At 51.1% G+C, this 136,929-nt stretch overlaps 11 protein-coding genes across 16 annotated transcripts; 7 read left to right on the top strand and 4 right to left on the bottom strand.

Moving 5' to 3' along the window:
• Positions 1-8,320: 8,320 nt before the first annotated feature.
• On the bottom strand, positions 8,321-11,724 carry tmem176 (transmembrane protein 176). Its single transcript, XM_018738235.2, has 7 exons — positions 11,612-11,724; positions 10,172-10,305; positions 9,826-9,936; positions 9,367-9,423; positions 9,139-9,288; positions 8,945-9,061; positions 8,321-8,538 (listed from the first exon to the last, which is right to left on the bottom strand). Exons 2-7 carry the CDS (start codon positions 10,292-10,294, stop codon positions 8,488-8,490), a joined length of 609 nt encoding a protein of 202 aa, XP_018593751.1. The 5' UTR covers positions 10,295-10,305; positions 11,612-11,724; the 3' UTR covers positions 8,321-8,487.
• Positions 11,725-17,159: 5,435 nt separating this feature from the next.
• On the top strand, positions 17,160-22,479 carry vps37c (VPS37C subunit of ESCRT-I). 3 transcript variants are annotated; one of them, XM_029259026.1, is made up of 6 exons: positions 17,162-17,250; positions 17,808-17,895; positions 18,914-19,014; positions 20,663-20,834; positions 20,979-21,064; positions 21,191-22,479. In XM_029259026.1, exons 3-6 carry the CDS (start codon positions 18,922-18,924, stop codon positions 21,815-21,817), a joined length of 978 nt encoding a protein of 325 aa, XP_029114859.1. In that variant the 5' UTR covers positions 17,162-17,250; positions 17,808-17,895; positions 18,914-18,921; the 3' UTR covers positions 21,818-22,479. The 3 variants fall into 3 exon arrangements, with proteins under 3 accessions (XP_029114861.1, XP_029114859.1, XP_029114860.1); XM_029259028.1 differs by lacking the exon at positions 17,808-17,895 and having other exon boundaries at positions 17,160-17,250; positions 20,982-21,064; positions 21,191-22,478; XM_029259027.1 differs by lacking the exon at positions 17,162-17,250 and having other exon boundaries at positions 17,422-17,895; positions 20,982-21,064; positions 21,191-22,478.
• A 7,978-nt stretch (positions 22,480-30,457) lies between these two features.
• Positions 30,458-34,889, bottom strand: LOC114912406 (docking protein 1-like). Of its 2 annotated transcripts, XM_029259025.1 has the most exons (5): positions 34,568-34,889; positions 33,372-33,665; positions 31,882-31,960; positions 31,620-31,792; positions 30,459-31,502 (listed from the first exon to the last, which is right to left on the bottom strand). In XM_029259025.1, the coding sequence occupies exons 1-5, from the start codon at positions 34,625-34,627 to the stop codon at positions 30,954-30,956; spliced, it is 1,155 nt and encodes a 384-aa protein (XP_029114858.1). In that variant the 5' UTR covers positions 34,628-34,889; the 3' UTR covers positions 30,459-30,953. The 2 variants fall into 2 exon arrangements, with proteins under 2 accessions (XP_029114857.1, XP_029114858.1); XM_029259024.1 differs by lacking the exon at positions 34,568-34,889 and having other exon boundaries at positions 30,458-31,502; positions 33,372-33,797.
• A 1,981-nt stretch (positions 34,890-36,870) lies between these two features.
• Positions 36,871-43,654, top strand: btr01 (bloodthirsty-related gene family, member 1). Of its 2 annotated transcripts, XM_029259009.1 has the most exons (8): positions 36,871-37,021; positions 38,516-39,303; positions 39,456-39,551; positions 40,330-40,563; positions 40,666-40,813; positions 41,441-41,518; positions 41,843-41,869; positions 42,329-43,654. In XM_029259009.1, exons 2-8 carry the CDS (start codon positions 38,521-38,523, stop codon positions 42,871-42,873), a joined length of 1,911 nt encoding a protein of 636 aa, XP_029114842.1. In that variant the 5' UTR covers positions 36,871-37,021; positions 38,516-38,520; the 3' UTR covers positions 42,874-43,654. The 2 variants fall into 2 exon arrangements, with proteins under 2 accessions (XP_029114842.1, XP_029114843.1); XM_029259010.1 differs by having other exon boundaries at positions 36,871-39,303; positions 41,441-41,491.
• Positions 43,655-46,887: 3,233 nt separating this feature from the next.
• On the top strand, positions 46,888-50,580 carry LOC108925886 (fatty-acid amide hydrolase 2-A-like). The gene is made up of 10 exons (XM_029259016.1): positions 46,888-47,108; positions 47,883-47,965; positions 48,067-48,203; positions 48,274-48,483; positions 48,659-48,778; positions 48,874-49,009; positions 49,080-49,197; positions 49,280-49,399; positions 49,556-49,667; positions 49,794-50,580. The coding sequence occupies exons 1-10, from the start codon at positions 46,914-46,916 to the stop codon at positions 50,156-50,158; spliced, it is 1,596 nt and encodes a 531-aa protein (XP_029114849.1). The 5' UTR covers positions 46,888-46,913; the 3' UTR covers positions 50,159-50,580.
• Positions 50,581-50,665: 85 nt separating this feature from the next.
• Positions 50,666-56,644, top strand: LOC108925887 (prostaglandin reductase 1-like). Its single transcript, XM_018738220.2, has 10 exons — positions 50,666-51,174; positions 51,913-52,075; positions 52,581-52,626; positions 53,233-53,292; positions 53,447-53,614; positions 54,193-54,310; positions 55,517-55,672; positions 55,869-55,974; positions 56,088-56,206; positions 56,290-56,644. Exons 2-10 carry the CDS (start codon positions 51,970-51,972, stop codon positions 56,398-56,400), a joined length of 990 nt encoding a protein of 329 aa, XP_018593736.1. The 5' UTR covers positions 50,666-51,174; positions 51,913-51,969; the 3' UTR covers positions 56,401-56,644.
• Positions 56,645-57,717: 1,073 nt separating this feature from the next.
• Positions 57,718-59,658, top strand: LOC108925877 (thioredoxin-like). The gene is made up of 5 exons (XM_018738205.2): positions 57,718-57,886; positions 58,272-58,376; positions 58,500-58,565; positions 59,369-59,434; positions 59,519-59,658. Exons 1-5 carry the CDS (start codon positions 57,863-57,865, stop codon positions 59,588-59,590), a joined length of 333 nt encoding a protein of 110 aa, XP_018593721.1. The 5' UTR covers positions 57,718-57,862; the 3' UTR covers positions 59,591-59,658.
• Positions 59,659-78,799: 19,141 nt separating this feature from the next.
• LOC108925874 (uncharacterized) lies at positions 78,800-85,396 on the bottom strand. The gene is made up of 3 exons (XM_018738203.2): positions 85,353-85,396; positions 82,974-83,987; positions 78,800-79,805 (listed from the first exon to the last, which is right to left on the bottom strand). Exons 1-3 carry the CDS (start codon positions 85,394-85,396, stop codon positions 78,836-78,838), a joined length of 2,028 nt encoding a protein of 675 aa, XP_018593719.2. The 3' UTR covers positions 78,800-78,835.
• A 29,305-nt stretch (positions 85,397-114,701) lies between these two features.
• Positions 114,702-116,521, bottom strand: LOC108925901 (interleukin-8-like). The gene is made up of 4 exons (XM_029259047.1): positions 116,076-116,521; positions 115,570-115,702; positions 115,409-115,495; positions 114,702-115,118 (listed from the first exon to the last, which is right to left on the bottom strand). The coding sequence occupies exons 1-4, from the start codon at positions 116,137-116,139 to the stop codon at positions 115,106-115,108; spliced, it is 297 nt and encodes a 98-aa protein (XP_029114880.1). The 5' UTR covers positions 116,140-116,521; the 3' UTR covers positions 114,702-115,105.
• A 5,322-nt stretch (positions 116,522-121,843) lies between these two features.
• Positions 121,844-123,173, top strand: LOC108925900 (interleukin-8-like). Its single transcript, XM_018738243.2, has 4 exons — positions 121,844-121,969; positions 122,341-122,473; positions 122,548-122,634; positions 122,747-123,173. The coding sequence occupies exons 1-4, from the start codon at positions 121,906-121,908 to the stop codon at positions 122,757-122,759; spliced, it is 297 nt and encodes a 98-aa protein (XP_018593759.1). The 5' UTR covers positions 121,844-121,905; the 3' UTR covers positions 122,760-123,173.
• Positions 123,174-125,969: 2,796 nt separating this feature from the next.
• Positions 125,970-133,393, top strand: hpf1 (histone PARylation factor 1). Of its 2 annotated transcripts, none has more exons than XM_029259012.1 (10): positions 125,970-126,249; positions 126,826-126,964; positions 127,297-127,907; positions 128,628-128,784; positions 129,634-129,817; positions 129,908-130,006; positions 130,084-130,252; positions 130,794-130,881; positions 132,057-132,149; positions 132,253-132,568. In XM_029259012.1, exons 3-10 carry the CDS (start codon positions 127,326-127,328, stop codon positions 132,534-132,536), a joined length of 1,656 nt encoding a protein of 551 aa, XP_029114845.1. In that variant the 5' UTR covers positions 125,970-126,249; positions 126,826-126,964; positions 127,297-127,325; the 3' UTR covers positions 132,537-132,568. The 2 variants fall into 2 exon arrangements, with proteins under 2 accessions (XP_029114845.1, XP_029114846.1); XM_029259013.1 differs by having other exon boundaries at positions 125,972-126,249; positions 131,977-132,149; positions 132,253-133,393.
• Positions 133,394-136,929: the final 3,536 nt, after the last annotated feature.

The following is a 136,929-nucleotide window of genomic DNA, read 5'->3' on the forward strand; positions in this document are numbered from 1 at the left end:
ACTAATAATAAATGCATACAATATTATAGAGCAGCTATGTTGTGTTATGACAACTCATGTAAATTTCTGCAGTAATTGTGATGTTTGCTTTTGGACTCGGAAACGACCAGTCGCTACATGTTTGAGTTCTGAAAGTTTTGTCATGAAGGGGGTTTCGACAAAGCCTTACAGTCGTGTGGTCAATGGGGTGTGGTCAGATGACTTGTTCTCTACATTCAACCACATCGCGCATGTACTGGTGTCTCTCTGCCCATCCCGGGGAAGTAGGGAAATATATTACACAGAGCCATCACCTGCTCGCTTGATCCGATCCCAACGTCACTCCTACAGAACATCTCCCCGCCGCTCTCCACCTTCATCTCTAAGATCATCAACTCTCCTCTGGCTGCCTCCCAGCTGCCTTCAAAACTGCTCTCATTTCACCTCTGTGAAAGAAATCCTCCCTGGATCCCAGTTCGGGCCAGTCTGCCTCCTCTCCTTCCTGTCTAAAACCCTAGAGCGGGCAGCCTGTGATCAACTGTCTGATTTCCTCACCCGGAAGCATCTCCTCGATAGTCATCAGTCTGCTTTCAAAGTTGGTCACTCCACTGAGACGGCGCTCCTAGGGGTGTCTGATGCTCTCCAGTTGGCTAGAGCCGCCTCCCTCTCCTCGGTCCTCATCCTCCTTAATCTGTCTGCAGCATTCAACACTGTCAACCGCCGGATTCTACTCTCCTCTCTTAGTCAGCTTGGAATCAAATGAGCAGCTAAGATGGTTTGAGTCCTACCTATCTGACAGATCCTATCAAGTGGTCTGGCGGAGCTCCCGTTCTTCTCCTCTGCCTCTCTCAACCGGTGTCCCGCAGGGCTCGGTACTGGCTCCTCTTCTCTTCTCATTTGACACCTCCTCCCTCGGCCCTGTTATCGCCTCCCATGGATTCAACTATCACTGCTACACTGATGATACCCAGCTCTTCCTCTCCTTTCCACCTGGAGCATCAGACATCTCCGCACCATCGCTGCCTGCCTGCCTGTCGAACATCTCTTCGTGGATGTCTGATCACCACCTCCAACTCAACGTCTCCAAAACAGAGATCCTTCACCTCCCAGCTGGCCTGTCCTCCTGTCACGGTCTATCGATCAAAGTGGACAACTCACTCATTTTCTTGACCTACTCTGTTAAGAGTCTAGGAGTGACGTTTGACTCAAGTCTGTCTTTCTCTCAGCACATCGAAGCCACAACCTGGAACTGCAGATACATCCTGCATAACATCCGCAGGATCCACCCTTACCTCTGCACAACTACCTGTCCAGGCCATGGCGGCATCCTGCCTGGACGCTGCAACTCTCTCTTGTGTGGCCTTCCTGCTGGTGCCATCAAACCTCTGCAGCTGATAGAGAATACCGCGGTACAAGTCGCGTTTGACTCGTCCAAGCGTTCCCGTGTATCTCCTCTACTCATTTCTCTGCAATGGTTTCCTATGGCTGCTCGAATCAAATTTAGGACCCTGGTTATTGTCTACAAAAGTATCAATAGAACCGATCCCAGCTATTTACAGATATTTACAGATCAACCGCTACACCCCAACCGCGCACGAAAGGTAAAGCATGGAGGTTCTCGGTTCTGGCTTCGTTGTGGTGGAACGACCTCCCCCCTCACTCAGAACTGCTGAATCTCTGTCTACATTCAAGAAGGGTCTGAAAACTCACCTTTTCCAGACCCATTTCGCCCAAGATCTCTCCAGCTCACGTATGGTGTAAATGTTCATGCACCATAACTTTATGCTTATTCCCAGGTGAGCCTTTCCCCAACTGCTACTCCTGTATTGTATGTAAATGTTTGTGTACCTTATTAAAAAAAGAACTGTAGGAAGGTTATCGGGAATCTTCTATCCTGCGTTTCATGCACCTACTCGAGCGATGAACGTCAGTGGATCAAGTGGAAAGTAACAAACTAGGTTTGCTTAAGAGTCACATGTCTGCAACTATGTCTCTTTCTCTTAATGTAATGAACACATTGTATTTTCGCTGAGATGTACGTCGCTTTGGAGAAAAGCGTCTGATAAATGAATAAATATAAATACTCTTTGCAGCCACATTTAAGGACTTGGCCCTGATGACACAACGCTAGCAGTTAGCAGGAGATAGTGGCGGGAGTTCGGTGCTGATCCAACCCAGGATGGGGGGGCGTCGACAGAGTTCGGGCTGATCCAAGTTCAGGCTGATTCGGGTTCAAACTGGTTTATATCAGACAAATCCCTGTTTAGACTGATTTGGACCGGATGAATTCAGGTTCAGACTGATCCCAGTTTGGACTGACTTGGATCGGACTAATTCGGGTTCAGACAGATTTGGATCAGAGCAATTTGGGTTCACAGTAATGTCCAGCTGGATGTTGACCACCTTGTTACCACTATGCTCGCTGTCCAGCTCGTCTCGCTGCCGTTTTGGACACGAAGTCGGGAGATTCTGCACTTTGTCTCTGCGAAGCTCTCTGAACTTTTGCATGTTGATTTTCAAAGTATCCTTCGTGTCACTGGAGTCGTCCTTCACTGTCAGCCGCACTCTCTAGTGTCATTGCCTTTGTCTTGCTATTGTTCCTGTGGACCATTGTTACCATGGAAACCCCCACCCCCAGACATGTTGTTTTTTCCTCAAAACTCAAAGAAATTAAGTGCACTTTCCACAGTTCTGTCAATTGCTTCAATGTTAACTGGCACTTGGACGCCATAGGCGATTTGCCCCGCAGTGACCGAGGAGCCCGTGGACCTGGTTAAGCCGCACTGAGCCTCATGCTGGACTCTGTGCTTTGAGCTCAACTCGTACCGTTGATAATTAGCGATTCCACCCACACACCTCTTTACTTCTTTTGTTCGTTTATTCCTTTCTGGGTTTATTTCTTTTAGTTTTCTTAATTTCACTGATTCTTATTTGGTCAATTTCAGCAGTGCCCCCCTATGGGTTTGGGGTGGGTGGGACCTGTTGTGTTTGTTGTTGCTCTTGTTCTTGTTGCTGCCATTGTGTTTCAATGAAAACCTGCAAAAAAAAAACTTTTAAACGTTTCAAAGCGAAGACGGTGCACCGGTTCCTTTGTGGTTCTGCTGTCCAGCAGAGACTGTGACCGCAACCGGACCGCTGCTCGCTCTGTAAGTCCCACGGGCACCGGTTCGCCCCCGGGGACGACGCACTGGGTCCAAGTGCGGCCCTGCGTCATGGAGGCCGGAGCAACGCCGCCTAGAGGAGCCGCGCACCTTGGGGGGGGGAGTGCGTCGGTCAAAGGTTCGACGATGGTACACATGCCGTGCTGCAGTCTGAGTGCTGCTCTGCCATCTGTTTCGGCAACATGTTGGCCTCTTAGTCACACAGTGACGCACGCGGTGTTGCTGAGAAAAAAGTATGTGATTATACCACATTTTTACCTTAAAAACCCAGAAGGTTCAGACTCCCTGTGTCCATTGATGGACTTGCTACCCAGCACTTGGCCAGGTTGCTCCTCCAGAGCCTCTACTTCCCCATGGATTGATTGTCCTGCACCGGAACGCCCTCGATCGGCAGAGGGCCGACACGCCCGTGCGTTGTGTTCCTGGTGTGTTCGCTCCACGTGACTGTCTTTCCCTCTTCTGCATGTTGTGTAGGATGTCTCTGTAGGACCGGGTTGTGGGTTCGGTATCTCGACTGAAAGACAGACTTGAGTCGATCATCACTACCAGGGTCTTTCTTAGTCGATGAAGCGGTTGAGTTGGAGGTGATGATCAGACATCCAGAGTCCGAGTCCGACGGCAGAGATGTCCGAGAGGCAGGCGACGACGAGCGATGAAACGTCTGTAGCTCCAGTTAGAAAGGAGGGGAAGAGCCAGGTATAATTGGCATAGCAGTGACCGGAGAATTCGTGGGAGGTGGGTGAGGAATGCAGATAGTTGATCACAGGTTGACCGATGCAGAGTTTTTGACAGAAGAGGGAAGAGTGAGACTGGACTGTAGTTCTGGACTGAGTCTGGATCCAGAGAGAGTTTCTTTCCCAGCGTTGAGTCGAGGGCCGTTTTGAAGGCAGATGGAAAACAACCAAAGGAGAGCGAGGAGCGAGGAGTTGATGATCCTGGAGATGAAGGAGGTAAGTTGTGGCGAAATGTCCTGTAGGAGTGGAGAAGGTATCGCATCGAGGGAGCAGGAGGTCCAGCGTGAAAAGAGCAGGTCCGTGTCAAGAAGTTGTCAGTGAAACAAGTCATTAGATGTGTCACTAACAGATGTCCGGGTCAAGGTGGAGCCTGCTGTCACTTGCACACGCGCACACAGACTCTCCTCCTCTCTGCCGCACCCTAACGCTGCCCAGCAGTTCAAGTGATGTTTTACTTGTTTGGGAAGTTGCTTGACGTTCTGCGCTCAGAGGTTCGTCACCTCGGTAATCGGAAGGAGTCCGAACCCACCGGAGCTTTTTTTTTTGCCAGATTTCTCTTGGATGCGTTTTACGCCATGAGGACAAACGCACAAGGACGTGAGACAGGTATTTGATCAGGAATTCTTCTCCTTAAACTCGTCGTCTTTTCGTTCACACCACAAGTGCAACGCTGCGCTGGAAACTTGCAGCTCTTTTAAACATTTCCGCAGTCATGGACGCATGGTGTTTCACCACAGCGCCTCCTGCCCCTTTGGAGCAGAAACCCCCTCGTGGTCACACCGTACGTACATGAGCAGAATGAGACCCTGTAGGGACCTCATCGGCATGATGTAAATTCACGAGACACTAATGTAAACACGTGCAAAAATATGAGTGAGGTAAAGGGAGCTTCACTTGGTTTTAAACTTAGCTTTTTACCGCAAGCGTTGCAAGCAGCAGCGTACGAGCACAGAAATATTAGTTTGAGGCTCGTCTGCTGCTTGACGTCACTCTGCGTCCCTTCGGCGTGCGAAGACGGGACAGGGGCTAACGGCGGGTGGGCGTGACACGCTGCGCGAGGGGCCCTGGGCCCTCGAACCCGTGTCCCCCACCGGGCGCGAAACGGAATGGCGTGCGACACTGCGTTTCCACCAACGTTCATCTTGGACGAGATTGTTCTCTCGGAGCGTTTTCGATTCCCCGTCCCTTTTGTCTCTCGCGTTCATTTGTGATGTTCATTTCGCTGCGCTTCACACGGCAGGTGTTCTCACCCGGGACCAGAACATCGGGACAGGATGAGGATCTGCTTTTGTCCCGAGAGCCACGGGATCGGTTTACAAGTCCGACGTGCCACGGGGGGGTCTCCTATATTCACCGGCGTTTGCATAGAACAGCGTGATGTGCGCACACGCGCTGCTGTCCTGTGAGGCACCTGATCATAACCCCCAGCGATTAATTTTTAATCAGCAGTACTGAATGTAACCGGGATCTATGTGACAGTAACGTGGTCGTGAACACATTCGTTAAGTCTTTCGATCTGTGCCCCCCCCTCCCGCCCCCCACAACGCAGGGCGGCCTGGTTCGGAGAGGCTCTGTCACGCCGTGCCCCAGGTGCCGGTCCTCTGAAGGCACTCGGCGAGCCGGCGCCTCTTACGCCCGCGCCGGACGCGCCGGTTGCAGTGGACGCAGTGCAGCTACAGTGGTGACGGCCGGCGCGTCGCCTCAGGAGCTGGACGTGTGTACTGTACCCTGTCCCCTCTGCTGCACCAGCCTGGCGAGGAGAGCGCGCCATTCAAAATGTAATAATATCGTTGTTTTTTATTTTATTCATTTTCCTGACACTTTTCTCTCCTCCGACACTAAACCTCTTACACCGATTGACCCGTTTGTACAGCAGGGTCGTTTTTACCGTATCGGCTCAGGATAAGTGCCTCGCTCAAGGTAACTACACCAGGAGATGGGACTTGAACTCGAAGAGTCGTCTCTAGCCACCGTGCCCCCCGTTGGCCCGTCTAAGAAATGCGGTGCTTTCAGAAACATTCCTGTATGCCTGAGTGACCGTGAATCTGCTGATTATGGCTTTGCTCGTGAAGGTGAAAACTGGGACTACGGTCATTACATGGAGCACCGACGATGTCACCTCGACCGGCGAAGAAATGTTTGCAGTCCGGACGCCTGGACATCGTATAACGTCACACCGGTGTCACGCATCAGTGCACAAGTTTGCCTCTACATTCAGCGTTCAGCGCCAGGAGCACTGAGTGAACGTGCCTTCTCGACACAGCTGCGGGGCGGACGAGGACGAGGGCGAAGACGAGGACGACGACGAGGGTGAGCATCGCGCTGAAGGAGCACAAAGAGAGGAGAGCGAGACGAGAGCGAAGGGCTGAGTGAGTGACAGCTGCACAGAACAGAGTCAATGTGTTTCCTGTTACTCATGGTGCTGAATTGGAGGATTGTAGGAAAACAGGAAAAGGAGGCTCTGGGGGGGTGTGGGAGGAGGGTGTCTGGGGAGCGGGGGAGGGGGTCAGCAATGGAACAGGAAGCAGGGAGGCCCAGCGCTAATGCAGACAGCACAGACCTACGGGCCACCGTTGCTTCACATGACTTCACCAGCAAATCATGATGAGCTAGGGATGGGGGGGGTTTTGCGGGAACACTGGCCCTTCTTCCCCTCATCTGCTGCCATTGAACTCTTTCCAGCCGTGCTGACTCATAGCAAAGGCCTGCACCCGCCAGTGGGCTTTGCTTCTGCTCCCTGCAGAAACTGGGAGGAACCTCAGAACTTTTTACTGGTTCTGCACGGACAACGAGGTCCGAAGTCACCAAGTGCCGAAGGTACGAACAGTGGGGGGGACCGCAAGTCTGCGGCAAACTCCCAAGTGTGTCTAAATCCCTGTCAGTCGCACTTCAAAAAGCCACATGAAGCAGGCGTCCCTTCGATTACCGCAGGTGACGTTCTGTCCATCCGTCGACGATAACCACCTGTCCAGCGGGGGGCTACGGTGGTCTGGAGCCTGTCCAGGAAGCACATGGTACGAGACAGGCTACGGCCCTTTCAAAGTCCACCGCAGAGTCATACTTTGATTATTTTTATTAACTTCATCACTACATCGTGAGGTTCCAGCCGTGGTCACTGCACGTCCCGGCATGGCGTTGCGCTGCTGCTGTCGCTGGACCTCTACGGGGTTTCACAGACTCTTCATCGGAAAAAAGCAGGTCTGTCGAATCCCACTTTGTGTTGCAGCTTGCTGAGCACAACGTTAGACAGCGACATCAAAAGAATGAATCCACGGATCCATCACGCCTGGTGTTAGCGCTGCAGACTGGTGGTGGGAGTGTAATGATGAGGGGAATGTTTCCTTGGTACTCATTAGGTTTTTCAGTAGCAGCTGAGCATCATTTGAATGTTGCTGCCGACCAGGTGCGGACCTTCGCGCTCAGTCCATCCTTCTGCGCATGGGTTCGTCCAGCAGAACAACGCGCCCCGTGAAGACACACATCATCTCAGCAGTGCGCTTGGTTCCTGCTTAGTCACCAGCTCTCGTAAGGTGCCTGGTGAGTGTGCCTTGGCTTGTTTACAGGTCAGTGTCTGTAAACATCTGAGATATGATGAGAATGACAGCATCAGGGTGGCACGGTGGAACAGCGAGTAGCGTTGGCATCTCACAGCATCTGGGTGGTGCAAAAGACATGGGTTCGATCCCCGCTCGGTCTGGGTGGAGTCTGTGGTGACTCTAAAATCACCCCTAGTGTGTGTGTGTGTGTGTGTGTGTGTGTGTGTGTGTGTGTGTGTGTGTGTGTGTGTGTGTGAGTGAGTGAGTGAGTGATAATGACAGAGAGAGTGTGTTTCACTGACGTACGGATGAGTGACCCAGTGTAAGTAGTGTATCTAGCAGTGTAAGTCACCGCGGTGAACAAGGCATTGAGGGCTGATAACACTACACAGAGTTCACTGGAAGTTGCTTTGAGGAAAAGTGTCTGATAAACGAATACATGTAAATAAAGCCACATTAAAATTATCGATAATGTGTGTTGTCTTCACACAGTCCAGTGTTCCTCATGTCGACAGTGATCACCGGGCCCGAGGAACACTAAACGCGAGCTGTAAACACTGGGGAAGTGAGCTGAACTAAGGCGGTTCCACACCACTATTCTCTTCGGAGGCTCTCTACTGCCATCTATCAGCTCAGAGGGGGACAACAGGTCACCTTTGTCCTGCTACATAGCGGGCAGAACTTCTGGAAAATGTAACATTTACATTTACATAGTAACGGTGAAGAAAACACAGCTAAGAATGAGTAAATTCACGGGGAAATGTTGTATCTTCGACGCCCGCAATACGAGAACACGGCGCTAGCGTCATTACAGGTTCCGCACCTCAGAGCTCAGGGGTCCAGAAACACGTCAAGGAAAACATATTGGAAAAATAATAAAGGAACCACAGCAGTCTAACTGTTTTTCTTATGACTGTCACTGTATTTTATTGAAAAGGAATGAGAATATAGATTTGATTCGTTAAGAAAAAAACATGTAAATGACAATAGCACAGTTCGGTAAGAAAGGGTCCCGCGCACTTTCACAAGACGGGCCGCTCCGAGGGACCCCTCGGACACCTTTGCGCCGAACTTCGGTCAGTTGCAGTCAAGAGGAGCGCCCCCTGCTGGCACATTCTCAGTGAGGGACTGCAGTGGGGAAGGAGAACAGAGCTTCGGTCAGCAATGTCGCGTCACGCTGTGCGTCTGTGCATCTGTGCGTTTGTGTCCAATCGTCTTTTCTGTGATTGCACGGAGACCGACAGAGCAAAGGAACCCTGAACATTTCGATATTTGTGTGTACAGTTAGTGTGTTTACAGTCAGTGTCGTATGTGTGCGCGATCCAAAGGTCGCAGGTTCGACCCTCACCTGCAATTGTAGCCCCCTTGAACAAGGTACTTACCCTAAATTACTCCAGTAAAATTACCCAGCTGTATAAATGGGTAAATAATTGTAACCTTAACACTGTAAGTCACTTTGGAGAAAAGTGTCAGCTAAACGAATAAATGTCAATGTAAGTGTCAGTGTAAATGTGAGTGTTTGTGACGCCCTCACCATGTACGCTGTGAAGCTGCGCCGCTCCCTGTACAGGAGGAAGGAGAGCGTCGCCGAAACGGCCGCTTGCGTCACGGTGAACAGCAGGAGACAAGACTTCAGTCCTCGGCTGAAGGCCTGAGGGAGACGAGACAGAGGTGTAGCGGCGCTCGGAGCTCTCGCCCCGCAAACGGACCCGGGTTCGAACCCCCCACCTGGCAGTAGTACTCCGGATCGCACACGACGTGCGAGCCCTCTCTCTCGCACATCTTCTCCGGGTTGCTGAGGAGGTCGACGAAGTAGAAGATGAGGGCCAGGATGGAGGCCACTGCTGCCGCCACGGTGACCAGCAGACAGACGCGGAGCTGCGGGTTCGAGAGGAAACGGCCGTGAGAAGGCAGCGCGCAGCGAGACGGCGCGGGAGAGCTCACGGCTCCACTTACCAGACGCATATCGCCGTGCTTTTCTGTCTCTATGGCAACCGCTCCCGCCGCGATAAACTGTGCAGCAGAAGGAAGGAGGGAACTCAAGGTGTGAATGTGGAGAGCAGGGTACCTTTCCAGAGCTCCAGAGACACACGCTGCACCTGCAACCCGTGAACTTGGGCCGTGCGACATGTGCAAAGTGCACTTTATGTAGTCCTGCGTACTGTGGTGTTGCACCACCGCGGTCCTGGAGAAACGACGTTTCGTTCCACTGTATACACGCTACGCAGAGGAATGACAATAAAAAGCACTTGAACTTAAACGGTGGCCCAGGGTCAAAGGTGAGGCATGTGTCACGTGGGCTTTTTCCTCCAGGGATGCTGACAGCAATTTTCGAGGCACTTTACTGATGGATGAGGAGCGACAGAGAGCACAGCAACGGAAGAAGCACTGAGCTGTGTTTACAGCACTCTTTACCACAATGCCGCTCCACCAGGGCACTCCGAAGGTCACGACCTGCGTGAAGTTGGTGAAGAGCAGAGGAAGGGAGTAGGACATTACCATGAGGCCCACCATGACCTGGGAGATCTGTGGGGAAAGCGACACGGACCTCTGTGGGCGGGTGGGACAAACTGTTTGCGCACACACCACATGTAAAGCATTTTTCTGCATTGCAAAAATCCGCTCAGCATTTCCTCTCTTACACAAATGCAGGTATGTTCTTGTATGTTGTATGTTGCTATGCTGTTGACAGAAACACGGATGCATTTCCTTGTGTCTTTCGTGGTGGGACAGGCCAGCGTCCCCACTGCCGCACACTGACCCCCAGCGCTTTGGACTCCGCCCTCTGGATTTTCACCCGCAGCATCTGCTGCCTCTCCCTCAGCTTGTCTGCGCTGTGGTCGGTGACGGTGACGGAAAGGTTCCTGGACACGGACACGTCCATGGCTCTTGACCCTGGACGCAGCACAGCGAGGGACGGTGAGGGACGGAGGGAGGGTGGCCTGTAGGGCGGCGCCATTCGCTCCTTTTGCTTTCACCCGCACAGCGTGTCACTGCTGAGCTCAGTAAGAGAACTGATGGAGAGCTACACATATATTTAGGTGCGTCTTCCTACAGATATGTTCACATTCACATTTATTGATTCAGCACATGCTTTTCTCCAAGGCACCTTCCACTGAACACTCAGTAGTGTTCAGCCCACACCTTTACACCCAATGTGACTTACACTGCTAGAGTATAGTACAGTGAGTGACTCATCTACACACACCGAACACACGCTCTCTCTCTCTCTCTCACAGATACATACGCACAATGGGCAATTTAGAGTCACCTGTTCACTTGAAAGTCTTTGGACTGTGGCAGGAAACCAGAGTACCCGGAAGAAACCCACACAAACACGGGGAGAACATACCCTGTTGTGTTAAATGTCTGTGAGACAATTCATGTGAACAGTAAAAGCACACAGAGACAAAGCGTTACATGGAAGCCTGGGAACAGATCGATGGACACATCATTTGTCTCTTGTTACTCAGTCTCCCAAAATCTGGTGTTTCATGTATCTGGTCAGCAGTTATTATATTTTCCTTTGTTCATTTCAGTCAATAATAGACAGAGTGTAACTGAGACTCAGAGTAATGGACAGAAACTCAGAGTAACGGAGACAGAATAACAGAGACTCAGAATAACAGACAGGTACCCGGAATAACAGACAGGGGCTCGGAATAAAGGACAGAGACTCAGAATAACAGACAGGGACTCGACAGGCAGGGACTCGGAATAATGGACAGGGACTCAGAATAACGGACAGGGACCCAGAATAACAGACAGGGACTCGGAATAACGGACAGAGACTCAAAATAACAGACAGGGACTCGGAATAACGGACAGGGACTCGAGAGGCAGGGACTCGGAATAACGGACAGGGACTCGACAGGCAGGGACTCGGAATAATGGACAGGGACCCAGAATAACAGACAGGGACTCGACAGGCAGGGACTCGACAGGCAGGGACTCGGAATAACGGACAGGGACTCGACAGGCAGGGACTCGGAATAACGGACAGGGACTCGACAGGCAGGGACTCAGAATAACGGACAGGGACCCAGAATAACAGACAGGGACTCGACAGGCAGGGACTCGACAGGCAGGGACTCGGAATAACGGACAGGGACTCGACAGGCAGGGACTCGGAATAATGGACAGGGACCCAGAATAACAGACAGGGACTCGACAGGCAGGGACTCGGAATAACGGACTGTACCTGGTGACTGATGTCCAGATGAAAGCAGCTCGACGACGATCTCCCCACTAAGCAAGAAATGCGCGCACTCGGCGGCGACTCTGGGGCTCCTCCAGCCCCCCGACCAACCCCACCCGCCCCGCCCCGCCCCGCCCCGCCCACCCTGGGTGTCCCTCTTCTGTTTTCGCGTTTAATAAATCGGAGAGAATCGCTGCTCGGACCCCTTCGCAACTCTGTCTCCTCACGCCGGTATCTCTGCACTGTATCTCCTCCCTGTATCTCCTCCTTGTGTTTCTCCACTGTGTCCCACTGCTGCGCCGCTCCTCCTCGTTCCTTCTGCGGAGTGGAAACCCTTCACTGACTGAGGTGCGTCTCCTGTATAACAATAATAATAATAATAATAATAATAGTTAACACTGCTACTAAGACAGTCTCCGAGAGCACGGACACAACACCGATACCACGCACGACGTTTTATTCCCATGGAAACACGACCTCGGAATTGTCGGCACTTGAGACTTTGAGTTTGAGTCTCTCTTTCTTTCGAGTCCATTCGGTGAAATCGAGCCAGTGCATTTCCGACGTGTGTGTGTGTGTGTGTGTGTGTGTCGCACGTAAATTCCTTGCTCAATGAACGTTAAATAAGTGTAAAGGAGGGGTTAAAAAGTGTTGCTGTCTCCTCCTTGTGTCTCATATGATCTCTGTCTGTGTCTCATTGTGTCACTTTGTCTCACTTGTCCCACCAAGTCGCTTTGCCTTAATCAATGTGTCCTTACGTCTCAAGTGTGTCTCACTGGGTCTCGCTATTTTGCTCTCCCAGGATGTGTCAGTGTATCTCCATGAGTCCACTCTTGCTGCGGGACTGGGACTGAGAGCTACCCACCAGTGTGTGCTGCTTCTGAGAGTCCAGCACCCCCTCCCCCAGCTTCCCGTCAGGATGTTGGTGTTATTGCTCTCCGGATCATTGCTCCCTGGGCTCCGCTTTCTATCCAATCCCGCTCTCGATGGACGTGTCCTCCCCCGCATTCCACACTTTGACAGCGTCTTTCTTTATCCGCTCTCCTCCTCCGTCCCTCCCTCCCTCCCTCCGTCCCTCCCTCCGTCCCTGCCTCTCTGTCCCTCCCTTTCTCTCTCTCTCTCTCCCTCTCACTGCCTCTGTCTCTCCATCTCGATCTCTCTCTCTCGACGTCCTTCATGTTTCCACAGCGACAAAGTATAAAGATGGCAGTGTTGTTAGTTTCCTTCGTCTCGGTGCTGGTGTCGAGCTTGCCGAAGCCCTGCTGCGGTCGAAGAGGGATACGAGGACTGGTGTCCGTGTGGGAGACCGACCGGCCGTGTCTGCAGGGGACAGATGAAAATGCAGTACCAGCACTTTACCTAGTGGGATTATTTAAAGGGCCACAGCTCCCAGCTCTGAGCACCAGACCCTTCCGTTGTTTACCGCTGTAACGTTCGTTCGTACAGTAAGGGGAGCGGTGATGACGCAACACCTCTGGGCCCGTGTTCTCAGGGGGCCACGAGGTCTCACAGGGAACACACCGATCAACTGGGATTAACTGGGATTAACTGGGATTAGTGCTGTGTAGAGGCACAAGGAACTGTGTTCACAACATCCCTCCACCCCACCCCCACCCCCACTTGTCTCGAACCTTAGGATGCCGCCCTCTACGTCAGCAGGTCCCCAAGCAACCCCGCCTAAACTCTACCAGCCCTTTGTCTTCTGGGACCCGGAGACCATAGCGGTAAGGGACTGTGTGCGGGTTTGAGTCTCAGTAGGCGCATCTGCTTACGCTGCTTACACTGTGGTTTACTGTACTATAGTGTACTGCACTGCACTGTACTGCACTAAACTACACTGCTATAGTGAACTCCGCTGGACTGGACTGGACTGGACTGGACTATAGTATAGGACACGGTCCTCCCTGACCTGCTGTTTTCTCCCTGTCGTCTAGGTGTCAGCGATCCTGCTGGGCCTCTTCCACTTGCTGCTGGCTATGCCCCTGTACTACATGGACATCAGTTTGCCCATGTTCTACCTTCTGCCCATGTGTGTGGGCACCGTGGTACGGGCATCTCCGTGATCCCTGTAAAATGAGAGTTTGTGATTATTATAATAATAATAATAATAATATTATTATTATTATTATTACTACTGCACTGAGTAAGAGACATGCTGACAGGCCACTTGCCCCATGGTTCTGTGAGTACAAGAGATTGACCCTGAAATGTCATAGAAGAGTAAATACTTTTTTCATGACTGAGACAACAGCAGCAGCTCCTCTGGTGCTGAATGTGCTTTAAACTCCACGTGTCGCTGGTGTCCAATAAGCAGCGCATTTCATAACCTCTCTCTTCTGTGTCTGGAAAACGAACATGTTTCTGTGTCTTTGCATTTTGGAACATGAACACTTTTAAGCACAAACTAAAACGGTTGTTCTTCCTTTCCAGGAAGTATTCGTGTGGGAGCTCAGATATCTCCCGGACACTGTGTCAATGTTTGCGGCATTAATGTTACGTTAGGTTTGTATGATCACACGTGTGCCTTCTGCACACTAGGTGTTCATCTTTGCTCTCTTGCAGTGCGTCGTGGCCGGCTCCTTCGGCGTGGCGTGCGAAAGAGCTCCGAGCCGCATGCTGGTGAGCGCTTCACGTGGCCGACGCTCTTCTCCGAGCCCACTTACGCTGATGTACCCGTGTACACGGCACGGTAATTCTTAGTATCATTCTCAGCTCAGCGCGAGTACCTCGATCGAGGGTACTACAGCAGGAGGTGGGGCTCAAACCCAGGATGATCCTCACATGACAGCTCTACAGTTAACGCTTACTCATTTAGCCGACGCTTTTGTCCAAAGCGACTTATAGTGTTACTCTACTCACAGTTATTTGTACAGCTGGGTCATTTTACTGGAGCAATTTAGGCTTAGGGTTACTATAACTAGAGGTGAAATTGGAACCAGCAATCTTTGGATGCAAAGGCAGCATCTCTAACCACCCCGCTGCCTGGTGCCACAAGGTTTTACAGTGAAAGACCAAAGACATAAGTGGTCATGTGACTTACGACGGCCGTTCCATCAGTCGAGGTCGTTGGGGCGGAACCCGGGAAAGTCGCAAGCCAAGTGTACGGTAGCTTTCACGTTAGCTGCAGAGGGCTGTGGTACCCCAAGCTGGATGTGTGTCCAGCGCTCTGCTCAAGCGCCCCCCAGCCCCCGTCCTCGTCCTCATCCTCATCCTCACCCTCACCCTCACCACTACATCCTTCCTCTGTTCCAGCTCAAGGGCTGCGCCTACAGCAGCGTGGGGGGTGTCCTCGGCGCCCTCTGCATCTTGTGTGTATACCGGCCGTCGCTCGACGCTCTGTCCCCAGCGTCCTGCAACATGACGGATGAGGCACACGACCCCTCCGACAGGTGCCCCAAGGAGCTCATCAGTGTGAGTGTCTTGGGGGGTGGTGGGCATGTGCGTGCGTGCGTGCGTGCGTGTGGCGTTGAGCACTAACTTGCTTTCCCTGGCAGGACCTGTTCTCAGGGATTGCAACGACCCTGCTCCTCTACAACCTGGCGACCCTTGTCCTCCATTCACTGCTGTCCTTCTCCGCCTGGAAGGGGCTGAGGACCAACTAGTGCAGGACAGGGACACGGGACTGCTGGACTGCGATCGGTGTCCTCGCGATAACGCCACGATGCACGTTGTTTATAGGGCCGCCCGTTCCATCTCCATGTGTATCAGTGTACTTTGAGAACCTGTGAAACTATGGCCTTTTGTAGAGCTCTCAAACATTTACCACAATCTTACCACAGTCCTTCTGTAATCCTATCTCTTCTTTTCTAAGAGTTTTTATAGTGTGCTTTTTATAAGTGGTATCGTACTGCATTAAACTCCTGGTTGAAACTCTGCCTGTTACTACATCAGGATTCTGCCTCCCAGCATCTCTTGGCTTTAAGTGACCTCCTTAATGTGAAATACCACACAATACTTTCTAACACCATTTCTGTGTTTTGCATCAGCATGGATTCATTTCAGCCGAGGGTTTGGGTTCGTTACACTCGTTTCACTGGTTACATTGGACTGGGCTGTCGAGCTATGGGGTTATGCGCCGCATACTTTCAAACTTCTCTTATTAACAAATCTTTAGTTAAAATATGGACTTGTGGTACTGCATCATAGTATCATATTTTCATTTCTATCATACTTTATATGAATATAAATATTCTTTATCTGCTTAACTTTTTGGAGCATTTGCCCTTAATTACTATTCTGTTTTTGTGTAACCATTGTACTTATTAATACAACAAAATCTGTATACTCCTGAGACCCAGCAATTACTTTTCGTCCATTCTGCAGGACACATATATTATATTGAAAAGCTGTATATGCGACAATGACCGTTAGCACCCAAATTACAGATACACAACTGATTTCGTTAATCAGGAGGAATGGTCTCAGAAATAAGGGGAGCGCATGGCTTTTGCTGACATTGAGGAAGAGGATGTTTCTTGGCACCTCTGTGTTCGAAGGCGGATCTCCTCTCCCTGTGCCGTCTCATCGCTCTTGGTGATGAGGCCTGTGCTGCAGGTGGTCTTGTCAGCAAGTTTAATGGTGAAACTGGAGCCTTGTCTCTACAGCAGGAGGCTCAGCGCTCTGCCATGGGGGGTCCCGTGTCGACGACCAGCGCGGAGGAGGTTGTGCTGCCCACCCGCACATGCCGAGTCCAGCGCACAGTTGCAGAGGGTTGCTCGTTGACCGGTTTTGTTAGCACAACCGTGCGGAATGCAGAGCTGTCGTGTATAAACAGGACTCCAACTCCAACATACCAGTTGTTCTTGTCCAGGTGCGGCAGGGGGGCCGAGCGATCCGGTGATAGTTGAGGAATTTGCAATGGTTTGGCCAGCCATCTGCTGGGGCTCATTATGTTTGATCATCGTTTTGCAGGGTCATATAACGGCCAAGGAACACGAGGCCATTTTACAGGACCAGGGGCACCCTGTAGTGCAAACACTGCTCCCTCGCCGTGTTCCGATGCTCCGGGATGATAATGCCATCATGGACAGCAGGACGAAGTCAAACGCCTTCCATGGTGTCCTCAATCACTAGATCACTGAACATTTGTGGAACGTTCCGGAGTGGAGAGAGTGCAGTAGATCTGGAGGCTTTTCTTCTTGGACAATGAATGATTCAATAGGGTACTTTTCCACTACACGCTGTTCAGCACTTGTATGACAGCATCCCAAGAAGGAGTGAAGCTGGTCTGAAGACAAAGGGTGATCCTGCTCCTTAATACTTGGTCCTTGATTTTAATATGTTTGAATACATATGATTAAACGTTTCCGCTATTTTGTCCACCACGGGTACTTTTAAAACGTTTTGGAATGCATAAAGAATTATTTTAACAATTCTACATTTTTTTTTTTTGCAACGTGATCACCTGACAAACTGTAACAGCTCCTAAAAACGAACCGCCCAGAAACCGGAACGCACACATTCTTCGCGCGCTTTCGCTCTTCCTACCGCTCTGTCCGGCACCGGCCCCGCCTCCTTCTTACGTCATCAGTGGAACATCCCGGTCATGTGCCGCGGGCTTTCTCGCTCGCGAGCTCCTGCAGGTCTGTACCATCACTGCGCCTCAGTTCGGGGACATGTTGAGCCGGCGTTCATTAGTACAGGTATTACTGCTCGCAGAAAAACTGTATAACTTGTGTAAAACTCGATAGCGCTAAGCAGTGTGTCAGAGAGTGGATGTCATTTCTCACATTTTTGGTTGGTTTTTAGCACGCGGACCCGATCCCTGATGCCCAACCCCCCCCCCCCCCCTTGTCCGAACCGCGAATGGACGCGCCTCGACATGGCGCTGCTGTCTATCCGCGCAAAGTGAAAGTTTCTGCACACAGAAAGCGCTCATCAGAGACTGGAGGTGTAGGGATCCGTGGTTCTCTTGTCCTGCGGTCCACTTAGGTGTGTGGTGCATGGTGACACAAACCCTCGGAGCATGGTGTGTGTTTTCTCCCCGGGAAACGCGGTCGGCGCGGTCCTGCTTGTTGTTGTTGGAAGTCAGCCATCGACAGCTTCTACTGTTTCCACTGAGCTTCGGGGAAGCGCTGTCTTAGCTTAGCTTAAATTAGCTTATTTTATTTTAGCCTATCTTGGCTTATCTTATTTTAGCTTAGTTCAGCCTAGCCTAGCCTAGCCTAGCTGCCGAGCTAACAGTTCCGCTCGCACTCAGTTCCCTTGAAGCCTTGTTGTGGACAAGATCTGCGTCGCCTTGGGCTCCTCGCTGACCGCGGCGCTCCTTCCCGTGGATGTCCGTCAATGTGAGTCTGGATCCGGCGTGTCTGGTTATCGAGGTCCCCGTGAGTAGCGCCGTGCCTTGCGTGCGTGCGAGCTAACGGCTAACGGCTAGCTGCTAACTGCTAACTGCTAACGGCTAACAGGCGGCTGAGCCTGAGGCACAGACAGTAAGAGTAAATACACGGTGATGTACCTGAGATACGGTAAAGGGAGATAAAAGACACTCTTTATATAGAAAGTCTAAGGCTAAACAACTCGTGTACACCTGAAGTGGTGAAAATACTGCTCAGATTCATAACATACACAGCTGACGGAGGTAGTCCGTAGTGGGAACATGTTTGTTATTTAATAATATTAGTATTATACTTACTTACAGTATTAATAATATTAGTACTAAATATTAATGTTATTACTATAATATAGGATAGCGACACTATCAACTGACAGATTTGTTCGTTTAGCAGAAACTTTCGTCTTTCCTCCACAGCGAGTGACCAACTCAGCAACTGTTCTGTACAAGAAGAGAAGGATTTGGATCATACAGGCACTGATTGTAGAGTTCGCTCAGTGTGTCGTACAGTCACAGTGTACCATGGTATAGCAGTGTACATTACCAGTAACTTCTTAAAGGTTTATATAATATATGTTACTGAAAACTTTGTAACAAAAATGATTAAACATAACATATGCACCTACATTCATCATGCACTTTCAAGATCGGGTGACGCGAGTCCCAAAGAGGTGAGTGTTGAGACACTTGAGTGTAGAGAGGGATTCAGCAGTTCTGAGTGACAGAGGGAGGTCATTCCACCACATCGGAACCAGAACCCAAAACCTTTGTGCTTTTGATTTTGGACCAGCAGGTTTAATGTTTCCATGATATGAATTCTGTTTTTTTTTTTTTTATTTTATTTTATAAACAGCTTCTGTCTCAGCAGGTTTCTTCAGAGGTTACCAGCAACACACACTAATACAACATTAATGCACCTTATATTTTCAGTACAAACACTGATCAGGTGTGTGTGTCTCTGAAATTTGCAGGCAGGCTGATGGAAAAGCTGGGCGAGCTAAGTCAGGCTGAGCTGGAGGAGCTGTTGGACAATGTGGAGCGTGTCCACACACTGGCACTGGAGTCAGATGAGGTAAATGTGATGGGTGCGTGTGAGACTACGCACTCTTCCCCTCAGGACCTTTTGCCATGGCGGACCTGCCTATCCCTGTTGCTCAAACCCGGCCAGGATTCCACCAGCCACAGCAGGCATCCAAATTATTTACATTTATTCATTTAGCAGACGCCTTTCTCCAAAGCGATGTATAAATATACAGCTGTCCAGGAGTGAGCTTCTGCCAAGTAGTGGCTCTCCTGCAAAAGACCACAAAAAGTAGTACAGATGGAAAAAGTCCTTCTTTTGATCAGCCTATACAGGAAGGACCAACACCCTGGAAAGAAAGACAAAAGCAGCTTTTCCAGCAGCTCAAATCTTCATACTAATGACAAATAACTCCCAGAACCTGGACTTGAGGTGCAGAAGTACCCTGGAAGCCATTGACAGCCTGCCTCTACCAGCGGAGGAAATTAGACATCATACCCTGGACCAGAAGCACTGCCTAGAAAATGCTCATCTGGTGGTTACAGTATTTAGATTAAAGAACCCACTGAGTAGCAAAATAATAGACAGAAGGTGGGGTGTGAGAAGCAGTAGTGCTGTCCACATGTTTCACCAAGTGAGTTGCTTGGACAAGAGACTGACGGTCATTCCCACAGTAGGACCGAGCAAAAACCAGAGAGAGACATGGGAACAAGTGCAGGACTCGCAGAAGACTGAATCAGGCAGCCCCTTTTGATGGGAAGGATATAGCAGCACAACTGCCCTTCATTCCCTGTCCACAGAAAAGGCAAAGGGACGACAGATTGCAGTCACAGCCAGAGATGAGATGGGGGATGATCCCACCATGCTGTAAAACCACAGTCCCAGGGACAGTAAAGAGCACACAGAGGACAGTGAAGGCTCTGAAAGAGCTACAAAACACAAACGCACTGGTCAAGGAAGTGAGTGAAAGCGGTGCTAATGTGATCACGGGGGGAAAAAATACACACGCACAGCTGAACGTTACTTTAGTGCTGTCCCCTATCCAGAGCTCTGACTCTAACCCCAACTGTACTGCGAACCCTGAGAGCCACAGTCTGCCAGTCCCCCGTGGACAACGTCCTCTCAAGCCACATTGAGCCAGGAGCGTCCAGATATCTGTCACACACTTGGCACGTGAAGCTTGTCGAGAGATCTGTGTGATAGCCGGTATTTAGTTTTGTTTGCCCCCCCCCCCGGGACAAAGTGCAAAGTTCAGAGTTGTGTTGCAAGGCCAAGCTTAGTGTGCAATGCCTCGGTGTTGGAGCACAGGACGCACTGCACGTCAACCTCATTTTTACCAGGGTACTTTGGATTTCTTATGTGAATATCCTGTTGAGCTCTGAGGCAAATACTGAGGTGGTGTAGTGTGGTGTGAGGTAACACTGTGGTTCTTGTGCTGCCTCTGTTTGTACCCCCTGCTGAGGTTGCTGCAGTGCTCTTTCAGGTCATCGCTATACTCAGGGTGATCTCTGCTGTACATGGTGACCTCACCGTAAATGCTCTTGGTCCAGGGTTTGAACCCCAGTCCACAGCCCCTCCTCTGGTCTTCACTGTTTACCAGAATCTGACCGAGACCATTTTATGCTTCTGTAACTGAGATCTGCTTCATTTGTTGTTTGAATATGATTTTCAAGCTCCCCCGTTCTGTTTGTGCACTCAGGTGCAGAACCTCCAGCTGGAGAGGGAGATGGCCCTGGCCTCGAACCGCAGCCTGGCCGAGCAGAACCTGGACCTGAAGCCTCGCCTGGAGCAGGGCAGGGAGCGACTGGTGGAGCGCTACTGCGAGCTACAGGAAGTGCGCTCCAGATATGAGCAGCGCTGTGGTCAGAGAGGTGAGTTGGGGTTCTGCAAAAACACACACCACCACTGTAAGACAGACACACGTCACGTTCTGCGTTCGGTCTTCACACACGTTGGCCCTGCTGTACACACAAAGCCCTTTTTGTGCACTTAGTGACAGCTCATTTTTGTCTCAGCAGACAGTGTTGCGGGACAGGTGTCTCCAGAGGGGCTCTTCTCACAGCTACAGACAGAGGGCGCTGCCACAGAGGCTCAGTCCGAGGTGAGTTCTTCCAGCACCCTGAAACCCAGTGAAAGAGCTTTAGTGAAGAAATGTAGGAGAAGGAGAATGTCGTGTGTTCCCTTTCTGCTCCTTTGACACACACCTATTACGTACCACACCTGTCAGGAGCTTGCTGACCACTTCCTGGACGGCTCTCTGCCACTGGATGCCTTCCTGGAGCGCTTCCTATCCCTACGTTCGCTGGCCCACAAGCGCCGAGTGCGGATAGATAAACTGCAAGAGATCCTACGGCAGAAGACGCGCGGCACGGCGGACGCTGAGGGGCCCACCCAGGGGCCAATGGCATCACAGACGTGTGCCAGCCAGCAGGCGGATGCCGGAGTCCCGTTGCCATGGCAACCTCAACAGCAGCAGCACAGCAATGGACAAGGCGGGAATGGGAGCAGCGTCAGCTTTGCGAATGCATCCCAGCCTCAGCCGAGCCCCGCCCTTCCGTACTCTCCATACCCCATTTCCCCTGCGGGGCCCCCCAACCCACCTGCTCCATTTCCTGTTTACCCCAATCCAGGGCAGCGGTTTCCTCCAGGGTCCGGCTTTTCTGAGCGCGCGGCATGTCCTTACCCTGCCCAGCCTCCTTTTCCGATTGGTCAGTTTGGTGCTCCTCCCCCTGCCTACTCATCCCCGTATCCGTACACTAACTTTGGTTATCCGACTGCTGCAGGCTTTCCCCCCTCCCAGGCCCCCACGGGGCCGCCTGCTTTCGGGCCTGGCTTCGGGGTCCCCTTCTCTTAAACCCCACCTCTACCATGTACACTTGGCCTCCCGTATTTCCGTGCCCCTCTCTGTCCGTGCCCTTCTCCAGAGCCCTGCGCGGGGTCCGTGACCTGGGTGTCCTGGTCAGGATCCTGCGGTGCAGTGTGTTGTCTCTGGCGTTGTCCTTCCGAGGGCTGGCAGTGCACTGGTTTTGGAGGCCTCTTCCCTCCCTCCTGTGTCCCCCATGCGGGAGCTGCCATAAACGGCAGGCGGCGCTGACCTGAAACACTCAGTAGCTGGTGGCCATTTTGCCAGCGGTCCGTGGTCACCTCGGGGGGTGGGGGGGTCTCTGGTTGTGGACACACTTTGAAAAGTAAGACAATCTGAGACCCCTGTCTGTCTTTCTGTTTCTGTCTGTCTCTGCACTTCCTGTGCCCTGCCCTGAGCTGTCTTGCACCCTGACCCCCTCCCCCCCCTGCATGACTAGAGCCATGCTGCAATTTGTATAAATTCACTGTACGATGCTCTATCAGTTATTTGTAGTTTGAACTCCCGGTACCAACCAATGTGGGTGCGGATCTTACTGTGTTGGTGGTGTGTGAGGAGATTTGATTTTGCAAAGGGGGAGCGAAGGAAGCGCTTGACGTTGAAAGCATTAACACTGCGTTCAGAAGGTTTAGTTCCGATGTGCTCTTCTGGTGGTGACTGTAATCTCTTGAGTTTATGTCAATATTAAATATTGATCTTGAGTCACCTGCTTTGAATGGTCTCGGTCTTGTAAGCCGTCTCTTTTAGCTCACACTTTCTTTCGGGATGCTTTCTCACATGTCCACATTGGGTGTGATGCAAGAATGAAGTGGAGAACAAGCTGGAGTTGCATTGGAGTTGGTGTGGCACTTAGACCTGCTGCCTGGTACTCAAATGACACAAAGGACCCAGGTTTGAGTCCCATCTCCTGCAGCAGTAGCCTTGAGCAAGGTACTGTATTTACCCCGAATGGAGACAGTAAAAATGACCCTGCTGCGTAAACGGGTAAGTGAACCAGGTGAGAGAGGTTGTGGCTCAATTGACTGTTTTATTCCTCCTTCTCCCCAGAATTCCTAAATGATAGTAACCAAACAATTAGAAATCAAACGTAATGACCAATTATATATTATGTAACCAATTAGTATTAATCATTTATTGTATTTTAGAATTATGTATCTATCTTTCAGTTGATATCAAATTACTTTGTCGCTTTGCCGTAAGCTCAAGTGTACAGGTGAAGGTCTTTGCTTTCTCTGCAACTCTTCGCCATAACTTACAAATATACAGACCGCAAAAAATGTACAGAGTACATACCTGTATAGTATGTACAGTATTCACATAATACAATATACACAACATACAGGTAGGAGTTGAGATGTACAGGTGCAGTACACATGGGAGGTAGAGGGGGTTGTGTGTGTGTGTGTGTGTGTGTGTGTGTGGTAGTGTTGTTGGTTATTAGAGTTCAACAGTCTGATGGCCTGCAAGAACGTGCTGTCCTGCAGCCTGCTGGGGCGGGATCTGATGCTGCGATAACGTCTGCCTGATGGTAGCAGCGAGAGCAGTCTCTGGCTCGGGTGGCTGGAGTCTCCGATGATGTTCCGTGCTGTGGGTGTAATGAACTCGTATTTCCCGAGATGTACGTCTCTTTGCTAAATGAAGACATGTACATGTAAAGGCACAGCTGTTTGGGGTTTCACAAAAGTATAAATGAACGGTGCGGACAAGCACAACTCAGGAATTTGTGTTAGAACTTTTCCTCAACAACTGATTGTAAAGTACAAGCAACGTGTAAAATCCCAAAGTTGAAGCTCCTCACAAAAGGAACGTTCTCTCAGCCTTTCCCCAGCGGTCAGGGAGTCCTTGTGCGCTCAACTGGCCGCATCCGGTGCTCGTTTCCTCCTCATGGCTCTACGCAGGTGCTGCTGGGTGCGGCCTGTCCCTGCCCCGATGCGGCCATTGCTTCATGTGCGGCTGCCCCGTGACACACCGGTGGATTGCTAATGAGTTGGAACGTTGAAAAAGTGTTTTCACGCTCATTTGCGGTCGTCCTGGTGGGATGCAGGAGGGCTTTGCTCTGGCGGAGGCCGCGTATGACTCCGGTTCGGAGTTTGGCGAGTTCCTTCATTTCCGACCGCTACAAATGATTGCAGTGCGTGATTGGAAGGTCTTGGGTTTGAATCCTCACTCATGCTGCAGTACACATTACTGAGGTACTTGCTCTCTAGCACTATAGTGAAAATGAGGGGGAAAAAAGGCTTTAGATCACACTCGAGTTGTGAAAGTAATACCTGAGTTAGTGTGTTTCAGCAAGACGCTTCCCTCAGCGATCCTGTACCTTTCGTAAGGAGTCACGTGAGCGCTTCCGCCATCGCTGGAGCACCAGGTACGGGTGGTACCAACACGGTAACTACAAGAAAGGGACGCTGATGGGAAGTTGACGCTGTAAAAGCAGAAGACGGGAACCGGCGAGAACACAAGAAACGGGTTATGACAACAGCAGGGAGGTCCTGACCGGAACCTTTCGTTTGGGGCACGGTGCCGATCGGCCCCTGGGGGAGTTACAGCAGTGCGGTAAAAAGAGTTCAAAAAAGTGATTGTACGTAGCTTGCCGTTCACACCTGGCGCTCGGCGACCTTGGTGAAGAGACTGAGAAATGAATACTGAACAACGGTAACAATAACAAAAATACACTGAGCTGAAGAGTACCGCAGTAATGGCTCAGTTCACCAGGGGTCCCTGTGTCTGTGAATCTCGTACCGCATCCGGGAGCTGCTCTTACCACTGTACTCGTACCGCCCGAGGGCAAGCGGGCCTGCGCTGGGCTCGCACGCACGAGGCAGGAGCTCTTCAAGGTGACGGACGAAAGGGGGCGCCACACGTTAACCACGTTATGGGACAGAACGCAGGTACTTCGATGTACGTTTGCTCAAAAGCGACTTATGCACACATTTACGCAGCTGGGTCATTTTACTGGAGCAATTCTGGGTAAGTACCGTGTTCAAGGCCAGGACCGAGGCCAGGACAGCAGTGTCGGCAGAGGCGTGACGACCGAGAGGTGAAATTCGCCGCCTGGCGCAAAAAAGGGGCCGACAGGATTGATGGGAATGAAAAAGAAACGCTGCTTGAACGAGTTTAACCCTTTTCATACCTTGTGATGACTGCCTTGCGCACACAGGATGGATCAATGACTGAAAGTTTCAGCTGAAAACAGGAGGATTGCGTGGAAAATTTGCCCTTTTTTCTTGCAGAAATGTTCGGTGAACATCTGAACTCGTGTGTCAGTTCTGCCCCTAAACTGAACAGTGTGACATCTGTGTGTGTGTGTGTGTGTGTGTGGGGCCTGGAACACATTTTCACAGAATGCTCTCCTGTCTTTAGTACCGAGACTCCAGCTGGACCCCCTCGGTGTCTCCCGGCTCCTGGGTGGGACTCACCGTCCCAGTTCCGCCCCCTTTTTCTGACAGCAAATCAGCTTTGTTCGACGGCTGACGAGTGACCGGGAAGCCCCGCCCCCAGCTGGGACGCTTCTTCCGAATGAGCCCCAGCACCACCCCCCTGAGCAGGAAGCCCACGAGGATGCCCGTGCTGCCCCCGGGAGGGTCTTCCAGCACGAGTCGAAATGAAGTGCAAGGGCACGGCGAAGCTCCCCTGCTGGCAGATGCAGGTGTAGATGCCCACACTGTTTCCTGTCAAGGTCACAGCCAGGTCAGTGCTCAGCTGGCGGGTGTGGCTCTGGGGGGGGGGGGTCAGCGTGGCTAAGACTCCGCCCATGATCCCACCCCAAGTGTAGAAGGAAACGCACCCTGCTCACCCTGTGTATCGCACTGTGTCGGCACATCCTCAACGGTTGGGACAGGGAAGAGCCTGTAGTACAGAGAGAAAGAGGGGATGGGAAGCGCGCGCGCACACACACACACACACACACACACACACACACACACACACACACACAGCGCGCAGATGGGGAACAGGTCGCAGCCCTTGGCGGGGACACGGGACGAGCTCCCCAAGGTGTGGCCCTGAAACGGAGAAGGAAGGGTTGGTTCCCTTTGCATGTGAACAGTTTTCCCAGAAAGGCCCTCAAATTGACATTTGCGTATATTCATTTTTCGGACACTTTTCACCAAAGCGACACACATCTCGTAGAAAATACTACGTGTTCATTACGTTAGGAGGAAGAGAGACTTGGATACAGATGTGTGATTCTTAAGTGCAGTTACTGTCTTTCCACCATGTGAACCAATGTTCATCACACCAGCAGCTGAGTAAATCTTTATCAGAATATTGACGATTGCTGATCACCTTCCTAGTCTTTTTTTTTTTTTTTTTTTTTTTTTTTTTTTTTTTTTTTTTTAAATTCAGTTTAAACTTCATGTCTGTGTGCTTTAGTGGCCTGATAAATTGTTTTCACTCATATTGCCAAAGCAATGGAGGAACAATTTTATTTTAACTTCGGTCTTCATGAATTTTGTTAATATTTAGTGACAAGAAAAACTAAAAACTGATAAAGTCAAAGAGAGTGATACCTGAACCATTATTAACAATTCTCTCTGCCTTAGCCCTCTGTGGCCCCTGGACACAAATGCAGCAGAAACACAGTGAACAGGTGGAGCTTCGATAAACCACAGTTTCCCAAACATGGACAATTTCGACTGAGTGTGACTGTCAGTGGAGTGTGTGTGTGTGTGTCTACTCACAAAGCAGGCAATAGTCTTGACCTTGTATTTTCCCATAACCGTGTCTGTCCCATCCTCTCTGTCGCTCCACTACATGCCTCTGATCACTTCTCCATCACCTTCCAGCCCTGCCTCACCACTAATCCATCTCCTTTTTCTGTACCCATTTTCACCTTCTGCTGTAACTTCAAATGTCTCTCACCTTCCTTGCCTCCTTGCCACCTTGCCTCTGCCACACTCTTCGCTTTCCCTTCTGCTGCACAATTCTTGGATCTATCAGGAGACAATGCCATGAACATTTTCCTCTCTGGCCTCTTTCCTTTCTTGACACTCTCTGTCCACTGTCTTCCAGACCAGCACACCCCAGTGCCACCCTGTGGCTGACTGATACATCACATGCTAACAGGGTCAAATTTCGGGCTGTAGAGCGAAGAGAGCGAAAATCCAGGACTTGCACAGACCTGGATGCCTACAAACTACTCTTACCTACTTCTCACTCTGCTGTCTCCTCAGCTAAAACAACCTTTTTCCACAACAAAATACAGGCAGCATCTAAAAAAACCACACAGGCTCTTTGCCACCTTCTCATCCCTTCTGTGTTCTCTGCCACCTCCTCCTCCTTCTTCTCTCAGTGTTGACAACTTTGCTTTGTTTTTCAAAGTCAATTCAATCACCGACAAGTTCTCAGCATCACCCTGCCCGGTTCGTGCTGGACCTCCCTGCGAAGCTATCCTCTCCAAATTCAAACCCAACAATCCAAATCTGAAATCTCTGGCCTCCTGATATTGCGCAGAGCCATCACCTGCTCGCTTGATCCGATCCCAACGTCACTCCTACAGAACATCTCCCCGCAGCTCTCCACCTTCATCCGTAAGATCATCAACTCTCCTCTGGCTGCCTCCCAGCTGCCTTCAAAACTGCTCTCATTTCACCTCTGTGAAAGAAATCCTCCCTGGATCCCAGTTCGGGCCAGTCTGCCTCCTCTCCTTCCTGTCTAAAACCCTAGAGCGGGCAGCCTGTGATCAACTGTCTGATTTCCTCACCCGGAAGCATCTCCTCGATGGTCATCAGTCTGCTTTCAAAGTTGGTCACTCCACTGAGACGGCGCTCCTAGGGGTGTCTGATGCTCTCCAGTTGGCTAGAGCTGCCTCCCTCTCCTCGGTCCTCATCCTCCTTAATCTGTCTGCAGCATTCAACACTGTCAACCGCCGGATTCTACTCTCCTCTCTTAGTCAGCTTGGAATCAAATGAGCAGCTAAGATGGTTTGAGTCCTACCTATCTGACAGATCCTATCAAGTGGTCTGGCGGAGCTCCCGTTCTTCTCCTCTGCCTCTCTCGACCGGTGTCCCGCAGGGCTCGGTACTGGGTCCTCTTCTCTTCTCATTCGACACCTCCTCCCTCGGCCCTGTTATCGCCTCCCATGGATTCAACTATCACTGCTACACTGATGATACCCAGCTCTTCCTCTCCTTTCCACCTGGAGCATCAGACATCTCCGCACCATCGCTGCCTGCCTGCCTGTCGAACATCTCTTCGTGGATGTCTGATCACCACCTCCAACTCAACGTCTCCAAAACAGAGATCCTTCACCTCCCAGCTGGCCTGTCCTCCTGTCACGGTCTATCGATCAAAGTGGACAACTCACTCATTTTCTTGACCTACTCTGTTAAGAGTCTAGGAGTGACGTTTGACTCAAGTCTGTCTTTCTCTCAGCACATCGAAGCCACAACCTGGAACTGCAGATACATCCTGCATAACATCCGCAGGATCCACCCTTACCTCGCAATTGACTCTGCACAACTACCTGTCCAGGCCATGGCGGCATCCTGCCTGGACGCTGCAACTCTCTCTTGTGTGGCCTTCCTGCTGGTGCCATCAAACCTCTGCAGCTGATAGAGAATACCGCGGTACAAGTCGCGTTTGACTCGTCCAAGCGTTCCCGTGTATCTCCTCTACTCATTTCTCTGCAATGGTTTCCTATGGCTGCTCGAATCAAATTTAGGACCCTGGTTATTGTCTACAAAAGTATCAATAGAACCGATCCCAGCTATTTACAGATATTTACAGATCAACCGCTACACCCCAACCGCGCACGAAAGGTAAAGCATGGAGGTTCTCGGTTCTGGCTTCGTTGTGGTGGAACGACCTCCCCCCTCACTCAGAACTGCTGAATCTCTGTCTACATTCAAGAAGGGTCTGAAAACTCACCTTTTCCAGACCCATTTCGCCCAAGATCTCTCCAGCTCACGTATGGTGTAAATGTTCATGCACCATAACTTTATGCTTATTCCCAGGTGAGCCTTTCCCCAACCGCTACTCCTGTATTGTATGTAAATGTTTGTGTACCTTATTAAAAAAAGAACTGTAGGAAGGTTATCGGGAATCTTCTATCCTGCGTTTCATGCACCTACTCGAGCGATGAACGTCAGTGGATCAAGTGGAAAGTAACAAACTAGGTTTGCTTAAGAGTCACATGTCTGCAACTATGTCTCTTTCTCTTAATGTAATGAACACATTGTATTTTCGCTGAGATGTACGTCGCTTTGGAGAAAAGCGTCTGATAAATGAATGTCAGTGTAAATGTCCATCTGTATGTGTCTGTGCGAGAGAGACCAGTTCCTGTCTTCCTGTCTGTCGGACAAACTACGTTGTAAATATAGTTTTCTGAGAACTTGGGTCTCTTGGGTCAGATTGGTAACAGCCCCCCCGACATACACACACGCGCACACACACATCCCTCCATCCATTGCGCTCAGTCTGCTCCTGGAGGAGTTGGTGCTTCCTTCACAAGAGCCTGTGAACAACATTGTCTTACACAGCACACACACACACACACTCATAACTATAGTGACACCCCCCCCCCGGAGTTCACCAACCTCAGTGTCAACTTGAGGCTGCAGTGAGAGGAGCTTCACAGGTCGTGTGTTTCCAGCAGACAGGATGGGGTCTCTGTGCTGCGCTCTAACCCCCCGCCTCACTGGAGGATCATGGGAGAATGAACCCTAAGCACAGTGGTGTGATGTATCCTGGTTTATACCGTGGTAAGTGACGACGAATGGACTGTACTCCGGAATACGTGTGTGTATGGAAATTCCTCCTTCAGTTGATTTGATGAACTGCTTGTGCTGTTCTGAGATGTTCGTCATTCTGGAGAAAAGCGTCTGACCAATGGGCCAGTCGTACGTGTAAATTTCACGGTCGAGCACCAGCAGGAGAGCCGCTAAAGCAGGAGCCCCGAGCATCCCGTGACACACACATGAGAGAAGGGTGACGGATGAGGGTCCGAGTCCCGTCTGCGCGCAGGCCACACCTGGAGAGGCCGAGCAGCCCGAGGTGCCGCCGAAGGCGAGGAGGATGAGCCGCAGAAGGGCGGTCCTCGGGCTCCGTCTCGGTCGGCTCATCTTGACGCTAACGAGGAACGCGAGCGGAAAGCAGGTGTCTTGACGGGCTCTGCGGTCGAACGGCCGGACGCCGAGAGGATTCCGGTCGCAGGCACACCTGAGTCCAGGTGGCACGAGGTCAGCCGACGCAGAACCTCCAGGAACCCCTGAGCCTGCGGTCCTCTCGACGAGCGGATGTCTTTGCATCTGAGTCCCAGTTGTGTGTGGCTGCATGGACACACGGGAGCAGCGACCGGCGGAAAGACGCACGAGGCGAGGTGACGCCTCCCTCCCTCCCTCCCTTCTGGATGTGTCTCTGTGCAGCAGCGGTTCTCAGGACTTCGCTGGCATTGTTTGCACGTCACACGTTCACCTTACAGGATTCTGCTTTTGCCACGACACTCCGCTGGGTCCGCGACGCACGGCGCAGCGGCACGCTGACACTGCGAGGTCCTCCGCCGGAGTGACGGCGCTCATTGTCCCCGGCCCTTCACGTCATTTCATATTTATTCATAACATTTTCTCCAAAGCGACATACTGTGTTTTTCACCTCTCTATACAGCTCATGTGTTCTTTACTTGACACAAGCATTGAGAAACAGTTTCACAGTGAAAGTGACCTGTGTTTCCGCATCAAGCCTTTAGGGGGCAGTAAAGAGCAGAGTAGGTGGGGACAGTGTTCACGGCTCGTCTTTTGGGGGGTCAATAACCATGCGAGGAACGCCAGACGTGTTTATTGGATGGATCTCTCACCAAGTGGTATTAAATGAACGTATTTTTATTTTTAGTCCTTTGACATTAGTTTTAATTTTAACCCAGCTCCATGTTATTAGCTTTAAAAGTCTTGGATATTTGTAATTTTTAAATGTACAGCAGTTTATAAACAATACAGCTACGAATAATGGAAACAGATAGTGGATAGGTTACTGCTGAGTGCATCAAGGTGTCTCACACACACACACACACACACACACACACGGGCAATCCTGACACGCTGCCTCTGTCCAATCAGAATTCAGTTCTTCGTTCCTAGATGAGGTCGGTGGCTAAAGGAGAGAAGGAAATGTTACGATAGCGAGAGGTTAAAGATCACACTTCCCCCAGGTTGTCGTAGATGATGTCAGAGACGCCCCCTCTGGTACGCCGGGGGAGGGCGTGTTTCACCACCTGGCTGTACACAGGTTCAGGCCCCTCCCCCCCAGCTCTCTCATCGGACGCGGGAGAGCCGTCTCCGCCCCCTTGGCCCTTCTCCAGCTCCAAGGAGCCTGTCCGCTGGGCCAGGTCTGTGCCGACCGGGTCGTACACACCCGAGTACAGCGGCTCCAGCTGGTTGCCTTGGCGATGGCGCGCAGGGGCCGAGCGCAAGCAGTCCGCGGGCTCGGCGTAGGGGCTGCTCTGTTCCAGCAGGTCGGCGCTCCGCGGGCTCGGGGGAACGGGAGGATCGGGCAGGCGGCGCCGCGCCGGCGGCTCCGCCTCCCCCTCCTCCTGCAGGGCGGGGCCGGGCCCCGGGGCGCTGAGGGTCTGCTCGCGGATCAGCTCCTCCACCCGAGCGAAGATGTGCCCGCTCTGGCGGCTCTCGAAGCAAAAGCCGCCAGGTCCGGAGTCGCAGCGCCGGCCCGCCTCGATCGAGAACGTCTCCTGGGAGACGGAGACACGCGGGCCGCGTGAGCGGACGTCTCGGGAGCCCGCCGTGCGCGGGTACGTCCTCCTTAGTGGCAGGAGAAAGAAAAGCGCGCCGGCGCCGGCGACGCTCACCTTGTCGCAGCCGTAGCGGCGGAGCAGCCTGCAGGGCCAGTGCAGCACGCTCCCTCTGCCGTCGGGCTCCAGCAGCTGCAGGCAGTCGCCGGCGAGCCTCAGCCAGTACGCCCCCTGCAGGCCGCAGCGCTCGGCCGCCTCCGTCCGCCGCACATTCACCCAGAAATCGTTTGCTGCGGGGGACCGAGAGCAGGAGCACGTCACCGCTGTGATGCGAGCGCGCTGCGGACAGAAAGGCCCGCGGCCCTCCGGAGCCTCTCACCCTCATCTCTCGAAGCGTAGATCAGGTTCTCCTCCATTCTGATTGGCTGCAGAGCCGCGGAGTCCCGCCCACCTCCGCCCTGTCGCACAGCGAAAAGGCCTTTCAGCCCGTGCTCAGCAGCTGCCCCGGTGCTCGCTCGCGTCACTACTTACACGCTGTCACCGCAGCGGGGGGGCGCTGAGCTCCTTCGCATCCCTTTGCTGCTCTCGCGCACACTTTATTTTGGGCAGATTGACTTTTCGGAGAACACGTCGACAACCTCGGGGTTTTGTACGTTTCTAACGAAATGCCACATTTCTCCACTCGTGTTGTTTGAATTTTCCACATTTAATGTTCTGACTTTGTCTCCTCGAAACAAATCAAGTCAGCGTCACTGCAAAGCGCGGCATCACCTCTGCGTTTCTCAACTACTCCCCGTCGCTCCCGTTTACGGCCGACGACTAAAACGTCTCTTCGCTGTCACCTGACTTCTTTTGTTGATTTCGTTGGTCATGTCCGTAGCAGTGGGACCAATCAGAATTTAGTACTGACCAATCAAAGTTTAGGGCTGACCAATCAGTGTAACGGCGAGAGCTGTGAACCTTGCGCTCGGAGGACGTGGGTTTGAATCCCTGCTCGGGCTGTACTACCCTTCATTGACGTGCTTACCCTGAATTGCTCCGGTAGAATTTTCCAAGCTGCTGAGTACCAAGCAGGGTTGAAATTGACCCCATAGCAAGACTATTTGTTTTAAAGTCTGCTCCAGTAATTCCACACACCTATTTCTGCTCCTAACACAAGTGTAACCAGTGTGTCCTACAGATCACATCACTGCCCAACAATTTTGCTTGTTTACGTGTATTTATCAGACACTTTTCTCCAAAGCAACTTCCAAAGAACTCTATGTAGTGTTATCAGCCCACACACCTTATTCACTGCAGTAACTTACACTGCTAGATACACTACTTACCCAGGGTGACTCATCCATACATCAGTGGCGCACACTACAGGGAACCTGATCAGCATGTCTCTGGACTGTGGGAGGAAACCAGAGCACCCAGAGGAAATCCGCACAGACTGAGTGAGGACTGAACTCGTGTCCTCTTACACCACCCCAGCACTGGGAGACAGCAGCGCTACTCGCCGTGCCACCGGGCCGCAATCCTTCAGCGATCACCTTGCGGATCCTGAAGTAACGCAGTAAAGTTACCCTGTTGCGCAGAGGGGCAGGTTGTGCTCTTCGTGAAAAACTAAAGCCACGGTCGTACTGGATGGCCTCGGAAGGAGGGAAGGACACTGCTGCTCCACTACGCGTTTCGGACAAATGCGTCACTTGAGCCGAACGATCGGTCGCTCGTCGACAGGAAGCCCGGGTCACCGTTCACGTAACTCGAGTACCGTGCCGCGTCCGGCTACTTGACGCGCCTCCGAGCGACTCGCGCTCCGCTCAGCATCCTGTCACCTGGAGCGCGGCGCGTCATACGCGTGAGGGGGGCGGGGCCAGCGAGCACCTGAAAGGCGATGCGGCACAGCTCGTGCACCCAGTCGGAGGCCGCGCTCCGGGCGGCGGCGAAGGCGAGCGCGCGCTCGGCGGTGGCCACGCGGAACACGGCCGTGTCCTCCTCGGGTCCGGGCTCGTCGGGCGCCTCCTGCACGCTCACGCACTCCGAGAGGCGCAGCACCTTCCTGTCCGACCTCCTGGGCCTGGCGCCTTCGGCTCGGCGTCCCTCGCGCAGCTCGAGTCGGGCCACTCCGGTGGGGCTCGGGGCGTAGAGCACCGCCCACGTGTTCCGCCAGCGCCCCTTCTGGCAGCACGGAGTGACAGGGCTCAGCGCGGGCGCACGCACACACACACACAGAGAGACACAGACATGCACGCAAATGAGGCAAACCAGCGCACAAAGAGGAGACCCCCCCATCCCAGGACTTTGATCTGAATAAATACTTTTGGTGCGTGTGTGCGCGTGCGGCACAGCTCACTCATAGTGTCGTGCTTACAGCTACTGCCTTTGGACCCAAAGGTTGCAGGTTTGAATCCCACTTCTGGCTGTTGTACCCTTCAGCAAAGTACTTACCTGAAATTGCTCTGGAAAAAATTACTCCAGCTGTATAAATGGGTTAATAATTGTAGGTACTTTAACACTGTATATTGCTTTGGAGGAAAGTGTGAGTGTGTGAGAGCATGTCTCTCTCTCTCTCTCTCTCTCTCTGCGTGTGCAGGCCTGTTTCTCAGCGCGCTGGAATGCACCGCGTTAGGAAAGGAGACCCGAACCGAGAGGTGCCTCGTCCAGAGCGGCACCACCTGAGATCCACCTGGATTTCCTCGCAGAGACACGAAGGTTCTTCATGCCACAGAGTTCTATGCGTGCGATCGCGTCTCCACACGGCTGCCACATATGTGATACGCATGACATTCTGTGCTAATTCAGCGACTCTTCGGTGACCCTCATGAGAGGCTCTTTATGGAAACATAGAAATAAGTCCATTTTTGGGGATGTTGAGAAGCTGCCTGGTGATGTGTGTGTGTGTGTGTGTGTGTGTGTGTGTGTGTGTGTCCAGGGACTGTTAGTAACAACATTTTGAGCTCATTCCTGCCATTTGGTGACACCAGAACTTAACAGTGCTTCAAAGTGTCAGCTTGATGTGACCGATTCTTAGTGTTTGTGTGAGAGAGAGAGAGAGAGAGAGAGAGAGAGAGAGCCCTCACCTTGCCAAAGCTCTGCTGCTGCCACACGTACAGTTTCCCCTCTTTGACCTGCGCGTCCATCTCTGTCCCACCGAGTCCCTCCGGGTCCTGTCCGCGTCTCTCCGTCTCGGCATCTCCTCCCGGGTTTCGTGCCGCGAAACCACACCCCCTGCTGGCGCTCAGCCGTCAGCGCGCAGCGCCCTCCTGCGGTCAGGGGAGGCCTCAGCAGAGCGGCCTGCGGTCATCTGCGGGACCCGGTCCAGCAAACCCTCAAACGCTCGCAATTCCTCATCATTTTGGTTAATTTCTACATAACGCTCTTGTCAACTAGGCAACGCTCCGCATACGCGGATCACTACAGCAGCGTAGCGTGTACCTGTCACGCTCCGACTGGTGGAGAACAAGGAGGATTCAGGCCTGACCGCTCACGGTCAAGCACGAACGGGTCTCCTGAGGAAGCGCAAAGCCTGTTTCCTGTCTTGAGACACACAGGCGTCCAAAGGCTTGCGAAGCGTGATGTTTCAGCATCTGCAAATACACCCCCGCGATCGAGTGTGTATTTTTAACACGAACACACGGCTTCCGTCCTCCTGAGCTCCCCAGACACTTTAGAGCGGCCGACTCCTTCGCTGCGGCTCTGCCCTCGAGGGTCCGACAAGCCGCGAAGCGCTTGAGTTCACGCTGTCCTGGTGCGTGTACCTCTGGAGGGGGAGGGGACACAGCCAGGATGGGATGCCAGTCCATCACAGGGCACCCCAAGCGGGACTCGAACCCCAGGCCCACCGGAGAGCAGGAGCCGGTCAAACCCACTACACACACACACACACACACACACACACACACACACACACTTTTATTCACATAGCAGACACTCGTCTCGAAGATGATGGACACCCCAGAGTGGACAACAGTGCCTCTCACCAACAGACGGAAAGCTCTGGAAGTACAGTCAGATTGCAGATTACACAGCGCCATGTAAAGCAGTGTACATTACCAGTGTACATTACACGAGTAGCTGCCCGTTAGACTTGGTAGCTGTTTTATTTTTTGAACAGAGAGTGTGGGTCAGGTTTACGGAGCACACGGGAGATCAGGGGAGAAGTTGTGCTGAAAGAGGTGAGTTGAGGTGAGAGAGAGATCCAGTAGTTCTGAGTGACAGAGGAAGGTCACTCCATCACATCAGAGCCAGAACCGGAAACCGTTGCGCTTCTGGCGTTGCACCTCTTGCGTGTGGGACCAGCAGGTGGGCAGAGGTGGAGAAGTGTAGCAGTCCGCTTGGGGTGTAGCAGATGATCTTGATGGTCTTGTAGATATTGAGGAGCGGATCCGTTGACGGTTTTTTCGGCCGTAACCGCAGCGTTGAATTCGATCTGGGCAGTGATAGGAAGCCAGTGGAGAGAGATGAGGAGGAGAGATACATGGGGACGCTTTGGTAGGTCAAACGTAGCTTGTACCATAGTATTCTGTATCAGCTGGAGAAGTCTGAAGGAAGAGGCTCAAGTCCAGTCAGGAGAGGGCGGCCGGTAGCGTGGCGGTCGGAGCTGCTGCCTTGGGGCCGAAAGGTCGCACATTTGAATCCTAGCTGTCGTACCCTTGCGCAAGATACATACCCCAGCATTGCTCTCGTAAAATTACCCATCTGTAAATAGGTAAATAACTGTAGGTACCTTAACATTGTAAGCTGCTTTGGAGAAAAGTGTCAGATAAATGTAAAAATGGCAGTAGTCCAGGTGGGATATCGCCAGGTGTTGCGTAGACTTTGTTGTGAGGTAGGAGTGGACACTGCAGATGTATCTTCAGGAGCAGGTCGTGGCTTCGACGCGTTGACAGAAGGACAGACTTGAGCCGTAGGTGTTTGTCGTACATCCGGACAGGGATGTGTGAGAGGCAGGAGGCCGTCCGTACATGAGGAAGCATCTGAAATTCTGGCGGGAAAAGAGAGGAAGAGCTGGGTATCGTTGACACGCCAGCGGCAGAATCCAGGGGCGGCGATGGCAGGGCTGAGGACCGAGCCCTGTGGAACACCAGTTGAGAGAGACGGAGGGGGTGACGGGTCATATGTTTACTTCTGCTGGCGTTTTCTACAATTTCTGCTACTGGCGCTTGGACCTTGCACCTCCACCCTGGACGTTCTAGATTTAGAGACGCTCAGTCTCTCTCGGCTGGTGCTCCCCTGGGCTGTTAGGTTCAGCTGAACAGTCGAAGGTCACAGAACTGGATTTTCATCCATAGGACTGATATTCGGGCTCCACATTCCTATGGCCTCCAAAGTATGTTCCCTATGAGGAAGAAGGAGGAACCAAACAGGTGTGGTGAGCACCGTACCTGTCCGACAGGTCCGTAGAGGCAAAGGAGGAGCTGTGCTGCGGTGAAAAGGTGAGCCAAGTGGGTCCTGTGTCACACAGCATCGTGGCGACTGCTGACAGCCGGTGACAACGGACCCGTTCTCAAGACCTCGGAGCAGAAGACGCTGCGGTAGGACAGGACCCTTTTTACTGTTGCGGTTAAAAAAACGCATCTTCCGTCCCGGGTGGTCGGGTGTGTAAACTGAGGCTTCTGGAGGTCCTGTGGACACCTGTCTTTGAGTGGCAGCTGGACGCTGTGGCTGACATTTGACCTCGGGCGTTGAGTGTGAGACGTGCGTGAGCTTCCCGTGAGCTTGCTGAAGTAGGTCATTACAGTGGATGCACATTTGCGTTGAAAACTTACCGCGGTGAACAATGCAGCAATGGGTGTCTTGCGAACGAAGCCACTAAGTAAGGTCACAGAGAAGCTCGTCTCCCTCCACTTACATGTGCATTTATTCATTTATTGGACGCTCTTCTCCAAACCACGGCGCGTCCGCCACCGATGCAGAGTTACGCATAGAGACACGCAGCCGTCAGGGTGCGGCCAGCGAGTCCGAGAGCGCGCGCATCGGGGGTAGCTGCTTATAGAACCGATAGGGAGCACATTTATCAAAGTGAGTTACATGGATTATGTAATGGAGTGAAGTTTCCGGAACTGTCAGGGCATCAGGGGACAAGTGGCTCTGAAAGAGATGGGTTTGAGACCCCTCTTGAAAAAGGGTCAAAAGGGATTCAGCAGCTCTGAGGGACAAGGGGGCTCATTCCGCCACACCGGGGGCAAAACTGAGAAGGCTCAGTCGCTGTGTAGACTCTCGGACAGATGTGTTCGGTGTTTCCTGCGCTTCGGCAGCTGTGACACACACCCCTCTGTGGGGAATGCGGTGTCTCCGCATTCCTGTACCTCGGTGTACGACAAGAGCGACAGTGACACGTGCCAAAAGTGGGACGCTGTAGTGTGAGACACAGGAGGTGCTTGGTCTGAGTGTGATCCTGTGGCCTCACGGGGACCCTGTCCTGCGTAGGTGGTGGGGACAGTGGGGAGGGTGAGGACGTCCCTCAGCGAGGTGGAGACCCCCCCCAGCTCCGCACCACGTTCGTTTGGTTTCGACCTCGATGCCTTCAGGCCTAAGCGAACGCACTCTTTGTTGTCCATGGCTGTAACTCGTCCTTCTCTGGATCGTCCCCGCTGGTGGTCCTCGGAGCAGCTCTGCCCGCTGGTCACTCTGTTTACACGAGTGGACAGATGTGAGACTTTGTCCAAACTCATGCAGCAGCGCGGTGACGCAGGTGACACTTGTTCCCTTGCGCTGTGCTCTCGAGCGGGTGCTCACCTCCAGCTGCTCTGGGGAATTCCTCCTGGTGTCCTCGTGGTCTGCGTGACGCTCTAACGGTGCGGTGAGCTGGTCCCAGCTCAAGGTCCGAGCTCAAGGGCCCCAGCTACCTTCGGTAGAGCTGAGCTCCACTGGCGGCTCTGCGGCTAAATCCACTCAGAAACGCACGGTTTCGCCCTCACGTCCGCCACGTCCGCCACGTCCGCCTCTCCACGGTGCGGTGCCCCCCTCTGCTGGCGCGACCGCGTGTCCCTCGGCTTCCACCCTGCTCCCTCTCTCCACTCTGCCAGGCACGATGGATCTCAGCTGTCTGTCCGAGGAGCAGTTCCTGTGCTCCATCTGCCTGGACGTGTTCACGAACCCCGTGTCGACGCCGTGTGGACACACCTTCTGCATGGAGTGCATCGGGGAATACTGGGACGACAGCAAGCACTGGCAGTGCCCGCTGTGCAAGGAGACCTTCGGCACCCGGCCGGACCTGCACATCAACCGCACCCTCCGCGAGATCACCGAGCAGTTCAAACACACGCTGAGGGCCAACGAGGGCAGCGTCGCGGTCGCCGGCCCCGGGGCCGGCGAGAGCGTGGCTGCGGCGGTGCCAGGCGTGGCCCAAGAGGGCGGAGTCAGCAAAAAGAGGCCCTCGAGGCCGGGAGAGCTGCCCTGCGACCTCTTCGCCGAAATGAAGGCGCGGTTCCCGAAGGTTCTGGCTGAAGACGTCCGGCCGCGCTCCTCATCCTCGCCCGTTGCCGCTCTCAATGCCCCTGCCCCTGCCCCTGCCCTTGCCCCTGTCCCTGCCCCTGTCCCTGCCCCTGTCCCTGCCCCTGCCCCTGTCCCTGCCCCTGTCCCTCTTGCTCCCACCGCCGGTCCCGCTCACATCGCCCCACCCCCTCCCGTGCCCCGGCGGGCCTCTGCGAGCGCGTCGCCGGTGACCGTGGAAGCCTCGCTATGCGCTCAGCACCACCAGCCCCTGGAGCTGTTCTGCCGCACGGACCACACGTGCGTCTGCGCGCTCTGCATGGAGACGGAGCACCGCGCTCACATCGCCATTCCAGCCAAGAGGGAGTGGCTCATCAAGAAGGTGGGGCTACGAAACCCTGCCTCCAAAGGCTTTATTTGCATGCTCGTCGTTTAAAGGTTTAAAGCAGCGCACAGACCGTGGTGTGAATGAAGTTTTACTGTTCGCACCGAGGAAATGTGAGCGTTTGCTGATGGGCTCTGACTTGTGCGCAGTCTCAGCTCGGGATCACAGAGGTGGAGATACGGGACACGGTCCAGACCAGGCTGAAGAAGGTGGAGGAGATCAGGGCCTCGCTGGCCAACTTCCAGGTGAGTCCCGTCCGAGCGACCGCTCTCCCGGCGTGATCCGGCACGGTCAGGGGTGCTGTGCCACAGCCGTGCGAACCGTCAGCGAACGGCAGCTCCTCGCCTTGCAGACGCAGCCTACGGTGCAAGTAACTGCAAAGGCGGTTTTACCGCACGGCCAACGAAAGGCCAGTAAAACAGATTTCGCTCCACTGGTGCGAAAGAGTTATATTAACTCCGAGTGACATTAAGAGAAGTTTAAAATGACTGAAGTTAAAATGCGATACATTGTTCCTGCTCACTGCGACCACCGATGGAATATTACCACAATATTCTGGAAATGAAGCACAGCATTCAAAGTATTCCAAGCGCAGCGCTGAGAATAAAAATCCGCCCCGGAAATCTCTGTTCGGGGCTCATTGCTGTCTCATCCGTCCCACGAACGCGCTGCTACCGAGGGCTGGCCCTCAGGAGCCCCAGAGACGAGCTGTAAACACCGTGCAAGTGAGCCGAATTGAGGCGGATCCACAGTCCTCTTTGGGTCGGGGGGGTAAACTCAGGTCATGTTTTACTGCAGCGAACGGATGTCGTAGAAAATAGATAAGTGAAGAAAACGCGATTAAATGTAAACCCGAGTGTTCGTAGCGTGAGGAGCCAGCGTGTTCTCTACTGTCCGTTTCACTGAGCAGAGCTGCAGATGAAATGCTTCGCATCAGCTTTACGCTCCTGCTTTCACTACGGTCACCCCCTCCCCCCCGCCGTCACCGCTCTGAGGCTCCTGCGTCTCCGCGCTCGTCCCCAGGCGTCGGCCGAGCGAGAGACGGCCACCAGCGTGCGGCTCTTCACTGCGCTCATGAGCTCCGTGGAGAGGACGCAGGCCGAGCTGCTGGAGAGCATCCAGGTGGACCAGCTGGCGGCGGAGCGATGCGCACAAACCCTGATCCGCGAGCTGGAGCTGGAGATCGGCGAACTGCACAAGAGGATGGCCGCCATCAGCCAGCTCTCGCAGTCGGAGGACCACGTGCTCTGCCTCAAGGTCGGGGGTGGTCCCGGGGAGGAACCCGTACGCGCTGGGGCCGGGCGACGCGCCCTTCGGGTTGCGCTCGTGTAACGCCGTCTGCTTTCCCGCCGACCGCAGAGCTTCCCGGCCCTGTGCGCCCCGGTGCCCACCAAGGACTGGAGCGCCGTCGCCGTGAGCTCCAGCTTGTGCTCCGTGGCCGTCCTGCGGAGGGTCTCCTTGCTGGTGGAGCGCTTCCAGGAGGAGCTCAGGAAGATCCTGGACACAAGTGAGATGTGGAGGCGGGAGGAGGACGGGGTTTCCAACGCGGTAAAGAGCACGAGGTTTTTGCCCGATGCTGCTGGGAACGGCTCGGGTTCAAGACCACGTGAAGCACAGTTGGACTGAGATGTTGGACAGTGAAAGTAGAACGCGGCCAGCGGGGGTTCGGTGACAGAGATACAGACACGTGGCTTCCGTGAATAATATGGGTTAGATAGTGGACATACCGGTCCGGGGACAACTGTGTATTACCCTGCATTCCAGTACTTGGTGTCTTTCTCACACACGCACAGAGTCTCATTTACAAAAGGGCTGCAAGCTCAGTCATCTACATGGTACTTTTCTTCAGAGCAAATAATTTACACTCCGTACACTGATTTACCCATTTATAGAGCTGGGCAATTCCCACCGCACCAGTTCAGAGTATCACCACAGCAGCTGGGATTCAAACCTGTAACCTCAGAGTCCAGAGAACAAAGCACCGACCACAACACCAGCTGTTGCCCCTAAACGCAGCTCTCCCTCAAACAGCACCACTGTCAAACCCCACGGCCCCTAAGATAGGACCGGTGCTCCAATACGTGCAAAACTCCTTCAAACTGGATCAGTCTGATTTACCGTCATTCCTTCACAGGTTCCGGCTCCTTCCTCCAGGCGGATCGGTCCCTCGTGAGGCATCAGCAGAGTTCAGTTTCCCCGAATCTTCCTGCGGGTAAAGGGCTGTCGACGCAGCGTGCTCAAGAGCACCGAACGATGACCCCCCCGACACTGTAGTTATTTAAACCCGCCCTTTGTCATTTAACTCCTCCCACGGTGTCTTAAACTCCACCCACAGTGACATTAACTCCGCCTTCAGCCACCCTGATATCTCCATGCCCCATGCGATCCCCACATTGAAAGGTTTCATTGTCTAGTCAAGGTTATAGCTGCTCAGGAATTTGTCTTTGTTTATGGAGAACTCACACACACGCACACACACACACACACACACGGTTGTGTCTTTAACTACTTTCCATGTTTTTCACCTTCACCGCAGAGCTGAAGAAGGTGCAGGAGTGTGCAGGTATGGACATCTTACGGGTTCACAGGGCCCAGTTGCCGTAAGAACTGTCTTCAGCAAACTGCGGACTAGGGCCTCTACACAGGTCATTACTTAATGATTGCGGGGATGATAATGATTACTTTATGACTGCTGATTTTCCCCAAACTTTCCTGAATTCAGTAAAGTGTGTAGAAGAAAGCGAACGCAATGTTCACAGTCCTGGGACATGTCAAAAACCAATTTAAACCTGGTTCTCTCATTCAACATAAGAGCTATTAGAAATCACACACACACACACACACACTCACTCTCATTCGACAGTTTACGAAACCACAGGACATCGAAACACTAAAACAATAATCCCAATGACTGACTGATGATGAGAAAGGATACGATTACAGCTGTGACGATTACTTTTCGATTACTCTGAGACGTCAGCAACGTGTCATCTCGTCTCCCTCCCTCCCTCCCGCCCTCCAGTTCACGTGACCCTTGACCCCAGCACCGCCCACCCGCGGCTCGTCCTGTCAGAGGACAGGAAGCAGGCGAGGTGCGGCGAGCGGCACCAGGCGGTCGCCGACAACCCCGGGAGGTTCGACCGCGTGGTCTGCGTGCTGGGTCAACAGGCCTTGTCATCGGGGCGCCACTACTGGGAGGTGGAGGTGGGCAACAAGACGGACTGGGACCTGGGCGTGGCCGGCCGCTCCAGCAACCGCAAGGGCAAAATCGTGGTGAGCCCGAGCCGCGGGTACTGGTTCCTGAGCCTGCGGGACAAACACGAGTACGCCTTCCGGACGGAGCCCCCCACGAGCGTGGGCCTCGCCGTCAAGCCGCACAAGGTGGGCGTGTTTGTGGACTTGGAGAAGGGCCAGATCTCCTTCTACAACGTGGACGCTAAGGCACACATCTACACCTTCACGGACACCTTCTCCGACACCGTCTTCCCCTTCTTCAGTCCCTGCACCAACAAGTCGGGCAAAAACGACGCCCCTCTCATCATCACGCCCGTGAAGCTGCCGGGATGAGCGATTCCCGCTTCTCGAAGTGACCGTAATGGACCGGAGGCAGGTCGAGCACCACCAACCGCAAAAGAATCGCAAGCAGCGGCGTTTACATGTGAGCCACAGTAAAACCAGCGTGAAACCAGTGTAAACAGGAGAAACACGTCAGTAGTTCACGTTTGACTTATTCATACTTGAATAGCAGAGCGCTGAACATTTAGACGAAAAGGACTGACAGGCAGTGTCTTGTGTTTCTTCCTTATATTCATTTCTCAGTGAAGAGTTTATACCTTGTTCTCCTCGAAGGTCCAAACCATGGAAAGTGACTCGGTGTGTCTCACAGCTCGGTTCTCTTGAACAACTTCACCATCTCCAGTGACATTCAAGCATCACTTGCCCTTTGCACCTCCATTTCTCACTGAATAGTTACTCAGGCACGCCGATACAGACACGCTGACATTTAGTCCCACAGGCAGCTGAACCTGCTTGTCTCTCTCACTCAGTCCCTAAATCAAAATCCCAGAGTTTCTTGGTTCTAGCTCCATGTGGTGCATTGAACTCCGTGTCCCTCAGAGCTGCTGAATCCCTCCCACACTAAAGAAGGGTCGAGAGCCACTTTGAGATTGACCAGTTTCAAACTATGTTTCCGTGTATGTCCGGATTCATTATTTGTTTCCGTATTCAGTGTTTCACATTGTTCTCAGCCTGCTTATATTTTATCTATTTTTTATATATCTTATATCTGTTTTTGGTTACATGTAGTGTATTAAGTACATGTGCTTTTCAGTGTAAAATAAGAAAGCAGCCAGACAATTCAATTCAATTGAATTTATTTTTATAGAGTTCTCTTCTCGCACAGTGACACAGAGCGCTGTGTGTCAGAGACAGGACATTTCTGACAGTAACTGGTAAACTATTCCACAGTTTAGGTGCTCTATAACTGAAGGTGTGACCTCCTACTGAGGTCTTATTGATCACAGGTACTTTAAGGTAACCTGCATCTAATGAACGGAGATATCGTCTTGGGATATAAAGATTAATGATCTCACGAAGGTAAGCCGGAGCAATGCCACGTATTGCCTTATGGGTCAAAAGTAGGATTTTATAATCAACTCTATAAGAGACCGGGAGCCAATGCAAGGATTTAAGTACCGATGTTATATGGTCGTACTTCCTAGTTCTAGTAACAATTCTTGCAGCAGCATTTTGTACCAACTGTAGCCTGGATACAGTCTGGTACGGACAACCCGACAATAAAGCATTACAGTAATCCATCCTGTTGGAAACAAAAGCATGAACCAGTTTCTCAGAATCCCGTCTACAAAGGAATCGCCGCATTTTAGCTATGCTTCTTAATTGAAGGAAGCACGACTTAAAGCATTTACATGTGATACAAATGACAGCTTCCCATCCAGCAGGGCACCCAAATCCTTGACACAATTCGTATGCTTGAAAGTAATACCATTTGTTGTAAAGATTGGCGTGATTATGTTGAGAGTTTTGGCATCACCACCCACCACAAGTACCTCTGTTTTACTGGCATTTAGAGATAAAAAATTTTTACTCATCCGTAATGTTATACTGGTAAAACAATTACTACAGACACCACATGTGATGGATCATCAGGCTTAAGCGATACCCTATAGCTGTGTGTCATCGGCATACGAATGGAAATTCACATTGTGTTTGCGAATAATGTCACCCGACGGTAACATATAGAGTGAGAACGGTAATGGTCCCAACACAGAGCCCTGAGGCACACCATACTGAACCGTAGTTGAGTATATATAAATAAATATAATATGTGTATACTGTATTTACGCTCTGCATTATACTGCTATTATTAGTTAATAGTGGTAGGCGTATGGGCAGATAAACAGTGAGAAATTCTACGTGTTTTACTGGGGAGAGTCAGGAGCATCAAGTGAGACATTTTGAAGGCAAAACAAAACCACTTCAACAATATTTCAGATGTTCTATTTCGAGACAAGTATCAGAGTGCAAGTCACTACGCAGTACAGACGCACTGACTGAAAGCTCTCACCGGGCTATAGTGGTGATGCTCTGAGGGCGACGACTTGCTGCAGAGCCAGTGGCTGCTGGAGCTGCTCTTCTACTCCTGTAACAAAGTGACTGATACCTGAGAGCGGCACCAGCGTGTCACTCGGGGTGCTTCTCTACTCACGCTGGTTGTGTGCAGGACGTGAGTCACTGTTCATGGCAGACAGGAGCTGCATTGACCTTCTTTCGCTTAACTGACACTTTTCACCACAGGAAATTACACCGTTGAGCTGCGTACAGTTATTTACCCGTTTGTACAGTGCAGCAATTCTTTTGTTTCCACTAGAACAATTCAGGGAAGGTATCTTGCTAAAGTTCAAACTGCTGGCCTCTTATGTAATCGACGACACGGCAACATTCAGTCAAGAAATTCTCCGTAGGGTTACTCTAGGTCTTACCAGGTTTTACCTTGTACTTTTCTAAAGTACAGGAGAATATTGTCACTACGTTTTCTCTTTTCTACAGTTTCTCCATGACTGACACTCAGTTTTATACCCAATTACTTTACATTTTTGCTTGTGTTTGTTTATCAGGCCCTTTTCTCCAAAGCGACGAACATCTCGTAGAAAATACAATACGTTCATTACAGTAGCAGGAAAAGACACTTAGACACAGATGTGTGATTCTTAAGCACAGTTAGCTTCTTTTCACCATATAAACTAACGTTCATCACACCAGTAGCTGAATAAAACTTTATCTGACAATCAATGATTCCTAATCACACTCTGGTTATATAAACATTTACATTACAGGAGTAGCTGCACAAAGGTTTATCTCTTGTTCAACAGTTATAATCTTAAAGTTATGGTGCATGAACATTTACGCCGTACATGAGCTGGAGAGATCTTGGGCGAAGTGGATCTGGAAAAGGTGGGTTTTCAGACCCTTCTTGAAAACAGACAGAGTTTCTGCAGTTCTGAGTGACGGGGGAAGGTCGTTCCACCGCAGCGGACCCAGAACCGAGAACCTCCGAGCTTTACCTTTCGTGTGCGGGACCACCGAGCGAGCGGAAGTAGACGAGCGAAGGGGCCTGGCTGGGGCGTACCGGTTGATCAAGTCCCGTAAACAGCCGGGAGCAGTTCTATTGATGCATTTGTACACATTAACCAGGGTTTTGAATTTGATTCGAGCGGCTATAGGAAGCCAGTGTAGAGAGATGAGTAGAGGAGACACGTGGGAGCACTTTGGCAAATCAAACACAACTTGTGCCGCAGCTGATGCAGAATGCTGCTGAGGTTTGATGGCAGTAGCAGGAAGGCCACACAGGAGAGAGTTGCAGTAGCCCAGATGGAAAGTCACCACGGCCTGGACAAGTAGTTGGGTGGACTCGGTAACGAGGGATCCTACGAATATTATGCGGGATGTATCTGCAGGACCGGGTTGCGGCTTCGTCACGTTGAGAGAACGACAGACTCGCGTCGATTGTTACTCCCAGACTCTTAACGAAAGACCTAGGCGGAATGAGCGCGTTGTCCAGTTTGATCGACAGGCCAGCTGAAGAATCTCTGTTTTGGAGAGGTTGAGTTGGAGATCATACATGCATGAAGAAATGTCTGACAGGCAATGCGTGTGGAGATATCTGATGCACCAGGTGGAAAGGAGAGGAAAAGCTGGGTAATATCAGTGTAAAACAGTGGTAGGTGATGATGACCGGGGGGCTGAATTCGGAAGCGTCACACTTCTTTGCAGGGAAGCGCAGCGTAAAAAACTGGGCAGCAAAAAGGTCGGTTGTGTTGAGTTTGCGCCTGAAAAACAGACGGAGGATGAGAAGGTGGCCGAGTGTGAAACTTTTTTGCTTCACAGACCAAAAAAAAAAAAAAAAAACAGTTTGCAAAGTGAAACATTACCAAGGGGAAAAAAGAAAAACAAAAAACACACGAGAGACTCCGGAGACGCGCGAGTCCGAGCACCACGTGACACTAAGTCACGCACGTTTTGTTACGGCGACGTTGCGCAGCCGCGGTGCACGCCGGGAAAGGAGCGCAAGGACAGGTGTGCGAGGGATGGCGCTCGCGGCGCGGATAGAATGGCTCGCGGCTCGCGCGCTGCGCGCCGTTGTGCACGTGCTCGTGGCGCTCTTCCGGCTGTTGGCTTCCCGGCGCGCGGTGGGGGGGCCCCCGAGACCCCCCCCTCCGGCGTCGGACCCCCTGCTGCGGCTGTCGGCGGTGCGGCTCGCGGAGAGGATCCGTCGGAAAGAGGTCCGAGCGAGGGTGGTGGTGGTGGGCCGTGTCCGATCCGCGTCCGATCCGCTTACGGCATGAAGTCGTATGCAAATGAGCTGGGGTAACACGCGCCAGCCGGCCAGCAGGGGGTCGAGCGGCGCCAAGAAAAGGCGAGCGGAAGCTGAGCTGTAACATTAGTGTTACAAACAAGTGCGGTAAATCGTGAAAAGCGGTCCGGTTTCGGTTTGATCCACCGACACGCTGCTTCGGCCAAAGGAAGCCTGTGGCAGCAGGTGAGGGGGGTGAACTTAGTTGAGGGGAAAAATAAACGCCTTAGTTAAAGGTGTCATTTGTAAACAAGGAACGCGTACGCGCTCTCTTACATCACGATGGATCGGGTACCACGGCACGTGCACATGATGTGCGGTAGGTACTAGGGTCAGAACTCGGAACGCTTCTTCGCAGCGCGTGCGCTCGCTCCGTACGCCGTAACAACGATCCGGTCCGGTGCACCCGCTCCGTACTCCCTCGCTCTCTCCCTCTGCTTCGATCCCTCGATATTTCGGCTACCGCGTGGCGTCGATGTTCGACGGTAATCGTTAAGGATCAGTAATATTTGGCTTCCGGTCGGTAAGTAGCGAGAGATGCCAGTTCCACCTGAAGTGTAGGTACAGTCAATACACACACGCACACACACTGCTGGTTCCACTGGGACGCCGTGTCTTATAAGGAGGAACTGGACGGAAGTAATGGAAACACTGAACACGATCAACTTCACGAAAGTGTGTTCTTTCTCTTCTGTCCCCGCAGGTGACGAGTGTCCAGGTGGTGCGCGCCTACATTGAGAGGATCCAGGAGGTGAACCCCCTCGTCAATGCTGTTGTCAAAGACAGGTATCTCTTGGGAGGGAGGGGTTTGAGGGGAGTGTGTGTGTGTGTGTGTGAGACTCGCAAGTGCCCCCCCACCACACCCCGATCCCTCACGCGTGCTCCAGGTTCTCGGCCGCCCTGCAGGAAGCGGCTCGGGCGGACAGGCTCGTCGAGGAGGACAAAGGCGATGAGGGTGTCCTGAAGGAGCGGCTCCCCCTGCTGGGTGTTCCGTTCACTGTCAAAGAGTCCTTCTGCGTGCAAGGTACTGCAGCGCCGTGCGTGCGTGATGCGTCTCCGTCGACCTCGCGCTCACCTCTAACCCCCCGTCCCAGGGATGCCCAACTCCGCCGGCCTGCTGAGCCGGAGGGGAGTGGTGTCTGGGACCGACGCCCCTGCGGTGGCGCTGCTGAAGAAGGCGGGAGCGATCCCGCTGGCTGTGACCAACTGCAGTGAGCTGTGTATGTGGCTCGAGTCCCACAACCATCTTTATGGCATCACCAGGAACCCCTACGACACCCGCAGGATCCCCGGGGGCAGCTCGGGTGAGAGTCGCGGCGATGCTGCAGCGATATCAGTTGGAAAGTGCAGTGACACAGCAGCAGTATCGGTGGGAAAGCAGAGTGACATTTCGGTGATATCAGTGGAAAAGCGCAGCGACGTTGCAGTGGTACAGCAGTTGCGGTGTAGGATACGACAGTGTGTCCCACGTTTCCCTAGGAGGAGAGGGCAGCATCCTGGCCAGCGGAGGGTCCGTCGTGGGCGTTGGCTCCGACATCGGCGGCAGCATTCGCATGCCTGCCTTCTTCAATGGCATCTTTGGCCACAAGCCCACGCCAGGTGAGTGTGCCCCCCCCCCCCCCCCCCAGCCTTGTGTGCGCGTGTGTATGCGTGTGTGTCGTCTTCACCTGTGTCTCTCTGTGTGTTCTTTTCAGGCATCGTGTCCAACGATGGGCAGCACCCCCCCAGCTCCGGCCGCCGTGACGAATTCCTGTGTACGGGACCTATGTGCCGCTATGCCGAGGACCTGCTGCCGCTGTTGAGCATCATGGCAGGAAAAAATGCGGACAAGTAGGCAGCCAGCACACACGCACACGCACGCACACGCACACACACACACACACTGCACTGTCCCCCACAGACTATCCCTGCACGCGGACGTGGACCTCAGGAAGCTGCGCTACTTCTCTGTGCCCCACAACGGAGGATCCCCGCTGGTGTCGCCTGTGGAGCGCCAGCTCATCGAGGCTCAGAAGAAGGTCAGTGCTCAGGGGTCAGAGGTCAGCGGTCAGAAGGGCTGTTCCTGCAGAGTGCGACCTTTTCGGGGCTGTTCCTGCGCAGGTCGTGCGGCGTCTCGAGGCCGACCTTGGCGTCACGGTCCAAGAAGTGCCCCTCCCTCAGCTCAGATACTCGCATCACATCTGGTTGGACTGCATGGCTTCTCCCAACCAACACGGAGAGGTTCGTCCCGAGCGGCGCCACCCGCTGGCCAGCGGCGGTACTGCCGAATAGCTGATAGTGTCTCCGGGTGTCTGTGGGTCTCCGCACTGCTGGTGTGCGTACGGTCATGTACGGTCACGTACAGTGATTTACAGTCATCTGCCACCACTTCCCCAGCTTCCCGTGCCTTTTGCGGAGCTCATGGGTGATGGCAGCAGGAAGGTGTGGCCCCTGTGGGAGCTGCTCAAGTGGCTGCTGGGACGGTCACCACACACCCTGCCCGCCATCGGTAATGGAACACACAGAGCTACATGCGGGACAGTGTGTCTGCGTGCGTGCGTGCGTGCGTGCGTGCGTGCGTGCGCGCACGTGCAGGACTCACTGTCCGTCTTTGCACCCATGCTTTCTGCTCCAGGTCTGGCCCTGGTCGACAAGGTTCTGGGGTCACAGCCCTCACGCTTCATCGGGCAGCAGAAAGAGCAGCTCCAGGTGCGAGTCGAGCAGCTGCTGGGCAGCGACGGGGTGCTGCTGTACCCTCCTCACCCGCGGGTGGCACCAGAGCACCACGTACCCGTCTTCACGCCCTTCGACTTCTCCTACACGGGCGTGTTCAACATCCTGGGCCTGCCGGTGACCCAGTGTCCCCTGGGGCTGGGCGAGCAGCGCCTCCCGCTGGGGGTGCAGGTGGTTGCCGGGAAGCTGCAGGACCGCCTGTGCCTGGCTGTGGCGCGTCACCTGGAGCGAGCGTTCGGTGGCTGGAGGGACCCTGGCGCCCCCTAGTGATGCTCCTTTGAAACCGTGCGCGTGCGCACGCACATCCTGCGCTGCTTTCTGCTCACTGCGCTGTCCACACGTCCTGATGTGCTGTCGGACTCTGAATCTGTGTTCCTGACGGCTCCGGCGACGTATTACTGTATAACAGGGTAAAAATTGCTATTTAATTTTGATTAAATTAATTGTTGAACAATACAATGGTTAATAAATGTGTGGTTGCCATGGTGACTCTTGCAACAGCAGATGTTTCCTCTGCTGTCAACTTTTTCCTCCTCCTCCGTGTCTGTGTACTGTTATAACAGTGCTCTGCACTGTGGTACTAGAAGAATTCTTGGCAGTGCTACACTATTGGTCGCACGCACACACGCACGCACGCACACACAGAGGATGAAGCTGCTTGACCCAAGCGGGATTGCACTGAACCAGAGCCTAACCTGGCAACGCAGTCTGTTGCAATGCACCTCAAGTGGGACTTGAACCCCAGACCCACCGGAGAGCAGGCCAAACCCGCTGTGCTACCGCACCCCCTGTCGGTCAGCACACTAAATCTTTTTTGCCGGTGTTGCAAGGACACACACGTCCACACACAGAGCTACAGAAAACACACATTATGAAAATGATGTAACTTACTGTAAGGACTCTGGTTCGAATCCCACCTCCGGTCCGGTAAAAATTGCTGGTGTACCGGTGTATATTTCGGACTCGCCTGTGCGCGTGGGGGTGGTGAGAGCGTAAGCGTGTGCGCCGACCGCATATCGGGCAGAAGTGCCGCCGTACACCGCTTTGTGCGCTACGCTGTCCTCGAGACAACGGGCAGCAAGGGGTTAATGTTGGAGGAAGAGGAGGAGGAGGAGTTTATCGAGGGTGGGTCGAGTGGCCGGGCACGAGAGCGCTTCTTAACTGCCTTGAAAGCGGACGGCGCTCCGCACGCTGCACGCACCTGGACGGACACACCTGCGCAGCGCAAACACACCTGGACGCCGGAGGAAACGTCTGCTGTAGCTGGATCGAAGAGCTGAACGGTAAAGGACCTTACTCTTCATGTATTTCACTCTGTATTTTGCTGCACTCTGGTTCCAGAGTTATTTCGCACAGGAAAACGGGAGGATTGACCGACCGACGCACGCACGCGCGCACACACACACACACACACACACACACACACAGAGGCCTTAGCGCAGTTTGCTACTTTGTGGTTTCCCCACAATCGGTGTGCAGTTATTTATTTATTTAATAGTGTTATTACTACTAGAGTTCAATAGAGTTATGAAATTTAATGCAGTCACTGTTACTGTGTTACAAGACACTTTAGTTTCTTTTCCTCTTTCATTTAGTTACTTTGATAAAGGAGCTGCAGTTCAGCTGGAACTCACGTCTGAACTTGTTGCGTCAGGAAGTGAACTTCATTTTTTTTTAACACAGTCACGAGGACACACACACACACACACACACACACACAGAGAGAGTGCGAGAGCAGCTGTGACCCATGTCGTTTTACACTGTTTTTACTCTGTGTTCACACTCTCACGCTCTTACCGTCTACACGGATGTTTATATCTTGTTTATACTGGTGTCCAAACTGTTACTTTGTTTTTACTCTAACTTTACACCAGTGTAATAATGTTTACTGTACTGCTCTTACACTACACAGGGGTGTGGAAGTGTGTGTCTGAATGTGTGTGTGGCCCAGACGTCCTGACCGCAGCGCCGCGTGTCTCTCCCCACCTCTTCCTCTCTTACGTTTGTGTTTCTACGCACAGACACAGACACACACACTCATATCTCATCCGCTGCCGCGGCCTCTCGAACCCGGAGCCATGGTGCAGGCCAAGACCTGGACCCTGAAGCGCCACTTTGACGGCTTCCCCAAAGCCAGCGACTTCGAGATGAAGCTGGAGCAGCTGGCAGAGCCCCGGAGCGGCGGTGAGCCGGTCCTGAGGGTGGTGGTGGTGATGATGAGCATCAGAGAAGATGATCACGGATGGCCGGTAGCGTAGTGGTTACAGCTACTGCCTTTGGATCCAGAGGTTGTAGGTTCAATGCCCACCTCTGGCTGTAGTAGCCTTGAGCAACACATGTACTTCCCCTGAAATGGACTGGGAAGATTACCCAGCTGTATAAATGGGTAAATAATTGTAACCTTAATAGGGTAAGTCACTTGTGCAAAAAGCACAAGATAAATATGAGACAACTGAACATGAGCAGCTTTGCGAAGCTTGCTGAGCCACATCTCTCTTTCTCTATAGTGTGAAGACCTGCTCACCACATGAATCAGCACAGTTCATATCTCTGTATACTTTGCTCGCTGTTGTTTGCTGACGCCCGTTCTGCTCGGTGCTTGAACCAGGCCCCTGTTGGGTCACAGGGGGTGTGGCCACCCTCAGAGGGACAAAATGAGCTCATGGGTGGCTGTGTTGTGTCGTTGCAGAGGTCCTGCTGGAGGCGCTCTTCCTCAGCGTAGACCCCTACATGAGGTACGATAATGAGCCGCGCTGAACGGAGGGAAGGAAATATAGTGTGGTGAGGAGCTTCTTCAGGGGTCCAACCAGATCAGCCCTTGGAGTGTCTGTGTGCGTGTCATGGGACAAGATAAAGAACTTTTCAGTTTAAAAAATATGATCATGGTTGTGTGTGTTTGTGGGCTAAACCCACTGCAGGCTCACCTCACTCACGTGCTCTTTCTGCTCAAAAATCAGATAGTGTTTGAGAGTGTGGTTGTATGTGTCATTATTTGTATCTTAGTGGAGGAACATATTTTATTCCAAACTTTGATGCACCTTGAAGTTGACAGCAGGTGGCGTAGCGGTTAGAGGTGTCACCGTACTCTCAAAGGCTGGGGTTCGAATCCCACCTGCAGCTGCAGTTTCCTTGGTGAAGGTACTTAGCAGTACCGATGCAGTAAAAATTGCCCTGCTCTATGAGAGGGTACATCAGGGTGAGTAGTCGACCACAGTTAAGTTGCTTTTAGAGAAAAGAGTCCGTTACAGTAAATGAATAAATATCAATTTAAATGTGGTATAAATATAAATGAAAATGAATAAATGTAAACGTCAAAGCGAAGGTGTCCTTTCCTCCTGCAGGCCTTACAGCCGAGTGCGCATGAAGGAGGGAGACGTCATGATTGGGGGACAAGTTGCCAAGTAAGAGCACAGTTATCCTGTGTGTGGTATGGTAAATTATGGTAAATGTACAGTATGCAGAATTAGCAGATGCAGAACTCTTTGCTGGATGGTTGGCGGAGTGGGGGACAAAGTGCGTGTGCGCGCGCGCCGACTCTGCGCTTCGGCCCTTCAGGGTTGTCCAGAGCCGGAACCCGAGCTTCCCGGCGGGGTCCGTCGTGGTGGCCAACTGCGGCTGGCGCACGCACGCCGTGTCGGACGGCGCGGCTCTGACCCCCCTGGCAGCAGGATGGCCGCAGGAAGTTCCCTTGTCCTTCGCTCTGGGGGCGGTCGGCATGCCGGGGTGAGGCGCTCTTTCCGAGGGCCGTGGGTTCGAGGGGAAGTTGGCACTGACCTGTTTGCAGTTTTTTTTTTCCCCAGCTATTATTCAAAGTACTTTTATGAATGATGAACATCAAGAGCCTGCAGCTTCTTCTTTGTGAGTGAACTGTGAGAACCTAGTCAGTGTCCTTGTGTCAGGGTACTGCGGTCAGAGTACTGCGGGCAGGGTCCCTGTTTCAGGGTACTGCACGAGATGAGCTGATGGGGAGAACACATTAAAGAGTGTTTCACCCTAAATACCGACCACACGTCTCACTTGGGATTGAGGACAAAGCGCTTCGTTGCATGAACATGTTTGTCACCGTCGGGTCACTTTGAGTTTGCAGTCAAAAAGTGTCACAGCGAACACAGCTCTTCGCTCTATTGCTTCGCTTGGTAGTTTCTGTAAAAAGTCTCAGATGTAGTGGTGTTCGAAAGTTCGACTGAACTCAGCTGAATAAAAAAGATTGAATTTTACTTTCCTTTCCTAATTCCTCAAATGAGTCCATCATGAGGTAGATGAGACACAACGGTCACGCTCACGCCGTCCTCCCTCGCCAGGCTCACGGCTCTCTACGGCCTGGAGGAGGTGTGCCAGCTGAAGGCCGGAGAGACCGTGCTGGTGAATGCTGCGGCCGGAGCCGTCGGCTCTGTGGTCGGACAGATCGCCAAGATCAAGGTGGGTGGAGCTCTGCGGCGGGGGTGGGACGTGAGCTGGAGAAGCTCCGTAAAGACAGCGACTCCTTGAGGTTTCAGGAGTTTCCTCCATGCAGCACTTAGGCTGCTTCGCCACTCGCTGTCACACAGAGACACCACCTGCTCCCTCGATGCGATACCTTCTCCACTCCTACAGGACATTTCGCCACAACTTACCTCCTTCATCTCCAGGATCATCAACTCCTCGCTCTCCTCTGGTTGTTTTCCATCTGCCTTCAAAACTGCCCTCGACTCAACGCTGGGAAAGAAACTCTCTCTGGATCCAGACTCAGTCCAGAACTACAGTCCAGTCTCACTCTTCCCTCTTCTGTCAAAAACTACATCGGTCAACCTGTGATCAACTATCTACATTCCTCACCCAGAATGATCTCCCTGATGGGTATCAGTCTGGATTCAAAGTCAGTCATTGCACCAAAACTGCTCTCCTCGCAAAGTCAGACGTTTTCCACTTGTCTAGAGTGACCTCCCTCTCCTCAGTCCTCATCCTCCTCCACCTGCCTGCAGCACTGGATACCGTCAACCACCGGATTCTACTCTCCTCTCTTAGTCAGCTTGGGATTGAAGGACCTGCACTGAAATGGTCAGAGTCCTACCTATCAGTAGATCCTACAAAGTGGTCTGGTGGGGCTCTTGCTCTTTTCCTCAACCTGTCTCGACTGGTTTTCCACAGGGCTCGGTACTCGGCCTCCTCCTCTTCTCCACTTAGACCTCTTCCCTTGGCCTACAAAACCAACAGATCTGCTCGCCAGATATCTACAAGACCTGATCAGTGGCTACACCCTAACCAGACTGCTACTCTCCTCTAGCTCTGCCTGCTTGATGATCTCACGTACAAAAGGTCCAAAATCAGAAGCACGGGTGTTTTCAGTTCTGGCTCCGATGTGATGGAACGACCTCCCCCTGTCCCTCAGAACTGCTGAATCTTTCACTACATTTAATAAGGGTCTCAAACCTCACCTCTTTTGGACTCACTTCACCCTGATCCGGATAAAACACTTGATAAAGGTGAACTTATAATCCATTTAATGATTAAAATAAAAAAAAATATTAAATCCGTTTAATAATACGTCTCCGAGATGCACGTGTCTTCGGACAAACGTGCGCGATAAATGAAGACCGTACGTGCAAGTGTCATGTGTGCAGTGCTCCCCCTCTCTGGACCGCACAGGGCTGCAGAGTGGTGGGCTGTGCCGGCTCAGACCGCAAGGTGGCGTACCTGAGGGAGCTGGGGTTCGACGAGGCCTTCAACTACAAGACGGTCACATCGCTGGAGGAAGCGCTGAAGAAGGCCTCACCCGAGGGATACGACTGCTACTTTGAGAACGTGAGCCTGTGTGCGCGTGTCTGTGTGCGTTCCTAACGTCGAGGGGATTTCGGCGGCCGAAATGTTCGTGTCAGTGCAACAAAGCGTGCGAACCCGCGTTTGCGGTTCAGCGCCGCTGTGGTGTCAGGTGAGCTGCGTTGAGTCACTGTCCACTCAGCCCACCTGGGGCCGCTGTATCCCGTGTGCCCTCTGCCAGGTGGGGGGACCCTTCTCGAGCGCCGCGATGCCCTTGATGAAGCCCTTCGGCCGCATCGCCGTGTGCGGCAGCATCTCGCTGTACAACGACACTACGCCCCAGACTGGTGGGTGGAGCAAATATGTGTGTTAGGAAATATGTCTCGCTCATGTTCATAGGTAAATTCTTAGCATCATGAATGCGGTTGTTAGAGTGTGTTCACGGTCATGTTCTCCACAGGCCCCTACATCCACACACACATGATCTTCAAGCAGCTGAGGATGGAGGGCTTCCTGTGCAGCCGATGGGCCCGGAAGGACCAGGAGGCCCTGCAGAAGCTTCTGGCCTGGGTGAAAGAGGTCAGCGGAAGGAGACGCAGACACAGACGCAGACCGCCTCGCTGCGCATAGACATCATGCCATGTCCGCTCCTTGTCCGCCAGGGGAAGCTCAAGTGCCATGAGCACGTCACGCTCGGGTTCGAGAACATGCCTGCGGCCTTCATGGGGATGCTCCGGGGAGAGAACACGGGGAAGGCCATCGTCAAAGTGTGACGCCGGTCTGTGCCGCACGGAGCCGCCGGGACATCTGCGTAAGAGGAGGCGTACTTTCAAACCCTGCCGTTCGTTCCCGGATCGCTCGGCAGCCCGTCCGCGCTCCCGTGCGTCCCGTCTACCCATGATCCATCAGCCACCCATCATCCATGTCCTGCCTCTTCCCAGTTCTCTCTCTCTCTCTCTCTTTCTCCCCCCCCCCTTCCCTCTCCCACCCTTCTGCTCTTCCTGCCCCTGAACTGTGACCCCCCCCCCCCCCCGATGAGCTGTGAGATTTAAATGAGAAATAAAGGCTCTTTGCTGATGCTCAGCCTGCCTGGATTCAGTGCGGTTCATCGTGCTCCAGTGGCACTTAGTGTTAAGGTAGTGACATTTACACACCAGCAGGGTAACTCTCACCACATCCTTTCAGGGTAAACGGTTTGATCCTAAAGGCCCGACAGCAGCGGGAGGAGCGGGATTCCGGCCCGGCTCCTTTGCGTCCGAACCACCGCGCCACCCGCCGGCCCCAGTTTCTACGTACAAGAGCAGGAAAAGGGCGTCGTATGTTTGTCGGGACGGGTTCGAGGCCCTTGGAGGGGCCCGGGGCGACGCGCTTTCCGTGTCGGAGGCTGAAACGAGCGATGGTGGACGATGGGCGACGGGTGATGAGCCGCAGAAATGGAGTCATGAATTTGCACAGTGGGGGAAACACACACACACACGCGTCTCGTGACAAAATGGGACTCGGTAGCGTCTCTTGGCAGCTTGTGAACAACGAGCAAAAGCAGCCGTGGCCGAATGTGACGTAAAAATATTGTAACCGAGCGTTCTCGTCGGGTCCGCCTAGACACTAGGTATGTTTTCGAAGAAGTATTTTTAAAATATTGTAAAACATTTAATTTTGGATGTGGTGACACTAGGAGACTGTCCCCTAGTGGTGCATATGTGTGTATGACGAGTCTTTTTTTCTCCCCTCGGGGTTTGCTATAGGCTGGACTCTGTACATGCGCACTAGAGTGCATCAGCCAGTCTACTTGTAAGTTATACACGTGACGTGCGGCATCCAATAAAGACTTCGAAGGTGTTGGAAACCAACCCGGACGGATGGGCAGCGTTTGTTATTTTCCGGAGCCCTAGAGAAAGCTGAAGGACAATCATTTAAACGAAACCGTCACGTGAGAACATTTTATTACACACAATTTCACTGAACGCAACGCTGTCGAATACCAGCCAATCACCGCTATGCTCGCTGTGCCATTGGCTAATAATGTAGCAAGGCAACCAATGACCGAGCGCATGTCCGGTCCGAGCCACGCCATTGGCTACTGCGTAGTCTCTCTCCCCCCCCCCCGTCTCGAGGACCTTCACACACAGGTGATCCGCGCGACAGGAGGCGCTCCCCTTTCTGTACAAGTTGTTCATATCGATAGAAATAGTGAAAAATAGAGTGAAATATTAATATAGAGAGGGGGAAGGAGAAATGATCGTTGTGATCGAAGATCAGGTGAGTGTTGTGGTCCAGGGAGAGCCGCGAACGAGCGGGGCGAAAGGCACAAAGCGGACGCGCGCGGGCCGCTCTCTTATTAATAATACCGATAATCTTATGATTGTCAGTGTTCCTACAGGAGTCCCTAACAGACGCAGCAGCTGTATGTTCGGTGAGGTGCCCGCGCGCTTATGGGTCCGTTAGAAATAAAGGAAAGAAGGAGCCGTGATGATGATGATGTTGCTGGAGCTCGAGCGCATCGGAGTCCCTCGCGCTGCGTCTCGCGTTCGCATGGATACGCGCACCCCCTCCCCCATCGCGGGCTGGGCACGTGCTCCTGTGTGTGTGTGTGTGTGTGTTTACCCGTGGGCGCTCAGAGCTGCTGTGTCCTTCCTGTCCCCAGGACGCCTTCGACCAGGCCCTCGCAGATGCTGGAGACAAGCTGGTCGTGGTGGAATTCTCAGCCAGCTGGTGTGGACCATGCAACACCATCGCACCCTTCTTCGAGGTGTGTGTGTGTGTGTGTGTGTGTGTGTGTGTGTGTGTGTGTGTGTGAGAGAGAGAAAAGTGCAAACACAGACTGTAGTCAAAGTGAATAACCGGACGTGTGTGTCTGTCTCTCCTCTTGCAGGAGCTCTCAGAAAGGGAGGAAAACCAGAACATTGTGTTTCTGAAGGTGGATGTGGATGATGCCCAGGTTGGTGTGTGTGTGTGCGTGCGTGCGCGTGTTCAGCGAGACACCACCTGGCATGGTGGTGCGCTGACTCCATAGCGGTTAGAGCCGCTGTCTTTGGTGACAGGTTCGATTTCCTCCTCCGGCTATAGTATCCAGGTGTATAAAAGGGTAAATCAGTGTAAGTGCATTAACACTCTAAGTTGCTGTGGACAAGAGTGTGAGATAAATGAATAAAAGTAAGTGGCTCTTTGTGATCAACGTGTTTCTCGTGACGCCGCTGGGCGACACCCCCACGTGCAGGACGTGCCCCGGTGCGAACGGAATGTGGCATGAAGAGACGCTTTACTGATCCAAAGGAAGCTGCTCGTGCGCGCGTGCACACCCACCCCCCCCCCCCCCACACACACACACACACACACACACACACACACACACACACACACACACACACACACACACACACACATGCACAGCCTGCAGGCATCGAAGTCTCGCTGGACTGTCCCATCAGGGGAGGCCAACATTTACATTTGTATCAATTCATTTACGTGTTATTTTACACGTTTTTCCTCAGAGCAATTTAGTGTTACGCTGATTACGCTGGTTTACCCATTGACAAAGCAGGTCATTTTTACTGTATCAATTCAGGGTGAGTACCTTGATCACAGACACCGCAGCGGGAGATGGAATTCGAACCTGGGGGTCCTTGGAATGCTGGGCAGCACCTCTAACCGCTGCCCCATTCACACAGTGTGTGCGCGTGTGTGTCGGACCGTGACAGGATCGCGTTCACCGCCCTCGCCGTGTGCTTTGCTCCCCTGCAGGACGTGGCCAACTTCTGCGACATCAAGTGCATGCCCACGTTCCACTTCTACAAGAACGGCAAGAAGGTGAGATGAGACCTCGGCCGTGGCGACCGCTGACCACTCGAGTGTCCGCAGCCCCGCTGACCGCGCGCTCGCCCTCTTTTTCAGATGGACAACTTCTCGGGCTCCAGCAGCGAGAAGCTGGAGCAGCTTTTGAAGGAGCACAGGTGTAGCGAGTGAGCGTGCCCGTGTCCCGGCCCTGGGTACCGCGGTATTTCTGCTGACCGCGTCGCATGGCTGCAATAAAGGTCATTTTGCTATTAGAGCTCCTGTCTCCAGCTATCTCTCTGCGTGTGTGCACATATACAGCTGGTAGCGTAATGGTGCCTTTGGACCCAAAGGTCACTGGTTCAAGTCCCACCCCCAGTTGTAGTAGCCTTGAACAAGGTACACTAAATTACTGCAGTAAAATGACCAGCTGTGTAAATGGTGAATAATTGTAGTCGCTTTGAAAAAAGTATCAGCTAAATGAATGTGTGTGTGTGTGTGTGTGTGTGTGTGTGTGTGTCTGTGTCTGTGCTCCACGGGGCTAGACAGCAGCCAAGCTGAGACAGCTCTTACCACACAATTATGTACCCTGCTGGTGCTGGACGGTGCTCAGGAGAGCTGCGGATGTTGGAAAGATGCTGTCGCCTTGAAGGAGCAGAGATGGGGCAGCAGCGCCTGGCCTGGGGTTCGAACATGAGTAGGAGGAGGCTGACTGGCCCCGGTTACTGCTGCCTGCCACCAGGGGGGGCCAGTGGGCCTGTCTGAATGCAGAGCTCTGGGGGGGAGAGCGTTGCTTTGTGTGTTTGTCTAATGCCACTTGCTCAGCACAGGGTCCCCAGCACAGGGTCCCCAGTGGAAAAACTGCAAGTTGCCTGTGTTCACAAGGTCATCACTGGTGATGACTGACAATAGTTTGAGTGGAGATAAAACTGATGGGGGCGGTGCCTGTCTAGCCCACCAAAGGTTGTTGCTTCGAGACTCACTGCCTGTCACTACTGTAATACCATAATTCCGCGAGTTCCGAACCCCCAGGTGAAGATGCTGCTGTATCTGAAAGGTGTCCTTTGGTAACAGAGTCAGACAAGAGATGAAGATGAGGAAGAGGAGGCGGAGGCGGAGGAGGAAGACTTCTGGGTGACACTGGTGTGCTGCTGTCACTCCTCACAAAGGGACGCATTCATGTCACATACACTTGTTACACGGACGCACGCATCAAAATGATGACGGTGACTCAACGTGTTGGAGTTTAGTGATGTCCGTGCTGTTGGACCTCACCTCGATTCATTTCCCAGCTTTCTGGAGGCCGGTCTGAACAATATTATGGAACTCGGTTCTCAATGGAACCAGATAACTTTTTAATTTGAGGCACGCAGACAATATAGCTGTCACTGGTAAGTGATGAATAATGACCAAGAGCAAAGATTTGTCCCGAGAAATGTTTATGCTGCAAAAACACATTTTCCAGAAAAGGCCAGTAAATATGGTGTTTATTATTTTTTTTTTGCTCGCAGACAGTACACAGCTTGTACTCGTAAGGGGAGCAGTGTTTTCAGAGGACTGCTTCAAGTACTGGAATGTAAGTACAGGAAAGTGTCTCACAGGAGTTACTACTATGGGGTAAAAGCTGTCATTCACTTCACGGGGATCCGTGTCTGTTATCCGTGAGCTGCACCGCCACGGGTTTCTCCGAAATACTGGGACTGACCCAGAACGATGAAGGTGACGAACTGGCCCAGAGTGTCCACGTCTTCGCCCAGGAAGCGCTTGTCCGTCAGCGTCTTCAGAAGGATGTTTTCTTTTATTTTCTGTTCTTCCGTGTCTATTAGCGTCTTCAGAAAGATGTTTTCTTTTATTTTCTGTTCTTCCGTGTCTATTACTGTGTTTTGAGCCGATTTTAAATTTTCCCTGATGAGATTCTCAAACTTGTATTCATTGAAACCCCAATATTTGTCAAATCCCACATAACATTTATTGTTTTTTTTTTTTAAGAACCACTCCTTGCACTTTGCCACAATGACGTCAAAGCAGGACGCCCCGTTCTCCGAAGACGGAAGAAGACACGGAGAGTTTGTCGTGAACCAGTACACATCCTCACCTTCTTTAATTGGCACGTCTCGTCGGGACACGTGCAGTTCGGTGTGTGTCTGCGTTTTACAGTTCTTGCCCCACTCTTGACAGCCAGCTGTTGCGAGATCTGCTGCCGCTCGCTGTTCATGGTGTCCCCCCTTTTTTGTGTAGATAAAAGAATATTGACCCTGATAGCCATACTGATGGACAACTTCACCCTTCATCCTCTTAAAGGTGTCTTTCACATTTTGGTCTACGGTCATTTTCCCCGAGTTGGTTAGGTCCCCCGGTATGGCAGCGTCAAGTTCTCTATACGTTTCGTAAATGTTTCGCCACGAGAGTGTCTTGTTATTTAGTTTATCTCTTAGGAACTGAAGATGCTGCTGCTTTCTTAATATCCTCTGCCTTTCTTCAGAACTCTTTGTGGTTTTGGGACCCACAGCTGCAGTTTCTCTTGCTGGAGATGAACTTGTTGGAGGAGAGGGTTTTTCAGGTATCACTCCTTGTGTTGCTGGAGACGGGCTCCTCCCTGCACTTCCAGATGATGGTCCTGGTACCGTTGGCGAGTTTGCTGTTGAAGGTCCGTCACCAGGCGCTTCAGAAACTCGTTCATCGTCGTCAGCAGGACGGTGACGGCGACAGCAACAGCAAAGCAATCTGAGGAGTCGTCCAAGTTGCCTTTTTTCTCTTTCTTCTAAAATGTCTTCGAAGTGGAGTTCCGCAGGATTCGGGTTGATTCCGCCTTCATCGCTGGAGATGTCCGAGGCTCCACTGACACTCGTGCAAAGGTCTAGGCAGGAGTTGAGCAGAAGGAGAAGGAGAATCCAGGAGCTTGCAGAGCACCGCAGGAACATCATGTTGCCACAGCTCGATGTTGTTACTGCGAACTAGAGCAGCGAACAGCCTTTTATTGGGGCCCTTATGCATATTAACATGACTCAGATCTTTGGACATTTGCTTAACTCACAGTTCAGCGGAGGGGAGACACATAGTAAAGTGACCATGAGTTCACTGACATTGACATTGTTGCAATATGAGCCGCCGTTGTATGAAATCAAGTGCAGTTAAACAATGAAGGCGGTTCTGCGGTAATGTCTTCTTTTTAAGGTGAACATGATACACCGTGTTTACTGTGCACGGTAGGCAAGATGCCCAGGCTGTGGACCACGCTGTGGTCCTGGTCCATCAAATCCACCAGGTTCCTCCCTAATGTGGGTTCATAGCACCTCAGTAGGTTTACTGGTTTATCAAAGAAATGTTCAACAGTGAAGCATCTGGTGCGATTGCAAGAAACCTGTGAAGTTCTGCTGGGTTCTTGTCAGGGTTTTGGGTCTCCAGGGTTTCGTGTCTGAACGGAGGTCTGGCTGGGAACTATGCGACAGTGGTACAGCGGTAAGTACACTCCGTACAGCAGACAAACACACACCAGGTCACATCTGCGGGTTAACGTGCAGAGAAAGGTCTCCAGTGACCTCTGTGCTCTAGCATTTCATTGATTTCTGCTCCATCAAGTGACACGGGGCTTCAGTGACCTTTCTGATGACCTCACTGTACCAGGTGAAGGTCTTTTCTCCAAAGAATGAAAAGAGCTGGAGAAATAAAAAGGAAGGCTGTTAACAGTCAGTCACCTGCTCTCTCTTATCTCTGCCAAAGTGGCATTTGAATGAGGAGAACATGAACCACAGCAGATGTTACGTGAGGTCACGACCCAGTAGAAGGTCAACAGTCTGTTGATGACCGTGGACACAGTGGTTGATGCTGAACTGTCGCTGTGGAGAATCCAGCATCAGGTCCAGTGGAAGAGCGTGAAGGTGAACATGGTCCAGGTGTCCTCTGGAAGCTGCAGGTTCTAGGAGCAGAGGGAGCTCACGTGGTTCTATGAGGTTCACATGATCCGTAGCTGAAGGCTCACTGCATTGTGTGTGTGAGAGATGCTGTTTTTGGAACACACACACAGCCTTCAGGGTGTGTCCTTTTCACCTGAGAAACATGTTATCGTCCTCCTTGGACCCAGGCCACCTCTCATCGCTGTGTGTTTGACATCTTCTCTCATCAACGCTTTCCTTCGAGGTACTTTCCAGAGCACAATCTCATGTTCACATCTCTTTTCTTACACTCACTTGTATTAATTCAGCAAACACATTTCCTCCAAAGCAACTCAATTATTTACCCATTTATACAGCTGCGTAATTTTTCCCTACTGCAACAATTTAGGGTAAGTACCTTGTTCAAGGGTACTAGAGACGAAGGTGGGAATCAAACCTGCGACAATATGAGCTGCTCTGAAACAGTCACATTTATTCATTTATCAGACACTTTTCTCCAGAGCAACTTGCGGTGTTCAGCTATTGGTAGCCATACCAGAGTAAGTAAGAGAAAGTACCTCGTTCAAGGGTAGTACAGCTGCAGACGAGATTGGATCAGGTAACCTTCATATGCAAAGGTAGCGGCTCTAACCACTACAGTATCAGCTGCCCGTGTATAAACACTATATGCACTCTGCAGCGTATGTAAATGTATGTGCGCACGTGTGTCTACGGGCATGTGTCTCTATTCAATTCACTCCTTTTGCTGGTGTGATGCACTCTGTTTTACTCTGACACGTATGTCAGTTTGGAGGATCTCGTCCCCTAAATGAATACATGTAAACGTAAACGTTTGTACACTGTGTGCATTGACTTTACTGACTTTACTGCAGTAATGATCCTCTAATATTGTACATGTTGCAGAAGGTTGCAGACATGACACCTGCCCTCGTTTTGTTGCACTCGTTAAGCCTTATTGCTCCAGGAAACGGGACGAGTGGCGATGGGCTAGCACTGACCTCAGAGGTGCTGCGTCTGCCAACATCTACCGTAGGTCCCGATGAGTAGGAGGTTCTTTGGAATGTGGTAACCATGGCACTTATCCTGACCACCCAAATGTTCAAGACCATCTCATGGTTAACCTTCTCTGTTCTTGCTTTGGTAGCTGTGTGTTACTGACTCCCTTCCTCTTCACCATCTACGCCTCCGACTTCCTGTACACGTGGCGAAAAGGAGGAGCGGGAGGCCAGGAGAACTGGTGGATCCCAGTTTATCAAGACCTTCTTTAAGAAGACAGGTTAGTGCACTGTAGGGATGTCAGTATGATGGGACGCCGTGAACAGATAATTTCTCCGCCCGATTTCATCCTTTCGCAGGAACAGGACACCTAATAAGAGCTGTGTGTGTGTGTTTAATAATATATTGTGCAGTAGCATATTATCTTCATCAAAAATGAAGACAATAGGTAATTTAAGTGGTTTTATTATACATTTGACTGCATTCTTTTCAATTTCTGAATGTTTACTTCAGCTGTTTCAGGCTTTTTATTATTTCTGGTACTTTTTTAATTTGTTTTATTGTTTTATTAATTTCTTGTCTTTTGTTATTATTTTGTTAGTTTCTCTTGAATAATTGCTTGTAGACTTTAAACATTGTTTCATAAGAAGTTATTAATGGCTTAATGCCATTTTTTTGATGTAATATTTCAAGTTTCAAGTTCAAGTTTATTGTCATAGGTACAAGTACCATGTACAAGTATCAAGAAATTCTTCTTGAATGCTTCTCCACACACTATGAACAAAAACAATAGAAGTACTGCACAAAACAAAACAATAACAGTGACAGGCTCTGAGGAATGCTAATAACAATAAATAACGGTAGCAATAATAACAATCAATAGCAGTTGACAGCCAGAGAACTCAGAACATGAGAATGCTTAAAATGACAGCGTAATCTACCAGTGTGCTTGGAAGGAGCAGCGCAACTTTAGTTACTAAAGGTGGCACCTTGGTGAGTGTTGTATACTCTTACAGCAGTGGGGTAAAAGCTGTTCCTGTACCTAGCAGTGTGGGTTTGAATAGTATTATTAATTATTATTAATATTTATATAAACCTTTAATCCCTTCCTGGATTGGGGCCTTGGCGTGGCGGAAGAGCTTGCGTGGTCTAGGGATCTCCAGAGCTATGTTGTCGGGAGCAGTATGCTCCTGGTAGGGTCTCCCAAGGTGAACAGGTCTGGAGTGAAGATCCAAACTAACATGATCCAAAAACCCCCATGAAAAAAGTACACAGGAGAACGTTTACCCTGCCTGGAATAGGGTCACCGGGACCTACCCCTGGAGCCAGGCCTGGGGGTAGTGTTCCTAGGCAAGCTCCTAGTGGCTGGGCAGCCCACGTAGCTCGGCAGGGCTCAGCCCGAAAAAGCATCGTGGGGGGGCCATGTGGGCCCACCACCTGCAAGGTCCAGCATGGGGTTGGGTGCAATGTATACCTGGCAGCGGAGGGGGTGGGGTGGCACATGGCGTTGTAGCCCCTCGTGACGGAAACTGGCTCTTGGTACGTGGAATCTCACCTCACTGGGGTGGAAGGAGCCGGAACTAGTGCGAAAGGTTGAGAAATACCAACTAGATATAGTTGGGCTCACCTCCACTCACAGTGTTAGCTCTGGAACCAAACTCCTCGAGAGGGGGTGGTCTCTCCTGCTCAGAAGTTGCATGGGGTGAGAGGTGCCAGGCAGGTGTGGGGATACTCACAAGCCCCTGGCTGGCTGCCGTACAGTTGGAGTTTATCCCGGTGGACAAGAGGGTTGCCTCAGTGCGACTTAGGGTCGCAGAGAGGAAGACTTTGACTGTTGCGTGTGCTTAAGCACCAAACAGCAGTTCAAAGCAGTCAACCTTCTTGAAGAGGGTGGGTGGGGTTCTGGACAGGGCCCCACCTACAGACTCCATAGTCCTGCTGGGGGACTTCAGCGCTCACGTTGGCAATGACTGGGAAATCTGGCGTGGTGTGATTGGGAAGAACAGCCTGCCGATCTGAACCCGAACGGTGAAATGTTATTGGACTTCTGTGCTTCTCATGGTTTGTCCATACCAAACACCATGTTCGAGCACAAGGATGCTCATAAGTGTACTTGGTACCAGAGCACCTTGGGCCAAAGGTCAATGATCGACTTTGTAGTCGTTTCTTCTGACTTGAGGCCACATGTTCTGGACACTCGGGTGAAGAGAGGTGCTGAGCTATCAACTGATCACCATCTGGTGGTGAGTTGGATCAGATGGCAGTGAAAACTGATGGACAGACCCAGTAGGCCCAGACGTTTAATGAGAGGGTGCTGGGAATGACTGTCAGAGGACCTCGTCCAGAATGATTTTAACTCACACCTCCGGGAGAGCTTCTCCCATGTCCCGGAGGAGGTAGGGGACGTGGAGTCTGAATGGACCCTGTTCAAAACCTCCATTGTGGAAGCAGCCAGGCACAGCTGTGGCCAAAAGCTTGTTGGTGCCAGCCAGGGTGGCAACCCGATAACCCGCTGGTGGACACCGGTAGTGAGGGAAGCCGTCAAATTGAAGAATAAGGCCTTTAGGGCCTAGTTGGCTCTGGGGCTCCTGACTCAGCAAACAGGTACCGGCAGGCGAAAAGGTAGCAGCGGCTGCGGCTGCAGAAGCAAAATCCGGGGCATGGGAGGAGTTTGGAGAGGCCATGGAAAACGACTATCGGTCGGCTTCAAAGAGGTTCCGGAGAGCCATCCGGCAGCTCAGAAGGGGTCGGAGGAGCTTCGCTCAGGCTGTGCTCAGCAGGAATGGAGAAACTCTGACCTCTGTTAAGGACATTGTTGAGAGGTGGAAGGAGCGTTTTGAGGAACTCTTAAACCTGAGTGATATGCCTTCCTTACAGGATTCAGGGCCAGAGGCTTCTGAGCTGTCAGAGTCCATTTCCCTTTCCATTTTGCATTGGAGGTCTGTCGCTGCTGTTCGTGGTGTTTCGGGTAAGTGGAGTTGTTTTGCTACTTCTTTTTTCCTGACAGGATTTGTCTGTCCTGTGTTTTATGCACCTACTTGAACGATGAATCTCGGTGCAGCAAGTGGTAGGCAACAAACTAAGTTTACTTCAGTCACATGTCTGCAGCTGTGTCTCTTTCACTTAATGTAGTGCATAAATTGTACTTTTGCTGAGATGTACGTCGCTTTGGACAAAAGCGTCTCCTAAATGAATAAATGTAAATGTAAATGGAAGTCACCGAGGTAGTTTGTAAGCTCCACAGTGGCAAAGCACTGGGGGTGGATGAGATCTGCCCGGAACTGCTTAAGGCCCTGGATGTTGCAGGGCTGTCATGGTTGACACGCCTCTGCAATGTTGCATGGACCTCGGGGATAGTGCCTTTGGATTGGCAAACTGGGATGGTGGCCCCTCTCTTTAAGAAAGGGGACCGGAGAGTGTGTGCTAACTAATCGGGGCATCACACTTCTCAGCCTCCCTGGGAAAGTCTATGCCGGGGTGCTGGAGAGGAGGCTCCGGCCGATAGTTGAACCTCAGATTGAAGAGGAACACTGCGGATTCCGCCCTGACCGTGGAACAGTGGACCAGCTTTTTACCCTCTCGCAGATCATTGAAGGAGCATGGGAATTTGCTAATTCAGTCTACATGTATTTTGTAGACCTGGAGAAGGCCTACGACAGTGTTGCCCGGGAAATTCTGTGGGAGGTGCTTCGGGAGTACGGGGTACCGGGGCCACTACTGCGAGCCATTCGGTCCTTGTACATACGGAGCGAAAGCTGTGTCCGCGTATTTGGCCTTAAGTCAGGCCTGTTCAGTGTGGGTGTTGGACTTCGCCAAGGTTGTGCCTCGTTTCCACTCCTGTTTGTGGTTTTCATGGACAGGATATCAAGGCGCAGTCGAGGTCAGAAGGGCATTCTGTGTGGGAGTCGGAAGGTGACATCTCTGCTTTTTGCAGATGATGTTGTCCTTTTGGCATCATCACATGGCTGCCTCCAGCACGCACTGGAACGGTTTGCAGCCGAGTGTGAAGCGGTGGGGATGAGGATCAGCACCTCAAAAGTCCATGGTTGTCTCACGGAAAACGATGGTATGCCCCCTCCAGGTAAGGAGAGAGTTTTTGCCCCCGGTGGAGGAGTTCAAGTATCTTGGGTTCTTGTTCACGAGTGAGGGAAGAAGGGAGCGTGAGATCAGCCACAGACTGGGAGCAGCGGCAGCAGTAATGCGGTCACTGTACCGGACTGTAGTGGTGAAGGGGGAGCTGAGCCATAAGGCAAAGCTCTCCATTTGTCCCTACCCTCACCTATGGTCATGAACTTTGGGTAACGAACGAAAGAATAAGATTGCGGATACATGCTGCTGAAATTAATTTTCTTCGCAGGGTGTTGGGACTCACTCTCCATGATAGGGTGAGGTATTCAGACATCCGGGAGGAACTCAGAGTAGAGCCGCTACTCCTCCACATTGAGAAGAGCCAGTTAAGGTGGTTCGGGCATCTGATAACGATGCCCCTGGGCGCTTCCCTTTGGAGGTATACCAGGCATGGCCAACTGGGACGAGGCCCCGAGGTCGGCCCAGGACCTGCTAGAGGGATTATATCTCCCAGTTGGCCTGGGAACGGCTGGGGATCCCCCAGGTTGAGCTGGAGGAAGTTGCAGGGGACAGGGGCGGCTGGGCCTCTGCTCTGCCTACTGCTACCACAACCCTACTAGGACAAGCGGGATAGAAAATGGATGGATGGATGGATGGATAAACCTTTCAATTTTGAAATAAAAGTGTTAACAAAATGATCATGTTCTGTTACAAGTAAATCATCTATGTCAAAGTGAGCGCAAAGTGCAGCAACAGATTTGACTGTGGCTTCATTTGACCCACAACCCCATTCCAAAGATGACTTAGAGGGTCCCAGTGACATCGTAGATGTGGGCATCCATGCCCATACCTTGTACCATACATGATATGGGTGGAGGGCAGTGGGGGCCCATGTCAATATTCTTTCTGGGGCCCAGAACTCCCTAGATACCGCCCTGTACTCGTGCGATGAACATCGGTACATAAAGTGGAAAGAAACAAACTAGGTTTACTTAAGAATCACATGTCTGCAACTATGTGTCTTTCTCCTAATGTAATGAACACATTGTATTTTGTATGAGATGTTCGTCGCTTTAGAGAAAAGCATCTGATAAATGAATAAATTTAAATGAATAGATGTAAATATAAATTTAGGGAGGTGCATTGAGTGCTGGAGTCATTGCACTGGGTTAATCAGCTTATTGCAGTAGTAGAACTGTACATTGTATATACTGATTCTATTTGCATTACATCCTGTGCATTACATTAGAAGAAATAGACACTTAGATACAGACGTGTGATTATTAAGTACAGTTAGTTTGTTACTTTCTGTCATGTTCAATGAATCAATGTTTATCACACGAGTGTCACACGGAACCGAGGACATGAGGGAAACTGGACCCAAGTGCAGGATCGGTCATCAGGAACCAAGGGATCAGGCAAGTTCTCGTTGTCGGGGATGGGCGAAGAGTCGGTCGATCAGTGGTCAGGGTGAGAGCGAGGATCCAAGGACGAGGTCAGGGGACGAAGTGAAGAGTTGAAAGCCGGGAATCGGAGACAGGAAGTAAGGGTCGAGGAAGAATTAGACATAGTGCAGGAGAAATGGTTGTCTCAGTGAAATTTCGTGATTGTACGGGAGCTGAGAAGGGTCTTTTAAGGGTGCGTGTACTGATTGGCTTGAATGGTGTCAGGTGTTGTTGAGTGTGATGCGGGCGTGGACGTGACAATGAGTAGCTATATAAAACTTTATCTGAATATTGACAATTCCTAATCACATTTATAATACACACACTTTCTGAACCGCTTGTCCCATACAGGGTCGCCGGGACCCGGAGCCTACCCGGCAACACAGGGCGTAAGGCCGGAGGGGGAGGGGACACACCCAGGACAGGACACCAGTCCGTCGCAAGGCACCCCAAGCGGGACTCGAACCCCAGACCCACTGGAGAGCAGGACGCGGTGCAACCCACTGCGCCACCGCACCCCCCTACATTTATAATAATTTTTTAAAAAACATTTACATTACATTCCATGAGTAGCTGTGTGAAGGTTTATCCATTTTTCAACAGGTATGATCTCAAAGTTATGGTGCATGAACATTTATACCTTACTACAAACAATGACATACTTACTTGCAGTATCCAGACGGGATGTCACCATGGCCTGGACAAGTAGTTGGGCAGAGTCAGTTCTGAGGTGAGGACAGATCTGCAAATTTGGGTTGTGGCTTCAATGAGCTGAGAGAAAGATAGACAACCATCAATAGTTATTCCCAGACTCTTAGCCGAGGAGGTAGGAAAATGAATGAATTGTCCAGGTTGATCGAGAGGTCGTGACAGGAGGACAGGCCAGCTGGGAGGTGTAGGATCTCTGTTTTGGAGAGGTTGACTTGGAGATGGTGATCATACATCCATGAAGAGATGTCCGACAGGCAGGCAGCAATGCATGCAGAGATGTCTGACGCACCAGGTGGAAAGGAGAGGAAGAGCTGGGTATCATCAGCACACCAGTGGTATTTGAACCCATGGGGGGTGATGACTGGACTGAGGGAGGGAGGTGTAGATCGAGAAGAGAAGAGGAGCCAGTACCGAGCCCTGCGGGACACCAGGTGAGAGAGTCAGAGGAGGAGAACGAGAGCTCCACCAGGCCACTTGATAGGATCTGTCAGATAGGTAGGACTCAAACCATCTTAGCTGCTCATTTGATTCCAAGCTGACTAAGAGAGGAGAGTAGAATCCGGCGGTTGACAGTGTTGAATGCTGCAGACAGATTAAGGAGGATGAGGACCGAGGAGAGGGAGGCAGCTCTAGCCAACTGGAGAGCATCAGACACCGCCAGGAGCGCCGTCTCAGTGGAGTGACCAACTTTGAAAGCAGACTGATGACCATCGAGGAGATGCTTCCGGGTGAGGAAATCAGACAGTTGATCACAGGCTGCCCGCTCTAGGGTTTTAGACAGGAAGGAGAGGCAGCAGACTGGCCCGAACTGGGATCCAGGGAGGATTTCTTTCACAGAGGTGAAATGAGAGCAGTTTTGAAGGCAGCTGGGAGGCAGCCAGAGGAGAGTTGATGATCTTACGGATGAAGGTGGAGAGCTGCGGGGAGATGTTCTGTAGGAGTGACGTTGGGATCGGATCAAGCGAGCAGGTGATGGCTCTGCGCAATATCAGGAGGCCAGAGATTTCAGATTTGGATTGTTGGGTTTGAATTTGGAGAGGATAGCTTCGCAGGGAGGTCCAGCACGAACCGGGCAGGGTGATGCTGAGAACTTGTCGGTGATTGAATTGACTTTGAAAAACAAAGCAAAGTTGTCAACACTGAGAGAAGAAGGAGGAGGAGGTGGCAGAGAACACAGAAGGGATGAGAAGGTGGCAAAGAGCCTGTGTGGTTTTTTTAGATGCTGCCTGTATTTTGTTGTGGAAGAAGGAGGTTTTAGTTGAAGAGACAGCAGAGTGGAAAGTAGCCAAGAGGAATTTGTAGGCATCCATGTCCGAGCGAATTTTGGATTTTTGCCATTGCTGCTCTGCAGCTCGCAGTTTGGTCCTGTTACAGTGGACCTGAGAGAGTCAAGGGAGGAAGACAGCGCAGAAATCTGATTAGAGACATGCAGCGAAGTAACAGAGAGGACAGGACAACCACAGTTACAGAAGACAAGGTTGAGGTGATTGTTGGCTTTGTGAGTAGCAGGGGGACTGGGACAGGGAGAGATGGAAGGACTGCATTTCCATGCCTTTTTCCACAGCACCCAACAGAGGACGCCTGCAGGGTTTCTGTCCAGTAAAAGGGGCTCTTTATTAATCAGCGCACTGGCATAGGCCAGGGTACAGAATATCATACCCTCTTTAGGGAAATGTCTTTCACATGTACACTGTGAACAACCACAGTGCAAACTCAGAATGTTTTTGCTATTGTTAAGAAATTCATAAAATTTGTTAAAACTGTGTGGAGATTGCATGTTCTCCTGTGTCTGCGTGGGTTTCCTCCAGGTGCTCTTGTTTCCTCCCACACTCCAAACACACGCTGTTCAGGTTCGAAGAGAGTGTGTGTGTTCCACTGATGTATGGATGAGTGACCGAGTATAAGTAGTGTATCTAGCAGTGTAAGTCACCGCGGTGAATAAGGGGTGTGGGCTGCTAACACTACATAGAGTTCATTGGAAGTTGCTTTGGAGAAAAGCGTCTGATAAATAAATAAATATAAATGTAACTGTAAATTGCTGAGATGTTACCAGAATTTCGAGCATAGCATATTCTAGTAGAATGAACTAAATAGTACTACTAGGAATGATGCATTAAAGGTGGATTTTTTTCTTTTCATTAGCTACTTCTCCATAAATAATTTACAAAGTGGTTTTAGTGACCCTCAGAAAAGATTTCTTCAGCACATATCCATACTTCGGTCCATTTCTTACCCCGGAAACGAATTAAAATGATCTTGGGAAGGCTGTGCAAACCTTCCATTGGCCGATGCGGCCTCTGAGCCGAGTGCCAAGTTTCTCAGCCGTACTGTACAGTGTAAGTTACTGCGGAGAAGAGCACCGGCGCAATGAGTAAATAACAGTAAATAGAGTCTTTTACTATTTGGGAAATTCGCTGGAGCTGTGAGGGTCGAGCTCTCTGGGCAGGGAAGGCGAGACTGAAACGGCCTTTGTGCAAATTGCCTACAGCTTCCGTTTCGGCCGCCCTTCCTTCCAGCTCTTCGCTTACTTTGCGTCTCTGCGCTGAGATGTGCACAGGAGCCGCCCCCGTTCTCCACACCTCGCCATCCCGAAGAGCTGCTACTGTGTATGTATTCACTGGAACACTAACTGATATTTCATTAGCATGAAATCTCACCCACATTCAAATTGCAAACACTCCCTTCAGTCAGCCTCGGCAAAACGGACACAAAAAGCAGCACGAGCGATAACTCGTCCTCCTCTTATGGTGCAACGGGGTCACAGGATGTTCCTTCAGAATAGAATAGAATAGAATATACTTTATTGTCCCTTTTGTGTTGGACAGCATGACATGGCCAGTGCACAACACTAGACTCACATAAAACAATACACACCCTAACATAACAGTTTAAAAAATTAAAATAAATTAAAAAAAAAAAAAAATTAAAAAAGTCTAAAACCTCAGTTTTGGAATCCCTTGTTTAATAATTTAACTGCAGTTGGCACAAAACAATTCTTATAATGATTTGATTTACAAATCAAGATTATAAATCCTCTACCTGAGGGTAACATGTTAAAGTTCTCATCTAAAATGTGTCATCAGCCACAATTTTTATAGCGTTTTAAAATAGATGCCTCGTACAACTCCTGTATGGGTCTTTTCTCTTCCCACCCAATAATTTTTAGAGCGGTATGTACTAGTCGTCCAAGTTTTGATTTTAACTGGACAGTTAAGTTTCTGTACTATGCTGTAATACCATACCTTATCAAGCTCTCAAAAACAAACTGGTAAAACAGAAACCGAATCTTCTGGTTTACCTCAAATACTTTTAACCTTCACAAAAAATATAGTCTCTGCTGCAATCTGGAACACAGACTGTTTATGTGAGCAAACCAACATAACAGCTCATCAATATAACCACCCAAGTATTTATATGAAGATACCTGTTCAATAATATTACCATGTATTATTATAGGACTACGATCCCCGACAGATCTGGGGTCGAAGATCATTTCAACAGTCTTCATTTCATTTAAAATCAAGGAATTATCGTCACACCACCCCACAAACCTGGCAACTTCTGAAAAGTACTGCGAAGGTACGGTGTTTCTGTACAATAAACTCAATATTGCAGTATCATCAAAAAATTTGATGAAGAAGGTATTATCCTGACTAGTAACGCACTCATTAGTGTATAATGTAAATAAAATGGGTGAGCTAACACAACCTTGCGGGGCCCCCATATTGGTAGTCTGGACCTCAGAATAAGAATTGTTGACCCTGACTTTTTGCGTTCGATTTGTTAAAAACGAATAAAACCACTTAATGCAAGAGGGATTCACTTTTAACTCTGTCAGCTCCCTAATTAGTAGCTGGGGTTGAAGTGTGTTAAAAGCCGAACTAAAATCTATAAAAAGTAGACGTGCATATGCTTGGGTATCTTCTAAATGCCTATTCATCAAATGAGTGACAATTAATGGCGTCCTCAGTGCCCCGTCCAGCCTTAAAGACGAACTGAAACGAGTCAAGGGGTAATTTAACCTCGTCCTTTAGAACAGTTACTACAAGTCTTTCACAACGTTTCATAACATTTGAAATCAAAGCCACAGGTCTAAAATCACAATTCTCAACTGGGCAATTTTTCTTGGGAACCGACGTAATTATAGTTTTTTTCCACAAGGACGGAACAGTGTGTGAATCTAATGATTTCTGAAAAATAGGGCAGAATGCTGGAGTAAGTTCATTTGCACAAGTTTTTATCAAAAAAGCAGAAATTCCATGAGGACCCGTGGATTTTTTTTGGTTCGTATGCCTCTAAATAGCGAACTAACTATGTGTGGGGCTACCTTTAATCTCTGCTCTACGTTACATGTAATAGAGTCCTGATCTACCATTTGCTCCAAAAGTGACTCAAACCTGGGGGTGCGGTGGCGCAGTGGGTTGGGCCACAGTCCTGCTGTCCGGTGGGTCTGGGGTTCGAGTCCCGCTTGGGGTGCCTTGCGGCGGACTGGCGTCCCGTCCTAGGTGTGTCCCCTCCCCCTCCGGCCTTATGCCCTGTGTTGCCGGGTAGGCTCCGGTTCCCCCGTGACCCCGTATGGGACAAGCGGTTCTGAAAATGTGTGTGTGTGTGTGTGTGACTCAAACCTAAGAAAAAAGTCATTTAAGTCATCTGCTCTTTGTTGATCATTGACTAGTTATGAGCCTCTTTCGGGGGGGGGTTCCATATTGGTTACTACTTTCATAGCATCCCAAAGTTTTTTGGAATCCCCCGAATTAAAATTTGGTTCTATAATATCTCTGTGTTTTTTCTTGGGCCCCTTCAACAAAGCATTTAATTCCTTTTGGACTAATTTTAATTCCATTTTATCTTGACTGATAAAAGCCAACTTCTTCCTGTTTAAACACTCCTTGACCTCCCTCGTTTTGTTATTAGGAAATACAGTTACAGTTTTCTTCTCAACAACTGTGTCCACACAAAAGTTAATATAGTCTGTTATTGTCTCTGTGGAATCCTCAATGTCCATTTCAGAGAAACGGTTCCCAGTCCGTACAAGCAAAGCAACCTTTTAAAATTTCAATACTACCATCAGACCAAACAGACACAGTCTTTGTCTATGGTTTTATCCTTTTTAAAAGAGTTCTATAGGTAGGAATCAAGTGAATCGTGTTATGATCGCAGTTCGACAATGGAGGTTTTGACTTGGCAACATATGCATCCTTCACATTCCCATAATGTTTATCTAAAATCTTATTGCCTCGGGTATCACATTTGATATATTGTTCATACAGTGGAGGAGAGAGGTCCAGGCTGCAATGGTTAAAATCACCAAGAATAAAAATCAGAGCTCCAGGAGTACGCTGTAGTTGCATGTGAACACAGTCAGTTATGCAGCTAGCCGCTTTAACGGCATTCCCGCTCAGCGGAACATATGCTGCACAAATGATGATATTCCCAAATTCTCGTGGAAGGTAAAAAGGCCTCGGTGATAAACAAAATAATTCCACATCCGGATTGCACAATGACTCTCTCACCGTGTACTGGCTGCACCATCCATCCCTGATATAGACACAGATGCCACCGCCTCTTGTCTTCCCCGAAGACTCATCCCTGTCTGCTCGATCAAGGGAAAACCCTTCGAGTTCAGCCAGCGAGTTGGGGACATCACAGTGCAGCCAGGTATCTGTAAAGACCATCAAGCAGGAGTCGCGATGCTCATAACAAATCCTTGAATTTATACGCAGTTCCTCTATTTTGTTCTTCAAAGATCACACGTTGCTCAAGATCATGGACGGCAGCGGTGGTTTATTTCCCTGATTCCAGAGACGTTGTGGAACTCCTCCTCTCTTTCCTCTTCTCCGGGGTCGTCCCCAATGAACTCGCTGCCTCCTAACATTGTCAGGTATGTCCGTGAGTAGCGTCGTCCTTGCAGGCCTCAGCGAAAGCAGCTCCTCTGCATTGTAGTTGATCGGTAGCGCACCGACAGAGCGTGCAAAACCTCTTTTTCCTCAGAACTGAAGATGTGGTCAACAGTGAAGTTCACTTATAAGCCAGTGGGTGGTCAGAGGAAACACACTTATCAAACATAAACAAGTCGATAATTCTGTGCTCACGCTTTCAGGCCAATGCACTGAAATGGTTAGACTGAGACCAGTGAAGAACCGAGGAGCCACGCTGAACCTCGAGGAACCTTCTCGAAATGCACTCGCTCAGTAAAACGTTGGTGTGGAGCTGGTTGCCATAGTAACCCTATTGCTGACCACTGGACTCAAGCTCACATTTATTGATTTCGCTGATGGTTTTCTCCGACGCGACGTACAACTAATACACACACGTGATTCTCCCAGCGCGGTCACTTAGTGCAGTACCAGCATTTGTGCCTCCACACGGTACTTTACTTGGGCAGCTGAGCTCAGCACTGATCGGGACACATCATGTGGAGAACGTTTATGGAGCACACGGGGCATCAGGGGAGGAGAGCGTCCAAGACAGATGTGTTCAAGACCCTTCTTGAATGAATCAGAACCAAAAACCAGGTGGATCTGGGTGCTCATGGTGATTGTTGGGTAGCCTCAAGGTTACTGGTTCAAATCCCACCACAGCTGTGCCTTTGATCACGTTTCTTACCCTGAACTAATACAGTAAAAGTACTGAGCTGTAGAAATTGGTAAATCAGGTTATAGTTGCCGGGGGGGTGCAGTGACGCAGTGGGTTGGACCGGGTCCTGCCCTCCAGTGGGTCTGGGGTTCAAGTCCCACTTGGGGTGCCTTGCGACAGACTGGTGTCCTGTCTTGGGTATGTCCCCTCCCTCTCCAGCCTTACGCCCTGTGCTGCCAGGCTAGGCTCCGGCTCCCCGAGATCCTGTATGGGACGAGCGGTTCGGATAATGTGTGTGCGTGTGTGCGTGTGTGTGTGTGGCTGCACTTGCATGTCTTTTCTTACCCATGCATTGAGCTCCTGGCTGGCTCTTCAGGCTCTCGTATTCATCACTGGGCTCTCCGCCGTTGACGCTCTCCGCCGGGACCTCGCACGTCTCTGTAGCGCACGATGTCAGCGTGTCTTGCACTGTACCCTCCGCCTGCTGTGTGTACGTTCTGTGGGGTGATGTGGTGAGCGTGTGCGTATGTGCAGATGTACACTTGGCACTCTTCAGCGGTGCCACGGATCGCGCCGGTGGCCTGTCGACATGGCGAGTGCACCCGGACCTTCCCAGACCTTCCCGTCCACAAGGGTGTTTGTGTGCGTGTGTCTCATTTTCAATGCGCAGAACATTTCCTCAACGTTTGCACGATTCTTGGCAGAAGGTCCTAAAGACATGAACCGCAGTGCTGCAGAGGACCAGACCACAGAGGGCGGTGGTGCCATCGGAAGAACGTGAAAGTACTGCTACTTGAATTGAAAACTGTAGAAGTGAACACATTTGTGCAAAAACGTACCTGTGAAAACGCAACAACAGGATGGGGTGAAAACCACCCAAAGTGTCTGGGTTTTTCTTGTGCTTCCATCACCTAGAAATGTAAACTGTTGCAAACTTCACTTTGGCCTCATGGAAAAGGCAACTTACAACAGGAGACTCTGTTTTTACTGCACCAGCTGAGGGCGAGTACCGCGTTCCAGGGTACGGGAGCAGGAGAGGCCGTTTGCACTTGTGCTCCATGCCGCGTCGCTGTGCCCTCCACTCACACACAGCACTACATGTTGATCGTGTGTTAAAAAGCGAATCAAGAGCCACTCTTTCAATTCACACGTGATTTATTAGCATCTTGTTCCGTTTCCTTGGTGCACAAACACTTCCAAACGGTTCATCTCCACGATTCGCTGATTCCGCGAACCTGTGTCTCTGCCCTTGGAACAGGAGCATTTTTTACGAAACCTTTTTCGACTGACGAATCGCAATACGTGACATGATAATGAAATCCTTTTTAAGTGTTCAGCAGAAACTGGAACTGTGTTGTTTCACTGGATGCGAGTCACACTTTTAACACTTTTTTTTGTTTAAATGTAATAATTTCAAAAAAGATCCCTCAGGAATGATGATTGATTCTGCTGCACTCACCTATTTAGCTGAAATCCTTCAAGAAAGAGTTTTAAAACTCCCTGGTGGTTGGTATAGTGACTCAAGCTACTGCTGTTGGACCCAAAGGCTGCAGGTTTGATCCCCCCTTCCAGCTGTAGTACCCTTGAGCAAGGTACTTATCCTAAAAATTGCTCCAGTAAAATGACCCAGCTGTATAAATGGGTAAATGATTGTAAGTGTGTAATAACTGTGACCTTAACATTGTAAGTTGCTTTGGCGAAAAGCATCAGCTAAATGAATGAAGGTAAAACTTCTAAACTTTTAAACCTCACTGAATGACACATCTCCGTGACACTAGTGCTGCTACAGCTGCTGCTATTGCTGCTCCTACTGCAGATCCAAGGACATCTCCTACCAGTCCTACTCCAGCTCCGATTAGTGACGCCGTCCTTATAACTGCTTTCTCTCTCACTTCTCTCTCGTATCGTTCAGAAAGCTCCTTTCTTGCTTGCGCGAAAGCTTCCTCTTCCAGATGTTTCCTGAGCTCCTCCTTCTCTCTGCGTTTGGCTTCTTGCGTCTCCTTCAGAATCCTCTCTTTCTCCTTCTCAATGGCCCTCTCAGCTTCCTTATACATCTCAGTGGTGTAACAACCTCCCCCATTGAGAGCCACCATCTTCTCTATCTTTTCCAGCAGCTCTGTGACCTGAGAGCGATTTCCCATGTTTTTGTTGTTGAACACATGGTATCCACCACGACATTTTGAGATGAACTCCGAGATCTTTTCATCTCCGCTGATAAAATCTTCAATCTTGGTTCCCTTCAGCTGGTCTCCATGTGTGAATAGCACCATGGTGTATTGATCTGCTTGAGATCCAAAGATTGTCTGAATGATCTCCACTGTGTCCTGCTCCTCCCGTGTGAATCTGCCCAGCTGCAGAACCACCAGGAAAACATGTGGTCCAGGGGAAGACAGGGATACACACCGTGCAATCTCCTTTATGATTTCCTCCTTGGTGAAATTAGTGTCAAACAGGCCTGGAGTGTCCACCACGGCCACCTTTCTCCCGTCCACTTCTCCTGTAGCTTTGTCACACTCTGAAGTTACAGAGGAAGAGCTGAGGGCAGATTTGAACTCCTTTCTCCCCAGGATGGTGTTTCCCGCCGCACTCTTCCCTACTCCAGTCTTTCCCAGCAGAACGATTCTCAGCTCTTCCTCTCCTGTTGAACACAAGGCAATATCGTCACTATTATGTTTAATAACCCTAACCCTGACTAAATGATTGTTCTTCCAGGCTCGTGTCCGAGTTCAGTTGTGTAAATAAGCAGAAAGTCCAGTGTTCCAATTTTTTTCATGGTGCCTCTTTTCAAACACCTCCAACATGTACACATGTCAACGTGTCCATCCACCTGTTGCCGGGGGGGGTGGGGGGGGGTGGGTAGGTAGGTGTGTGTGTGTGTGTGTGTGTGTGTGTGTGTGTGTGTGTGTGCGTGCGTGCGCGTGCGTGCGTCTCTCTCTTCCAGGCTGGTGTTACTCTTCCTGTACAGAATAACACCAGTGTTATTACAATGGTGTGTTTACCATTGGATTTACTCTGACTTTTGGTTATCATTACCGATGACAATGAAGCCATATTTACATTAATTAATTTAGCAAAGGGCAACATAAAAAAGTGCATTTTGACAGTAAAGAGCTTCAGATACAGACACATGATCATCAGAGCACAGCTTGTTATATTGTTCCTCAGAAAAGAGGAGTATTTCCTGCGTCACATTGAGCTTGGAAACCCAATCTTGCTTCATAAAGTGTATTTACATTTATTTAAATTAATTTATCTGACCCTTTCTCCAGGGTGACTTACACTGTTTGTATGCACAGCTACTTACACAAATAGCAGCAACATACTGTAAAAACAAAGGCAAGAACACAGAGGAATACTGCAGAAATACTGGAAACGACCACAAGTACAAGTTTAAGTTCAACTTTCAAGTTCATTGTCATGGGTACAAGTACCGTGTACAAGTATCACGAAATTCTTCTTGAATGCTTCCCCACAGACTATGAAGAAAAACAACAGACAATAGAAATACTGCACAAAACAAAACAAGTATAAGACCAGGATGCAAAGTCTCAGTTCGTCTCAGCATCGACCAGCTACCTTTGCCCAAGTCCACTGTCCGAACGAACGTGTCGAGCACTGTGAGCTCCTGGGGGGTATGGACCAGGGCAGGAGGCGGGACCTGTTTGATGGACAGCTCCTAGCGACCAGCTGCGGACACTTACGGACCATCGCACGGTCCGTGAAAGATGCTGGCTGGAGGACTTTGGGCAGGATGACGTTGAGAATCTTCTTTGTGTTGCTGCTGATTTTGTCTGAAATGGTCTGTTTTGTACTTCTTTTTTGTGTGCTTTAATATACATAAAACCTCATTTTTGTGAAAATCCTGCTGTCCTCAGTCCTGGCCTTGTGGCTGATTCTGGCTACACTTGGAATTTTTTTTTCCTTTGTTTCATTTTCATTTGAAGAAAAATAAGAGCATAGCAGCCAGTCATGCAGGCAAAGCTACAGTAGGCTGTAGAAGAGACCTGTTGCTCCTTGGGTGAGAGCAGGAAGGTCTGGAACCCTGGTAACCCAGACCTGAACAAACAGGCTGTTGCAAAAATGCACAGCTGGGAGCACATCTATGGTGGTGGGAACAAAAGAGGTTGGCCCAGTTGGGGTTGCTGACCTGTCCAAACTGTCGAGGTTATGGGTATGTGGCTTCCCTCTGCCTGGGACAATGGACTGATGACCTCGACAACCTGGCATGGAGACTGGACTAGGAATGGAGACATCAGATAAGTCAGGTGAAACCTTCTCTGAAGCAATGTTGGGAGATGTTGATGCGATGGGTTCTGCAAGGACTGCCCGAGTGGAGGAGACATCTTTAGCCTCTGAGGGACACAGTCCAAAGTGTATCCCAGAGTGTGGGGTGCGATAGGTGGTCCCACATGTTTGAGAGACCAGGACCTGGAGAGGTGGACTGGTAGTACCCAGACATCACAGCTCATCAAGGACTCAGCGATGAGGTGATCAAGTTTACTCTTGAAGCTAGCTAGTTCCCCTGCCTGTTTCTTGCCCCTCCCATTATCTTCTGCTAGGTGTCTTCGGAGGGGAGTCCGGGCCAACAGACCCGCCTGCTGCTTCCTCAATGCCCCCATGCAGGAAGACTGACACAGTAAGGAGTGTGTCCTGGAGTCTACAGTGTGGGATCTGGAGTTTCTATTGGTGAACCTGCAATGATATTTTTTTAAATTATTTACAAACCTCCCTGAAGACATGAGCCTGAACCTGTTCACTCTCTTTTCTCTTTGTAAATCAAAGTACTTCCACTTGTTTCTCTCCACCACGGAGTCTAGTGTCCAAGAGCTCCCTGACCTGCTGGGTATCACCCATGTCATTAAGGACATGTTTCCAATGCCCACATTTCCTAAGCAGTGCCTGTTTTTCAATATCACTTGGACAAATCATCAGTGATGTAACCTGGGGTCACAGGGTGTTTCGGGTCTTTCAACATCAGTCACCCTCCCCCAGGTGGCCTGGCCAGGGTAGTAAAAGTACCAATGCCTCGAACCCAGAACTCGTTTCTCCTGGTTCACATCTTCATCAATTGCGCTTCAAGTGGCATTTCCGATTTGATTTCCTCCATGATTGACTTGTTGGTTCGTCTCGCTGTCCATGGTATACGCAGAATTCTCCTCCAACACCACACTTCAAATGAATCAATTTTTCTTCGGTCATGTTTACGGACAGTCCAACTTTCACAACCATACTTGACAACTGAGAATAGGAGAGTCAACAGTACTCGCCTCGTTCCATGTCCTGTTCCCATTCACTCTTGTATCCCGTTCATCGTTTCCTGGCTCCTGACCATTCGCCTCGCCTCCTGACTTCGACCACAGGTCTTTGCTGTCACCCTGACCGCCGATCGACCGACTGTTTGCCCGTTCCCCACAACGAGAACAAGTGTATTCCCTTGGTGCTAAAGAAATGGTTTGCACTTGGGTCCAGCCTTCTCCGTGTCCTCTGTTCCGTGTGACATGTTTAGAGTGACGGAGATAAACATGCCACTGTACTTCGACATTTATTTAATATCCTATTTCCTTGCCAAGCATGTAAAAGTAGCCAGCTTACGGGACATAAAATCATCAAAAATGGAGCCTGGGTTGTGGACTAACAAGAAAGTAGTTGGAGACAAATCAGGCTTTTTGTCAAAGGTGTTTTGGAAAGCTGTGTGTGTGAAGCCCCGTGCAGCGGACTTGTATCTTACAGCTATGTCAGAAACTTCAGTGAGTTTTCTTATGTTTAAAAGTAATGATAAAAAAAATCAGTATGAATAGACTTAAACAGGTGAGTTCAGCAGAATTAAGTTAAATTCGTTAAAAAAAATCTTACAATGACAAGAACGTGTTTAACTGATCCACTCACTGTATGGTACACTGCTGTGAAACCCCTGCCCCTATTGCTGCTCCAGCTGCTGCTCCAGATGACAATCCTATGGCTGCTCCAGCTACTGCTCCAGCTGGACCTCCTACCAGTGCTCCTAACACAGCTCCTGTAGCAACCCCTCCTACCACTCCGAATCCTAACCCTATTAATGGAGCCATCCTTATAAATAGATTGTCTTTCTCGGCTTTCTCTCTCGCTTCTCTCTCGTATCGTTCAGAAAGCTCCTTTCTTGCTTGCTCTAAAGCTTCCCCTTTCAGATGTTTCCTGAGCTCCTCCTCCTCTCTGCGTTTGGCTTCTTGCGTCTCCTTCAGAATCTTCTCTTTCTCCTTCTCAATGGCCCTCTCAGCTTCCTTATACATCTCAGTGGTGTAACAACCTCCCCCATTGAGAGCCACCATCTTCTCTATCTTTTCCAGCAGCTCTGTGACCTGAGAGCGATTTCCCTCATCTTCATTGTTGAACACATGGTATCCACCATGGCATGTTGAGATGAACTCCGAGATCTTTGCATTTCCACTGATAAAATCTTCAATCTTGGTTCCCTCCAGCTGGTCTCCATGTGTGAATAGCACCATGGTGTATTGATCTGCTTGAGGTCCAAAGGTTTTCTGTATGATCTCCACTGTGTCCTGTTCCTCCTGTGTGAATCTGCCCAGCTGCAGGACCACCAGGAAAGCATGTGGTCCAGGGGAAGACAGGGATATACACAGTGCGATCTCCTTTATGATTTCCTCCTTGGTGAAATTAGTGTCAAACAGGCCTGGAGTGTCCACCACGGCCACCTTTCTCCCGTCCACTTCTCCTGTAGCTTTGTCACACTCTGAAGTTACAGAGGAAGAGCTGAGAGCAGATTTGAACTCCTTTCTCCCCAGGATGGAGTTTCCCGCTGCACTCTTCCCTACTCCAGTCTTTCCCACCAGAACGATTCTCAGCTTACTGTCTTTTTCCTCTCCTGTTGAACAAAAGATAATGTTTCCATTATATTTAATATTCCTTCACCCAACTAAATGCTTCTCCTCCCAGCTTGAGTACTAATTCAGTTCTGTAAGTACTGCCAGCTGTAGAGAATTCTAGAATACAGAGCATCTCTGGAACTTGGTCGTTTTCCACAGAACTGGGGACCGGAGTGTAAAATCCCTCAACTAGCTTGTGTTTGCAGAATGTGCCCATGAGTGCATTTCAGGCTGTGTTAAAAGGCATAAGAGCATTGAAGAGCAAATTTCAAGCACACGGGCCACACATGGGACAACACGTGCACATTTACATCAGCGTCCGGTGGTTGGAAGAAAGATAGATTGTGCTGGAGTGCGGGTGGCATCCACTACACAGGTATCGGTGTTCTCATTGGCGATCAAAGTTTCGAGAATGTAAGTAAGTTTATCGTTACAGGTAAACAGTAAAGTACTAGGAGTGGACACCACCTGGAGGGGACAGCGCATCTGTGTGTGTCGGTGTCACGCCCACGACCGCAGTGCAACTCGGTGCACCTGTGGATGATCAAGAAGCCGGAGCATAAAAGGACGACGCTGGACAGACCAGGTCGCGGACCCTCATCGAGCCATCCGCTTACCCATGCCTGCAAGCCCATCCATTTCTCCTGCAACTTTGTTTTTCTCCTCGTCCTTGTTCCCGTACCTGTTCCGGCTCCTGTTCCTGCCTTGCCCTGTTCCTGTCCTCACCGAACCCCGTCCCCCTGTCTCTTCGTTCTTTTCGCTCCCTGACCATTGGCTTCGTTTCCTGGACTACGGCTTCGGATTCTCCAGGTATTGACGTCTGCTCATCGGTGAATCTTGCTACAACGCATTCTGCCTGCCGATCCTGCATAGAATAACACCGTGCAACTGCACTTGGGTCCGCATCACCCTGGCAAACACGACAGTCAGTAATAGACATTTAATAATTGGTGGAGATTGGTGGAGATTTTAAAATATATCTGGAGGGCAAAGAGGAGGGGGGCGTGGTGGCACAGTGGGCTGGACTGAGTCCTGCTCTCCAGTGGGTCTGGGGTTTGAGTCCTGTTTGGGGTGCCTTGCGTTGGACTGGCGTCCCATCCTGGGTGCATCCCCTCCCCCTCCAGCCTTATGCCCTGTGTTGCCAGGTTAGGCTCTGGTTCCCCGCAACCCTGTATGGGATAAACGGTTCAGACAATGTGTGCGTGCGTGCGTGCGTGCGTAAAGAGGATGTTAGTATCAAGCATTTTAATAACTTTATGTCTAGATTTGGTCTTTCTGCAACCCCAGTCATCTGGGCATTACTTTGTGTAATAGCGAGGAGCACAAAGCTGCCTAGATTTGATTTTAGCTTCCGACTCTGTTGTTTTTGAGCAGGTCCTTCTCTCTAACTTATTGGCCGACGGACCATTTGATGGTTGGGGCTACGGTTTCCACAGAGGCCCGTTGCATGGCCCTGGGTTTTGGAAACTAAATATTGACATCTTGAAGGAGAAGGAGTATAGGGACCTTTTTTATGAACATTTTAAAGTGTGGCAGGAGTTTAAACCTTTTTGTAGCTCTGCTTCGGATTGGTAAGAAGCCACCAAATCAAAAGTGCGGACCATTACCAAACAGTATCGTATCCGTAGGAAAGCCCGATCCTGCAGAGCCATCCGTACAGTGGAGAAAAAGTTGGGAAAACTTTATGTCCACCATAATAATGGGAAAGATTTTAATAGTGCTAGAGAAACTGAGCTAAAAGCTGAATTGAGATGATTATATGACCAGCAAGCCAGTGCTCTCCTTACAGGAGCCCGAATAAGGGAAGTGGAGGAGGATGAAAAGTGCTTCTCCTTCTTCTTTATTAAAGTGAGGGACTCCTGTCAGGACACCCATTTTACTTCCTTGCAGACCAGGCAAGGAGAGCTGGTGAAAAACATGGCCTGGATGCTAGAGGTTGCGACAGTTTTATAAAAGTCTTTTTGAAGTATGAGAAACTGATCTTGTTACATGGGAACATTTTTTTTTTTTTTTTTTTTTTACAGCATTTGCAGGCGACCCTCCTGGCTAATTCCGGGGCTCGCTTAGAACCAGCCATCACTCTGGGGGAACTGGGTGAGGCACTTTCCAGAAGGAACCAGAGGAGAGCCCCAGGTTTGGATGGTTTGCCAGTGGAATTTTATTCCACATGCTGAGGCGTCCTGGACCCTGTCTTCCTCGAGGTTGTGGAAGAAGTGTTGATCCGAGGTAAGCTAACTGAGAGCATGAAGTCAGGGGTCTTGTCCCTGTTGTACAAGAAAAGGCAATAAAGCCGATCTGGGTAATTGCAGGCTCCTGACCATGCTTTGTGTTGATGTAAAGATAATTGCTAAAACCCTTACCGAGCGTCTGGGGAACGTCATGGTACTCTTGGTCCATGAAGACCAGACATGCGGGGTTCCCGGGCGTTCGGCTGTTTGGAATTTATACCTTGTATGAGATGCGATCGTCTGGGCGGAAGACCGGAGGGTCCCCATAGCGCTGGTCAGCCTGGGCCAGGAGAAGGCATTTGATTGGGTGGCCCACCGCTTTCTCTTTAATGGCTTGGGCAGACTGGGTTTTGTTCATTCCGGGAGGTGGTGGTAAGGCTGTTAAGTTAGCCCATTACGCAGACGATACCAACATGTTCGCATGCTCTGACCGGTCACTCGCCCAAGTGCTGCACATGACTCAGACATTCGGGAGGGCCTCGGGTTTGGCGCTCAACCTTGAGAAGACAGAGGTAAAGTATTTCAGATTCTGGGGAGCAAGAAAAGATACCTTTGGTGGTCTCTCACTCTGCAGGGGTCCCATCAGAGTGTTGGGTGCGAGTTTTCTTTCAGGAGGAGCAACCCGAGTCAACTGGGAGGAGCACCTTGCGATAGCTAGACGGAAGATGGGGCTGTGGAAGGCGAGGTGCCTGTCCTTCCTGGGTAAGTTGTTGATTTTGAAAGTCAATGTCCTCCCAACCTTATTTTACTTAGCTCATGTGTACCCCATGCCTCGCAACTTACAGAAAGGGTTTGTTAAAGACAAGATTTAAGATTTTATTTGTCACATACACAGTTATATACACATACAACCTGTAGTGAAATGTTAATCTAGTCCACTCTGTAGATTGTACGAACAAGACAATAAATTAAAAAAGAGCAATATATTTAAAAAAGACAAACGCTAAAATGTAAGAAACTAAAGTTAAAATTTAGAGAACAAAAAATGTGCAAGATATTAAATGTGCATTAATAAGACGTGTTTTGGATTGGTATGGGGTGGGAAATATGAGTTCGTGAGGAGGGAGGTGATGTACCAGGATGGGGGCGGAAGGCAGGTCCCTCATTTCCCTTTGAAATTTGACTGCATTTTTTTTGCGCAGCACTGCTCCCGTCGAGCAGCTGCCCTGGAACACCCACACCGGCATTTTGTTTGCCTATGGCTGTTTCCCTTTGCGGTATTTGGTGGATTTGTGGTCTAATGTGGGACCCAAGGCCAAGTCTCTGCCAGACCACTACAAGCAGATGATGAAATCGAGTAAGATCATTCCGGCTGATGCTAGTACCCTCCTCAAGCATAAAGTGTTATATAATGCTCTGCTGGAGAGGAGGGGAACACGAGTGATGTTGGGCCTTGGGGAAGACACTTGGACCTGAATTCAGCCAAAAAGGCTCAACAGTAGGCTACAGGACCTAAACTGGTAGTGCCTTCACGAAAGATTGCCTGTGATAGAAAAACTTTACAGGCACGGATTGACCGGACATTCTGACTGCCTGCAACCTCGGTGTTCATGTATGGAAATAATCAAACGTGTTTTCTGGGATTGCGGTCATGCCAGGACTGTTCCCCAAGGTAAGTAAAGCAGCCTCTGGTAGGATATGCTTGACTGTAAGTTTGACAAAGAGAGAACTGTGGAATGCACGCATTAACCTTGTCTGAAAGAGGCTGAAAATGAGAGCCTATGGTCTCTTTTTGAAAACTCAAACTGAACTGAAGTTCAGGATAAAGCAGGATGTGATCTTCTGGGGCTACCACGAGGCAAAGGACAGATGGAAAGGTGTCATGGAAGAATGTTCTTAAAGCCATGAAGATGGAGATCTTCTTTATGGAATACACACACACACACACACACACACACACACACACACACACACACACACACATTTTCTGAACTGCTTGTCCCATACGGGGTCGCAGGGAGCCAGAGCCTACCTGGCAACTCAGGGCAGGGGACACACCCAGGACGGGACGCCAGTCCGTCGCTGCCACGGCCACACCTCCGAGCCGAAACGGAACACCTGGGATGCAACGCAGACTGCAGCATAAAAGGCTGCGTCAGACCAGCAGCTGATGCGGAACCTTGTTCAGCCTCCTCGTTTGCGACCTTCTAGCCATTTCCTGTTCCCGAACGCCTTCCTCGATCCCGTCCCGTGTTACCATGATCCTGTGCCTCTTTCTGATCATCGACCTCTTGCCTGTGTACTGACCTCGCCTTTTGGATTCTCCCTGTTATGACGTTCACACCTCGAAGACCATTTGCCTGTTCTCTGACCTCCTCTCTTGGATTTCCCCGAAGACACCACGTATTCCGCTCTGCACTTGGGTCCGCCGCTTCCTTCCAGACCCAGACATGACAGTCGCAAGGCACCCCAAGCGGGACTCGAACCCCAGACCCCCTGGAGAGCAGGACCCGGTCCAACCCACTGCGCCCCCCCCCCCCTTTATGGAATAGCATCTCTTTAAAATATATTGTACTTTCTTGCATCTTACCCCCTTGTATACTCATATATTTATATTTCCTTTTGTTGCACCCCCATTGGCTCGCGCATCAGCGACACCTGGTGCCACTTATGGAAAGTGCCGATAAAAGGCGCCCCAGAAGCTCTCCTCTTGAGGACCCTCTGCAAAGAGCATCCGCCGCCTTCCGTCAAGTGTGGTTTCCCTTAGTCTCTGTGGATTTCCTGGATTTCCTGACCTGTGCCTGTTTCCTGACTATGAATTTCGTGTTCTCCTCTGTATGACGTTCGCCCATCATCTGCACCTACACGACCACCATAACACCTTTATATTTGTTTTTATTTAAAACGTGTGGATTTTATGTGCAAATGGGATTTTATTCACAGATTTCTAGTAGCCTTGTTTTACCTAGCTACCTTGAGCAACTTTAACTGGTTTTTGATATCGATGATTATGATTATTGGTTTTATGTTAGATTTTAGGGGGTTTGCTAATGTTTTACATTATATTTTGGAAGAAGTATTTTATATGTTTTGGGAATGTATATACAGTAGTGTGCAAAAGTCTTACGGACTTAGATTTTTTTAAAAAATAGTTGTTTTAGGCGGTCATTTGTTTTCTGCGTTAGTGTCAATGGGAAAGAGCATATTGTAACGACCTGCGTTACTGTGTTTAGGTGGGAAGTTGTTTCATGTAAATAGTTGCATTGTGGGTAACTTGTAAGTAGCCTGTGGAACCAGTGGTGGCACTTCTGGGGGAAATGATGGGGTGACTGTGTCTGCAAGTGTTGGGTAGAGCCTAGTGGTGCTAAGGAGGGGTGGAAGATTAAGATGATGGAGAATAAGCTGTCTCTCTATTTTTTATTAAATTTATTTATTTAATTTAAAAATAGGGTGAAGGACTTGAAACATAAGAGAGGTTTTAGTTCTCTGCAGGATGACCAACATCACCTAGATGTTGTGTCTTGTTTTTATAGAAATCTTCTTAAAGTCAGGGAAACAGACCCAGTAACAGAAAGAAGCTTTTTAGATAATTTGATGCCACGGGTTCCCGAGGATGCCCTTGGCAGCTTAGAGAACCCCATCACTTTGCTTGAGCTGTCGGAGGCGCTTGGTAAGATGAATCTGCGCAAGGTTCCTTGCCTCAACGATTTACCAGTGGAATTTTATTCCAGGTTTTGTGACGTATTGGGGCCGGTTTTTCTGCACGTTCTCGAGGAGGTGCTGGTCAGGGGCATGCTTACCAAGAGTATGAGTGCAGGGGTGCTCTCCTTTTTGCACACGAAAGGCAATAAAGTCGATCTTGCCAACTGGAGACCCCTCACACTGCTTTGCGTCGATGCAAAGATCATAGCGAAAGTCCTAACTGAGCGCCTGAGGAAGGTAATGGCCAATCTGGTCCACCGGGACCAGATGTGCGGAGTACCCGGGAATTCTGTGTTCTGGAATTTGCACCTGGTCCGGGATGCGATCGCCTGGGCAGAGGACCGAAGGGTCCCCCTTGCGCTGGTCAGTTTGGATCAGGAAAAGGCATTTGACCAAGTGAATCACCGCTTCCTATTTAACACCTTGAGCAGATTGGGCTTTGGCCCTAATTTTCTGAGGTGGGTGCGTGTGCTCTACACCGAGGTAGGTAGCCAAGTCACCATCAGTGGCTCCCTCGGAGGGTGGGTACCCCAGCGGAGTGGAGGGAGGCAGGGTTGCTCGCTTTCCAAGCTCCTTTTTGTTCTTTACATTGAGCCGCTGGCGGTTGCCATATGCACCCACCCGGGGATTGATGGTCTGCTTCTGCCTGGGGGTGGTGGTGAGGCTGTGAAGCTGGCCCAGTACGCGAACAACACTACGTTGTTCCTGTGCTCGGCCTAATTCAGGCGTTTGGGCGTGCCTCAGGCTCAGCGCTGAACCTTGACAAGTCTCTTGTCAAGTTCTTCAGCAGCTGGAAACATAGAGAAGACTGCATCAGTGGTTTTTCCCGATGCCAGGGTCCTCTCAAGGTGTCGGGTGTCAACTTTCTTACGGAAGGTGCCGCCAGGGCCAATTGGGAAGAACGTTTGACTAAAGCCAGATGGAAAATGGGTTTGTGGAGGACAAGGTCCCTCTGCTTAATAGGGAAAACATTGGCGTTGAAGGTGGACATTGTCCCCATGTTGCTCTACCCTGCGCAGGTGTACCCCACAGAGGCCTCACGAAGGACGTTTTTGATCTCGTCTGGGGGGGCAGGTATGAGTACGTGAGGAGGAAGGTCATGTACCTTCCAAAGGAGGAGGGAAGGAGGGATATGCCTGACATTCCTCTTAAACTGGATTGTCTCTTCCTCTCCCAGTTATGTAACCGACTGGCAGCTCCGATTGAGCATCCCCACCAGTACTTTGTGCATCTTTGGTTGACCCTTCCGATGCGCCAGTTGGTGAAGTCCTGGTCCAACATCGGGCGTAATGTCGAGACACGGCCCGTGTATTACAGCCACGCTGTAAAGTGGAGTAAGACCACGGCGGCTGGGGTTAAGGCAGAGACCCTCCTTAAGCACAGGACCTTGTATAAGGCCATGGTCGAGAGGAAAGGAACTCGAGTTCTTCTGAGGCTTGAGGAGGGCACCTGGGCCAGGATTCAGCCAAAGGGGCTTGACCACCATCTGCAAGATTTGAACTGGCGTTGTATACACAGTAAGTTGCCGGTCAAAGTAGTCCTGTATAGGCACAAATTGACCAGCCACCCACTCTGCCCGCGACTCCAGTGCGGCGAGAGTGAAACTCTCGTACATGCCTTTTGGGACTGCGGGCAGGTGCGGGAAGTCTGGCGTTTGGTGACCTGCCTGTGCAGGAAGATCGACCCGCGGACAGTTTTGACGTACGACAAAAGTCTTGAGGGGACGGAACCCTGGCGCTCGGAAGGCAACAGCCGCCCGGACGTGGCTGGTGATCAGCGTGGCCAAGCAAATGCTCTGGAACGCAAGAACCCAGCTGGTCCAGACAGGGGTAAACTTGGGTGTCCAGGGTGTGTATCAGAAAATCTGGGACGACCTAACGTTTAGGATGGAGAAAGATGTCACTCAATGGGGTTACTCAAAAGCCAAAGAGGGGTTGAAGGGCTTGTTTTGCCTGTGAGCCCACAGGTTTGTGGCAGATCCTCCATCCTGGGGTAAGTAACACACGTCCTTTCGCACTTACAAAACACCGTAACTCCTGTTTTTGGTGATTGTAAGTGTTGCGTTTTGTGATGTGTTATGTGTTTTATGTTAGGTGATGGGACTCTAATCCTTTATGGCACATTTTATTTAATTGAACATTTTTAAAATTTATAGCACTTATTGCACTTTTAAGTAGTCACTGTAACAATAGGAACAATTGTTATATATGTTGTTGCAGCAGGTGCCAGTTTTAGAGTGTGCACCGGGAGAAAGCTAGCCCATGCAACGTGAGTGTAAGTGCAGTGTTTTAAGTTTATTAAACAGTTACTTTAGAACTGGGACTGTCTGTCTTTATTAAGAAAAAGAGACAGAATAAAACATGGTGGCAGCGGTGCAGTTCTAGACTACAGTAGTTTTAGTTTAGAACTAGTTTGAGATATTATTATTATTATTATTATCCGCCAGAGCAGTTGTGTTGTGACTAGTCAGTGTCAGTATGGACGGGCTAAAACCCCCACCACCGTTTTCCATGGACTTCGACAACCTCTCCACGTCCTGGAAATTTTGGAGATACCAGTTTGTCCTGTATTTGGATCTTACCGTGTCGGGAGCGGAGGAAAAGACGAAGGTCAAACTGTTTAACTACCTCATAGGCGAGAGCGGCCTGGAACTGTTGGACACTCTGATGGGTGACACAGCTGCGGAGGCGCGAACGATAAAGAGCATTTTTGAAAAATTAGATGAACACTGTCATCCCAGTGTAAACGAGACTGTTGAACGTTATACATTCTTCACGAAAACCAGCAAGTTGGACAATCAGTTGAGAATTACGTCACGGAGTTGAAAACTCCCGCTAAAACCTGCAATTTTAGAGAAATTAAAAACTCGCTCATAAGAGACAGGATTGTTTGTGGAATTAACGATGCAGCACTGAGAGAGAAATTGCTTCACGAGAAAATCCTGACATTAGAGACGTGCGTACAAATGTGCAGAGCAGCAGAACTGTCCAGAGAGAACAGTAAGACCATTGCAGGGGCGGCGATGGAAGAAGTGCATGCAGTGAGGGGAGCAGCGCGTCCTGGTCAGAAGGGGACCAACGATACAATTTCATGCAAATTCTGCGGGAAAGTGCACGAAATGAATAAAACTAAATGCCCAGCTTTTGGAAAGAAATGTAAAAAGCGTGGAAAAGAAAACTACTTTGCAGCCAAATGTAAATCTCAGTTAGACCAGAGGAAAAAGAAAGCTGTACACAGTGTTTCAGAGACTCATCTCAGTGATGGATATGAGGACATTCTCACCGTCAGTGCAGTGGACACACAGACCATAAACAAACAAGAGACAGATGGAAAAAAGAAAACACAGCTGTTTGCAGGCATGCTTGTAGGAGAAGAACTTGTGAAATTTCAGATTGACTGTGGTGCTAGCTGTAATGTAATTCCTATCAATTTGCTGAGTCCAGACACAGAACTAGAAGATACAGAGACTGTGCTAGTAATGTACAATCAAAGCAAAGTGAGACCAATTGCAAAATGCAAGCTGAAACTGAGAAATCCGAGAAACCAGAAATTGTATAGACTGGAATTCCAGGTGGTGGATAAGAACTGTGTTGTTCCGCTGTTGGGCAAGAGGGCGAGTGAAGCCATGAAACTAACTGAAGTACATTATGAGAACATCTTAGCAATAGACAGCATGGTCACCACTGAGGAACCCATTGGCAGCCCACTGTCAATGCAACAAATAAAGACAGAGTAGGCTGATGTGTTCACAGGTGATGGCTGCCTGGAAGGAGAATACAAAATTGAGATTGACAGCACAGTAAAACCTGTACAACTCCCAAAAAGAAGAGTACCAGTAGCCATGATGAAACCGCTGAAGGAAGAACTGCAAGATCTTCAAAGGAGAGGAATCATTGCGTCAGTGGACAGGAGTACAGATTGGATTAGCAGTATGGTAGTGGTACAGAAACCCAACGGTAAACTGAGAGTATGCATTGATCCGAGACCTTTGAACAAAGCTTTAAAACGGAGCCATTTTCCTCTACCAACCATTGAGGACATACTCCCTGACCTATCCAAAGCCAGAGTGTTCACTGTATGCGACGTCAAAAGTGGGTTTTGCCATGTCAAGCTGGAGGAGGAGTTCAGCTATCTCACCACATTCGCTACTACTTTTGGAAGGTCCAAGTGGCTCAGGATACCGATGGGCATGAGCCCAGCTCCTGAGATCTTTCAAAGAAAGCCGACACTTGCATTAGAGGGTCTGTCGGGCATATACATTATAGCTGATGATGTGCTTATTACGGGACAGGAAGAGACTCCGGAAACAGCAGAGCAAGACCACGATGAGAAATTGAAAGCATGTCTGACACGATGCAGGGAGAAAGGCATTAAACTTAACATTGACAAATTCAAACTGCGACAAAATGAAGTCTCCTACATCAGACACCTCTTGACATCGGATGGCCTGAAGATGGATCCAGACAAGGTTCGAGCCATAACACACATGCCTAAACCAACAGATGTGAAAGGCGTTCAGAGACTGTTGGGGATGGTGAATTACCTTTCGAGGTTTTGTGTACACCTCTCAGTCCATTGCGAGGTTCTAAGACAATTGACCCGCAAAGACAGAGAGTGGTGTTGGACAGCACGGCACAAAGAGGCACTAAGCAAAATAAAAGAAATCGTCGCAAACGCACCAGTGCTGAAATACTACAATCCAGATGTGGAATTTACAATCCAGCGTGATGCCTCTGACACAGGTCTCGGTGCAGCACTCCTGCAGGGAGGTATGCCAGTAGCGTTCGCAAGCAGAGCATTAAAACAAACAGAACGGCGTTACGCCCAAACAGAGAAAGAATTCTTGGCTCTAGTTTTCAGCATGGAAAAGTTTCATCAAAACACGTATGGACGGAGAATAACTGTACAAAGTGATCACAAACCGTTAGAGAACATAATGCGAAAACCACTGCTCAGCGCTCCGAAAAGACTTCAAAGAATGATGTTAAGAATTCAGAAGCATGATGTGGATATTGTCTATGTTCCAGGCCGAGATGTGGTGTTAGCAGACACTGTGAGCAGAGCCTACTTGACTGAGAGTCTGCCCACTGGATCTGTAGAAACTGAGATAGAGACGGTCAACATGGTACAGCATCTCCCATTCTCAGAGGACGGGCTTGGCAGGATCCGTTCCGCCACAAAAGATGATAGAACATTACAGACACCGATCAAAACCATTCAACATGGATGGCCAAAGGAAAAGGCAGACATGCCAAATGAGATCAGACATTATTTCCTGTTTCAGGAGGAATTACCAGGATGGAATTGTCTTCAGGGGCGAAAGGTTGTTATTCCTGATGTACTAAGGAAAGAGGTAACCCAGCGCATCCATTCGTCTCATTTAGGTGTGGAAGGATGCCTCAGAAGGGCCAGAGAGTGTGTCTATTGGCAGGGAATGAATGACCAAATCAAGACGTATATACAAAAATGTGACACCTGCCGGTCGGTGGACTGTAGCCAACAGAAGGAAACATTGAAGCCGCACGAAATGCCAAAGAGGCCACGGGCCAAGGCAGGCAACGATTTGTTTACCTTTGATAATAAGGATTACTTTATTACGGTAGATTACTACTCAAATTTTTGGGAAATAGATTTTTTGCCTGACACCAAATCGGCTACTGTGATCAGGAAGCTGAAGGCTCATTTTGCGTGACAGGGCATCCCAGACATTGGCCCACAGTTCACATCCCAGGAATTTCAGAAATTCAGCCATCACTGGGAATTTCAACGTAAGACTTCATCACCGGGCTAGCCGCAGAGCAACGGCGAGGCGGAATCAGCTGTGAAAACGGCCAAGAGACTGCTGTTTAAAGCACAGGCGGCAAAACAGGATCCTTATTTAGCCATTCTGGACCACAGAAACACGCCGACACAAGGACTATCAACTGGCCCAGCCCAGAGACCGCTTAGCTGTCGGACTAGAACATCGTTACCTACAAAAGAAAGTCTTCTACAACCAAAAGTTCAATGTTCGCTGGGAGAGCTGAAAGCCAACCGACGTTGACTACAGACCTACTTTAACAAATCAGCTAAGGACTTGGACGTATTACGACAAGGTGAGGCAGTGAGGATACAACCATTTGAGCCTCATACGACCCGGAGGAAGGGCACCGTGGTGCAGCCGATCGACGCAAAATCATATAGAGTCCAGTTAGACTCTGGAAGTGTTATCAGGAGAAACCGCAGGCACCTCGGAAAAGCTCAAGATGCAACCCCTACAGTGACTATGAGCACAGATGTTGTCGCGTCGGATGGTACGGAACACACGGATGTTCCGGTCAGCAAACCAACGGTCACTACATCCGTAGCCAAACAGATGCAGGGAGCCATGCAGACGGACACACAGTCAACTGTCGTCACGGGAGCTGGTCGAGTAGCAAAGGCACCTCAGTACTTAAAAGACTATGCGCAGTGATATTTCGGGTAATGTTAATGTTTGTGGGGGGAACAGAAACAAAAATGTATGTTTGTGATATAGTTAAGAATACCCAGTAAAGTTTCTGAGAGTGTTGTTACTTAGGGAAAGGAAAAAAAAAAAAAAGAGAAAGGATGCAACAATAGGAAGTATTGTTATATATGTATAGGGAGGGTGTGGTGGTGCAGCGGGTTGGACCGGGTCCTGCTCTCCGGTGGGTCTGGGGTTCGAGTCCCGCTCGGGGTGCCTTGCGACGGACTGGCGTCCCGTCCTGGGTGTGTCCCCTCCCCCTCTGGCCCCACGCCCTGTATTGCTGGGTTAGGCTCCGGTTCCCCGCGACCCCGTATGGGACAAGCGGTTCAGAAAATGCGTGTGTGTTATATATGTTGTTGCAGCAGCAGGTGCCAGTTTTAGAGTGTGCACCGGGAGAAAGCTAGCCCACGCAATGTGAGTGTGTAAGTGCACTGTTTTAAGTTTATTAAACAGTTACTTTAGAACTGGGATTCTCTGTCTTTATTAAGAAAAAGAGACGGAATACAACAGTCACCTATAAATGACTACGTATGTGTGTGGTGTCTTTCTATTAATCCTGTATTTATTGTTATTTATTTTATCATCATGTTTAGTTTAGTGTAGTGTGCATTATCATGACCAAAAAAATGAGATCGCGGATACAAGCGGCAGAAATGAGTTTCCTCCGCAGAGTGGCTGGGCGCACCCTTAGGGATAGGGTGAGGAGCTCAGTCACCCGGGAGGAGCTCGGAGTAGAGCCGCTGCTCCTACGCATCGAGAGGAGCCAATTGAGGTGGCTCGGGCATCTGTTCCGGATGCCTCCTGGACGCCTCCCTGGTGCGGTGTTCCGGGCATGTCCCGCTGGAAGGAGGCCTCGGGGCAGACCCAGGACACGTTGGAGAGACTATGTCTCCCGGCTGGCCTGGGAACGCCTTGGGGTTTCCCCAGAGGAACTGGAGGAGGTGTGCGGGGAGAGGGAAGTCTGGAGGACTCTGCTCGGACTGCTGTCCCCGCGACCCGGCCCCGGATAGCGGAGGAAGATGGATGGATGGATAGTGTGCATTAGTTTGCTGTGTGGGTGCATGTTGTTTTTTAATTTTGCATATGCATTTATCATTATCATTCACCTATCCCGCTAAAATGTTAATAGGAGAGACGTGTTGCGAAGGGAAACAGCCAAGAATGGCAGGTAAGATGTACCGGCGTAACACTCTGGGAACAGGCCAGGGGACCGCCCATCTTGAGCGGTGAATGTTACCAGGTAAGTTTCCTTTTAATTATTTGTTATCTTGCTTGGGGGGGGGGGGTGCGGTGGCGCAGTGGGTTGGACCGGGTCCTGCTCTCCGGTGGGTCTAGGGTTCGAGTCCTGCTTGGGATGCCTTTTGATGGACTGGCGTCCCGTCCTGGGTGTGTCCCGTCCTGGGTGTGTCCCCTCCCCCTCCGGCCTTCCGCCTTGTGTTGCCGGGTTAGGCTCCAGCTCCCCTCGACCCCCTATGGAACAAGCGGTTTCAGATGAGGTGTGTGTGTGTGTGTGTGTATCTTGCTTAGTTTTAAGCCGTGGGTATGTCTTTTAGTGTTTTAAAGGTTCTGCCGTGCGACTTTCATGCCGGTTGCTCTTATCGATCTTATTATCGTTTTATTTAATGTTATCGGCATGGCAGTTTTTAGGATTAATGTATTTATTGAATAAAGATATAATTAATTAATTAATTAATTACTGGAAATGATGAACGGAGAAATTTTTTCCTGTCCATTTGGACAGCGTGTGGAGGCAGACACCAGGCTTTGGGTGGGCTGCTGAAGGGAGAAGAAGAAAAAAAAAAAAAAAAAAAAAAAAAAAGGAGCCGTGCAACGTGCAGGTCCTGGAGGAAACGGGGTCCTCGGACCGAGAGCGTCACTTCCTGCCCGGTGCCGCCGCCGCTGTTCGAAGAAACCGTTCGAGATGAACGCTGCCTCTGCGTCCTTCTTCACCCCATGAGCCAAACCCACGGCTCTGCGCGCCACCATATTTTAGATTTCCAAGCATCCCTTTCGCAAAAATGTACAGTATTACAGCAAACCTTCTGTATGGCCTTGAAGTAAACGCACACGTACACGCGCTGTAATGATGACGTGTTATTGTGGAGCCCGAGGGGTCGTCGCCCCCCCCCGCGCGCCGGTCCCTTCTCTCTCCTCCGCGCGCGCGCCGGCTGTTACGCTTGTCCGTGTACACACTTTGTGCCGCGCACGTTTCGGAGCTTAATGTTGCTTATTTATCGTGAAGACAGCTGTGTGAAGTATAAGTCACCCATAGACTAGTTGCCTACAACATATTAAACGAAGAGCTTCCATTTTTTCCGTGTCCGTCTGGCTTTATTTATTATATATATATATACATACACACACACACACACACACCTTTGGAATACACGTCGTGACGTGAGAATGTGGGCTAACTCCTTAGCCGGCAGATCGTTACAACGCGCACACACATTGTCAGAACCGCTTGTCCCATTCGGGGTCGCAGGGAGCCGGAGCCGGAACCGGAACCTAATCCGGCAACACAGGGCGCAAGGCGGGAGGGGGAGAGGGACGGGACGGGACGGGACGCCAGTCCATCGCAAGGCAGCCCGAGCGGGACTCGAAGCCCAGAGCTGCCGGAGAGCAGGACCCGGCCGGCGTCCTCACTCTAAATTGTTGTGGTAAAATTACTGAGCTGTATAAACAGGCAAATAATTGTAAGTTGCTGCTTTGTCGAAAAGCATTAATGATTAGTTAAATGAATAAATTCCTCCGATTTCAAGTACTGGCTCAGAAATTAATTCCGCCGGTATATTAATTAACCCAGAGAAATATTTTGCAAAATATTTACATGAAAATTGTGAAAATACTCAAGAGCTTCAGTACATTGTGAAGATGTACTTTTTCTATCAGAATCAGACTTACCTGCAGCCATGGCTGGGCTGGGCTGGGCTGGGCTGGGCTGGGCTGGGCTGGGCTGGATGCTCTGTCACTGCGTGCCGAGTCTCTCCTCACTGACACTCCCCGCTACCGCTGCTCTCTTTATACACAGCTCTCAGCAGGTGGCGCTGTGACCCCCGAAGATGTCACCTCGTTTCTTCACAGTCACGTGGTTTCCAGTAATGATTTTCACCAGGTCACTTTCACTTGACTTTTACTTTCACTCTTATTTGTTTATGCTTTTCTCCCAAGCAACTTACAACGTTAAGGTACTTATGATTGTAACCGAGCGTTCTCGTCGGGTCCGCCAAGACACTTAGGGCTCCGGAAAATAACAAACGCTGCCCGTCCGTCCGGGTTGGTTGGTTTGCAACACCTTCGAAGTCTTTATTGGATGCCACACGTGTGTAACTTACAAGTAAACTGGCTGATGCACTCTAGTGCGCATGTACAGAGTCCAGCCTATAGCAAACCCCGAGGGGAGAGAAAAAGACTCGTCATACACACATATGCACCACTAGGGGACAGTGTCCTAGTGTCACCACATCCAAAATTAAATCTTTTACGTATGTCCCCTCCGTCCAGAAGAAACGTCCACGTTTATTCAAGAACAATAACCCCAGAAACAAAAACCATAAAACAAACAACCACAAAAGCACAAGGAAAACAGGAAGTATACGACAGAAGGCAAATAAATCACAACAGCCCTGCAACAGAACACTTGCCACCACAATTTTTTAAAAATTTTTTATTCTAAATTAATTAGGGGGGAACCCAGAAACATAGTCACTAGGAATTTATTAAGTCAAAAAGTCACTCAGATAGCCAGGCGGTTTCAGAATCCTCCCCGTCCGACTCACGCGCGGGTCTAACCCAGCAGGCCTCTCGGATGAACAGTTCGTCTCAGGTGAAGTGCTCAGTTCTTCCTGGGAAGAAATGCACTCTGCACCCCCAGACATGGCTGACGCAAGAGACGGGGAACTTGGCAATGACTCAGGAATGCCACACGATGAATGACTTCTCAACAGGGAAGAAACAGGTAGTGTATAAGGCCTCAGTCTATTATAATGCACTACCTGCCCTCTCTCCTCAGAGTCAAATGGATTGGTAATACGATAAATCAGCCCAGGTTCACCACCCGAATCCACAATCTGCACAATCTCATACGGTCCTTTCCAATGGGGTGCCAGCTTCATGCGGCTCTCCGCTGGGTTGCTGAGCCACACCACAGCATAGGGCTGGTGCCGCAGTCCTTCGTCATGGTACAGCTTCCTCGCTGTGCATCCGACATTGTGCATACAGAAGGCAGAGTTCAATTTGTTAACACTGAGGAAACAAACTCAGCATGAGACCCGGACATCTGTAAGTCCAGAGCACGAGCGGGAATCAATACCCCAGCAGGGACCCGTGCTTCTCGTCCATGGGTCAAAAGGTATGGTGTGAAATGAGTGCTGGAGTGGGGCGTGGTGTTGTAAGCGAAAGCCACATGCTTCACATAATCGTCCCATTCTCCACCATAGGTCAGGAGAGTCTTAGCCAGTTGATCCGCTAGAGTCTTATTGAAACGTTCAACCATCCCATTCGATTTCAGATGGTAGGGAGTGGTACGCGTCTTCTTAATGCCCAGCAGCTGGCAAAAGGTCTGAACCACCTCCGCTTCGATCTGATGGCCCTGGTCAGAGTGCGAAGTCTCCGGAATGCCATGAACCAATATATAGTCCTCAAACAGGCAATGTGCAACTGTCTGCACAGATTGGTTAGGCAGAGCATGCAAGTTGACAACTTTGGTGAAATAGTCCTCGATTACCAGCACATACCGACTCCCTTCGGTGGTCACCGGCAGCTCCAAGATGTCCATAGCCACCCTCTCAAATGGCCGTACTGTCTGGGACTCACCCATAGGTGCCTGGTGCTTCGGAACAGGACTACGGCGAGTCTGACGTGCCCTACACTGCTCACACCATGTTTTTATGTCTCTGAAAATGGAAGGCCAGTAGCATAATCGTCTCGCCTGCTCCCACACACGCTCAGAGGAGAAATGGGCAGAGGCTGGAGCACCATGCAGCTGCGAAAGAATGTCCGGTACTAGTGCCGAAGGAATGACTGTTTGGGTGATAGGACTAACCATGAGCGAACAGGCGACAGAGCGACACAACAGTCCGTCAATGATCACAAGACGGTTAAACTCAGTCCAAAACTTACGTAAGCACCGAGAGGCTCCCTTTAACTGTTTCCTGACGGCCTGTGTGACTGCTCCACCCAGCTCAACACGGCATTAATATCAGGGTCAGCCTCCTGCATAGCCCTGATGTCAGAGGCATTGTGTGATAAAGTACGTAGGGGAAACATGCTGTCTGAACTCCCCTGTGTCATTGCAACAGTCCCTTCCTCTGAAGGGTCTGCCACCTCAGAGACACTCGGAATGTCAGCATCCGCCCGCTGAGACCTCACCACATTCACCTCCAACACCTCCTTGCCACTGGGCTCTATGTCATCCACGCCAGGTGTCACAGGGCGACGAGAAAGTGCGTCCGCATTTTTGTGCTGATGGCCCTCCTTATGTACAATAGTCCAATTAAGAGGATCCAGCTCCAGAATCCATCTGCCTCGCCTGCCTGTAGGGTCGTCATCAACAGACATACGCCGAAGCGCCAAAAGTGGTCGATGGTCCGTAATGATAATGAACGAAGCAAGTCCAACGTAGTGCCGGAATTCTCTGACCGCCCACACAATGGCCCACAGCTCACGATCAAAGGTGGACCAACGCCTCTGCGTGGGGTTCAATGCCCGGCTGGCATACGCAACCACATGCTCGAGTCCATCTTTATCCTGGGAGAGCACCGCACCAACAGCCCAGTTAGAGGCATCAGTGTAGATTTTAAAACGGACACTGAAATCGGGCAACGCCACAATTAGGGCAGAAGACAGCACCGTTTTCAAATAGTCAAATGCAATTCCACACTCAGTCGTCCACACAAAAGGAATGTTCTTTCTAAGCAGCTGATTAAGTGGAGCAGCATGCTTGTGCCACGCCCACACCTTCGGACCAACACGGAACACCTGTGACTCAACGCAGACCGCAGCATAAAAGGCTGCGTCGGACAACCAGCTGATGCGGAACCTCGATCTGCCTCCTCGTTAGCGACCTTCTCCAGCCATTTCCTGTTCCTGAACGCCTTCCCCGAACCCGTACCTCGTTCCCCCAATCTACTGCCTCCTTCGGATTATCGACCTCTTGCCTGAACACTGACCTCGCCTTTTGGATCCTCCCTGTTACGACGTTCGCACCTCGAAGACCCTTTGCCCGTCCTCTGACCTCCTCTCTTGGATTTCCCCGAAGACACCACGATCATCGCTCTGCACTTGGGTCCGCCGCTTCCCTCTGACGCGACCATGACAGAAGGTTCCGCCAGTTATACGGATCCAGCGGAGCTGAACCATCTCCAAGCGGAGTTGGACTCGCGTGAAGCGCGCTTGGCAGGTCTGGAACAGACGCTGCACAACCTCATCGCCTCTTACAAACAGGTGGTAAGCGTGCTGAAGACGTCGCGTGCGCCCACACAACCCATTGAGAAACGCGCAGCCGGTCCTGCAGCGCCTGACTCGTCGAACGCCACTCCTTCTCCTTCACGCAGTTTCCACTTGTCTCCCCCGACCCGCTTTGACGGGACCCCAGCACAATGTGACGGCTTCTTGCTTCAATGTGAGCTTGTTTTGTCCAGTATGCCCCTAGTTTACAGCACAGAACAGAGCCGGATCACCTACGTCCTCTCTCTGCTCACGGGCAGAGCACTTGAATGGGCGATAGCAGTCTGGACAAATGGCCTCCCCAGCACTTATGCACAGCTCAAGAGCCGGTTCCTCGCCGTTTTCGGACTGGCTCAACCGGAGGAACAGCTAAGTGAAAGACTCCTGAATCTTCAGCAAGGTAACCGGCCCGTGGCAGATTACGCCCTAGAATTTCGTGTTCTCGCAGCACGCAGCGATTGGGGAGAGAAAGCCTTGTGGGCTAGTTTTCGCCGTGGTCTAAACCCACGCATCCGTGGTGAAATGGTGTTCCGAGGAGAAAGATGGACCCTTGATCGGTACATAGAAACTGCGGTAACATTAGATAATCAGATCAGAACCCAGGGACCTGCCTCAGAACCGGCTCCAGAAAGATGCGGTCCCAAACAGGAGGAAGCAAAGCCGATGCAGCTGGGGCTGGGGCGCCTGCCCCTTCCCGAACGACAGCGAAGACTACAAAATCGCCTCTGTCTTTACTGTGGTGACCCTAGTCACTTCCGTCTCCAGTGCCCTGTCCGCCCTGAGATCAAGGTGAGTGGCACCCTCTGTTGTAACCGCCTCGCGGTACCTGTAATGTTATCCTGGGGAGCAGGACAGGTACAGACGCAAGCACTGGTGGATTCGGGAGCAGCAGGGTGCTTCATGGACATTGGGTTTGCTCGGTCTCATAGCATTCCCTCCAAACCCATTGGGGGGCGTCTTCGAGTGACCGCCCTAGATGGCCAGCCCCTCGGGAAGGGTTTTGTGGACCACCAGACAGCCCCTGTAACTGTGAGAGTAGGTGTATGTCACCAGGAAATGTTGAGTTTTTATTTGATTTCGTCTCCGGAGTTGCCCCTGATTCTCGGGTTCCCTTGGCTCTCCAAGCATGACCCAGTGTTTCAGTGGAGTACTGGGGAATTGGTGGCTTGGGGACCCCAATGTGAGAGAACCTGCTTACAGCTACCCTGTCGAGCTACGTCTATAGAAGGCTCAGAATCGGCACGGCAGGTGCCAGTTCCTCCCGAGTATCAGGATCTTGCGGAGGTTTTTAGCAAGAAACGCGCATCCGAGCTCCCACCGCATCGCCCGTGGGACTGTGCTATTGATCTCTTGCCGGGTACCACGCCTCCACGTAGTCGCATTTACCCGTTGTCCAGACCCGAACAATCCGCCCTCCAGACTTATATCACCGAAGCCTTAAAGACAGGAATTATCCGACCATCCACGTCCCCCGCGTCTGCCGGGTTTTTTTTCATCGAGAAGAAGGATGGGGGGTTACGCCCCTGTATCGACTATCGGGGGTTGAATAATATTTGTGTGAAATATCCACATCCTCTGCCCTTGATCTCAGCTGCACTTGAGAACATTCAGCAGGCGCAATGGTTCACAAAGCTAGACCTGAGAAGTGCGTACAACCTAGTCCGTATCCGGCAGGGGGATGAATGGAAGACTGCTTTCAGTACCACCCTGGGTCATTACGAATACCTGGTTATGCCTTTTGGTCTTGCGAACACACCCAGTGTATTCCAGGCGTTTGTGAATCATGTGCTCGGAGACCTGATCCACAAGGGCGTCCTGGTCTATCTTGACGATATCCTGATTTATTCTGATACGTTGGCCAAGCATGTGTTGACTGTCCGACAGGTGCTCCAGAGACTGTTGCAGAACAGGTTATATGTGAAGTTGGAGAAATGTGAGTTCAACAAGCAGAAGGTCTCCTTCTTGGGGTTCATACTTACCCGAGACGGCCTTGCTATGGATCCGGGTAAGGTCCAGACCATCCAGCAATGGCCCCGGCCAACCACCACTAAGGCTCTCCAGCGATTTTTGGGGTTCTCCAATTTTTACCGCCGGTTCATCAGGAACTTCAGCACGATCGTCGCACCCTTGACAGCACTTACAGCGAGTAAAACCTCTCGTCTCCCGTGGAACCCAGAAGCCCAACGAGCCTTCGAGAACCTCAAATCCAAGTTCTCTACAGCCCCCATTCTGCATCAACCCGACCCTGAGTTGCCATTCGTGGTGGAGGTTGACGCCTCTGAGTCAGGGGTAGGCGCTGTCCTTTCTCAGAGGCAAGGTAAGCCCGTTAAATTATACCCTTGCGCATTCTTTTCCAGGAAACTGTCGGAGGCGGAACGAAACTACGACATAGGAAATAGAGAGCTCCTAGCAATTAAGTTAGCCTTAGAAGAGTGGAGGCATTGGCTAGAAGGGGCACAACACCCTTTTTTGGTATTCACAGATCATAAGAATTTACAATATCTGCAAACAGCCCGGCGCCTCAACGTGCGTCAGGCCAGGTGGGCACTGTTCTTTTCTCGGTTCCAGTTTACTGTCACTTACAGACCGGGTCCCAAGAACATCAAAGCGGACGCCCTTTCCCGGCTGCATGACGAAACGCAGGAGGTAACGGAAGCGGACTACGTCCTGCCCAGGTCCTGCTTTGTAGCACCCGTTCAGTGGGACTTCACCCAGGACCTGGCCCAAGCCCAACAAGGGGACCCCGAACCACCAGGTAAACCTTCTGGAAAACAATATGTTCCACCAGGTCTGAGGACGACTCTCCTACAATGGGCCCATGACCATCCAGCGGCAGGGCACCCAGGGTTTGGGAAGACTCAGGCTAGGATCCAGCAGCTCTATTGGTGGCCGTCCCTCCGGGAGGACGTACAGGACTACATCCGGGCGTGTCCAGTCTGTGCACAGTCCAAGGCTTCAAATCAGAGTCCAGCCGGGCTCCTGGAACCCCTGCCGGTACCTAACCATCCCTGGACGCACCTAGCGTTAGATTTCTTAGTGGACCTCCCACTGTCAGATGGTAAGACCACCATCTTGACCGTGATCGATCGTTTTTCCAAGGGCTGTCGCTTGATTCCTTTGCCCAAACTCCCCTCTGCCTTGGAGACAGCAGAGTTGCTGTTTCAGCAGGTATTCCGGCTTTACGGTATACCTGAAGACATAGTGTCCGATAGGGGTCCTCAGTTCACATCGCGTGTGTGGAGGGCCTTTTGGAAGAAACTCGGGGTCACAGTGAGTATGACATCGGGGTACCACCCTCAAGCCAATGGGCAGGTTGAACGGCTACAGCAAGATATCGGTCGGTACCTCAGAAGCTATTGCCTTGAACACCCAACTCACTGGGTTCGATACCTTCCGTGGGCAGAGTACGCCCACAATACGCTCACCCATACCTCTACAGGTGTCTCTCCTTTTCAGTGCATCTTGGGGTACCAGCCACCATTGTTCCCATGGCAACCGGGATCCAGCGATGTGCCGGCTGTGGACTCTTGGTACCGAACCAGCGGCGAGGTATGGGCAGCTGTCAGACGACATCTCCAAGAATCACAAACCCGTATCAAACATCAAGCCGATCGACATCGGCGACACCTCTCCCTTGCACCCGGACAAAGGGTGTGGCTGTCAACCCGGGGTCTCCAAGGACCGTATATGTCTAAGAAACTCAGCCCAAGGTACTTAGGACCCTTTAAGATTATCCGCAGAGTTACCCCGGTCTCTTATCGCCTGCAACTGCCCCAACACCTACGCACACACCCGACGTTCCACGTATCCTTCCTCAAACCCTTGGCCACCTCCCTACACCAGCCCGCGAGCACGCCTCCAGACCCAATTCTCCTGCCTGACGGTGGTGCACCAGCGTATGCGGTACGGGCGCTCCTGGATTCCTGCCATCGTGGAGGGGTACTCCAGTATCTGGTGGATTGGGAAGGATACGGACCGGAGGAACGGTCCTGGGTAGCGGCACGAGACATCCTTGATCCAAGCCTCATTTCCGACTTCCACAGCAGTCATCCGGATCGGCCCGCACCTCGGCCTCGAGGCCGTCCCCCTGGTCGCCCTCGAGTGTTCGGGACCGATCCTCGGGGGGGGTACTGCCACGCCCACACCTTCGGACCAACACGGAACACCTGTGACTCAACGCAGACCGCAGCATAAAAGGCTGCGTCGGACAACCAGCTGATGCGGAACCTCGATCTGCCTCCTCGTTAGCGACCTTCTCCAGCCATTTCCTGTTCCTGAACGCCTTCCCCGAACCCGTACCTCGTTCCCCCAATCTACTGCCTCCTTCGGATTATCGACCTCTTGCCTGAACACTGACCTCGCCTTTTGGATCCTCCCTGTTACGACGTTTGCACCTCGAAGACCCTTTGCCCGTCCTCTGACCTCCTCTCTTGGATTTCCCCGAAGACACCACGATCATCGCTCTGCACTTGGGTCCGCCGCTTCCCTCTGACGCGACCATGACAGCTTGGAAAAGTCCTTCACAAACCGTCGATAATAAGAACAGAGCCCCACGAATGCCCTAACCTCAGAAGGAGACTGTGAAACTGGCCAATCCCTCACTTTCTCAGTGTTCTTGGGGTCAGGTTGGTGACCCTGCCGAGAGACGACATGTCCAGGAAAAACCACATGATCTCTTGCAAGGTGGCACTTTTTCAGATTCAATTTCAAACCTGCAGACTGAATTCTCGCAAACACCTCATCCAGACTAGACAGGTGTTCCTTAAACGTCTTGCTGTAAATCAAAATGTCGTCGAGATATACCATGCAGACATGCCAAGGGAGCCCTCTGAGCACTAGCTCCATTAAACGCTGGAATGTGGCGGGAGAGTTTGAGAGGCCCATCGGCATGGAACGCCACTGATAGAGCCCCTGCCCAGTTGTAAATGCTGTTTTTTCTCTGTCCTCCTCCGCAACTTCCACCTGCCAATAGCCGTTAGAAAAGTCCAATGTGCTGAACCACACAGAGCCTGCCAACGCATCCAGGGTATCATCCACACGGGGCAGAGGGTGAGAGTCCTTAACAGTCACACTGTTCAAGCGCCTGTAGTCCACACGGAATCGCCAAGTACCACATTTCTTTCTCACAAGCACAACAGGCGAGGCCCAGGGACTACAGCTCTCCTCAATGATTCCGTCAGCTAACAGGTCAGCTACTTGTCTCTCTATTTCAGCACGTTTTTCAGGAGATGTACGATATGCACGCTGTCTGATAGGAGCCTGCTCCCCAGTTCTGATGTAATGCTTCACCAGGGTGCATTTACCAACATCCCGTTTAGAGGAGCTGAAGACGTCATTGTATTTAGACAGCAAGACTGAGAGTGCAGCCCTTTCGGATACAGAAACAGGTGACTCCTCCAGCGATACAGGAGACCGTATTCCAGAGGAGGATGCGGCTGCCACGCCAACTGGAGAATGCAGGAGAGGCTGGACGTCAGACGCACTGACTGAGTAAAACTCACCCAGGTGCATTCCTTGTCTCAGTGTGGAGGGCCCATGCCTTGAGGATCTTCTGCCACCGCCACCAGGGGTGAGCGAGGGTGATCGTCTCACCTGCAAGCTGGAGCGAACGCCTGCCCAGGTCCACTACCTCCCTGTCTTGGCAAAGAGGTCCATCCCCACAATGCACGGATCCTGGATCTCTGCGAGCCAGAACTTGTGCTCCAGCTGCTGGTCTTCTCCCCCACATCTCTACGGTCTTTCCCTTGACGGTGCGCTGGCTCGCCGACACCTCGGTCCATCCCTTGCGGGGGCAGCGCGCAGTTCAAGGCAGCACCCCGGTGCGGACGATTGAGATCGCAGGGCACGCCCTTTTTTAGGCAGGGGAGCCGGAGGCAGCGGAGCTTCCCTAGACGTCCCACTAGTAAGGAGGGTGCGCCCCAAGAGGGGCGCGGAGTCACAGGGCGAAACCCCCCTCACGGCATCACCAGGAGCTGGATATCTGCAGCCAGCGCTCCAAGGGCTCCCCCTTTGCTACGCCGTCTGGCTGTGAGCTGCCCGTGGTAATAGTCCGCTGTTTCTTGCTGGCCGAAACGGCGACTCAGGGCAGCCGTGAGCGCGGACAGCTCGTGATGTTGGTCCGTTCTCACGTCCAGCAGGACAGTCAGTGCTTTCCCTTCCAAGGCTAGCCCCAGTCGTGCCGCTGTAGTCGCCTCATCCCAGCTGTTATGCTGTGCTGCTAGGCTGAGCTGTGCCTTGTAAGTTTCCCACGGCTCCGCTCCCAAATACCGCGGCGGGCCGGAATCCTCGGCAATGGTTGGGGAATACCGCTTCCTTCACGCGCCGTCGCGAGGGAGGCCTCTTGCTGGTGCACTGGCAGTGGTCCCCACAGCTACTCCAGAGCAGTCAGCAGTTCCATGGCCCTCTGCTGAACGTCTTCCATCTCCAGGGAACGCTTTCTGCTGCGATGTGTTCTCTGTGTTTGTTCGCTGGAACCCTGCTCCATCCTGCTTCTGACACCAGTGTAGCATCCCCCATGGAGCTACTGGAAAGCGGCTCAGGAGTCAGGGAAGAAGGGATGTACTCTTACAGTATTTTTTCTACTGGAGCAATTCAGAATACGTACTTTGCTCAGCTGGAGGTGGGAATCAAACCTTCAACCTTTGGGTCCAACAGCAGCAGCTCTAACTACTACACTACCCTACTGTCCCACCTACATTTATGTTTGTTTGGGTGGCACGGTGGCACAGCAAGTAGTGCTGCTGTCTCACAGCACCTGTGTGGTGTGAGAGAATGTGGGTTTGATCCCCGCTTACTCTGTGTGGAGTTTGCATGTTCTCCCCTTGTCTGCATGGATTTCCTCTGGGTGCTCTGGTTTCCTTCCACAGTCCAAAGTTCTGCTGTTTGGGTTCCCCCTTAGTGTGTGTGTTCCACTGATGTATGGATGAGTGACCGAGTATAAGTAGTGTATCTAGCAGTGTAAGTCACCACGGTGAATAAGGTGTGTGGGCTGATAGTAACACTACATAGAGTTCATTGGAAGCTGCTTTGGAGAAAAGTGTCTGCTAAATGAATTTATTTAGCAGAGACTTTTCTCCAAAGTGACTTCCGTTGAACTCTATGAGCTTGTGTACAGTGGAATGAAATGTCGCTTCTCCGGAGACCATGGTGGTGCAACACAGAACAGAGCACAAGACAGTAAATAAATACACAGGACAGGATGTGGACCTGTGCGGGTATGGCTGTGAGCTGTAGGCAGTTGTGCAGTAGTGTAGTGCTGGGTTAACTGACAATACCAGGTGAGCGTTGGGAGGCAGCTGGGTGTTGAGTAATCTGACTGCCTCAGGAAGAAAACTGTAGCGGAGTCTGTTGGTGGTGGCGCGGATGCTCCTGTACCTCCTGCCAGATGACAACAGGGCGAAGAGTCCATGAGAGGGACTAGAGGGGTCGTCCGCAATGCTGTTGGCCTTGTGGATGCAGCGGTTTTTGTATGTGGAGTCGATGGCGGGAAGAGGAACTCCGATGATCTTTTCAGCTGTTCTTACCACTCGCTGTAGAGTCTTGCGGTCAGAGACTGTGCAGTTCCCGTACCACACGGTGACACAGCTGCTCGGGACGCTCTCTATCGTCCCCCTGTAGAACGTAGTGGGAGCAGTGGACTGAGCACACTGCCCTGTGGAGCGCTGGTGTTCAGCGTGGTGGTGCTGGAGGTGGAGTTTCCGATCCTGACAGAGTGTCTCCCAGTCAGAAAGTCCAGGATCCAGCTGCAGAGGGAGGTGGTGAGACCCAGCAGGCTCAGCCAAGGTGACTTACACTGCTAGATACACTACCTACAATGGGTCACTCACCCATACATCAGGGAAATACACTCTCTCTCACTTTCGAACAGTTCAACAAAGTAACACTCAGTCACTGACACTCACCGGTACCGCTGGTCTATTTATTCACGCCTCTTAGCAGGTGGTACTGTGACCCCACCAGATGTCCCCTCATTTTCTCCTGTGGAAGAAAATTCTCTCCACCCAGATCCTGGACAACCGCAGGACAACTGAACTCACTTTCCAGACAATGTTCAGGAAGAAGATGCGAGACAAAGGCACTAGACAGGAAAAGGCGTGAGAAAGATGGAGACCCGAGACAGATCTGTCTTTTGGAAGCACCGGATCGACGGAGAGCCCCAGTCATCCGGTTGTCTCCTCCATCAGTCTCTTCTGCCTTCCTTTCCTTGCACAGCTCAAACATAAACAATTTCAGGGCCTAAAACAAGCGTATTGGTAACTTTCCACTTCTTGGTTCTCGGAACTGTCTTCTTTATCAGTTTGTGCTCTTTCCGTGCACAGCAGCAGCGCCGACCACCGGACTTCTTGTTCACGTCATTTCACATCATGTCTTACACATAGAGGCACCGTATTGCCCTGCACGTGTTCTGTCACTTCTGGGTGTCACAACCAGCTTGTTTGTTAGTACGTTCCACTTAGTTAAGTCACAAAGCATTCTGAGCGTACATTTTAATTGTAAAGGATCAAGGCATATGTTTAGGTCATGTTTAGATCAAATTTTAACACCACGCCAAGTGAGTTTCACTTACATTTAACGTTTACATTTATTCATTTAGCAGACACTTTGTCCAAAGCGACGTACAACTCAGGAAAAGTACAATTTATGCATTTCATTAAGAGAAAGAGACATAGCTGCAGACATGTGACTCAAGTAAACCCAGTCTGTTACCTACCACTTGCTGCACCGAGGTTCATCGTTCAAGTAGGTGCATAAAAACACGGGATAGACAAATCGTGATACCCTCCTACCAGTTTTTTTTTATATAAGATACACAAGCAAGCAAAAACAATGTCGGAGTAGTGGCTGAATAAAGGCTTATATGGTGATGCTCATGAAGTTAACGGTGCATGAACATTTACACCATACATGAGCTGGAGAGATCTTGGGCGAAATGGGTCCGGAAAAGGTGAGTTTTCAGACCCTTCTTGAATGTAGACAGAGTTTCCGCAGTTCTCCGTGAGAGGGGAAGGTCGTTCCCCCACAATAGAGCCAGAACCGAGAACCTCTGTGATTTACCTTTCGTGTGTGGGACCACCAAGCGAGCAGAAGTAGATGAGCGAAGGGTCTAGCTGGGTGTAGCGGTTGATCAAGACCTGTAAATAGTTGGGATCAGTTCTATTGATGCATTTACAGACAATAACCAGGTTCTTAAATTTGATTCGGGCAGCTATAGGAAGCCAGTGCAGGGAAATGAGAAGAGGAGGTAAGTGGGAGCGCTTAGGCAAATCAAGCACAACTCGCACAGCAGCATTTTCTAGAAGCTGCAGAGGTTTGATGGCAGTAGCAGGAAGGCCACACAGGAGAGAGTTGCAGTAGTCCAGACGGGAAGCCACCATGGCCTGGACAAGCATCTGGGCAGAGTCAGTTGTGGGGTTCATACAGTTCGGCGAAGTAACACTCACTCACTGTCACTCACAGGTAAAAAGTGCCCTTCACACAAAAAATGTTCACACAATATGAAAAGTCAGCAACAAGTTACAGGAAATGTGGTCATGGTGCAGCTGGTTCTGTTTATGACTCACCCTGAAATCAATTTGATTCTTATTATGAAAGTATATTGGAGCAGCACATTCCTCTGGACTCATGGTCACACGTGTTCTCTGAGCTGATACCCTAGCACGCTCACACACACTTACTGGGGTGTGCTGGTGTTTACCTGGTGTGTACTGGTGTGTACTGGTATTTAGAATCAGAATCAGAATGAGCTTCATTGCCAAGTATGTTTACACATACAAGGAAATTGTCTTGGTGACAATAATTTCCACAGCACAAGCAGAATGACAGTGACAAGACACAGATTTAAAAAAAAAAAAGTGGTGTGTACTGCTGGTGCACTAATGGTGCCAATGAGCGCGCGCACACACACACACACACACACACACACACACACACACACACACACACACACACACACACACACACACAGAGCTAGGTGTTGGTAACACATTCACAGGTTACACACACAGGGCTGTCAGCCAGAGGACACACAGCAGCTGCACAGTAGATTAGTCTCTCTGCAGGTTCAGGTCCTGGGGAACATGGGCACTGCTGTCTCTGAGCACGATGGGAGCACAGACACCTCCATTGCTGAGCATTATGGGGTCATGAATGCCATTCTACTGGATGGCAGCATAAGAAACAAAATAAAAACAGTACCTCTAGATGGCAGTGCAATGATTTAAAAAAGGGTGGTGGTGAGAAGTTGATCCGCTTTCTGCAGGACACTGGAAGAACTGTAAAGGTGAAGCAGAACCTCAGCAATAAAGACTGAGGACCAGTGGAGACAGGACTGTAGACTGAGGGCCAATGGAGATGGGATGGGAGTCACTTTTTTCTTCTTTGTTTTCCTTGCTCTCTCCCTCACCATCCATTGGTGACCCAGGTCCCAGGCAGGGTCTCGGTGGTCCGGAACCTATCCTGGAAGTACAGGGTGCTAGGCTAGTAAGGGTGCATCCTAGAAATGAACATTAGTCCATTGCAGGGTAACCACACCCATCCACACACACACACACACATTAGGGGCAATTCAGAGTCACCAAGTCCTTCTACTGTGGGAGGAAACCCACAGGAACACAGGGAGAACACAAAAACTCCACTCAGACAGAACCACATTTGAACCCACAGCCCAGGAGCTGTGAGGCACCAGTGCTACCTGCTGTGCTTCCTTGGTCCAACAGATATATTCACATTATTTCATTTATCAGACACTTTTTTCCAAAACAACTTCCAGTGAACTCTATGTAGTGTTATGAGCCCACACACCTTATTCACTGTGGTCACTTACACTGCTGAATACACTACTTACACTGGGTCACTCATCCATACATCAGTGGAACACACACACAGTCTCTGTGTGTGTCACTCACACACAATGAGGGAACCTGAACAGCATGTCTTTGGAGTGTGGGAGGAAACCTGTGCAGACACAGGGAGAACATGCAAACTCCACACAGACTGAGAGGGGATCGAACCCATGTCTTCTCGCACCACCCGGGCACTGTGAGACAGCAGCGCTACTCGCTGTTCAACACATGACCTGTAGTTTGACTTTATGAAAAGATGTGATTCACTTGTGACTCTCTTAACACAAAGGGAGTAATTCAATCATTTTCATACAAAAATAAAGTAAAATATTCACACACATTCGTACCGCAGTGAGAGTTTTGTTCTCTGCGGCGCAAATGGTATTTATGAAAAATGTCCAACTTCAGTTTTAAACAGAGTAAAAGGGTTTTTTTCATGGAATCTTTTCGGTGCATAATGGTCAGAGCTCATACTGCTGCTCCTGTTGGAAACAGGTGGGATGTTGAGTGTGTGTTGAACATGTGTCCCACATGTGTGCAGCAGCGATTCTCTCTTTAAAATGTATCTGTGATTTTAAAAAACTCTCTTTATGCAGCTACTGGTGTGATGTACAGTGGTTTGTACCGTGGTATGTGACAAATGGACTGTAACCCAGAATGAGGGTCTGTATGGAAATCCCTCCTTCTGTTGATGTGATCAAATGTGTGTGAGCTGTGAACTGTGTTTTTCACGGAGATGTTTATTTATCGCTTTGGAGAAGTTTCTGACAAATAAATACATGTAAATCATTTTAACATAATTCTGTTTAGCTTCCTCAAGTTATTAAGAAAGTGACACATGACATTATTTTGAAAGATGTTTATTGTGAAATTTCTACAGGTAGATGTATAGAAGTGATGACACTTTTGTGGTGAAAACAGTGTATACAGTACGTACCCTTTGTGAATGTACAAACGTTTGTAACGTAGCAATGAAATCAGACACATAATGTTCAGTTAAATGCATCGCATCACTTACAGTGTTTTGAGTCTCAAACAGAAAGAGAGAAAGTGTGTTTCACTGATGTATGGATGAGTGACTCACAGTAATGTAAGTTACCCTGGTGAATAAGGTGTGCGGGCTGACAACACTACACAGAGTTCATTGGAAGTCACTTTGGAGAAAAGTGTGTGATGAATAAAGAAACATGAACGTACATGTGATAAAAACACACAGTGTGAATTAATGGTGCAATTAGTCAGCACTTCCACATGCCTGCTGTGCGTGAACAGCGTGTGTTAATTCAGGGTAACACGTTCGTTCCAGCAGTGACGCACAGCGAGACGGAGGAATCACTTGCAGCATCAGCACCTTGTTGGGGTCTCACTGTGCCCATCATCATCATCATCATCATCATCATCATCACCATCCATTTCCAGTTCCGGGATGACGGGGGACATCAGGCTCCGCCGGTCCATCACAACAACTTATGTACACTTTTCAAACTTTACTTCTTTACATTTCTTGAATGTTTCAAGGTTCATTGCTGTGAAAATAATTTTTTTAAACTGTAATTAAATACTGAAAACACAAAATAAATTCACTGAGTCAACAGATGGTGGTTTTCAGAGCTTACAGGCTATATATGGAACTCTTCTTCTCCATTCATTGCCCCTCTAGTTCATGGCTAGGATTCTGGAAATTCTGCAGTGCCACCCGAGGTCTGGGTGCAGAGCTTTTCTTTACACACACTGTGCTGTGATTTACACTCCTGTTTGTGCATCAAGTCAAAACGCCCTGATGGGCTGCAGGTGAGCGAACGACGGGGGGACTCACTTGGCCAAGATCTTCTCGATGACCTTCTTGACCCACGGAGCCGTGGGCTCCAGGCAGATCTCCCGCCCGCTCCTCTTCATAGTGGCGCTGTGGGAGGAGCAAGCAGAGGTCAGGTGAGGTCAGGAGGAGGTGTGCGGAGCAGCGCTGGGACTGGATCTCACATGATCTCGGTGTCCTCGCACTGGGGGCTCGGAGGAAACAGCTCCACTTTCTGGATGTAGCTGCCGATGCGCCGGCTCTCCGTCTTGATGCAGCGGCAGCGCGGCTCCATTCCGATTCCTCTAACGCCCATCCCTGTGGGGGTTGTTGAAGGTCAGGGGTCACGAGTGTCTCTCACACACGCGCACACACACACACACACACACACACAATGAATTAGACCCTTAACCCTCCACTGTATTTATTACGGTCTGGTCGCTTATTCATTCTCTTGCAGTGTGGTAAAGTGGTGTAAAGCGGTGTGGTGTGATACACTGCTGTATTGCTCTCTGAGATGTACAGCACATTTAAGCTACATGAATGAATGTAAATGTCAGTGTAATACTCCTTACAGTCCAACTAAATGTGTGGCTACGTGCGATGTTCTAGAACGTTCCCGCTGCCCACATTGATTCCTGAAGACAGGGCTACAGCTCCATGTGCAGGAGGAAAGTGAACGCCGTCTCACCCTCAACAATGCTCAGAGCAGCCAGCAGGACAATGAACGCGGAGCCTCTGAGTCTGGGGTTCATGCTGATGTTGGGCTTCGAACGCAGCTCAGGCCACCGAGGAGGAGCAACGCTGAACGCTGGAGATCAGATGAGGATCTGTTGTGAGACGAAGGTCTGCTGAGGGTCGAAGAGCTGCTGAGGGATGAAGATCTGCTGTGGGATGAATGAAGGATGAAGATCTGCTGTGAGACGAAGGTCTTCTGAGGGATGAAGATCTGCTGTGAGACGAAGAGCTGCTGAGGGTCGAAGAGCTGCTGAGGGACGAAGATCTGCTGAGGATGAAGATCTGCTGTGAGACGAAGATCTGCTGTGGGATGAATGAAGGATGAAGATCTGCTGTGAGACGAAGGTTTTCTGAGGGATGAAGATCCGCTGTGCGACGAAGATCTGCTGTGGGATGAAGATCTGCGGCCGGGTGGCGCTCTTTTAAAGCCTGGCGTGGCTGTGAGCCATGGGATTGTGCAACTGGGAAATTCTCCGCAATTCTCTCACCACTGTCAACAAGCCACCGTCCTGCTCTCGCTTTTTACAGCTCACAATACGCTCCTTTACTGCACTTTTCCTACACTCACAATGCAGTTTCTTCATTATGTGCAGGAGTGCAAACAAGAAGAATCTGAAAATTCACTTGGATGACAATGTTTTTATTGCAGGTCATGCTAGGTGTCTGTTTCAGAGCCAAGTCTCACTGACGGGGGTTTGTTTTACTGCTGCAGGCAATCATTATTAAATATTTACTTGATTTGTCTCTGTCTGTTACATCACATTATCTGTTGAAGATTCAGTTGGCTGCTCCATGTGTCCAACTCCACACTCTCTCATTGAGTTCAAAGGCAGTGATTCTTGGAAACATTAAGGAGACACTGAGCTCTACAGAAGGTCTTTATTGAAGACACTGAGCCCTACATAAGATGTGCATGATGACATTAAACTCTACAGAAGGTCTTTGTGAAGACACTGAGTTCTACAGAAGGTTGCAGGTGTGCATGTTTGTTACAGATGCTGATAGTGGAGAAGAGGTCACTGAAGAATCTGGCTGGATGCGCCCCCCCTGCTCTTTCTTTCCCTCCCATAGAGATGGTGGTTAAACCTCTTTTTCCACTTTCAAAATGTGACTATTTGCCCATGGTGACCCCCCAGCTCCAGAGTTACGCAAATGCATAGGGCGCTGTGTACCCTGCAGCCCTATCAGACGAGGGTGCTTCCTTCTCCAAGGGCCAAGGTGTGTTGCATAACACACTGTTTGCACTCAGCGCTGCAGTCAAACTTCCAAAGGATAAGAAAAACCACACAAAGCATCTAGAGCTTAAACCGTTCAGTAAGAAACCGATTGATCCACTTGAGGACATATGGAACAGTAGGAAGTTCTTGAAGGAGCCCTGAGAAGCCAGAGCAGCTTGGCACTGACCCCTGGTGCACCAACGAGATTCAGCAGAGGCTCTCCTGGGGATTCTCTCAACGTCTCATGCAGGGCTGATTCAGGGAACATAACGAAGGTGTGAGTGGCCTGGAAATTCCAGAAGCAGGACTGTGGGGTTTTCCACTCAGGACAACTCTCTCCGCAGCACCTTGAGCTCACACACACACACACACACACACACACACGCAGGATGTCAGGGCAGCACAGTGGTGCAGCACAGTGGCGCAGCACAGTGGCACAGCACAGTGGCACAGCAAGTAGCGCTGCTGTTTCACAGTGCCTGGGTGGTGTGGAAGGATGTGGGTTTGATCCCCATGTCTGTGTGGGTTTCCTCTGGGTGCTCTGGTTTCCTCCCACACTCCAAAGACATGCTGTTCAGGCTCCACTGATGTATGGATGAGTGACCCATTGTAAGTAGTGTATCTAGCAGTGTAAGTTACCACGGTGAGTAAGGTGTGTGGGCAGAGAACACTACATAGAGTTCACTGGAAGTCGCTTTGGTGAAAAGAATCTGATAAGTGTGTGTGTGTGTGTGTGTGTGTGTGCGCACACAGGCTACCATTTCTAATGTTTGTTTTGTCTATCCTTTCACAGGAATTTCACAAAACCTCTTTTTCCTCAGAACTGAAGATGTGGTCAACAGTGAAGTTCACTTATAAGCCAGTGGGTGGTCAGAGGAAACACACTTATCAAACATAAACAAGTCGATAATTCTGTGCTCACGCTTTCAGGCCAATGCACTGAAATGGTTAGACTGAGACCAGTGAAGAACCGAGGAGCCACGCTGAACCTCGAGGAACCTTCTCGAAATGCACTCGCTCAGTAAAACGTTGGTGTGGAGCTGGTTGCCATAGTAACCCTATTGCTGACCACTGGACTCAAGCTCACATTTATTGATTTCGCTGATGGTTTTCTCCGACGCGACGTACAACTAATACACACACGTGATTCTCCCAGCGCGGTCACTTAGTGCAGTACCAGCATTTGTGCCTCCACACGGTACTTTACTTGGGCAGCTGAGCTCAGCACTGATCGGGACACATCATGTGGAGAACGTTTATGGAGCACACGGGGCATCAGGGGAGGAGAGCGTCCAAGACAGATGTGTTCAAGACCCTTCTTGAATGAATCAGAACCAAAAACCAGGTGGATCTGGGTGCTCATGGTGATTGTTGGGTAGCCTCAAGGTTACTGGTTCAAATCCCACCACAGCTGTGCCTTTGATCACGTTTCTTACCCTGAACTAATACAGTAAAAGTACTGAGCTGTAGAAATTGGTAAATCAGGTTATAGTTGCCGGGGGTGCAGTGACGCAGTGGGTTGGACCACGTTCTACCCTCCAGTGGGTCTGGGGTTCAAGTCCCACTTGGGGTGCCTTGCGACAGACTGGTGTCCTGTCTTGGGTATGTCCCCTCCCTCTCCAGCCTTACGCCCTGTGCTGCCAGGCTAGGCTCCGGCTCCCCGAGATCCTGTATGGGACGAGCGGTTCGGATAATGTGTGTGTGTGTGTGTGTGTGTGTGTGTGTGTGTGTGTGTGTGTGTGTGTGGGTTATAGCTGCTGTAGACAAAGACATTGGCTAAGTAATTTTGGGGAACGTGGAAATTCTAGGTGAGCTAATGCTCTGAACGGTGTTTCCAGCACCTTCCCCATGGCTGGAGATACGGCCCATTATCACTGTGTCATTGTGCAAGATGTGGAATTTCATCACTCCCTCTGTCAGTCACTGCTCACCATTTAACAGAGTGACAAAGTATGTTCACTCATGATTTCACTTGCCCTGTAACCATACAAAGGTAAAGCATAATGTGTGTGTCTGTGTGTGTCTGTGTGTGTGTGTGTGTGTGTGTGTGTGTGTGTGTGTGTGTGTGTGTGTGTGTGTGGACTGTCACTCTCAGTCCTCAGTTAGTCAACAGAGTGGCTGTCATCCAGGCCTGTCAGGACATTTCTGTTTCCCAGAGCCAACCAGACTACTGAGCCCATGCCAAGCTGGTTCCCACGGTAACAGATTGTGGCCATTGCCCCCTGGACCCCCCCCCCCCCCCGATGGGCCGTCACACCTGGAAGGCATCATTAGGAGAAAACGAGCACCAGGTGTGTCCAGTAAGACCCAAGTGGAGTTTTTAAAGGGGAAAGTGGAGAGGGGACTTGGCTGCGCATCCCAGGAAGGTCTGTGCTGGAAACACAACATGGGTCACGAAGAGCTGCTCTGCTGACCACTTTAGAGCCTGTGAGCAGGACAGCTGGTAGCACAGTGGCCAGAGCTACTCCCTTTGGATCCAAAAGATTGCAGGTTTGACCCTCACCTCTGGCTGTAGTATCCTTGATCAAGGTACTTACTCTAAATTACTCCAATAGAATTACCCAGCTGTCTAAATAGGCCAGTAATTGTAACCTTAATGCTGTCAGTCACCTTGGAGTTGTGTAAAGGTCACTAAAATGCTGCTTGCCATGGCCTGTGTGTGTGTTCACACCGAGCAAGATGGGCACTGATGTGCTGTGTTCCACATGATGTGTCACGCCGCATTTCCAGACACATCAACTCTTTTCTCGAGCAGCAACATTCCACACGAGTGAGAAACGCTTCCTGCTTTCGCCGATGGTGACCTGAACTGCGCACTTCCCCCCCTAACTGATAATCCCTATTTCAGCGAAGAGCAGTGATGGAGTGACGTGCTACAGGAAGTCCACTTGGACCCTTTTCAAACGTTTTCACGGGAAGCGAAAACCAGCAAATGTGCGGCTCACGGTGACTTTCAACCACATGTGTATTTCGTCGTTGCCCTTCTGTCCACAGCGCGAAAGTGCCTTAAAAGTGTCTTTACTGAGGTAAAAACGGCACATCATTTCTTGCTCTGAAGACCAGAAATGAGTCGCAGGCATCATGTCCACGTGAGGCTGTGGCTCCGAGGTGATTTCCAGGACCGCTTCCTTCAAGCGAAGACTGTCCAGAGTGTCTCAATGACGAAACTTGTCACTTCCTTCAGGGCGTCTCATCGCGGCCGCCTCCCGAATCCTTTGTGGGGTCAACAACTGCTTGGCGACTTCCTTGATGCTGATCCCTTGAGAAACTGCTGAGCTGTCAGACTCTACGTCTCTCCATCGAACTGTATGTGTCTCCACTGTGCTGTACGTCTCTCCGTCGGCCCATCCGTCCCCTCTGCTCGAACCTCCGGGACGTGACCACCTAGGAGCAGCGATAAGGACGTTATGCTTTTCTCACAGGATACTTTGCACCGAAACGCGTCGTCTTCCTCCGTCTCGCTCCCACCTCGTGCTCCACGAGCTCTTTGTCGCTCAGCTTGTGACCCTTTACAGCAGAGACCCCAGCGGAGGGGAGAGTGAGCGGTGAAGACGACTGTCACTGTGTACATCACTGCCACACAGTGACTGCTGTACTCATTCTCTCTCTCTCTCATCCAAATCCCTCCGTGTGCTGATGTACGTTGCTTTGGAGAAGAATGTCTGATAAAGGAATAAGTGTGTGTGTGAGTGATTGCCCTGTGATTGACTGGTGTCCGTGCTTCATGCCCTGTGTTTCCACGATACGCTCTGGACCCCTGTTACCCTGACTCGCTGTAGCGGTTCCTGCTGACGGACAACCTGTGCTTCTCATTTTGGACACTGACCCCAGGATGTAAAGCCCACACGTACCGCGGTGCCGGTGGAATGAGATGACAAAGTAGTGAAAAACTGCTTATGGAGGAAAAAAATGCTGCTACAATCTGTTTGTATTCATAAACACCATTAACTGTAAATAAAAAATTGTATTTTCTATGTGTAATTTTCTCTAAAATTTCCACATTTTTCATTATAGTATATAGCTTATATCCATGATTCTTCCTGAACCTGTTTAGATTTGCAAATTATAAAATAAATTCTTAGTAAAATTAACAATGGTGTGATGACAGTAACAGGTCTTTATGCTCTTGTGCCAAAGAGCTCATCAAAAGCAGAAATTCCCATTTCGAAACGAACCGTGAGTCATGGGGGAACAGTTCCTGCTGGGGACTTTAAAAGAGCGGTGCTCTGCTGAACATCTTCGTCCCTCAGCAGCTCTTTATCCCTCAGCAGCTCTTCATCTCACAGCAGATCTTCATCCTTCATTCATCCCACAGCAGATCTTCATCCCTCAGCAGCTCTTCGACCCTCAGCAGCTCTTCGTCTCACAGCAGATTTTCATCCCTCAGAAGACCTTCGTCTCACAGCAGATCTTCATCCTTCATTCATCCCACAGCAGATCTTCATCCCTCAGCAGCTCTTCGACCCTCAGCAGACCTTCGTCTCACAACAGATCCTCATCTGATCTCCAGCGTTCAGCGTTGCTCCTCCTCGGTGGCCTGAGCTGCGTTCGAAGCCCAACATCAGCATGAACCCCAGACTCAGAGGCTCCGCGTTCATTGTCCTGCTGGCTGCTCTGAGCATTGTTGAGGGTGAGACGGCGTTCACTTTCCTCCTGCACATGGAGCTGTAGCCCTGTCTTCAGGAATCAATGTGGGCAGCGAGAACGTTCTAGAACATCGCACGTAGCCACACATTTAGTTGGACTGTAAGGAGTATTACACTGACATTTACATTCATTCATGTAGCTTAAATGTGCTGTACATCTCAGAGAGCAATACAGCAGTGTATCACACCACACCGCTTTACACCACTTTACCACACTGCAAGAGAATGAGCTAAAATAAGCAGCCAGACCGTAATAAATACAGTGGAGGGTTAAGGGTCTAATTCATTGTGTGTGTGTGTGTGTGTGTGTTTGTGAGAGACACTCGTGACCCCTGACCTTCAACAACCCCCACAGGGATGGGCGTTAGAGGAATCGGAATGGAGCCGCGCTGCCGCTGCATCAAGACGGAGAGCCGGCGCATCGGCAGCTACATCCAGAAAGTGGAGCTGTTTCCTCCGAGCCCCCAGTGCGAGGACACCGAGATCATGTGAGATCCAGTCCCAGCGCTGCTCCGCACACCTCCTCCTGACCTCACCTGACCTCTGCTTGCTCCTCCCACAGCGCCACTATGAAGAGGAGCGGGCGGGAGATCTGCCTGGAGCCCACGGCTCCGTGGGTCAAGAAGGTCATCGAGAAGATCTTGGCCAAGTGAGTCCCCCCGTCGTTCGCTCACCTGCAGCCCATCAGGGCGTTTTGACTTGATGCACAAAGCGTTATTTTTTACTTTATAAGTAATGTTTCTGTGACACGGTTCTCACAGCCAGAAGCCCTGAAGACCTGAAGAAGGAGCGTGAGAATAAAAAGTCCACCCTCAGGTGTTCCCAGTGTCATGTTCCCCCCGGAGCACAAAGAGCGACTGATCGATCACTTGTTCTACGACACTGAGCCGTGTTACAGTGCAAGCAAGAAGTTCATGGCTTCTTCTCGTCCCCCAGATGTTTGTCCATGGAGACAAATCTGAGTCATACTGACATTTATAGAAGTCTTGTGATTTATTTGTATTTATTTATATGTTTGTGTTTAATTTATTTACAATTATTTTTATTTCTGATAATGTTATTTAAATCTTTAGCACATGATTCAATTTCTTTGTTTCAATACTGTGTGCTCTGAAAAATGATGACCCACTGATGTTGAGTTGATGCACATTGTATCTGTGAGATGTACGTCGCTTTGGACAAAAGAGTCCAATAAATGAATAAATTTTCATGTAAATCCATTTGCGATATGTTCTGATTTAATGTTTAAGTCGCAATGAATTTAGAGCTGTTGTACTTCACGACACCACATGTCTGGATGTCCTCAGTGCTGCTCATGTATCTCAGGCTGTATTGGGCTCTGAGGGGTTTGAACCTGTGATGCACTGGTATTGATGGGTGACAGTGAACAGCTCGGCCAACCAGACTTTCGGCATCCAGCGATACAACCAAAGTAAAAGTCAGAGAGGTGAACAGTCACACCCTGAGCTCCTTGCAAACTTCTGTGGGTCAATTTTACAGTACCATAAAGATTCTTAACCCATCCATGAAGCAAAGTCACTTACACTGTAATTAATACTGATGTAATGTTTTGATAATGTGCTAAATATTATCTGAGATAAAATGTAAACATTATCATGGAGTGATTTGTACTGATCTATCAGTAAAGTCACTAGTACACACACAGCCTGAAACTGCTTGTCTCAACTAGGGTTGCAGTAAATGGGAGTCCAACCCAGCAACACAGGGCACAAGGCTGGAGGGGGAGGGGACATACCCAGGACACGATGCCAACCCCTAGCAGGGCACCCCAAGCGGGACTCAAACCCCAGACTCAGCGGAGAGCCGGAGCTGGTCAAACCCACTGCGCCACTGCACCCCCTAGTCACAAGTACATATTCCTTACTATTAATCGCCCCGACAGGCCAGGCCTCCTTTCTTTCGGAGTCTCACCCCTGACCCCATGACTGGCCACACCCAGTTTCCCCCAAGCGGAAGTTTCCCCATCTCCCGGACAGGTGACCCGACCATTTCTCTGACTGCCCACTCTTCGTTTCCCTAGTCGGCCCCTCCCTCGTCACCCTCACCTGACTGGCAGCTGTACCCGGAAGAGAAGTCTTTAATGAGGAACGAGAACCTGGTGTGGCCAATAAAGCCAAATGAGGAGCCTGGGAAGGTGAAGAAGCAGGGGGAGAGGGGACCTCCGAGATGTTTGGGTGAGAAAGTGTCAGTCTGACACCTGTGACTTGACTCTCTGAAAGTATTAGACAGCTGAGCCGGGTGGTAAATGGGGTACAGTCAATTTCTAACACCGGCCACTCTATGGTTGCGAGTCATATGGGTGCCAGTCTTAGAACTTACTGACTACACTGTGTAGTTTACTGCTGGATATGTGGTTTTTATTTTCTGCTTTTCTTTTTGGGTAATTCTTGCTATTTTCCTTCTTTGCTGCTTCTGAATCCAAAAGACCTTTTCTCTCTGATGATCTGAACAAGGTTGCAGTGACAGGAAATGCACACAGCGAACACAAACACTGCTAACGCACCCAGCGGTGTGAGCATCACTTAATCTCACCTATAATGTCTGATTCGGAGTCTAACTGAAGGTCGGGACTGGCACCGTACACTGGTGTATATACCGCGGTACGCGACAGGTGGCCTGTGCTCCAGAGTGAGTGTCTGTTTCCAGATCCCTGCTTCTGTTCTGCTGATGTGAGGAAGTGTGTGTGTGTGTGTGTGTGTGTGTGTGTGTGTGTGTGTGTGTGTGTGTGTGTGTGTGTGTTGCTCTCTGAGAAGTGCGTTGCCTTGGAGAAAAGTGTCTGATGAACGAATACGTGAAATTACGTCTATTGTGTATGTCTTCACAAAGCGCGGCGGCGGGACGCATCTGGAAGAGGACCGTTCGGAGAGACCGGCCGAAGCCCCAGGCGGTCCTCGTCCCGCAGCCAGCGCTGTGTGCGCGCGCGCGTGTGTTGAAGGGCCGTTGCCCATAAGGCTTGTCGTGAAGGCACCGGTGTGTTCCGCCACGAAAGCTCACCGCACTCTTAGGACACCTGTGAGGGACTCGGTGCCAGCTCTGCTCACTGCGACGCTCACGCTTCATCCCCGTGAGCCTCGTTACACACACACACACACACACACACACACACACACACACACACACAACTTATTGCCTGGCTCATTTGCTGTGGAAATGGAGAAACGTTGGAGGAATTTATTGTTCGCGCTTTCCCAGGAATGGATGACGCTGCTCTGTGCGAGAAGCACTTGGTCACATTCCCTCTGTAGCAGTCGACCACCTTGCTTCTGCGATGATTCATTCATCGAATGCATCATTTTCGGAACCTTTATCTGGGCCGCGATTGCACGTCCCGCTGCCGGGCTGCGCTGCAGCCAGCTGCAGAAACAGGAATTTTCGAAAACTCTGCTCATGGCAGGAGAGAAACGGCAGCGTCGCGGAGAGTATGAAACAGGCCGAGCTGAACCCGGGGCACGTTGGTCAAAGGCAGTCGACGCGCCGCTTTAAAGTCAAGGGTACCACAGCAGTGAAGCACGGCGGGGCTCGAACCAACAACCTTCTGCTTATGAACCCGAAAGCCTTTGCCCCTGTGCCCCCTGCTGTCCAATGTAACACACTTCACTGTCACCTTTCTTCTGTTGCTGCAGAAATAATCCATCATTATGGATTGTGTCTGAGTGTAAAGAAATGGCCAGCAAGTAAAAGTAGAAATACCACATTAGTTGGTGTATTCCTGTATCTTTCCCTGTATCTCTCTCTGTAACACCACAGTAAGGAGCTGCAGAAACAGGAACTCAACTAAGAGCCAGCCAATCAGCAGCGCCCCCACAGGCGTGTCCCGGTATTGCGGCGAGCGACACACACAGTTCCCACGGCCGCTGTCAGACGCTGCCGAAGGCACCGCAGGGGGTTGTGACGGAACTCGCGCCGTGAGCCTTGTCTGTTTCTCGGGCGTCACTGTGACGTCGCTGCGGTTCCTGCTCATCTGAGCGAGTGCCAACAGACGCACCCTTGCATCATAGGACGCGGAGGTGACACAAGCGTTGCTTTCTGTGCCGGGACGTGATCGCAGAGGGGAGGAACGCAGTGGGGACATTTCGCAGGCGTGAAGCAGCGCGTCGAACTCGGTCAGCGGAACATGAGACCCGGCGGTGGTGAATGAGCCTGAACGCGGCCGAACGCGGCCCTGCGTGCTCCGCCCTCCCAAGCGCTTCATGTGCGCCACTGCTGTGCTCAGCTGCACATGATGGGAAGCGGGATCCTGCAGGTAAAAGCAGCGGATGCAGGACGTGTCCAGAGCAGCAAGTGTCAGGATGCAGCTGGTAATGCAGTGGTTACAGCCACAAATTTTGGACCCAGAAGTTGCAGGTCCAAATCCTGCTTCTAGCCGTAGTACCCTTGAACAAGGTACTTACCCTAAATTACTCTAGTAAAAACAGGTATATAACTATAAGTCACTTTGGAGAAAAGTGTCATCTAAATGAATAAATGTAAGTCTCACTTACCGAGAGTATGAGGAGGTGTGTGTATGTGTGTGTGCCAAACTATGCTGGTACGTGACCACATGAGATGCTGGGGGCCACGGCACCAAGGTCTTGGATTCTGTCCAAATGTTTGTTTGTCGCGTCACACACGTTGAGCAACAGTGGACTTTTTCACACAGTTGCAAGGAGAACACACACACACACACTCTCTCGCACGTACACGTGCACTAAATTCAGCACTCTGAAGTACGGCTTGTTTCTCTCCACCGTATGAACCAATGTGCATCACACAAGCGGCTGCGGAAAACTTTACCCATTATTCAGTTCTAATTGCAAATTTATCGATTTATCGTGTGTAGGAGCCCCAAGCGGCCAGAGGAAGAAGATGCTTTCGTAGGCCGTAACCAGACTGTCGAATTTAATGCTGGCAGATACAGGATGTCAATGAAGAGACGAAGACTTGGCCAGGTCAAACACAACTCGTGCAGCATGTTCTGTGTAGGTTTTTTTGCTCTGGTTTCATCCCACAGTCCAGAGACATGCAGTTCAATTGAATAGGATGCCCTAAATTGCCCTTTGTGTGTGTGTGTGTGTGTGTGTGTGTGTGTGTGTGTGTGTGTGTGTGTGTGTGTGGGGGGGGGGGGGGCTACCCTGTGTTGGACCTTAGACGCACTGTTTCCAGGATAGGCTCTAGTTCGCCACGACCCTGCTCAGGACAAGCACTTATTAAAACTGAATAAAGTGGAAAAAACAAAAAAGTGAAGTAAGTAGAAACTGGTTAGTGAAAATGTATGACTTTTCCATCTTTTTCTTCCGCAATATTTTTGCAGCTCGGACCTGCAGACACTTTATTGCCGGGATGCAGCGCGGCTGCCGGTCCAGGTCCGAAGCAGCGGCAAGCGGCCCAGCGGCGGCCTTTGCGAAGAGACACTTGGAAGATGCAGAGAAAGGCGCGTGGGCTCGGTGCCCACGTCGCCCAGGTTCGCGTCAGCGGCGCGGCGACCGAGGCCCCGAGGGTCCGGCGAACGTAGCCCAGCCGCACGGACGCGGCGGCTGCGCCGGGGGATCGCTTCCGGCGGCCACCTCCGACGGGCCGCGCTCCTTGCGACGCGGGACCGAGTTACCCGCTGCGTCGCCCCGGCACGTTCCCCGAGTTACTTGTTTTTACCTGCATTCCTCCTTCCTTGTGTTACCTGCTACGGTTCATCCCCCCGTTCGTCTCGAGCCCCACCGCCCTCTGCCCTTTGCCACATGGTTGTTGGGGCGCGCCCTATCTTGCGCCTCTCGCCGCGACACTCCGGGCCGCCAGATGGCGCCGTGCCGCGCCGATGACCCCTCTCCTGCTCGCGTGCCCTCTGTCCTCCGCGTGCGGGACGGCGCGCCGCTCGCGCACACCCGAAGAAGGAGCGAAAATGTCAGGACGCGGGAAAAGGAAAAGCAGGTCCGCGCGCCAGGTACTACTACGACTACGTGCGCTCGCGCCGGCCGCCGGGTCCGCGAGGCGGGACGATGTCGGGAAGAGTCGAGAGAGGAAGCCGCTGCGCTGGGCGCGAGACTCGGGTCGGGCGGTCGCGTGGCAACAGTCTGACACTTGCGTCGTTCACCAATGAATGAACGTGCGGGCGGCGGCTGACGCGACGCGACTCGACTCGACGCGACGCGGTAGCGCCAGCCAGGCTTTAGTTTACGCAAAGTGCTGCTAGCCGCGCGGGCGAGCGCGACCTTTCGTTTCGCGCGCAGCACGTGGCTCTCGTTTGAAACTAAGCGACGCCGCGCTGCCGCGCTGTGATTGTGGAGCAACTGCCGCGGAGCCTCGGACTGAAGCGCGGCCGGGGCTCCTTAACCACTGAACGGCACAGCAGAAACTGAGAAAGAAGCGATATGATATTACATGATACTGATGATGATCGGCATCGATTTCTCCGATCTGCTTCCGCTCACTCGGTAGGGGTGATCGAGGAGGGTAGAGCAGAGCAGCAGCAGGTGGGATTCGAACCTGGCTCCCTCGAGTGGGAGGAGCGCGGTGCCGTGACCGCCGCTCCCCCTGCTGGCCCGCGGGAGCTCCGTGGCCGGTACGCGCCGCGTGTTTCCGGAAGGTTCCGCGCTCCCCTCCGCTCCCTCCGCTGCGGCACCCTAAACTTGCAAGCCGCTTTTTGCGCAGGGCTGCGACGCCAAGAGGCCCCAGGTGGCGCCGCTGAGCTCCGTTCCCGGCGACGCTCTGGCCCAGGACGTGGAGAGGCTCTACAGGCTGCGCATGCCGCCCGACTTCTACCACCTCTGGGAGTTCTGTGGGCGCCGGAACCCGCAGAGTCCACAGGGTAGGCGCCGCGCTCCCCTCTCGCACCCGCGTCCACCCTGTGTGCGCCCCCCCCCCGGGTCCCAGATAAAAAAAAAAAAAGTGTTTCCTGAAATCAACTAAAATGCCAAATTCTTACATCCTTCCTGTGTCACGTTGGTAACGTCACCATATTTTACCATTTTTACAGCAGCAATTTCTCAGTTCTCTCACTAATCGCGGCCGTAAAACATGGTACGAGCACTGTACAAACTGCACAACCGGCTGGACCTTTACTTCCAATAATATTGTGCTTCTCATCATATTTAATGTGCTTCATGTCTTCTGACATGTCTCTTAATGTAATATTCTGTCTTCGTTTTTCTTCTGTCCTTTTCAAGATGACGTCGTAGTCCTGTCGCAAGTGTACCGTGTTTCACTGCGCCCTCTCTAACCTTGGGCTCCACACGTTCTGCGTTTCATTTTGAGATTTGGCCTTCATTACCGGATTTCGTCTTATTGAAGTTGTTCATGTGATAAATGTATTTTTTTTATTAGCGACAACGCAGGGTCACACAAAGAGGCACGGCATCGTATTTCGAGGACGTGGAGGGATGTCACTGTGCTTCCAGTGAACAGGGGTGCAGTGAATTATGCGCTAGGTTTACCTCAGTCGAGGGCTCTGGTTGGTTGAGACTCTTAGCGTGACGGGAAGTCGGAAGTGTACGCGGTGTCCGTGCGCGCCGTACAGTGACATCGGGGGGGAGAAACGCTGCTGTGCACAGCAGTAACCCTGTAGTATGAAGAACAGCCCCAAGTGTCTTTGTGTGTGTGTGTGTGTGTGTGTGTGTGTGCGTGTGTGTGCGTGCGCGTGCGCGCCTGCCAACTCCAGACGCTCTCGGGGAGGCAGGCCTGCGCCTTGTCGGACCCTATGACATTCTGGCGGGGAGACATCGCTCGGCCCAGAACCGCGAACCCAACTATTTCCTGCACTGGCGCTACTTCTATGACCCGCCGGAGCTCCAGACCGTCCTGGTGGTGTTGGGCGAGAGCCAGCAGCACCTGGGATATTACAGGTACTATCGAGGATGGGTTCGAGGCCCCGGAGGGGTGGTGTGGGGACGGGGAGAGCCGCCGGTAACCGCTTGCCCGTGCCGTCCTTGCAGGGACAGTCCCGACGACCTGCCGGCGTTCATCGGGGAGAACGAGGCTGCGAAGGGCTGCCAGATCACCCAGATGGGGGACAACGTGTTCGCCGCCGTCCTGTGAGTGGGGGGGATGGACCGCAGAGGCGCGGGGCTAACCGACTCGCTGACCTGCTAGCTCTCGCCGCGACCCACAGGCTCCTGCTGGAGAGGAGGAGGAGGAGGAGGAGGAGGAGGAGGGAGCCGGCGGGACGCAAACACAACGCCTCATTGCTGCCCCTGGAGGAGGAGCTGAGAACTGCAGCCAAGGCGCTCGGCTACTCGCTGGAGCAGAAGAGCAAAGGCATGAAGCTGCGCGCCAAGAAGGTACCGGAACGCTCGGCTGGGCCGGGGCCGTCGCCTTGTCACCCGAAGGTCCCGGGTTCAAATCCTTAAACGGTTAAACGCACAGTGCTGCACAATTTAGTCAATTTCTGCAAAGCCTCTTGTCAAACTTGCTTAGAGTAACGAGCCAAACAAAGGTCTGTCATGCAATAATGGCCTCGTGCTTAGTAACCCAGGTAAATGTGTCCTCTGCCCACCTTGATTTAGTGACATCATGAGTAGGTGAACCAGTCCGCTGGCCATTTACGTCTCGGTGCGTTTTCCGCTCGCCCTTTCGAGGCACCGCCTTCCGCACGGGTCGCTAAGCGGTGACCTGACCAGGCGGGTCTCCTAAACTGCCGAAGCACCCGCGGAGACCGCAGTGCACGCGTTGCTCCGGATGGACGGTGGGTTAAAGCCAGAGTGCCCGCTGTGAGGTCTCTTGTCGGCCCTCTCTGCTTCCGGATGAGCGAGACGCCCTGTGGACCAGTTCTGCGTGGCTGTAGTGTGGTAATACTACAGTAAGGTAGTACTCTTTGTTCAGGTGGTGGCCCCGACGTTCCATGGAGCCGGCATCGTGGTTCCCGTGGACAAGAACGACGTTGGCTACCGGGAGCTGCCGGAAACAGACGGTAGGAGAGGGGGGATCCGCCGGTCCCCCTTGTTGCCCCGCATGCGCGCGCACACATATGCGCACACACAATCTTCGAGCAGCTGTTGAACCGCGAGCTCAGAATGTGAACCGCGTGACACCCGGCGAGACACAAGCGGCACTTCGAGATGCGAGGAGAAGAGGGAAACGACAGGTGTGTCGGCCCCCCCTGCGGGCCTCGTTGTTCGGTTACGACCCATTATTATCCGCGTCCACGCTGGGACAGACGGTGAGATTGCAGCTACAAAGCCGTGAGATCCCTGAGATACAAACGTTCTGCTTACAAAAAACATTTAATTCCACTTTTCTATTTATGTAGAATAGCAGCTCCTTGTGGAAGGATATCCTGTTTCATCCTTCAAAGACTGCTTTGTGCCCATGGGTCAGGGACGAAAGGGCAGTGCAGGACGGAGTAGGACAGGGCAGTGCAGGACGGAGTAGGACAGGACAGCTTAGGACTGAGCTGTTAGTGTGGCAATGTGTTCTGTCGGCATCCCTGCGCTTTCTGTCATTTTTGCGCTGCTGCTCTTGCTCTTGATGTTGTTCTGAGTGATCAGTGTGTAGGATCTCAGACGGAATTGAACGAGCACAGGTGAGGAGACAAGAAATAAAAAATAATTAGTGATGGAGGCAGCGTTAGTAGTTGATGAAAGGAAACTGCACTACTGTTTTGTTTTCATGACCAGTATTAGTAACTAGTGAAGTGCGTGTGTGTCCGTGTCCCCGTCCCCACTTTCCTTGGGTTTGGTGACGTTTTACACTAAGTGGGTGTTGATCTGGTGGCTCAGGAACACTGCAGGAGTTTGACCATAGAAAGTGCAAGCAGTAAATGTCTTATGAAAGTTCCAGAATGCGCTACCGTCACAGGGCAGTGCAAGACCGTCACACCTACACAAGTGACACATTCATTCAAGTGTCACCTGCTGGGTCCCGCAGCCGGACCCCCTGCGGCGCTCGTGCCCGTTCCGTGTATTAGTTTGGGCACCTCTCCGCCGATACCTGTAGCGCTTGCGAGCACGCATTCGTGTGTGCGTGAAGGAGCCCGTTGCCACACGCGTTTGTCCCCGCCCCGCAGCGGCTCTCAAGAGGATCTGCCAGAGCATCGTGGACGCCGGCGACGACGCAGAGCGACTCAAGGCCTTTGCGCCCCTGCAGGAGATGACGACGCTGGTGCAGTTCGCCAACGACGAGTGCGACTACGGCATGGGCTACGAGCTCGGCGTCGACCTCTTCTGCTTTGGCTCGCACGTGAGCGCCAGCGCCTTCGCCCTGTCCTCCGCCGTCGCCTCGCCCGCACACGCCACCGGCCTTAACGCGCTCGTCTCTGTGCCCCCCACCCCCCCTCCCGCAGTACTTGTACAAGGTGGTGCTCCAGCTCCTGCCCCTGGCCTACAGTCTGCTCAAGCGCTCTCTCTTCGGCGAGATCCTGGAGGCGCACCTGTCCAGCCGCAGTCGGGACACGGTGGACCAGCTGGAGCAGCTCTGCAGCTGAGTGGGAGTGGCACCGGGCTCTTCCTCAGCTGTTGGTCTCTCCCTTGCTCTGTGTGCGTGTGCGTGTGCGTGTGCGTGTGCGTGTGTGTGTGTGTGGTGGGGCGATGGGGCGACGTGTCTGGTGCTAAAGGTGACATGTACTAGTGGATGTGTCATAAAATAAAGTTTATTTTTCATGGACGCCTCTGGATCGGAGTAGCAGCCCCACTGACGTTACCCTTCGCGCTCATGCGAGTGTCCCGGCGTCGCTCCCGGGGACGGCTTGTCCCGCGAGGGTGCGAGACATCCCCGGTCCGTCCCGGGTCACGATCCTTTACACGGAGTATGCAAATGGGGCCGCGCAGCGCGTTGACGCACACACCGATAGAGAGCGAGCGAGAAACTGCAGTGGCCTCCAGAGCAAGGAGTGCGGACGACCGGCTGTGTGTCCTCAGCGAAAGTACGAGGAAGGGGTCGTACTCAAATTACTGCTTCGTTGTTGTACGTTGCTGTGAGGAACAGCATGAGATAAACAAATGAGTGTTAACAAAAAGCATTTTTCTGATGCTTCTCTCCACAGCATTTCAGCGTTCAGTTGCGCACACTCATTTACCTGTTCTTACTTTACCGTCGATTCGGGGTAAGTACTTGATAAGGGGAACTACAGCAGGAGGTGGGATTCGATCCCAGGTCCTTTGAGTGCAAGGTGACGGTGCTGAACACCTCCACATGCAGCTTTCCCGGAGCTCATATTGATAGCGGGCAATATCGCGTGTTTGTCAGCCAAGCATTCTGAAAACAATATTTCTCTCAGTGCCCAGCCTTGGGGTCATGGTGGGGTTAGTCCTTTTGGGTTAGGGTTAGGGCTCTCTGGCCTCACAGCCCACAGCCCTGCTGTTATAGGATCCTTTCCGGAGCCCGGGGGCCAGCGGGTGCCGAAGTGGTCACAGCTGTTGGCTTGGACTAGGAGGACCTGAGTTTAAAGCACACCTCCTCCTGCAGCACACTTGATCAAGATACTTACCCAGAATCGATACAGTAAAGGTTACCCTGCATGGGTACATGGGTAAATCACTGGAAGTAACTTAGCACTGTAAGTCGCTTTGGACAAAGGCGGTAAAAGAGTAAATTGCTAACTGAAACCTAAGTGGGTCGAGAACCACTGCGGCGCTGCCCACGCTCCCGCTCGGGACAGGAGGTGCCCCGCCAGGCCCATTACTACTATTGCTGCTGTTATTAAGCAGAGTGCGGCTCTCAGACGCCGGTGCACCTCGTCCCTCGCTCTGATATCTGATACCGTGTCCATTAGGTTCACCGAGTGTCCAGCGGCATGACGGGAAAAGCCATTTCCTGGAGGACGAGCACTTAGCAAATTGGCATCGGTCTTCCTGATTTGTGTGTGAGCTGCTGTGGGATTGTGGGTAGGCGCTGGGATGCGTTCGTGCTGCGTACCGGGGCCGTTACTGAGCAGGGGTAGGAAGATGGGAGATGAGGCCCTGTAAGGCACGGGGTTCGAGGGCAGGCAGCGCTACAGCTCCGTCTGCTGTCGCAGCTCCCCTCGGTCCTCAGACCCGCAGCACCGGTGTTTCGGCCACCAGCAGCTACTCTGATCTTCACCCCTTCAGTGTTAACGTGTCCATGTGTATGGGGAAGTGACTAGGTGACAGTGACAGCGCCTGGGTGTCGTCCATCTTCTGACAGAGACTTACAGTGAAATCTGAATCTGCAGTATCCCTTCTACACCGAAGAAGGGTCTCGAACCCATCTCTTTGAGAGCCACTTGTCCCCCGATCTCCGGGCAGCTCCATCAGAGTCCAACACCGCATGCTGTGATTATACGTATTTGCTGTTTGAATGTCACTTCTATAGGAACTACTGGAGGGATGTGAACCAGCAATGTGGCGGTGTGAGACACACAGGGTTTGTGTTCATAATCCTCTCACTAAAGCTCTTTGTTGTTTATGCACCTTGTTTACTCTGTTGTGTTTCACTTTGGAGAAAAGTGTGTGATAAATAAAAGCCAATGCATGTAATACTTGTGAAATAACTGTCCTGATACATCAATATCAGCACAGTGAGGGTCTTTGGGTAGATGAATGTGAGTCATACACTCGTGTGTGTTTGATACATTTATTCACTTAGCAGATGCTTTTGTCCAAAGCAACTTGCAACAGATACTATGTAGTGTTATCAGCCCACACCCCTTATTCACCAGGGTGACTACATTGCTAGATACACTACTTACAAGGGGTAACTCATCCATGCATCTCTCTCTCTCTCTCTCACACACACACACACACACACACACACACCCACCCACCCACCCTGGGTGGACCTCAACAGCATGTCCTTGGACTGTGGGGGGAAACCTACGCAGGCACAGGGAGAACGTGCAAACTCCACACAGGGTGAGTGGGGCTCGAACCCACGTTCCCTCGCACCACCGAGGCGCTGTGAGACAGCAGCGCTACTCGCTGTGCGGCCGCGCCGCCCGCATGGTACACTTTAGTAGTACGTACATCTAAATAGAAATGGCTAATGAAATAACGTTACGTGAGGACAAGTCTCACTTTATTAACACACGTTATTTCCCACTCACTCGCTTTCATGAAGCGCTTGTCGGGGTGGTGGCTGTGCGGAGCCTATCCCAGAGTCGCCGGGCGCTAGGCTTGGGGGTGGACGTGGACGCAGGCCGGGTAGCCCCAGGGCGCACTCGCTTGAGAGACACATCTTTGGAGTGTGCAAGGAAGCGTAAAGTCCGCACACGCAAACGCACACAGAGCTGGACTCGAACCTGCGCCCGAACCGCCAGGCGCCGCAGCGGCGATCATCGTCGTCACCGAGCATCACGAGCACCTCCATCAAGAGTCTCGACGGAGCTCGGCGTTGGCCGAAGCGAAGGAGGACGGTCAGTGGGGAGGGGGCGGTCACTCTTCGGTCGCTCAGTCAGTGCTCACAAGAGCTGATGGTGATGCTGATGCTGCGGAGGTTTTCGCGCTGGGAGGAGATCGTCCTCCTTCAGCCGCCCCGCCCCGCCCCGCCCCGCCCCGCCCCCCCCCGGACCCCCCACTGCATCGCACCGCACCGCATCGCCTCGCATCGCCTCGCATCCTTCCTCGCTCCATGAGCGCGTGTACTGCGAGGAGCCGTTAGTGGCGCGGGAACATGGCCTCCCCCAGGTCGTCTTCTCCGGAGGGGGGCTCCCCGCCGAGCGGGCAGCGCATCCGCCAGGTGAGCGCCTTTACCACGTTTACCAGCCATTACCGCGGTTTACCGCCCTCTCGGTTGCTCTTGTCCTCCAGTGCGGATCGGATCGGATCGGATGGGATCCGATCGGCACCGCCCGCCTTCCCTCCTCCCCATCCCCGTCCGCCGCCCTTTTCCCTTCGTCGTATAAACCCGGCGCGAGGACAGCCAAGGCGTTGCCCAGGCGACGGGACCTCGCAGGCGCGCGCTCCGGAGTGCTGCGCTGTGCCGATAGATGTTTGTTTGTTTGTTTGTTTGTACATTGCTGTTGTTGTTGGCTGGACTGCGTGGCGGTTCTGCCGGTTTGACACCGCTGTGTTGAGACGTGTGATCAGATCAGGGACACACTGTCCTCTCAGGAGTCGGTGTGTGTCAGTGTGGAATCCGCACTTCATTGTGTGCATGATTGTGTGTGTGTGTGTGTGTGTGTGTGTGTGTGTGTGTGTGTGTGTGCGTGCGCGCGCGCGCCAATGTCTCAGTGCGCGACGGTCCCCAAGCGGTCCGCTCCCACCCCTGTGGTCGTCCTTTAACGCACTTCCGCAGTGGGCGCTCTGCACAGCGCGCTCCGTGAGCAGGTGTGGTGTCCCGAACCTCAGTCTGGCCGGGGACCCTGACCACTCGGACTTGGCCTGGGGACCGTTACTTGCGCGAGTGTCGGCCCGAATGAGCGATGACTGCCCGAGGTGGTTCATTTGCCCCGGTCGCTCAAACAGGTGCCACCTTTCTGCAGCAGGACGGTGACGCCGGAGCTCGGCGGTCGTGGCCGCTCATGGTCAGCGATGCCAGAGAAGCCCGATGTCTCTGCTGATCTCTTAATCCATTTCGGTGTCTATTTAAGGAACGCACTAAGAAATCTGTCAAGTGCCTAAACGCGTTAAGCCTTTTTTCCACCGGCCGGCCGAGTTCACGTTCACTGCAGCCATTGCACTACCTGTCAACGCCGTCACCTTCACGTAAACGACAACTTTTACCTTAACGAAAACGCTGCGCCGTACGACAGATGTACCGAGAATGATGGGGTCACTGTGGACGAACGCATGGAGGGCGGTGTCGCCGCGGACAAATTTGCAAAGGGCGGCATCGCTGCAAATGACCGTGCGGAGAGTGGTCCTGCCGTTTTGTCCGAGGAGCAGCGTTTGGACCTTCCGATGGGTCCGCACCAGGCCTTGTTTGCACACAATTAAATTTCCCTTGGGATGGTTTCTGTGAGAGATGGCAGGCAGCTCTAGCCCGAGAGCCGGAAATCCAGGAGAAGGGCGTGACACGGCGGATTACGCTGCGTTGACCCCGCTGTGTCGAACACACTGTTTTG

The sequence above is a fragment of the Scleropages formosus genome, chromosome 16 (assembly GCF_900964775.1).
Source record: "Scleropages formosus chromosome 16, fSclFor1.1, whole genome shotgun sequence".
NCBI lineage: Eukaryota > Metazoa > Chordata > Actinopteri > Osteoglossiformes > Osteoglossidae > Scleropages > Scleropages formosus.

Excerpts from the sequence above, each read along its gene's own strand:
- LOC108925874 (XM_018738203.2), bottom strand. The coding sequence starts at position 85,396 with ATGCAACGGGCCTCTGTGGAAACCGTAGCCCCAACCATCAAATG. Across the intron at positions 83,988-85,352 it reads GTAGCCCCAACCATCAAATG|GAATATTAAATATAATGGAA; the intron begins GTCCGTCGGCCA and ends AGTTGGGTGAAG. Across the intron at positions 79,806-82,973 it reads TCACAGCAGTGTACCATACA|ACGAGCCTGGAAGAACAATC; the intron begins GTGAGTGGATCA and ends CTGAACTCGGAC.
- tmem176 (XM_018738235.2), bottom strand. The coding sequence starts at position 10,294 with ATGGACGTGTCCGTGTCCAGGAACCTTTCCGTCACCGTCACCGACCAC. Across the intron at positions 9,937-10,171 it reads CGGAGTCCAAAGCGCTGGGG|ATCTCCCAGGTCATGGTGGG; the intron begins GTCAGTGTGCGG and ends CTTTCCCCACAG. Across the intron at positions 8,539-8,944 it reads GCAGCTTCACAGCGTACATG|TCCCTCACTGAGAATGTGCC; the intron begins GTGAGGGCGTCA and ends TCCCCACTGCAG.
- vps37c (XM_029259026.1), top strand. The coding sequence starts at position 18,922 with ATGGAAAAGCTGGGCGAGCTAAGTCAGGCTGAGCTGGAGGAGCTGTTG. Across the intron at positions 20,835-20,978 it reads GCAGCGCTGTGGTCAGAGAG|CAGACAGTGTTGCGGGACAG; the intron begins GTGAGTTGGGGT and ends TTTTTGTCTCAG. Across the intron at positions 21,065-21,190 it reads CCACAGAGGCTCAGTCCGAG|GAGCTTGCTGACCACTTCCT; the intron begins GTGAGTTCTTCC and ends CACACCTGTCAG.
- hpf1 (XM_029259012.1), top strand. The coding sequence starts at position 127,326 with ATGCAGCGCGGCTGCCGGTCCAGGTCCGAAGCAGCGGCAAGCGGCCCA. Across the intron at positions 129,818-129,907 it reads CAGCACCTGGGATATTACAG|GGACAGTCCCGACGACCTGC; the intron begins GTACTATCGAGG and ends CCGTCCTTGCAG. Across the intron at positions 132,150-132,252 it reads TCTTCTGCTTTGGCTCGCAC|TACTTGTACAAGGTGGTGCT; the intron begins GTGAGCGCCAGC and ends CCCCTCCCGCAG.
- LOC108925877 (XM_018738205.2), top strand. The coding sequence starts at position 57,863 with ATGATCGTTGTGATCGAAGATCAG. Across the intron at positions 57,887-58,271 it reads TCGTTGTGATCGAAGATCAG|GACGCCTTCGACCAGGCCCT; the intron begins GTGAGTGTTGTG and ends TCCTGTCCCCAG. Across the intron at positions 58,566-59,368 it reads TGGATGTGGATGATGCCCAG|GACGTGGCCAACTTCTGCGA; the intron begins GTTGGTGTGTGT and ends GCTCCCCTGCAG.
- LOC108925887 (XM_018738220.2), top strand. The coding sequence starts at position 51,970 with ATGGTGCAGGCCAAGACCTGGACCCTGAAGCGCCACTTTGACGGCTTC. Across the intron at positions 53,293-53,446 it reads ATTGGGGGACAAGTTGCCAA|GGTTGTCCAGAGCCGGAACC; the intron begins GTAAGAGCACAG and ends TCGGCCCTTCAG. Across the intron at positions 55,673-55,868 it reads ACGACTGCTACTTTGAGAAC|GTGGGGGGACCCTTCTCGAG; the intron begins GTGAGCCTGTGT and ends GCCCTCTGCCAG.
- btr01 (XM_029259009.1), top strand. The coding sequence starts at position 38,521 with ATGGATCTCAGCTGTCTGTCCGAGGAGCAGTTCCTGTGCTCCATCTGC. Across the intron at positions 40,564-40,665 it reads ACCACGTGCTCTGCCTCAAG|AGCTTCCCGGCCCTGTGCGC; the intron begins GTCGGGGGTGGT and ends CGCCGACCGCAG. Across the intron at positions 40,814-41,440 it reads CAGGAAGATCCTGGACACAA|GTTCCGGCTCCTTCCTCCAG; the intron begins GTGAGATGTGGA and ends ATTCCTTCACAG.
- LOC114912406 (XM_029259024.1), bottom strand. The coding sequence starts at position 33,779 with ATGGGGGGGTCTCCTCTTTGTGCGCTGGTTTGCCTCATTTGCGTGCAT. Across the intron at positions 31,961-33,371 it reads TGTGCCGCATCGCCTTTCAG|GGCGGAGGTGGGCGGGACTC; the intron begins GTGCTCGCTGGC and ends GCTGTGCGACAG. Across the intron at positions 31,503-31,619 it reads GCCGCTACGGCTGCGACAAG|GAGACGTTCTCGATCGAGGC; the intron begins GTGAGCGTCGCC and ends TCCGTCTCCCAG.
- LOC108925886 (XM_029259016.1), top strand. The coding sequence starts at position 46,914 with ATGGCGCTCGCGGCGCGGATAGAATGGCTCGCGGCTCGCGCGCTGCGC. Across the intron at positions 49,010-49,079 it reads GCAGGAAAAAATGCGGACAA|ACTATCCCTGCACGCGGACG; the intron begins GTAGGCAGCCAG and ends TGTCCCCCACAG. Across the intron at positions 49,198-49,279 it reads TCATCGAGGCTCAGAAGAAG|GTCGTGCGGCGTCTCGAGGC; the intron begins GTCAGTGCTCAG and ends GTTCCTGCGCAG.
- LOC108925900 (XM_018738243.2), top strand. The coding sequence starts at position 121,906 with ATGAACCCCAGACTCAGAGGCTCCGCGTTCATTGTCCTGCTGGCTGCT. Across the intron at positions 121,970-122,340 it reads TGCTCTGAGCATTGTTGAGG|GGATGGGCGTTAGAGGAATC; the intron begins GTGAGACGGCGT and ends CAACCCCCACAG. Across the intron at positions 122,474-122,547 it reads TGCGAGGACACCGAGATCAT|CGCCACTATGAAGAGGAGCG; the intron begins GTGAGATCCAGT and ends CTCCTCCCACAG.
- LOC108925901 (XM_029259047.1), bottom strand. The coding sequence starts at position 116,139 with ATGAACCCCAGACTCAGAGGCTCCGCGTTCATTGTCCTGCTGGCTGCT. Across the intron at positions 115,703-116,075 it reads TGCTCTGAGCATTGTTGAGG|GGATGGGCGTTAGAGGAATC; the intron begins GTGAGACGGCGT and ends CAACCCCCACAG. Across the intron at positions 115,496-115,569 it reads TGCGAGGACACCGAGATCAT|CGCCACTATGAAGAGGAGCG; the intron begins GTGAGATCCAGT and ends CTCCTCCCACAG.